The 109824-nt window shown below is 43.0% G+C and overlaps 3 protein-coding genes and 1 long non-coding RNA gene across 4 annotated transcripts; 3 read left to right on the top strand and 1 right to left on the bottom strand.

The window, feature by feature from the left end:
* Window positions 1-15267: 15267 nt before the first annotated feature.
* On the bottom strand, window positions 15268-55293 carry BMP7 (bone morphogenetic protein 7). The gene is made up of 7 exons (XM_057378603.1): window positions 54383-55293; window positions 31356-31548; window positions 21472-21620; window positions 18491-18688; window positions 17181-17257; window positions 16338-16448; window positions 15268-15867 (listed from the first exon to the last, which is right to left on the bottom strand). The coding sequence occupies exons 1-7, from the start codon at window positions 54897-54899 to the stop codon at window positions 15718-15720; spliced, it is 1395 nt and encodes a 464-aa protein (XP_057234586.1). The 5' UTR covers window positions 54900-55293; the 3' UTR covers window positions 15268-15717.
* Window positions 55294-78722: 23429 nt separating this feature from the next.
* Window positions 78723-89764, top strand: SPO11 (SPO11 initiator of meiotic double strand breaks). The gene is made up of 13 exons (XM_057378615.1): window positions 78723-78828; window positions 80651-80764; window positions 83125-83213; window positions 83878-83944; window positions 84152-84260; window positions 84893-84979; window positions 86222-86258; window positions 86482-86591; window positions 87458-87557; window positions 88049-88086; window positions 88742-88818; window positions 89015-89126; window positions 89229-89764. Exons 1-13 carry the CDS (start codon window positions 78731-78733, stop codon window positions 89346-89348), a joined length of 1158 nt encoding a protein of 385 aa, XP_057234598.1. The 5' UTR covers window positions 78723-78730; the 3' UTR covers window positions 89349-89764.
* A 1017-nt stretch (window positions 89765-90781) lies between these two features.
* Window positions 90782-97972, top strand: RAE1 (ribonucleic acid export 1). Its single transcript, XM_057378610.1, has 12 exons — window positions 90782-90867; window positions 91299-91395; window positions 91535-91639; window positions 92213-92305; window positions 92698-92784; window positions 93217-93303; window positions 93550-93621; window positions 93768-93875; window positions 94181-94287; window positions 94384-94459; window positions 94957-95151; window positions 96632-97972. The coding sequence occupies exons 2-12, from the start codon at window positions 91306-91308 to the stop codon at window positions 96716-96718; spliced, it is 1107 nt and encodes a 368-aa protein (XP_057234593.1). The 5' UTR covers window positions 90782-90867; window positions 91299-91305; the 3' UTR covers window positions 96719-97972.
* Window positions 97973-104362: 6390 nt separating this feature from the next.
* LOC130580861 (uncharacterized) lies at window positions 104363-108664 on the top strand. Its single transcript, XR_008966161.1, has 5 exons — window positions 104363-105636; window positions 106310-106522; window positions 107012-107212; window positions 107610-107788; window positions 107910-108664. It is a non-coding gene; the product is annotated as an uncharacterized LOC130580861 (long non-coding RNA).
* Window positions 108665-109824: the final 1160 nt, after the last annotated feature.

The raw sequence follows: 109824 nt of genomic DNA, 5'->3' as shown, positions 1-109824 counted from the left end.
CCAGCATCACACATCATCCCTCCCAGCCTCCATCAGCACTCACAATCTACTTCACTCTCAGTAGCACGTATTTTATTAAATTTGGCTGTGAGAATRTCACCAATTATGAAGGGGAAAGCAAGAGTGAAGGTTAGGGGGGAAAGGTGAAGGTTAAATTCAGACATTCATGCATTTACAGGGCAGTTTGTCCTCAAATCAAAGCCAGGCATTCATGTCGAGCTGCACAAACAGGAATAAACACTCATGTGAAAGTCACTTCAGAAGCAAAAATCCCTGAAAATGTTTGCTGCAAAATACGTGTTTTCATGTCCCTCCCTTGCTCTCCTCTCGGCCCCACGGAAGGAGGTTCTCAGGGTGTGTTTCCAGCCAGGACAATGTGATCCTCTAAAGATAAAGACAAAACCATCGCTGACCACAGACACATTTGGTGCTCTGACAGCTGAGCCGTGGCTGCCAGCCCAGCCTCAGAAAACAGCACAGGATTCCAGAGCCCTGGGGTTAGGAGGACAAATCCTGGCCCTCCTTGGYGTGCCCAGGGATGTTCTTCCTCAATATCACACTCTGTAAAAGGTTCAGCTCAAAATAAACATTTGGGAAGAAATAAGAAAACTGGTGAGAACAATTTTTTTTTTTTTTTTAAGCAAATTAACCTCAGATCCTCAGCTACCTTTTATTTTACCAAACAGAAGAAATTTCTCTGTGTGATGCATTTCTTAAATTATAGGTTTCCCATTTCCTGGCATCTAATAAAGTCTAGATGAATGATGAGAGAGTCTGCTGGGAGAATGAGTAAACATCTCCTACTGTCTGGAATGCAGGACGACTACTGTCTTATCCTTTGTTACAGGTTGTTAAGATAAAATTGCCCTATATATCAACAGCACTGTCAATGAAATTAGAAAGAGCATTTTACCTCCACACTGCCCSGGAGGGCTTGAGGAGGGAGGAGGGAAGGCAGTTGTTGCTTTGTTTATTTTGGGTTTTCATTCGCCATGAGAGAAAGGAAGAAAAGGGGTTTGGTTTGGGTTGAGGGGAGAAGCTTTGTTTGGTTTCTTTTTAATGCAAATGAAAAAAAAAGAGGAGAAAAGCCCAGGAGGATGTGCAAGGCAGGTTTGGATATTTCACCAGCTGTGCATGCAGGAGAGGGGAAAATTCTGGTTTGGTGAAAATCCCAGGATAGGCTGAACTGCAATGGCAGCAGAGCTGGGGTGCAAAGGGACCCCAAAGTTGTAGGGGTTGGCTCCAAGCAGGGCAGGGATGTGAGTCCCTGGGCTAAGGGCACCTCAGGGATTTTGTCCCCCATCARTTGTGTGCTTCGAGCAAGGCCTGCTCTTCATCTGCTGCTGCAAACTTGTCAGCTGCACTTTTGGGAAAAGCCCTCTTGCACATCCCTGAACCCCACTAATGTGTCTCTGGTGTGTCTGTTATCAAACCTTGATGCTATTGCAGTTTTCCTGATCTTTAGAGAGAAGATCTACTTCTCCTGGAAAGTATTTTCTGGAAGTGTGAGTCTCATGAGTTTACACTTGATTGTCAAAATACAAGAAAAGAGTCTRTAGGATCTCCCTGTTCTCAGGAGAAACCCAGTGCTGAGCTGTTTTCCTAGCAATTAGTCTCTATCACAAATCAATTACTTTTTATGGTTTAYATGGTTTATATTTGTTATATTAATTGGTTTACATTTGTTCTATTAATTGTGTCTTCAGCTGTCAYTGCCCTTGAATCCTAGAGCCATGAGAGTGGGATTCAAAACTTAAATCCTGTTGCCTCTTTTCCATCAAAAAATGATTCTCTGTTGCAGGCATCTCTCCCAGATGATCCCAAAGCTGCAGAAGGTGCTGGGCTGTGGTGGAATTCAAGGGTTTCTTGTGGAGGGACAGGGCTCTAGTGCAAATCAAAGCCTCATCTCTTCCATGTCCTCTCTTGTATCCGTGTGTCAGCTTCTGTCACAATCTCATTCCTTTGCCTTTTCATTCTGCTTTTCCCACTTTGGTTCACTTCTTTTTTTTTTTTTTTAATTTTTAAATGAAGTTGTTTATTCATTTGTGAAACTTGAACATTTCACACTTTAAATATTTTCGTTTTGAAATCAGAAGGAAACATAACTGAAAACAATACTGGAGAAAAGCTGGCTGAAAATTGCTGAACTTGGGTGAGAAATGCTCTTGGATTCACAGAGCATTCCCGAGYTCCCCCATCTCATCTTGGAGGGTGTCAGAAACTTTCCATGTCCCTCTCCTGCACTCACACGTGTGTGCAACACATACACAGGAGAATCTCCTCTGACAAGCTGTAGGGCTTTGCTACAGATTCTCCATCCCAAACCATGTCAAGAAAATATATCCTAATGCTCTATTCACAAAACATTTCTGGCCTGCTTTCATTTGAAAGTTTTGCTGGTTTGCATAGGCAATTCAGAGGGGAGTCCATAAAATCTTGTTTTGCCTGAATTTATGAATGTCTGCCCACTGAATGGTCTGAAAATGAATTGCCTTGAGAAAGGGGCTGTTTTGGGATGCACATGTTTTGCACAAATCCTTTCAATAACTCAGATATRTTTTCTAGGGAGGATGTCTTTTCCTGTGGACTGAAGGCCGCTTTTGTACCACCTACAAATTTCTCCAGCTYCAAAACATCCCTGAGTAAACAGCTGAGGGTTTTGCCATCTCAATGTTTCCAGCACTTTCATCTTCCCACTGGAGAGATCCCTCACTAAAAGACAACCTTTTGCTTTAATTCTCACTGCTTAGTTCCAGCAGAAAAYCCTTCTCCTGCCTCTGTTCTCAGCCTAAATCTGTTCCCAGCCTAAATCTGTGATAATGGGGACAGAGGCTCTCCCCACAGCCCTGTCCCGTGCCAGGAGCAGCCATCCCAAAGGGGATGTTTGTCTGTATTAATCACACACACAAGATCTGCAACCTGAACTGCCTACAGAAATGAGTGGAAAAAGTGCAACCCGACCACAAAAGTATTATTTTATAAATAAGGTCCTTTAGTGGTAGTTAATTGGATGCACATTTTGCTGGATTCACGGAACATTAAAAACTATCATATCGGAATTGACTGACTGAGTTCATGTTACATCTCCAAATTGCCAGTGACCATTCTGCCTCGCAACATCAGACCTTGGGTTCAGCAATCTCGCTCCAGGGCCTTTTTTAAGTACGTGGCGCTTTTTTTTTTTTTCTCCCCCCCTAATAGAGATTGATTTAGTGCATGTTTAATGGCCCCATAAATCACTCAACATGCCCAACTCGCATACAAATTCTGCCAAAAAAAAAAAGTTTTCAAGGAAGCAGATGCCTTGTTCTTGGAACCAATTTGCCTCTCTCCCTGCGTGTGCACGAACCCACCATTCCGAGATCCTCCTTAYAAAAACGTTCTGCTCTCCCAAGCCTGAACATCGGTCATTTTCTCTGGGGCTGCTTTCTTACCATGCCAAGTTAAACTCGGGCGATTCCCCACTCTGTCCGAGTGCCTTTCAGATCAGCAATAAATAAATTCATTGTGCGTTTCAACGAGGAGCAAAAGGCAGAGCCGGGGCCGCATTGTGCCTGCCCTTGTGAAGATCTATTGTGTGCAAAGCAGAGCGCTATCGGATGGCGTGGGTCATTTTTCATTACCCCACCGAGGATGCAGCTCAAAGCAGAGGATTATAGAAACTCATTTCCTTTGGTTAAGGGGAAGGAAAAAAAAAAAAAAAAAGAGTTAACATTCAATAAAGTCGAGGGCTATGACGCAATGTGGCCCTCAGAACCTTCCGAGCGGAGCTGTTAATAGCTTCCTTTCCCAGGACGCGGGTTTGCCCCGCTCGCTTATCGACTTTGATGCATTAGGAAAAGAAAATATCAACCCCTCATAACTCTCAGAAATGATACAATACATCACTTAAAAGTAAGCTAGGATCAACACGTTGTTAACTGTTTGATCTCTCGAGTCAAAATTAATGATAGGTGTTTTGCACACAAAAAAATGAATGTTAAAAGCCTATTTAAGCTAACTAAAGACATCCCTACAACATCAGGGTTGAATTGGAGGTGATTTCCTGCAATGCAGCTGTTATAAGTTTATCAGTCTGCGGGTGGCAGTAAYCAGTAATCATAACCAGATTGCAGAGGGGTGGGATGGAACTTATCTTTAAATAGCAGATCTATCTAACTAACCAACTACAGAAAGCTGGTTGGGAACCGAGTCCAYGGCATTATTCACTGGAACACCCAAGGGTCTGGGAGAAGCCAGCTTTCTGTATATTTTAAGAAATGAAATGAAGGTTTAACTGCTAGGCAGGGAGAAACCAAGGTTCCCAATGATTAACAGCAGACCTCCTGCGCTCTCGTACTCGCAGCATTTGCACAATGATGATAGCTAACAAGAAATGGCATGAAGAAATGACTTCAACTTTCTCCACGGAGACGTTGCCATAGGCTGTTGATGAACTTTCAGCTCGTTCTCTTGTGACACTGAAAGGAAAGGCAAGATCTGAAGTGCAGCATATACTTCAAGCAGAAAAGAGATTGAAAATACTCCAGGAAATCTCAGTGAGGAGCCGAGGAGAAGTGTTGGGCTGCGAGACAATGCCTCTGGGCAATTACAGCCTGTTRGTTTTAATGCAGCTCCAATTGCTTCCGTCTGCAGCTCATCTGCCCGCTGCAAACTTCTGCAATGCCCTCGAATTTCTCTGATTTGTGTGTGGGCRGTGTCTGTTGGTATCAATATGGCTCTTTTCCGGATTGAATTAGGGAAAACAAGATGAGCTTTCAAAGGAGCCTCGGCATTCTTTGGGAAACATGAGCTGCAGTGCAGAGTTTGTGGGGATGAGTTGGGTCTGTCCCGAGTGCCTGGGGTGCAAGAATAGACAGGAAGGATGGAGGAGCCCCATGGGCCCCCAGATGTCCCCAGCAGCACCCTACAATCTCTTTAGTCACCTTTGTTCTTAATTTTGCACGTAATTCAGGTGTTCCAGCTCCGTCCCTTAGAGCTGTGCCTGCAGCCAGCAGGGATCTCCACAATTCCCAGCTCCCTGAGCCTCCTAGATCCACTATTTTCTACGGATGAACRGATGTCTTAAACACCTCAAGAGTGAGCCAGAATCTTCTCCCATCCCCAAAGTCAGACAAATTCACATTTTGTCTATAAACTGCCCCAAGTTTGCACAAGGTGCCATGTGAGCCTTTCCCAGGTCCCTACTGATTCCTGCACTTAAACCTGGCTTATGGAAACTGCTGGCCTAGAGAAGTTCAAATTTGCTTTTTTTTATGAGGAACAGACTGAAAAATGGCAAGCATAAAATTCTATTAAAAATGAGTGTGTTCTTAAGAATTCTTCAMGCAGCTTTTCTTCAAATTCTGCTGCAAGCTTAAACCTAAAATAATTCTTCCCCATGTCTGACATCTGTACATTATTTATACAACACCTTTTTTTCATGGAGTTTTTAAAATTATTAAGTCAGAGGTGTTTTCCAGTGGAGAAAAAGGAAATTATTGATAAAACTGTAAATTTGAAATATATTTCAATTAAGAGCCTTAGTCATTTCCATTTTTTTTCTTTTACTCAACAAATCCCATAATTATTTCTCCATGGTGATGGTCTCACTCTGCTCCTCTCCCTGCGGGGCCTGTAAACCCTCAGCTGGCAGATGTGAGCACCACGCTGAGGGATGAGACACGTCACAAATATCTGGGGAGAATAAATTCACCATTGAACAAAGCTCCAGAGAKGCCCCTGCACGGCCCATGTGAGGACAGGTGGGTGGTGGCCAAACCCTCCCCAGTTTTTGACTCGCTGGGTGATTTCCCAGGTCCTGCTTTGGCAGTGACCCAGTCTGGTTACTGGGCTGGGACAGCTGGACTGGGCAGGATCTGTGGCCACTCAGTGCTTGTCCTCATTCCTGTGGTCACTCTGGGCTCCTCATCACAACCTCTGCCCCTCTGCACGCAGGGCTTTGTGTCTTCACAGCCCATCCCATCACAACAATTGGTTGGCTAGTTTGTTGGTGGGTTGGTTGGTTGGTTGGTTGGTTGGTTGGTTAGTTTGTTGGTGGGTTGGTTGGTGGTTGGTTGGTTGGTTTGTTGGTGGGTTGGTTGGTGGTTGGTTGGTTAGTTTGTTGGTGGGTTGGTTGGTTGGTTGGTTGGTTAGTTTGTTGGTTAGTTGGTTGATAAATTGGTTGGTTGGTTTTCCCCCTCATTAGTGGAAGGCCCTTGGTTGCAAACTCTTCTCTTACATTTTTTTACTAAGTTCCTAACATTTGTTCCTAACACTATTTTTCACTAAAATGTTTCTTTGTGCATTGCTTGACTCAAACGTTGCTTGATCTTACAAGAGAGGAGGATGCAGCTTGTGCAGCCCTTTGGCCTTTGTCAYGCCTTTCTTGTCACTTGGGGATGTCCCTTGGCAGGCAGGGACTGAGCAGGGACTCTGTGAGAAGCAGCCCTCAGCTTTGGGAGTGTGGGTGAGACTGGAAATGACCTTTGCCTGCAGTCAAAGGTAGTCAGGAGCGGTGGTGGACATGACTTCACCGTGCCCACTGCTCAGCATGAGTAACCAGTTCCAGGCATTTCCGTGCCAACCATTAATTTCCAGATGCAGTGACTAGCACGGTATTTTCCGTTTCCAGACCGTGTTTGTTCTGGCATGATTTAAAATACTTTGTAATTGCAGTGGTTCCTATAGTCCGACTGCTAGAGCAATGTGGGGTGCTTGGAAGTTCTTCTTTAAGCAGCAATTTTGGTAATGACAGTAATTCACATAATCTATCTTTGTGGCCTTGTGGCTTTCACAAACAGAGGGCTTTTTTTCTTCTTCAGAGATGTAGCCCTATTCCTATATATAGCTTTGTAGATATCTGGTATTCTAGATGTGTTAAAATAAACTCCTGAGGAATTCCAGCCCCATCCCACAAACTTTGTGATGTTGCTGCTGTTGTTAAAGCAATTGATTAAACGGTGGRGGAAAAGGGAGTGGGGAGGGGGATAATGCAGTTTCCTCTCCAAGATGAAGAGGCCTCAACAAATACAACTTCAGGCAGCAGTGGAGCTTCATTTTGGCTGACAACTCACAGCACAATAAGCAGCTTTGGCAGCCAAATGTGACAACATCCTACTGATGGGAAAATCCTTTCGTTTGGGGAAGATGGCTGAATCCCAAAGCTGCTCTCATTTGCTGGTTAATCTACTAMCAGCAGAGACATTTCTAAATTACTTGAGGGAGAAGCTGTTCAGACAGATCAGAGGCAGACATCTCCCTCCATGAACAATTAGATGTGCTGACTCCTTGGAGAAGGGGCCAGAGCAAATGGGAAGCAACAATTAAGACAGACACCAGCAATGAGCACCTAAAGTACAGGGCACAGGCTTTATCAGCTGTCACAGCACAAAAAAAAGGTCTTTAATTTGAGTGGGGAGTGAAGAGCTGTAGCTCAATATTTTTGTGACTTGATTAACTGTTGTTTTCCCCAGAAGATTCTCATGTGCAGAGGAGGGTGGGAGGGACRGATGTTGATTAAATGTAAACTTCTCTGCAAGTGTGTGTGTGACCTCTGGGGTGTTCATTCACACTCCCTTCAGAGGCAGGAATGGAGCTGGGAGGGTTTGCCATGCCTCTGTCCAATTAACCAAATACCCACACCTTTGTCCAATTAACCAAATACCCACACCTCTGTCCAATTAACCAAATACCCACACCTCTGTCCAATTAACCAAATAACCACACCTCTGTCCAATTAACCAAATAACCACACCTCTGTCCAATTAACCAAATAACCACACCTCTGTCTAATTAACCAAATACCCATGCCTCTGTCCAATTAACCGAATAACCACGCCTCTGTCCAATTAACCTGTGTATTTTCAGCCAAAGTTGGATAAAACTGGGGGATCCTGAGCCTAAAACAAGCCCTTGAGGTCACTACTGTCCCACTGACAATAAATCACCCTAAATCACCTGGTTTTTTAAGCTTTGAGCAGTAAATGCAGTCTCTGAAGTGCTAGGGACTGACCTCGGTGGTGACATTCCTGCTAATCTGTCCCACCTCTCCATTGGCTGAGGATATTTCAAGAGGRGACAGGTGAATCATAGAATTGATGCTTCCCTGATCTACGACCTCTGCTCATGAAATGAATGAGGACATTTGAGGAAACATCAAGGCAYGTCTGACACATGGCCTGCAAATGAAGCAAAAGCCACTCCAGTATCCTGCAGTGCCAGCAAAGATGTTTTTCTTTTCATTTTCTGAGAGGTGCTGCAGCAGAAAACCAGATCTGCTTCCTCAAAGAGTGTCACTCCCATCTGGAGAACATAATATCTGACCCRTGGGCTTAATTTGCTGTCAATCCCCCACAACTCCCAGGAAGGAGCCCCCATCTCTTTTTAACTCAAGGCTGTTACCTCTTGCTGTAAAAACCAGGTTTCCCAAGGCTTGAGAAATTAAATGAATGAATGAAATAAATGAATGTAAATACGAGCATCTTCCTTTTTAACTGAKGTAAATAAAGCCCTTTGAAGAGGGAATGCTCAGAAGTGTTAATGAACAGGATTGTCACTCTGACTGCACATTGCCACTGCACAGTGCAGGCACACGTCTCTTCCTGGCTGTGACAATTTTTTATTGAGCATCTTGTTCTCAGCTGCTACCAGAGGCAGGAAATCTCTCCAAGATGTGAAGAGCTGATCCTCTTTGTGCCTTGAACTGGTTGTGTTTTTCCATCTCCTCTTGTGCAGAAGGGTCTCCAGCAGCTCTGAGGGCTGAAGGAGCTGCAGGGTTGAGGTTTCCTCCAGCCCCAGCTCAGYCACAGCCTCCAGCCCAGATCCATCCCCAARCACACSAACCCCATGGAAAGGCTTTRCTGCCTTGTCTCACCCTCTCCTGTRGCCCCTGTGGAAGAAATTGCAGGATTTTGGGATCCCCTGTCTCTATCACGTGTGGTCTAAACACATCCCTGCCAGTGTAGGCTAYGAAGAGTTTTGTTTTTCCCTGCAAACCAAAAATACCAACTTCTTTTTAAATATCTGGAAGTAAACAGTTACATGATCCACTGAAATTCATAACAAAGGACAAATTGAATCCTTCATGCTGTGTAAGTGCCATAAATAAAGGCTTTATGGCTGAGAAGTTGTAGGCAAAGCTCCAGCAAAATCGGATTTATTCCCTCCCCACCCCCWGCACTGTAAGTCTCTGGAAATGGGGGTTCCAAGGGCTGTTCTGACACAACATTAAMTGCAGCTTCTTAAACCAGACTCCCTGCCAGTATTTACAGTTCACATTCTGTGCATGGTATGTGTGTATATAACTGCACCAGCTTTTACAGTTGATTTCTCAGTAGTCATGTGAAACCAAAACAACTGATGGGCTGAACTTGSAATCACTCGAGCATTTTTTCCTGATTTTAAAGAGGGGGAAAGAAAAAAAAAAAGTCTGCCTTGGTGTGAGGAAAAWGATCTCTTGATTCAAGTTGCTCCAAGTTGATGGTGGCCCAACCTCTGAGAGTGTTGTGTTCTTGCTCCCCAAAACCACTGTGTGGGTTTCCAGGGGAGCCCTGCAGGATGGATTTCAGATCTTGGTTGAACATTGCAGTAGCTGCATTGTCTCTTCTCAAAAAGGCCTGGGCCTATCTCTATCTGCTGTCTCCTCCAAAACTCAGCCCTGAGGTGTCATGAGTAATTAACTGTGGAGTAATTAACCAACTCCTAAAAATGCAGTCCAGCCAGGTCATTCTCTGTTAAGGAAGAATAWCTCATTTCAGTGGATTTAAGAGTGAGTTTCTCACTTCAGGAGTCAAATATAGGTCAGAAAGYGCAGTAGATGACTGTGAGAAATGTACAAACAAATCGGAAGCAAAACTCTTCACGGTTTTGGATCAGCTGAGTACATTGGTTCGTGCTCCAAAGAAAAGCTAAAATGAGGGATCAGTTCTCATTAGGAAATTGCCCAAATCTCTCTTTTTGAAGAGGTTGAGTAGTTCTTCTGCCTGAAGCAGAGAAATGCAGAACCTCTGACTGCTCTGCTCTTGTCTGCAGCTTGTTTGAAGCACGGGACAAAATGGCTCAAATCTTTTGGACCTGAGAAATTATCTCTGTAAGCTCTTACCCTCCATACCTGAATCCAGCCCCTCAATGTCCCTGCTCCCCCTATTTCACATGAAACACCCGACTCAGCAGCAGCAAACAGCACRGGAATAAATCCAGCAGCCAGGGAGCATTCTCCAGAGGTCACGTCGCTGTCACCATCGCTGTCCAGCCACTGCTGGGGCTGTTGTCCACTCTGGACCTCAGTACAGACACCCTGCAATGGAAGGGAAGGTGGAGAGCCAGGTTCAAACTGCCCCTGTGGCCCTTTTTGTGCTCCACAACCCCGGTGACATCCCAAACCTGCGGCGCTGCTTTGGAAATTCAGCACAACCCCCGGTGCTGACACGCTAAAGCACAACAGGTCCTGGAATCCCCTCCTTTCTTCTCAAGAGCTTCTTAAAATAAAGCCATTAGCCCCAAGTTATCAGGAGCAGAGAGCTCCTGGCTCAGGAGGCTCCTGGAAAGGGCGAGTGTGGTTTCAATTACGGCACGGATGGAGCGGTGGATGCGGCCACTCGCCCCCTCCCAGCTCCAGACACAAATGCTCCATTCCCCAAATTACTGCTGGCTGCCCCGGGATTGGGTTTTATTGCAGACAAGAGAGCCAATTCTTGGAGGGTGAGGTTAATTCAAGCAGACCCATGTAGAGCTTTAGCCTGCAAATGGTTAAATGCTTGACCATGCCTGCAAAAATTGGTCAAGTGCAAAGCTGCCTTTCTGAGAGGTTGTGGRGTGGGGCTGAGCCCCCTTTTTTCCTCCCAAGTTTCCCCAATATCTTTTCTCAGTTAAAAAAAGGTGTGAAGTTGATGAATCTGTCTACAGCTTGTCCCATTTTCCTTTTAAATACAAAGCCAAACTCAAGCTGCTTTAAAATTGTGCTGTCTTTATTTATGGCATTAACTCACACACGAGGATTCTATTGGAGAAAACAGCAGATTTATCCCAAAGTGGTAAACCTCACAATACCAAGAAATAACTTTGCAAATATTAAAATTAAAAAGCATGTTCCTATTGCCTGGTAATCAGACCCTTGGAAAACCAGCTAGGAAACAAAACAGYGCTTTAAACATGTTATCCAAAACCTCTGGCCTTTTTCAGCTACTGATTTAAAAATACAAATTCCACAGCATTAAGCAGAAAAAGAGAATAGATATTTTTATTTAAAACAGAGTARCTCGAAGTGGCCATAATAACCCATTTGTGTTGCTTTTGTACTGAGGTAATGARTGACTGTGGTATAAAGTGCTCCTAGTTTTTGCCTCGAGGTCTTGTCAATCATTACCTGATAAATAAAAACTTCAAACGGGCTCCTTTTAGCTTAATTGGGCAGAATTTCTCTCTGAAGGAAGGTTGAATACAGAGAATAATGTGTTTGTGGAAGTCAGCAGCAGGATATTTGGATGGAAGCACACAGAGGATTGTGAATTCTGAACTCAAAAGAGGAGTTTGGGTTTTTTTTATCCAGAAGTATCTGTTCCCATTGCAGGCAGAGGGAATCCTGCAGCCCCTGACCATRCCCTGAGCCAAGCTCTGCTCCCCCTCTCTGGTTTTAGGCTTTCCAGCTGACACTTCCATAACCATCAGGAATCCTAAAAATTGCACCAAGGCTTATTTAAATCATTATTTTTTATTATATGAACGTTGGCAGCAACGGAGGCAGTTTCCTGTGTAGGGACAAAACCATCCCATTGTCAGTGCTGGAACAGATCTGAAACAGCTCAATTAAGCAAACATAACATCCTCAAAGCTCGGCCTGGAAGGAAGTTAAAATAACTGATCTATAAAGAGTTTAAAATGTGCTTTAAAATGTCATTACCCAGATAAATCTAGCTGTTTTGAAGCTCGTTCGCCAGGGTTTTATGGCCCTGCCAGTTTATGGCAGGGAATGTATTCATGTCGAGAATTCCTCTTCCAGAACAGTAGATGAGGAGACAAAGCCACAGGAGCTCTGCAGACCAAGGGGAGGCTGCAACCAGCTTGGGAACACAATTTTGGCTGGAAAAGCTGCTCCAAAGCCCATCCAACAAGCTGTGTGTATTTGTGGCAGAGCAGGGAACCAGCAGATATTTCATGATAGGGGGCTGGAAGTGTTGAAGTCAGTGGTAAATCTGCTGYTGGCTGCAGGAGGCCKTGCAAAGYGAAAATATTTATTTTATTCTTTCTYCCCTTGCTGGCASCACCCCTGCCTTGCACCCTGAATGCAGAGAATTGGGACCATAATGAGAAATATCAGAGGATCCTCATTCTAAAATTAGCCCAGGCCTACAGAAGCTGAGTAGGGGTTGTTCCACATCAATAAAGGGCTTTCCTCCTGTGCTTTGCTGGACTTTCAGAGCACTGCACAAAGCAAATTTACTTATGAATCTGTAATTTCTCGGGAAGAAAGAAGATTAACTCTGAAATGCTGATGATTTAATCCTCTGGCCCAGCGAGAATATCTACGTAAACTGACACAACTCTGCTCATAGTTCAAAGTAAACAAGAACCCCAAAATTGCTGTTTTGCCCTGAAGATAAAATGCTCAGTTTACAGAGGTATTTAAAGCATTATTTTTTTTTCCAGCTGCCTCCATAGCAATGCAGTGTGGCATCCACAGTAGGAAACCTCATGCCAGCAGCATCTCTCCGATACGCTAAAACAATCTAAATTAGAAAATGTCAGCTTCTTGGCTGATGTTTCTCCSGAGTTTCTTTCTTCCTTTCTTGTGCCTCTATAATTTTATTGGGATGACTAAATCTCTGAACTATGTTAGCAGTAAACAGAACTAATTTACCCCCTGCTTCTTTGAAACAGCTGCTGACAGCTGCRCTATAATTCAATCACGGATCTTTGCAGAGCACAACTGCAAAACACATCCATATTTTTGCTTTTCTTCCCTCCCTGTTGTATTTGGGCCAAATAATGACATGTGACGGCTTTGCCCCTACGTAGAGATTGAGCTGCATGAAAACAGAGGCTCAAGATGAAATATTGCCCAGCCAAAAAGGTTCTCTGGGTAAAAGGAGAATAACCACACGGATACACGATGTCGTCGGGATATCTTTTGTAAAGTTGCAATGATTTATTTTACTAGTTGGTACAAAAAAAAGGCTTCTGACAACTGCTCCATGAAAAGAACCAGAAATGTGTATGCATTTTTGCCAACTGTTAATAAATATCTTCTTAAATAAGGAAACAAATGTGTTCAGGAACCGAGAATCATTTTTCCTGGATGTGATTGAAAAGGAATTCAGAGATGGAAATAAATAATTCTTCTTCCGCTTGTGACAACTATTTACATAAAAATGTACAAACAGTGAAGCTGCTGTTKAGCCTAGCAACAGAAATCCTGCTATTATGCTTAAAAACAACAACAAAAAAACCCAAACAGAAACAATCCCCACATAATATTTAATATATGARTCCTATACAGCAAGATACCGTGGTCCAAGTTAAAAATGCAATACACCAACGCCGTGACCTCCAACTCTGAAACACCCACAAGAGAAAACTACTCCTTGACTACTAAATAGTGGAAGTTTAGTGGATGATTAGCTTTAAATTGGCTGGTTCTAGGCAGCCCCTTCCCTTCYTTTAGCAGGTTTACAGAAGCACTGCTGTATATATGTATACAATGTCCAAAGATGCTTCCCATCTGCRTGGCTTCAATCCCTCACTCTGGCCCAGGGGTGCTCTGAGGGCAGTTTTGGCTGTTTTTGKGGTTGGTTTTTGGTGGCTGGTGCTGTCTGCAGGCTCCAGGAGAGGTGGGTTTTTGGCTCCAGCTGCTGTCCTGCCATGGGGCTGGCCGTGTTTGCCCCAATTCTCCCCAAATTTGGGATATTTGCTGAGMTCTGCCTGTGGACTGTGCCCGCTGCAGATGTTGGAGTGGCCTGGAGGGGATGCCAGGCACATCTGGCACATCTGGCAGCTGCTCACCAGGGCCCCCATCCAAAACATACCCATGTCGTGGGTGGAATTCCACTTTCCCATCAGCCTAATCCTGCTACTGGGAAAACTGCTGGGAAAACACCARTTGACTCAAATGAGATGAGAATCAGACCTCAGAAACAAGTTTCCAATTGATTTCATCGACATAGGGGATTTTTTTCTTGCTTTGCTTATTCTTATTAAAGTGAGGCATCTGCCTGGATTTGATCTGTGACTTACAGGGAGAAAAGCAGTGAGTAAAATCCAGAATTTCTTTGTCTAACTCWCCTCTAAGGCAAGATTTGGGGCCAAATCCCCACTTTCTACATGACCCCATCAGCTCAGAGAGACCCATCTCCAGGGGTTTGTGATGTCCTGGACCCTTCTGTTGGAGGTTTAGCTTTTTGAAKTTYRGAGATTCAGAGCTGGCTGTGCTGGGCATGATATTTTATTGGGCGTAATTTTGGTTTTTTCTCCCTGGTGAAATTCATGCCAATCACGAATTGGTGCGTGCCAAAGTGGGGAATTGGTTTGTGTTGGCTACTGCAACCCTGTATTATTTGAAACAACTTTAATTGGGCTTTAATTACTTAAGTGTGATGTTTGTGCAACCTGCAACTTTAAAAGAAGGGGGRAAAAAAGCCTTGAGGGGAYATTTTCTTGGTTCCAGCTTCTTGGTGGCCCCTGAAAAGGGATTGGTTTGGGTTTTTTGGAGGTGAAGGCAGCAGAGCAGGGGTTTTATCAGAAGCCCTGAGCCCAGGGAGGAAGGTTCCCTGCCTTGTTCCCAGTTTGTGGTGCTGGGTGTGCATCCCAGCTGACAGCACCTTCTGCCCTGGAGCCTCCACTCCATCCTGGAGTTCTGGGAAGGGCTGGAATTGTTCCCTCAGGGAGTCAATGGACGTTTTCCACGCAGCAGCAGGATCTCCAGCTGGCACACACAGCTCTGTGACTGCTTAGGACACCCCACTAAACYTTAGGTTTAATCCCTGTTGCTCAGCATTTTGCTGCTTTCCTGTTTCAAGTTCATAGCAAATTCAAATACTTTCTGGCTGCAAGAGGATATTTCCTTTCTTGTTGGTAGAAAAAAAGAACACCTCAAAAGTCTTGCTCTTGCTTGCCAATTAATCTTTTTTCTTCAGCCTAATCTGTCTTTTGAWTTTGTGTCAATCCACATCCAGCTTTTGCTGCTGTAGTTTAAAACTGGAAATTGCATGAAATTCATCTTTGGTTTTGCTTATGAAATTGAAGCAGAGGGATGAAGCAATAATTCTCTAACAAAATACCTGTTCACTCCAGGTATATTTTGTTCACTTCTTTTATTGCAAACCGTGTTACAGGAACTACACACACTTATTAGTCACAGCACAGTCTCACCTTGGAGAGATTATTACTGTTTTACTCACAATCAACGCTGGGGAGTTTGCAATCTCCAGAAAGACTCATTTGCAGAAGTATGTGTTGTAGGAGCCAATTTTGTAAGCAGATTTGGTTTTAAACGGTTCCTCTGGCTTGTTTCAGTTTACAAGCTCATTGTCTGTAATAAACTAAAACAAAATGTGTTCAAATGCCTCTTCAGATCCAAAACTGTTCCATTGTCTGAACTTTCAGAGGCCTGCTCCTAAAAGGGTTTGGGATTTTTTTTAAACCCACGGCTGGAGCAGCAAGCTGTTCCCCTCCCCCACGCAGCCATACAAACCCACTCTTCACAAATAACTTCTTTTTTCAGTCTTCTTCCTCTTTCCTACAAATCTAATGGCAGCCACAGGCTCGTACCACCATGTTCCTGTATTTTTTTAAGATAACATTGGAGCTGTCATCRAAATAGAGCACTGAGATGGCGTTGAGTTGTGTAGGGGCGCAGCAGGGTTTCGGCACAGTCTCTGGGTTTATGAAGTGAACCTGGGGAATTGAAGTAAAGCATGTTAAGATCTACTTTTCCCCTCTCCTTCCCCATTGTTCTGCCTGTCCCATACCCTCACTCAGCAGCTGAGCTTTGGGATTCACTGAACCCATCCTCAGCCTGACCCCAAATTTTGATGGCAGCATGGAGTGCATCCTTACAGAGTTTTCCCAAAAAATGCTGATTGTGGGTCTCTTGTCCTACTCCTTCCTTCCCATTCAGAAGGACTAAAACCCCATTAAAATATCAGTCACAGGGCGCTCCCAAACCAGAGAGAGCCTGTCAATGCTGCAGCAAACGCAGGGTCATTCCCAGCCAGCTGCTAATTCAGGCCACAGGGACAGACAGACAGAGCTGCAGGCACCTCAGGAGCTGCTGCAGACCTGCCTGGAGATCCTTTTGTGGGAAAATTAATTTCTGAGCAGCCCCTGTGAGATGTAGCCAGGCTCAGGAGCCAGGGARCACCTACCAGTGTCTGTACAATGGCGTGGTTGGTAGCATTCATGTAGGAGTTGAGAGGGAAAGCACATTCTCCTTCACAGTAATAGGCAGCGTAGCCCTCGGGAGCAATGATCCAGTCCTTGGTGGATTGTGGGAAAAGACAGAAATGCAGTGAGACAAAAAGCCAACCAGCACGTAAATCTATCCATGCAAAATAAAAACCTGGCCCCCTGGCCTTCCCAAAGCTCTCTGAAGTGCCCGCTCCTCCTGGAGGGAGACATCCCTCGTTGCAAATGTGCCCAAGGAGCAGCTGAACAAATGGGTTGAGCTGTTTATCTGTTCAGCAGTGTCCTCCTGGCTGCCCACAAGGGTCACCTCACCCAGCAACACAACGCAGAGACAGCTCTCAGAAAGGAAAATGTCCTTAATGGGGTCTAAAGGAATGGGTGGTTGAAAATGGAGAGCTGTGTGTGCATCCTCAGCACTGCCAGGGGACACACAGGGCCACAGCTCCTCAAAGGGACCTCAGTGAGCAGACTCACACTGGATATTTATATTCCCAACTTCAAGAAGCACTTCAGCATGCAAAAGGCAATATATAGTATTTTCCCCTCAGGCTTTAAAATAAAATATCCATTTAGTGGCTTGATTTAGTGTTGTAAGTCAGTGAAGTGCCAAGGCACCCTGACCACACCCTGACCACACCCTGACCACGCCCTGACCACACCCCCAACCACGCCCTGACCACACCCTGACCACACCCCAGCCACGCCCTGACCACGCCCTGACCACACCCCGACCACACACTGACCACGCCCTGACCACACCCTGACCACACCCTGACCACACCCCAGCCACGCCCTGCCCTTACCTGCCACCCCAGGTCCCTGAAGCTGACGTAGAGCTCGTGCTTCTTGCAGGCCTGGCGCTGGTCACTGCTGCTGTTCTCTGTCAGGGGACAATGGTGGCCGTGAGCCTGAGCTGCCCCAGCACCCTGAACCCCAGCAGGGAGTGAGGCATCACTCATCTGTTGCACTCATGGATTTTTATTTTTAAACTATTTTAGTCATAAAATAATGGCTGGGTTTAACCGATATGAAATGCCCTTCTGGTTTTTTTATGCAAAGCCAAAAAAGGCCACGTAAAGTATTTTTATATCTTTTTTTTTTCCAGGCTTCCTCTGACCTCCTAACAGCAGCACACAGATCTCTGGTTATTGCCCAGACATAAAAAGAGAATCAGAACAGTTTTGAAGTTGTGTCTGTCCCCGTCACGGAGCCTGAGCTGAAGATCCAGGGAGAAAGAATGGCTCAGGAAGAATTTCTTCACTTTTRGGGTGGTCAGGCATTGGAAGGAGCTGCAGGGAGGTGGTGGAGCCCCATCCCTGGAGGTGTCAGAGGGACTGGACGTGGCACTCAGAGCTCTGGGCTGGGTGAGAAGGTGGGGATTGGTCAAAGATTAAACTCAATGACCTTGGGAACTCTTTCCCAACCATAATAACTCTACGAAAATACATTTGGAAGCTCTGTTTTCCTTTCCTTCTGCCTCTCATGAGCTCTCCTTCCACCCAGCGAGGTGCTCCCAGAAACAGCCAGAATTTGCTGCTGTCTCAGCAGAGCCAGCCCTGAGCTGTGGCTCCTGCTGGGACYGTCACCGAGGGCTCATTACTCCGAGGTGTCACATAATTAAGCCACATTTCTCTTTCAAATGCCTGATGAAGTTTTCTTCCAAATTAGGAAGCACAGTTCCCCCCAGAACACCCGCAGTTATCCGGAGAATGAATGGGTTTTACTCTTCTGTGCAAGAATTTTGGGAATACTTCATTATTTGGGGGCAAAGCTTAAAAGCACAAAYCCTGCAAATGGATAGCATTTGGATTCAGATCCACTGATCACTTGCTCATTGCTTTAATACAATGATCTTCCATTTCAAAATGAGGATTTACTTCATGTGGGCAAAAAGGGAGATTTTCTGGTTAAATGCTTGGGGTTTTTTAAAAAAAATTGGATTAAGAAATCCCTCAATTTAACATCAATTTAACAATCCAACATCTCTTCAAAGAAACATTTTTTGGAATAACTCAGATGGCTTCAAACCAGTGGTGGACCAAAGAGACAACAAACAGATGATATGGGAGGAACTGCTCCCAGAGCAGAAACAGCCCCATTCCGTGTGCTGTACCTGCAATGTTGGACACCCTGAAAGCCTCCTGGTTCTTTGGTGTTTTGGAGCGGTTCTGGCTCCTCTGCTTTCCCCCCGTGGAGCGGATGCTGCGCAGGTGAACCTCGGTGGCTTTGAAGAAGGCGACGGTGAAGGGCTGCTTGTTCTGGGGGCCGTGGCGGCCGATCAGCCCCGCCAGCTTGGGGTTGATGCTCTGCCCTGAAAACACAGCACACCGGGGGTGAAAAGCCTGAAACAGCTTTGCCAGAGGGTAAAAAGCCTGAAACAGCTTTGCCAGAGGGTGAAAAGCTTGAAACAGCTTTGCCAGAAGGTGAAAAGCCTGAAACAACTTTGCCAAAAGGCAGGAAAGCACAAGGCAAAGCTGCCCATGTCACCCCTGGCCATGGCATCAACACACCAAAGACCTGAACTCAATGGCCCAAGCTGCTTCTGACACAAGCAGCTATATTAATTTATATATTATTCTTTATATCTGCGTGTCAAAGGCACAGAAAATAGTGCTACGTGTAATTATTCCACCCCAAATCCGCTTAGYATTAACTTTTCCTGCATTCTTTAGAGGGGTTTCTTCAAGTTCACCAACCTATAATTTGAAGTGATCCTATAAAAGGAACCATAAAAGTCAGCCCATAGGAGCACTAAATTCCCACTGGAAGGTTATTAGCTTAAAATAAAAATGCCTTTTATGAAATGCTGACAGAGTTCCAGATATGCCTTAGCTGAGAGAAACAAATGTTTATAGAGACATTTTGCTTCTTCCTGCATCTTGCCACCACCATACCCAATAACTTCGTTGCAAAACTTTGATTATCATCCATGTGTCCTTCATCTTGGGCTTTAGAATAATTTGATTTTYGGTAAAAGACTATTAGCTGGCTTTTCTGTAGAATTAAATCAATTATTTACATAAAAAAGCAAGGAGAGGGTGGCAGTGGGAATTTCATTATTTYTCCCTGTTGCTGTCAAAGGATGTCTGGGTGCTGCTCTGGAAGGCAGAGGTGATATTTAGGATTATTCTGTCCCAGGGTGCTGAGTGCTGCTGCTGTGTCCCAGTTATGTTAATGGCTTTTTGATCCTTTTGCTAAGGACAGAGCTGGGCCTTGTCAGCCACAAATCAAATGTACCAAAGGACAGATAACACTTTCCTGGAGAATTCCTGCAAGGCAGCCTGGCCAGGCAGAGCAGGCAAAGGGCTCTCAGTTCACTCATTTTGCATTATTTTGTTTTAAATAGATGGKATTTGTTTCATGATTACAGATCACGTAACAGCAGATACAAAGAAAGGTCGGGGGTTGATTTATTTTGTTTTTCTACTTCATTTMAAGCCTTGGGATTTGCCCAAGCATATAGTGTTGCATCAAAACCCTGCTGTGTTTACAGCACATGATTTTCATGTGAAGTTCAGGTGTAGAAGCAGCTGTTAGTGCACACAGTTCATCTAAATCCAAAACGAAACTTGGGGAGCAAAAAAGGATATATCCTTGTCATTCCAAAAAGAATGAAAAATCTGTGTGTATGATGGAAAAATGAGAGTGCAAARGTCTGACCCTAAATGTGTGCATGGCTGCAGCATCTCCCTGGTTGTTTCACCCTGAAAAGCCTCCACTGAAATCTGTAAYTCATTTATAAATCAGCTGCCTTTTCCTGCTTATGCTGAAAACCAGGACTGACTTTTGCTGTGAAATCACGAGGTGAGGCTGGGGGAGGACAGAGAGATAAGGCTTTATCAGTACAAGAGAGTGAGTGTGAGTGTGCAGTGTCCATGGTGCTCAGAGATACTCAGCCTAATTCCAACCATCACTTTTCTGTGGATTTTGGGCTGGGTCTTGATGGTTTTTCTATATTTCAACCACAATTGAGTGTCATGATCAAGAAACACAACTTCTGTACTCCCAGGTATCTCATTTAGGAGGCAAAGTGGAAACTAAAAACAAGGACAAGTGTTTGCAAAGGGGTTAAGCTTGTCTTGGCTGTCCTTTAAGAGTTAAGGTTAACCTGTAAATCAAGTTGAATTTGAATCTTTGTRCAAAGATGGCAAAAGGTGTCTGGTTTTGGGGTGGGGACCAGTGACTTCCACGGTGAAGCTTCTTCTTTGTRTCTGTGTTTGGGTTTCTGCTTTCACTGATCCCTCACAAAGGGCAGGTTAAAACAAACCCTGTGCACATCTCTGTGCAGGTCTGACATGAGTTAAATCACATTTTCATGTAAATTGTTCTCTGTAGACTGCCTAAATTTACAATTTAGATTGTGTTAGTTAAATGATATATTATGGTATGAGAAGTAATATTTATTGTACAGTTTTTTAATGTACAAATTAACAGCAGTATGACTTTTTAGCTGAGATCTGATAGGAAAACTCCCTGCCTGGTTCCTTTCTGGAGATGTTTCAGAGCCAGGTTTTCCCATCCCTTCTCAAACCTCCCAGGTTTGTACCCTACGGCAGATCTTGTAATCCACACCTGGAGTGACTTTACTGACCATTTTTACTGACACAGAGGAAATTCAAACAGTTCCTAGCTGTTTGGAATTGGAAAGCACTTCTGTGCCAATGGACAGCAGCCCCTGCATCACTCAGTTGTGTCCTTTTGCATATAACAAGGTTTATTCCTCTTTCCTTGCCTATACTGGATGGTATTATCTGCAAATTACCCAGAAATGTGTGCATTAATTGATGGGGACATGAACTGAGCTGATCCTGGAATGACTGCAGGCTCCTCACCAATCTGCTGCAGCATCTGAGTACATCCATAACCTCCTATATGTCTTTATTTATCTATTATTATTATTATTGTTGTTGTTGTTGTTATTATTATTATTATTATTGTTGTTATTATTATTGTCATCTTATGCAAAATTAGGAAAAAATGCTTTAAAAATCCCATTCAAAGGAAAGAGTTCTGGATGTTTAGGGCTGCCCCTGGCTGGGAATCAAACAGGGATTCCCAGAATGGAAACACATTCCTGGAATGTGTGACACTCACCATCAACTCCTTCCACCGAGAGCTGCAGCCCAAGGTTGTGCTGGGGATTCACCACCCAGTGGTTGCTGGTGGCGGTGATGTCGAACACCAGCCACCCCTCCTCTGCGGCCCAGATCGTTCTGGAGTCGAGCAGGAACAAATCTGAATCCCTGGAACAAAGGAGCAGAATTCCCAGTTACSCAGGGTTTGCACTGAGTCCCTGCAGGAGCGCACAAGGGGTTGGGATTTCAGTGACAGACAGAGCTGGGCTGGCTCATGTTCCCCTCTCAGCACCMTCAGATGAAAATTCCCTTCAAACAAGAGAGGATTGAGCAGAGTTGAGGTGTTTTGGGGTTGTTTTGCTGTGGCTGTTGATCTTGAGCTCCTGAAAACTCAAAAATGCTTGTGAGGCACAGATCTGCACAATCACTGTGTGCGTATGCAAACCTGGTAATTGGGCAGACAATGCTGCTCATTAGCCTTTCCACACATAATTTCCTGACTTTTATCCATAATTGTAGCGTTGGTGCAAGCCAGCTGGAACGCTGGGGTGCATGTATCAACATATGTAATCGTTTTTTGAATTTCCTTTCTGAGGTTACAGATAACTGAGGCAATAACCCTCTGCACACTCAGCTCTGCACTGCTGTGGGTCACAATCTTTTTTCAATTCATTGCTTTGCTGTTTCTTTTTAAAGGCTGGGTTGCTCTAGCTTAAGAAATAATATCAGAAATGAAAAAGATCCTAAATAGAGAGATTCTGTGCTTTTGGAAAAGGTGAAATTATTTTAGATTTACAAGACAATTCAGATTCCTGGCGAATTCGTGAAAAATTAAAATTTGAGGAAACAGAGGTTCTGTAAAGGAAGGAATCTTCTCTTATCAGAAAAGGAGATAAAACACAGATTTTTAAAAAATGGATCCTGGTGCAGTTCTTTTTTAAAAAATTACTTTAAAAGAACAAAGACAGATGGTGGAARTGTCTGGACAAGCCCTGTAAGAGCTGCTTTTGTACCTACAGTGAACAAACATGATAACTTGTTCAAGTGTAATTATATGCTTTTGAATGGAGAACTGTCCTTGAGAAACCCTTTAATCATGTCCTCAAAGCTTAAAGAAGGCCTTATGAATTTTGTCACTATGRATTTCAGTGTAAATATATATATTTAGTTTATCCTACACAGTGCCTCTTGTTTGCACGAAACATCAAATGATCAGAAATGAATCTGAGGAGAGCTGTTGGCATAAAAGCTTTTGACTCATAGCTTTTACTGATTCTTTTCCCTGTGAAATTTAAAAGAAATTAAAAGCTTTTGTCCTGCACAAAACAGGAATGGAGGGTTTTTTGCAGTGCTTTTACTCTCTAGTTTTCCTTCCAACCCTCCTGGGCCAGAGTGTGTAAGGGATGATGGTTTTCTTCTGTGAGCTAATGGGWGTCACCACCCACCTCTGACTCTGTGCTGGCTCACACCAAATTAAACTCCTGAAATGAGCTCCTGCAGAGCCCTGAGCACATGGCCAGGGTTGCAGGAGGGTTTTGTGCTCTTTCCCTAAATCAGGACAGATTTGGATTTGTCCCATGGCTGAACACGCAGCCGGTGCTGCTGGGGGTGCTTTTAATGCTTTCCTGCTTGGGTTCATGGGAGCAGCCCCATAGAGCTGGACTTGCTGAAACTGCAAAGGCAGAGGGGATCCTTTGGGAATATTTCAGTGGGTTTTGGGCAGCCCAAAGTGGGTGACTCAGGAAGGGGCCATGGCACAGGGATGCAAAGGCTCAGCCCAGGTGTTGGGAGCTCAGCTTTGCTGAGTGCTCCCAGGAAAATGGAATTAAACAGGATGGATAACCCCACTCACATCAGTCTCTCACAGGAACTCAAGATGCTTGAAYTCTACCCAAGGGATGAATTTCCTGGGGTTTCACCCCCACCCAGGAGCAATGGCCCCGTTCCCACTGTGCAGGACACCTCCCACCCTTCCCTGTTTACAGCACTGACCCAAACACATCCCAGAGGAGCCAGGGATGAGGGAGTAGCACRGATTGGCCCTTTCCAGAGGCTGAGGCCAAGTTTCCAGGAGTAAAGGGTTTTCATATTCACATACTACATTATTTATGCACAGCCCCTGACTGGAACTCATGATTCACACCACCTTTCGTTAACAGGGACTTGGCTTGCTTGGTTTTCCCCCTTGTAGTTTGCAGGTTGATGATAGTAGCAATAATGATAATTTTTTTTTTTTTTCTTTTAGCTACTGCCCAACTGCAGCATTATTACTCAGAAAAACCAGCCTTTAAGCCTCCCATGCTGACATGATGCAATCGGGGTAACCAGACAACATGAGGCATCAAGTACCAGGGTGAGTCAGTCTGGGAAATTGTATAATGCGTTTGTTTTCCTGTAGTTACAGCAATGTGCAAACAATAGGCCTGGAGGGGAAGCCCGAAGTGAGAGAGATCAAAGGGACCCRCTGAAGGGAAATGTCCTTCCCACACAGGCTTGGAACATTTGGACCCCCAAAAAGCCCCGTGTCAGATGCTCTTTGGAGGAGTTCAAGCACTCCTGGATGAGCGTTTTCCGCTCCAGGGATGGGATCAAAACCTCACTGGTGCTGCAAACAGAGGCTCCTGAGATTGTGGCTCCCGTTCTGATGAAAAGAAACCTCTTTTCCTTTCCAAAAGAACAACCTCCTTGAAGTGGAATGYGCTGCTCTCCAAAGACAGGGCAGACAGCATTAAATCTCCAGCTAATAGCCAGCCAGCCCTTGAGATATCCTCYTTGGACAAGACATAGTAAACACAGCAAAGAAATGTTATTCTGCTGAGACTTAAACAACATTTGCTCTGAGGGCTTCCATCTAATGKCTTGTCACAGAGGATTGTGCTGGTTAAGTCTAACTAATGGGGCTGGTTTGGTTTTAGCTGTGAGGTAAAGATCTGAGCACAAAGAGAAAAGGTTTCCAGTGCACATCTCATTCCTGTACCTCACCTWCCAACTGTGTGCTCACAGAGAATGTTCTTGGAGGGATGGGAATGATGGCTCTGCAACAAGGAGGAAAAACAGCCCTTTGGTTCCTTTGCCCTGCACTCAGTCCCTTCATTTTTGAACTTCAGGGCATGCAAGAAACTGCACCTTTTACCAGGGCAAGAGATAGAAAAGGCACATGTTCCTCCTTTTACAAAAAAAAATTAAGCTGGGACATGGCAATGTTAATATCTAGATTAGAGTTACATAAATTACAGAATCTGGATCCAGACCACAAGTATGTYTTGTTGAGACCACATCGAAACGGCTCAGCGTTCAAAGAACTGACATCAGCGGGAGTGTCAGAGCTTTGAGCAAWGATAAAATTTGGGGCTTTCAGCTCAGTTTCCTCAAGCATCAGGCTCTAAGTGGAGCCTCATTTGAGGACAGGAGGTTGGCATTTATTTGCCTGCTGATGTCTTTGGTAGGATCTGACACTGAATGCCACACAGGAGAGTCACCTCCCGTTAGAAAGCGCTCCCAAAAATTTGTCTACAGGTCCYGTAACTCTGTGTGGTCTGTGAAACTTCCTCAGGGAGCTCATTTTCTGGACTCAGGGATGAGTGAGGAGGATTTCAGCGTGAGGGTGGCTGGGCAGGATGCGTGTGAGATCCTGTCTGGGAAGCAGCTGGAGCCGTGGAGGTGGGAGGGCTGAACTGCCAAAGGGCTGATGGTGGCAAGGAAAAGGATCACAAATATTTAGGGAAAGATAAAAGGGCTGGAAGGAGGGAGGATTGTGGGGATGAGCACAGAAATGAGAGAACACAAGAACAGAAAAGGCAGGGAAGAGMGTTGTGAAAGGAAATTGCAAGGCAGAGAGTTACCATGTCACAGCATGGCAATTCTAAATAAGAGAAAGGATTAACAGCCATGAAGCTTCATGAAAATAATGTGTATGGCCTCTTTGCCTTTTGCTGGGGCACCTTCTCAGTCTCTTGGTTTGGCATGCAGCTTGGTTTGAAGCCCTAAAGATGAGACACATCCCAGAATGAGAATGGCAGCACCTGCCCTAAACACCTGCCTTGGTGAGCTCTGAGGAGAAACTTGGTGAGAACATGAGAGAGAGAAATTCTGCATTAGCAGGAGAGCAGAGAGTGAAACTCTGCATTCATGGACAACAATGCTGTAAGGTCTGCACTATTTTAGGACAGTCCTCTTGCCAAYCAGACCCTGCTTTTAGGTCTGTTTTCCTCCCTCACTGTCCCCATCCCCCTGTCAGCCCTGTTATTTCGAGTTGACAAGTGGTAGTAAACACTAATGAGGGCTTCCAAGTGGGATAAAAATAAATGGGAAAAAAAAAAAAAAAAAAAAAGAGCAGTGGTGAAGGTGAGTCTGGGCAATTTCCATTACCCTGCCAGACAAGGTGACCTCAGTGCCCTGGCTCACCTGGCCCTGTCCTGTGTCCCCTGCCCCCATCAGGTAATTCCTGAGCACATAGAGCACACCTGGCAGCTGTGCCATCCTGCAGCAATYACAAAAATCAGTGTTTTAAACAGTWACCACACAGTGACAYCTYRCACCAGCCTYTGAATGGCTTCACAAAGGTGGGTGAACCCCTCCTGCTTCTGTTTTAAAGCACGAAACACTCGAGGCATGGATGTGTTGAATTCTTATTGATTCAGTTTCTAAGSCAGGAGCACAATCCTCTCCTCCTGACTCACATTCTAACYCCAGAGGGGCTGTTTGGGTCACAGRCAGCCCAAGGACAGAGCTGGAATGGAGGGAAGGGGTCTCTTCACGTCCAGGTTTGAGCAGGTGGAGGGAGGARAAGGCAAAAAGGGCATCTGGGAGGGTGAGAGGAGATGTGGGGGCTCAAAGACATCTGTTTGGATTAAAAACCTGCCGCATCCAGATTCCAGTTTGCTTGGTGTCATTGCTTAAAGTCAGCTGCAGCTGTCCAAAGACAAGCTTAGGAAAATATTTTTCAGACTTTCCTACTTTGAGAGGGCCCCAGGATCTCCCTGGGCCTCTCCCTGGCACGTTTGCAACACCCTCTGTACACAGACCTGCTGCAGTCCTCCTCCCACACCTTCCCTGCCCTGGGATCCCCTGCTTGTCCTTCCCTCTCCCTCCCCACTGATCCAAACCCTCTCCATGCCCTGGRAAGGAATCACCAGCCAGACCCAGCCCTGCCAGGTGAAGGGATGTCCACAGCAGCAATGCATTTTGCTGGAGGTGTTTTCCARGGATTGCTCTGAAAACTGGCTGTGCTGGTGGTGAAAGAGATCTGTGTTAATTCTGTCGAATCTAGGGGAAAATCAAATTCGCTTTAAAATTTCAGCAGATTCTTAACTCTGGTTTGTGTGCTTCTAGCAGCTGTGCTGCCTTTCCTACCCAGGCTGGGGAAGGGTAAAATCCAGCTCTCAAAAGTTGATTAAAAGTGGCAGTGGGAGTTTGTTACTGAGATGCAGCATGCTCCCTAAATACTAAGGGAAAAACAGTGCTGAGAGAAATGAGGTTACACACATCCCTCTGACATTTCTGTTTCTGTTCAGCATGGAAGAGCTGCTCATTAGAGCATCACTCATCCCAGCAAGAGACCACTGGGGTGTGCAAAACACCCCCTGCAGCTCCTCAAGCACCTAGGAAGGGCTGTGCCTTGCTAAATTCAAGATTAGTCAGAGTTTTTGCAGGCTGCAGTGGCTTTTAGGAACGGGTGGAAGGAGATAACCAAATGCAGCTCTGCTCTTGGGGAGCTGCAGGATTTCTGTGCTCAAGTTCCCCTGCTGCTTGCTGAGAGATGAGTGTGGTTATCAAGTGACTTGCAGATAAGTCACAAAGTTACTGTCAGTGTTTGCAGATGCTGCCRTGGTGCTGGGGCACAGCATTAAATCAAACTGTGCTGCACCATCCCCAGAATGATCACAGAGGCTCTTTAAAAAGCTCCAAAAATCAAGGCACATCTGCTGCATGGGTTGGGTGGGCCAAGCCTTTCTTGGTTACTAGAATTACATATTTCAACCCACAGCATGGAACCAGACCCCWGTGAGCGGCAGGAAGGGGTCTGGAGAAGGGCTCAGGTTTGATCTGGTGCAGCAGTGCTGGGGTTTGAAGCTCAGCCTAAAGCGTTCCAGCTGCAAGGCAGAGCCAGGAATGCATCCTGCAAGATCTGATTTTTCTGCAGGGCTGGTAACATGAGCGTTCAAATCACTGCCTTTGAAGCCTGTGAAACCCATAATGGCCACAAAGTGAACATGTAACAACTACATTTCAATTACCAAAGGCTGCCCGAGTACCTGGCTTTATTCTCTCCAGTAACAAAACTCCCATCGACTTCAAAGGGATTGGGATTCACTCTGCAGTGAGTGCTGGGTCCAAGGAAATAGGAGATGGAACTCTGGGATGAGGCATTCCAGCTTCAAAAGGTGCAGGCAGAGGGGCAGGATGGAGCTCTGAGGTTTAGGGCAGCTCCACAGTCTGATTTTTTCTGCAGCTTCAGGTTAATAACCTGTGGGTGATGTCCTGACTGAGCACTGGGATCTGCTTGGCTTTCTCTGCTTTTCCAGGAGGAAGGAGACTTGGACAGCACCCCAAGGGCACCTTCAGTTCCCACTGAGAAGGGTCTGTCACCCCAAACATGGACTGGATGTCCTGCTGCTCTCAGCCTTCCCAAGCCAGGCTTTGTAAAACACCTTCCCAGGCTTTTGGGTGAGTGAGCTGTGAAGCCCAACCAGAAGTTGGACATGAGTCACTGGACTTTGAGCTATGAAAAAAGCTCTGAGGTATGTTGTACCAGTCAAAACATCCACTGCTTTMCGTGTTTGTGATATTTGGGACATTTTTGTTCATGAATGTACTTGTTTGCCTAAAGTGAATTAACTGATGCTCTGTGCCTAAAGAATGCTGTGCRTGCCTTTCTACGAAGGAGATGTTGGTTTGAAGAGTTTGCCTTGCAAGGAGAGATTTGGAAAAGTCAGAAAGAACAGGTGATCATTTAGCCTGATTTCCTACAAACACCTGTAATAACATCTCCAGTCCAACAGATATAATTTTTAGTAGTTAAAATCCAAATAGCACCTCATCTGCTGCAAAGGACAGGGCTGGGCTCTCACTTTTACTGCCAGGGTGGTTGGGCTGAGCAGGTGGATGGAGGAAAGGTTTTACCCTTCATCTTTGCTGCTGAGGGGTAGGATTTCAGGAATGGTCTGCTCTGGAAACACCCAGGCCCATGCTTTTCACTGCCAATAAAATGCAGATGAGATGTTGCTGGTTAGATACCTCCAACCTGTCTGAACTCGTGCAGTCATTAACTCGAGCTGCTCACGCCTCTGGTTTATGTGAAACGAGGGCACCACTCACCCCCAAACTGGAGTTTTATCTGGGGTTTAACTGAAAATCAGCACATCTTCAGAGGAAAACCTCCCCTGTAACTCTCAGCCTGGCTGTTCCAGCTCTCCCTGTGCTGTGCTGATGCTCTGGACGTGTTCCTGCTCTCTGCTGTGTGTGAGATGATGCTGAGCTGCCCCAGAGCCCTGCAGGAGCTGCTGTACCATGGGCTCTGCACCAACTCCGAGAGCCCCACACCTTCCAGCTCTCAAAAGGCAATTCCAGCAACATCCTCGTGTCAGAGAGGGAAAACCCAAAAGCAGGAGAGGTTTCCCTGCCTGCGTGGGGGGAAGGCTTGGCTTTGTTTTGCTSCTGTTGCTAACAACGTCAGATGGGGCTGGGGATGAGACAAACAGCCAAGGAAGCATCAAAGTCAACGGCTGCTTTTTGATCAGCACTCGAGAGAGTTTGTTTTCTTTCTCCAATGACACACTGGACTTGGATGGCTGGGCTGTGACAGAGCCGGGTGGAAAATGTCAGTGGAAAAATGCAGGAAAAGAGCAAATATTTTTACAAATGTTAGTGACAATGTTTTTACCTTTGGTCAATCCAAACCAACAGGAATATTTTTTTTTTCAGGATGAAGTGTTCAAAACTCACCAGGGCCTGTGCCAAAATGTATGCAAAAAAGGGAATGTGCAGGAACACTTATTAGAAATAGTGTTCCTGTGGTGAATATGATGCAGTAAAATTGCATCTAATCTTGTGGCTGGAACATCTGTATAATTAGCAAGATTCCTCACCTCTTCCAGACAGTGGCTCATGTATATGCCTGCTTTTTGCATGTATTTTTTTTTTYCTTTAGGAATAAAAATTAGTGGAAGAGACAGTTTGCAGGAGCATTTTCTGCCCCACACAGCTATCCCCAGCAGCACCTTGCCATCCTCCCTAAACAAAGGTGTAASAAACCTGTGGATGCACCACTGTAAAATTGGGATATCAGATCTCATTCTGACCCTGTCACAAGATTCCTGGCGGGCACCTCTCTCACCAGGATCTGAGGGAGAACTTCCCTGGATCTGCTGAGGAGGGTCATTCACAGGAACAGCTTTTTGGCAGTTCCCCAGTGCCCTGGCACACGGGTTAGTGCCTCTTCCCTGCCAGCACATCCACTGCTCTTCTCACAGGGAAAGYCATCCCTGCAGGATTGTACCYGAATAATCTACTCYAGAAATCCAGCAAAGGGAGGCTGCTGCCTCWGGARTGGGCTGAGAGGGAATAAACTCAAATATTATGGTAAGCAGGACATCCAATGGGTCCYGTGCAYARTTCTGGCATAGTTTGAACTTTCACTGTTTGATAAAAATGGATTAATTTTAGCACAGTCCCTAAAGAGTGCAAATAATTGCATTGTTCGAAATGCCAGGAGAGCCATGAGTTTTAGGCTATAAAATTAGAATTTCAGATGTAGAAGAAACACCATTGGTTAAATATTTTTACCGTACAGCAAAGCCAGTAGAAATTCTCACCATTAACAAAAAGTTGACAAGGTTTTCTGACATATTTCAATTTTCTCAGTGTTTTTATTAGCTCTTATAAAACTATAAAGCCAGAGTCCAGATTACACTTTTTTTCTTACCCTTTTGGACTTTTCAMTTTTTAAATCCCTGGTGTTTCTCTTTTCATAAACCTAAATTAGGACTGTAGTATTATTAGCCCATATTTAGTAGTCCTAAAGAAWAAATTCTGACTAGAATGTGACTGTAAATACTTCCCAGGTAAATAAATGCAATCTCACTTTTTGGTAGGATTTGTACGTGAAAGAAATATGTGCAAATGAAACTAAGTGCCTTTGATAAATGGTTTGGGATTGCTGATTAATTGGAACTAAAACCAGATGAGAAAATTGAACATATGTTCTCATTCAAGTTCCCYGGAGGATTTGTCAGGGAGCTTGGCATACATTAATAATTGCTTGGAATGGATTTAATAGCTCATCTTGTAGTTTTGCACATGCAAAACAATCAGTCAATATAAAAAGCATGGTGTCATCTGTCTTTGTTAATTAGGGAGCTCGAATGCCTTTGATAATAAGGGCTGGTAATTAAGGTCCAATTCCAAAGGAAGCATTTGCCACCTCAGGATCCATCAGAGGCAGGAGGAAGCAGGGAGAAGTTGCAGGAATTTTGAAATAGTCCTGGTTTGTGATAGTTTTTCTGCTCTAGCACATGGCCAGGCTCCTGAGAGRGTGGAGCAGAGTGCTGGGGATGGATGGAGGGGTCACAGGGCRCCTCTGCARTGTCACCACACACRGGASCTGTGTGCCAGCAGCAGCAGCAYRGGCTGAGATTCCCRRGAGKGAAAGTCATCCCTGCAGGCTTGAACCTGAATAATCTACTCTAGAAATCCAGCAAAGRGAGGCTGCTGCCTCTGGAGTGGGCTRAGAGGGAATAAACTCWAATATTATGGTAAGCAGGACATCCAATGRGTCSCGTGCATAATTTGAACAGCCCYGATGCCAAACCCAGCCGCTCCTGCTGATGGCACCAGGATTTCCAAAATCACTGGGTGTAACAAACCRTGCCTGTGCCTTCAGCAGGGCTCCCTGAGGCCACTCACCTCCCCGGGTGCTCCTGCAGGACCTGGTAGACGCTGATCTGGAAGGTTTCGTTGTCGAAGCGCTCGCGGATGTAATCCTTGTATATCCTGAACTCGGCCGCCGTCACCGCCTCCCCCTCCGGGATTCGCGAGAGATCAAACCTGAACTCTCGGTAGTGGCAGCGCTGATGGTGAAACTCTCTGTCATGCTCCACTGGAACAGAAAAGCAGCCCATTAGGCACCTGCTTTGTTCCCTTCCCCTGGCCATCAAACACGCTCAAGAGTTGCCACAACAGAAAAGGGCAGGAATATCTGATTGCAGCATCTCGCGAGCCGCTGGGGTCATTAAAGCACATAGGAAATCCCTGCCTCTATCAGGGCCATTATAAGCATATATGTGTTTATCAGGCTCCCTTTGGAGCAGTTTTACAGCTGGCTGGCACAGGGGGCCATTGTGTTTCAATGATTTTTGGCAGCTTTGTGCTTGACAAGTGACTCTGGACATTTGCCACCGATAACGCCCGAGCCGCTGTGGGAAGGAGCTGGGAGAAACAGATGGGGCTTTTCAGGAGCTGCTCTGGGCCTGGCTCTGCTTCTGTCACACACACACATACCCACACATCACAGACACAAATTCCAACCCTTGGGGTTTTTCGTGCCAGTGACCCACATTTGGTGCCAGCTGAACTCATCACAAGCTCACGGCTCTGCTCTGTAGGGTCCAAGCTTTCATTTTAAAGGATCTTTAGTGCTCAGCACTGGGAAGAAAATGTTCAAAGTGAGGAYCTTCTTCCACCTCCCAGCCCAGACTGTGAAATAACAAATGCCAGATCATCCCAGGCTGGTTTTGGATGTGTGCTGCCCCACGGGGTGACAGCTCTGCCTGTCCCCTGATGCACAGCTGATGGTCCCCTGTAACCCTCCCCATGGACACGGAAACAGGGGGTCAGTGCTGGGAGGAAACAAAGATTTGAAGGGGGAGGCGAGGTGTCAGTGCCCCAGCCTGACACAGGAGGCAAAGCCCCCTTCCTGGAACAAATTCCAAATTAAACAGACAAGTCAGACAAAGGAAAAGGGGGAAACGGAGGCATAAGGGGATGAACCGACTCGCCCAAGGTCACCACACGTGACATTTTAAGAGCTGAGGTTTGAACTGGGGACTTCCTATATGTCCCAGCCCTGTCGTCTGTCCACTTGACCTCTCTGCAGCTTGACTGCACAATTCAAGTAGTTAGCTCTGAGATTTCCTTGGCAAAGAATGTGTGTCTTTCTGCAGGCCTGATTTTCTCCTGGCAGCAGCAAATCCATTGTGTAAATCCATTGACTTACAGGGAGTTACTCCTGAAAAAGAGGAGTTTCGAGCCCGAATTTGGAAAGCACTGTTTGAATTTAGGGTGCTGCGTGCTACAAACACAGATGAGCATGGTCAGGGTGTCCCCAGGGCAGGGACAGAGCGTGGGGAAGCTCTGGGAGTGGGGCTGTGTCTGAACAAAGAGCAGGTTCTGCTCTGCTGGCCGAGCTTCAGCCCCTGGCCATGGACTCCTGCTCCTCTCTCACATCCCTTCTGTGAGGAGTCCAGTTTGCCACTGTGTGATTGCTGCTCAGGGAAATGCTTCAGCGCTCTTACTCATGGCTGGGATTCAGCTTGGAGGAGGTTTTTAGGTATGAAACCTCTGAACTTTCCAAWTCAGAGGTGATTAAGTTCAGCAAATGGTTTTATAGGTTGGGCAGTCTCTGTTGCACCTCTGGCTAAAACATCATGGGCACACCATTTAATGCCTCACACCCTGATGTGGAGGAGTTTTGTGAATATTCACCAGGGTTTGTAAATATTCTCTAGTGTTTGTAAAAGAGCTGGCAGGCTAAAACTGCCCTGGACCTGCTAGCAACACTACTAAATGCACCCCAATCCCTTTCCTCCTTCTAAAAAAATAAGAGTTAAAGAGTGTGACTTTGCTTTAAAGGAATTCGTCTGCACCTAAATTATACAGGGAAGGAAAAAATACTTTAATATGGAATCGGTCCTTTAACCACAACTATAGAAAAATGAATATAATGCTGTGTGGGTTTATTTGTAGCTGTTAGCAGTGGGATGCACAAATAGGATTGGTTTCCAAAGCCATGGGAAGGCTGAATTTCCAGAGCAAGGTGGGTGCAGATTTTCAGTACATGTGTGATGACAGCTCCATCAGCCAACACTGGCCTTTAGCTGCACTTTACACACAAGGTCTGACAACAAACACGTGAAGATGAAACTTTTTGGGGKGCTGCTAAAGTTCAGGGCAATTCCCACTGCTGAGCCCTAGGAAAAAAATGTGTCGTGTTAGTATGAAAAATTAACGGCCAGGGTTATAAAATAAAGAGCCCCAAAGTTTGAACTTTCCCATGCTTTGCAGATGTTGGGATATAGGGTTTTGGCCTGAGCCATCTTTAGTGTTAAAGTAAACATTCCTGTGGCTATAGTCATTAAGATCATGAAAATATGTGGATATGTAACTGAAGAAAGAATCCCAAGAAACCCTTCAACTCTGTGTTTATTGTTTTTCCCCTTTTTCTTTGCACTCTGGACCTATCTGCTGACCCAGAAGTAACAAATCCTTTCAGAACTAATTTATGAGAAACACTGACCCTGAATCAACATCTGTTAGATGACTGCAGTAAATCTTATTACATAATTAAACACCAAAATCTATGTTAAAATAACGTTAAGGGCCTGACTCGAACTCATAAAAGCAGGACTCTTCATTATGAAGGCTGAAACCCTATCCCTAAGTCATGCTGCTGTGTGCTGGTATTTGGGAACATGTGGTACACTACATCTGATCAAGCACTTTTTGTGGACCCCTGTAATACCTTGAGCTCAGCAGCACRGGGTAAGCAGGGGAGCATTCAAGGAGTCTGAGTTTCCTGGGTTTGATGGGTGTTAGACCTCTGACAATGCTGCAACTGGGTCATTTCCAGTTAATTACCTGAGCAGTTGGAAGGGGGAGAGTGGGGGCAGCTTAAAAAAAGGACAGGGGGGAATAGAGGTATTTGGAGTATTCACTGAAACAGTCTCCAGAATTGCTTCAGCTCTCTGAATGTGACTGGAGTTTCTCCATTACATTTATAAAATCCATGATCCTTATTGAGAAGAACCTTTTGGTCATTCTTGCAGGACTCAGTCTCAGCTGTTTGTCAGCTAAATTAATGCTAAATTAGTGCTAAATTAATGTAAAATGCTCCCTTRCAAAACATCAAGCATTTTGAATATTTGCTGGATAATGCTTCACAGCCCTCCTGCCCACAGAACTCCAACTCATGTTCATCCCAGGCTCAGARTCCTTACAAACCTACTGCCCAAAGGTTTTGGTGAATGGTTTTAGCTRATTTCAAACACTGGAAATTCCAGCTCACAATTCAAATGCCTTGGCAAGGCAGCTGCTTGGAGAGGAAGCCAAAGCTCTGGATGTGCAATCAAAGGTTGTAAAATAGGAAAAGGAAGAACACCCTTGAAAAATACTTCTGCTATGAAACAGACTGTGGGAAAACAGTGGATTTCCTCTCCTTAAAAAACAATCCAAAGTCACTCACAGGACGATGAGTGTGTAAACATGAGCCTCTCCTCAGCCTTAGAAGTGGTGCTGCATTTCAGAGGMAAAACCACTGCAGACAAATTCTGACCTAATTTAACACCTGGCTTAAAATCTGCGCGAGTAAAATAACTCTTGGCATGGTGAGCATGGCAATAAATTGGAGCTGTGGGGATGAGGATCATCAGACACTCCCTCTGGAACAGTCCTTTGGGAAGGGAAAGGTGGAGACGCTGGGAGTTGTGGAATGGAGCAGGACAACAGACATGAGAAAATAAAATAAAATAAGCAGGAGACCAAAAATCCCGAGGGACAATTAAGGTGATGCAGCCAAAACAAGSAATATCTCAGGCTGGTGGTTATCAGGAACTCGGCCACACCTGTCACAAATATGCAAGTCAGACCAGCACCTCTGAAAGCCTGGCCTTGCCTATCTGTGCAGGATCTCTCAGGATCTGATTCTCAGAGGGCTCCCAGCTCTCTGAAGTCCTTTGTCTCTTCAAACCTCTGTTGTGGTCTGGAGGTGATGCAAGAAAGGGCAGGACACAGGTTGTGCAATGACAGGGATGGTTAAAAGAAAACAGGATGGATACATGTGCTCAGGTGTGAAGTAGCMAGGTATCAGATCCAAAAATATGGGAAAGCTGGAGATAAAATGTCAACAAATACTGGGTGCTTGTTCTGACGTGTGCTGAAGATGCAGAACTTGAAAACAGCAGGAAACAGGGATGAAAAGCTGTAGATGTTGACTTGGAGAAACTTGGTCAAYGCCAGTCCTAAAAAAGTGATGCTGGACAGAAAACCTTGTGGTCCCCAGGTGCCCAAACTTCCAAAGCAAATGACACATCAGCATAAAGCTGTGAAACTTAAACTGATCCCATGTTCGCTCGCTTTCACAGCAAAATCTTCTGAGACTTAAAAATCAGCACCCCAACTGTTTGCAGCTCCCCTATAAATCACTGCTGGCAAGTGCAAAGCCATCCTGAGCTCATTCTGCAAACGCTGCTCAGTCCCCTCTGGGGTGTGACAGAGATCTCAGGTGGGTAGGGCCCACAGGTGACAACCAGGATTATTCTGAGGCATAGCTTGCAGTGTTGGTATTCCTCTGGACACATCCCAGCTCAGCCCTGAGCCCAGCACAGTAGCACAGTGTCAATCACCACGTGTTGAGCAAAGAACCAGTGAATCGCAGCAAGATTTATCCCAACAATGACTGTGTTCAAAAATAATTATTAGCGAAGCTAATTATTATTATCTAAACTCCAGGGAAGTCAATAGAAATTATTTCACTAATCTCAGTTGTTTTCATGGGAGGCCAATTTACCTGCTTAAGTATTTTTATGCTTTTGTTTTCTGAAGATGCAAAAAATTTATCTATAAAGTCAACATCAGATAGATTCTGTGCTCAGGTTGCCAAACTGGGAAAGCTTTGGTAATTCCATACCTCTTCCTCCCTGGCACATTTGGGTGATGCACTTAAAATACATTTTGAATACATAAACAAGYTAAAACTTAAATTTTCTCATTAATGCTTTCACCTGATAATATGTTAATTGTTTTTATGAGGCATTTTGAGAGCAGTTGTCTCATTTATTGTAGAGCTTACAACAATTAGAGCTACTTGTTTCTCATTTACAATGGAAAAAGGCAGCAGGAGGAATGTGCAGTAGGGTGTCTGTAACTCCTTCACTCYCAAAAAAGGCCAGAAGGGATTTGTAAAGGACTTTAATCTCAAATAGATTAAAGCTCCTGAATTCCTGAGACTGAAAGATAAGTCAAAGGAAAATAAGATTCTAAAAAACAACACCCCCTCAGCCTCCAGCAGCGGCCTCAGCAACCCCTCCGAGATTTGGATGCCAAAAAAGAACTGCCATKAAGGTCTGACAGGTTTTCAGGGTCTACCTGTGTGGTGAGTTTAAAGGGTAGGAAAGGYTTTATCTGCTTTTCCTCCGGCAGCTGCAGCCCTACAGAAAATGATCTCTATTTCCTGAGGTGGCTGGGGGCTGCCTGGCTTGTCCTGAGATCCAGTGGATTCATCTCAGCCCTTGTGTTTTCATGAAAGAACAAACTAAACTCTGATTTACATGCTTGCACCCAGCAGTGCAAAATATAATTCAGATTTTCCGAGTAAATTTACTTTCATTTCCCATCATCGCCACCCCCTGGGATGGAAGCCAAAGCTTCAGCAGCTCTGTGGCATCACTCGGGTGCAGAGCAGGAGATTCCCAGGAATCAGCTGCCCCAGGACCAGGGCTCCCAGCCCTTCCAGCCTGCGTGTCCTGCTGCTTCCAAAGGGAATCTCCACTCCTATCTCCTGCCTCGCCCTCCCAAATCCCTTGGGAAGCGTATTCAACTGCACAAAAATTCTCCCTTTCCCAGATGAGCTTTTGGGTGGATCCCACCTGTCCCAGCTCCCTGCAGTGCCCCAGAGCAGCGTGGCAGGAGGAGCAGGGACCTCCCAGCAGGGCAGGAGGGTGGCCAGGGCCACCCTTTGAGTTTGGGGCTCGCGGCCCTTGTGAAACCGCGCCGCAAATTTTCGGGATGCCAAATTCGGATGGGATCCTAATTAACAGGCATTAAATGTTCCCTCTATAAATTGCGCTTCTTTGTCTCTAAATTGGTGGATAAAACCATGGTGCTTATGAAATATGGGCCTTTTCTCCTTATGATGATGCTGAGGTTCAAGAAGGAGGAAACCAATTCTGGGAGGATCCAGAGGTTTGTGCAGCTGAAAGAGCCCACTGGGCTCTGCAGGAGCCTTGATTGAGCAAGAAATGCAGGGTCAGTCCTTATATTCCTTCCAAGGAGAAGGGAGACTCTTAATAAAGATTGCAATAATGTCATGCCAGGCCACAGTCTGCARAGGCACATGTTTCCCTCCTCATTGTGCTTGACAGCAAGAGTTACAGGGGCAGTGGCAGGAAATTTATAATGGCAAGAATTTGGGAATGCAGAGTCCTGTGATTGGTTTTCATTTGTTTCATTCTCTCAGCTCCGTGATTTACATGCTGACATTAGGCAGCTGAAGGAGCAGTTACAGAAATATTTGCAGAAATAGTCRAAGAATATAAATTGGGAGTTCTATAAATGGAGTAGGGCAAATGTCCTGGGGTGTGTGATGGGATTTTTTTTTTTTTAAGAGTGATAAAAACAGTATTTGGACGGCCTTTTACATGGAACAATTGCAGCTCTCCAAGTCATCTAGAAGCTAGTGCAGGTTTTTGGAGAAACCTAAGGTAAAACAAATACAGCTGAGATTTTGGTCTGTGAGATAAATAACTCATTATATTTATAACTCATTAATGCACCCCATCAGCAGGGAGTGCTGCCATCCTGCCAMTTCTGGAAGCAGAGCCTGTCCTTGAAGCACAGGCTCAGCACCCCCAGACATTTGGGGGGCTCTGGGCTCACTGCCCCAGCCCTGTCCTGGTGCCTTTGCAAAAAGGGGATGCTCAGAGCAAGGCAGAGCTCAGCAGAAGGTACCCTGCACCCAGCAGCTCATGGACCCATTTTACAGGCAGGTAGAAGGAGGAGAAGGTGATAAACTGCTTCTTGCTGGTAAATTCAGCGTGCCAGGGAAAAGTCCTGCCCCATCCATGGGTGGAGAGAGGGACTAATGGATGAATTTCAAATAAGATGAAAACCAGGCTCCATAAATCCTGATTCCTAGGCCCAGAGGTTGGAAATTCTTCAGTGCTCACTCTGCAAAGTGATCTGGGGTAAGCATTTTTGCTTTGGAAGGGGGAAAAAAAACCCTCTGGAGTTAATATTCTCCCTTTAGCCATCACTTCATTTTTTCAGCTTTCAGCATGGAGGTGGCGTTGCCAGCAAGACCACCTAGCCACAAACCCAGCAGGGAGCTTCCAAAATTCTTCTAAACACTGACTCCTTGTTATAAATTGAAAAGTGGTAATAGCAACAGTGCATATCACATCTGTGCCAGGCTCCAGGCCTGGGAAGCAGCAGCCTCCCTACTGCAGAACACAACTTGGAAAGATCYTTTCAGTCCACACATGTATCAGCATTAGCCATTTCTTTGTCAACAAATCCCTTAATACGTACCCTTTCTATCATGTACAGATGTCCAAAAAATAATGGAATACTGTACTACAAGATTAAACACTTTAATGTCAGCATATGTGTTGCATGACTCGGAACAATGGTATCATTGTGCGTGTGCAAACAGCCGGGCGAGGGAAGATGGGTTTAATTATCTCCAAAGCAGCAGCAAGTTCTTCCTAAATCAAACTCTATCCAGCAGAGACTGTTCAGGATAGAAATTGGTGTTTCTCCCTTTGTGGGGTTTTTAAATTGGTGTTTCTCCCTCGCTGGTGTGGGGTCAGTGTTGTACCCATGTCCGGCAGGGCTGTGGAGCACCTGCAGCCCTGGGAGCCACGTGCCACCACAAAATGTGCTGTGGGGASCAGAGGATGCTGTCAGTCACCACATCCTCTCACCCCATGTGTCACCCAGGAGGCTTTTGAGTCAGAATTCCTAAGAATGGCAGATGGCAAAGGAGGAAGCAGTGCACGCTGCCTTCTGAACTTGCAGACAATCCCTGCCAGGATCTCTCTGCAGACACTTCCAGGCAATGCTGGATGGTAAAACCATTCCTTCTTAAAGAACATCCATGAAATATCAGTGCAGGTTATGCACAGGTAATCCATTTTCTCTCCCRAGTGTGTCCTGATGGGTACCCGCTGTGGTTTCTGTGCTGAAAGCAGAGCCAGACGGGATGAAAGGTATTGTGAAAAATTTACACGTGGGACTGCTCTGCGAGCACCAAACCCTCCTAATAGTAAACAGACTGATGGTGGTGTGACTCCCGGGGCTGTTWGCTGTGTCTGTGTGTGCATCTGGGGAAAGCAAAGTTAAATAAGCAGGGAAGGGCTGTGTTTCTCCAGAATACCTTATTCACAGCCCTGTCACGGGAAACACGGCAGCACATGGAGCTGCAATCCATCTGCAGCTGCTGTAACACACTGAGCATTGCTGTGGGATTTGAGGGGTGTGAGGGAATGGAGAACTGGGGGGATGACAGCGGAAAGAAAAAAAAATGGGAGTTCACAAAGCTGTTCCTTTTGACAAACTCCTATTTCTACCTTCRTCTTCCAGGAATTCACTATTAGGAAATCTCCTGCAGGGCCTTCCTCACCAGGGTCTCAATCCTTGTTTCTCTTCCTCCTTTCACAGCAAAGGGGGAGCCCAGGATGGTGCAGATGTGCCCCAGCAGCTCTCTGTTCCCAGCACCTCCTGGGTGCCTTTTTTCCTGGAGGGACAAACTGGAGCTGTGGTGATGCTGCAGAACATGGCTCCTCCTGTGTCCTGCCAACCACCCAGTGCTGTGGGCACCAGAAATGCCCCAATCTCTCACCCTGGCACCTGGAGCAGAGTGAATTGAGGCTGGCATTTCCCCAACAGAGCAGGCTGCTGTGTCTCTGTGTTCCTGAAGGATGGGATGTACCCGGGCAGCAGCTCCRAGCCAGGGGCTCCTGCAGCTCCCTGCAGGRCTGYGGGTGCAGGGGACAGGCTGAGSTGGGTGCACAGCCCCCCAAAAGCAGCCTCCTCTCTACCCCCTGCTCCAGCAACACCCCTGGAGTCACACTGAGCAGCGAGCAAAAAAAGCACAGGCAGAAGCTCATCACTGCTCTGCTTTCTTTTCTCAGCACAGCAGGGAATAACCCAGCAGAGAGCAGAGCCATGCTGCTGTCTAACACATCCCCTAAGCCCTAAATCCTCTGYGTGCAGCTGTGGGAGCTGTGTGGAGATGCAGGAGCACATTTTTCTTTTCCCCCTCTGAGCAGAGATGATTTTTGCATTCTGCTCTGTGCAATTGAGGGCACAGCAYGGTTTTTTTTCCCGGGGCTGGGGGATCCCAGGGAAGCTGTGCCAGCCTCAGGTGTGAATTCAAAGTCACACATTTTGCCAGTGCATCCAAGGGTCATGGAGATAGCGGCAGTCTGGGGAGGAATCACAGYGGGGATCAGGCTGAGGTGGCAGCCAGAACACAGAAAAAGGGAGATCTGGAGGAGGGGAAAGCAGGGCCAGGGGTGTCTCAAGGGAGAAGAGGCTGCAGAGCACAAAGAGGGAGAAAATCAAGTGGCAATAGGGTTYAGTGAGAGAAAGAATCCCCCATTCCAGCCACTCGACAAATGGGGCCCCAGGTGCTTCCTGCAACCTGCTCTGAGCCYGAGCAGCTCTGAAAACCTCACTGATGCAAAAACCAGCAGGCTGCTCTGACTGTCTGTGCACACAGCACTGAGCACATGGAAACAGCCCCAGCCCCAGCAGGGAGACAAGGGGCTGAACAGATCTGCTCAGAAATGAAGTGTATTCAGCCAGGGGAGATACGGGGCAGTGAGAGCTACAGGAAAATCCTAAAATAGGGAGAAAAACCCACAAAGGGAGGATTAAACACCCCTGCAGGAAGATGGGAGAGTGCTGGGAGCACCTCGAGATGCCAGTGGCATGAGCAGAGGGAATGCAAATGAACACCAAATCGTGAAATCTTCAATGCAATGATTTGATCACGCAGACACGCAACAGGATCAAACCTTCCCCTTGCATTTAAGACAAATATGATGTTGTAAATGTATTTGATAAATTAGACACTGTTCATGGTAAACAGCCTGAGTCAGAAATCTTGGGAAGGTCACTCACTGCCTGAGCATTGCTGATGTGTTTATACAAAATAGACAGAAGTGGTTAAAGGTATCTCTGGTGCCTGGAGAGACAGTTCCAAATCTTCCTTCCAGGACCAAAAGAACTTTATGGAAGTTCTGCTCATAATCCGATGCTTTTAAGTTCATATGCTAATTATCTTCTACTGCAGGAGTTTTTCCAAGCTGCTCTGTTTCTTATTTCTATTGCTGTGTCATTATAAAGCATAAAGTTACTTAAGACAGCAAAAGATTCAGCAACACTTGCAAAACTGATAGAGAAAGAAGGACTGGATTCTGGACTGGTACAGCTGGTTTAAGGTATTTTAGAAATAAATGAAATCAAATGAGAATTTATAATCCTTCCTGAGGTCTGGATTCCATCAGACTAAACTCATTAGGCATTAAGGTGCAGGTGCAGCTAAATAAAGGATTGTTCTGCTTTTCTTAATGCCATAGATTCACATCTTGAGTTCAAAATAAAAGTCTTTTAAAAGCACATGTATATATTGTGCATCTACTGGCAACACTTGAAAGAGAAAGCTCAGCTGATGGAATCTTCAAATGCCTCATTTTTGCCAAAGGAATGTGCCCATTTCTGCACCAGCTGCGCTGAGGGACACGAGCAGRGAAGTGACTGGACATTGCCCTCCGAAGGCTCCTTCATTTCGTTTGCATTAGACCTCCTTTCATCTTCTGAACAGCTGCACAAACAAATAGCATCAATCTAATTAATCCTCCTTTAATATCCTATTGCCACAACAGTTCCAGCATCCCCCAAACACGGAGCAGTGTGAGCCTACACCTGCACGGGCTYCCCAGGAGCAGCACTGCCAGGGAATCCAGCCTTTCTTGTGGTTCACTGGCATTAAAGGAAAATAATTCAAAAACCAGTTTCCCAGGTTTGAACCCACAGCACTTCAGCTGGATTTCTCAGCTGAAATCCCAGATTCTGGTTTTGTTGAGAGAGCAGTTTGGGGGATATTATAAAATAAATAGCCAATATCAGGCATGGGGTTACCAGATAAGGATCTGAGCCTTTGATTGCGATGAGCAAAATCTCAGCTTGGAATGTATACACAGAGCTGTGCCCCAAGACCAYGGCCAGCTGGGCCCTTCCAGCTTTTCTGAGCACTAAAAAACATCTGCAGCTCCAGGCCAGGCATGAGCTGGGAGTTTAGGGGACAGCAAACTATTGAGGGGAAAGATCCTGCTGCCCCAGAGGGGAGATCCCTGCCAGAGCAGTGCTCTCCTTGCACCCAGGCTGCCACAACCATTGCCTGCTTCTCAGGTGTTCTGTGCCTGGGAGGTCCAGTGGTATTAACACACTTTATAATTATTATACAGAAATGAAGTGTCTGCAGGGATGTTTGGGAAAATAACCATTAGAAACTTCAGTTCTTGCTTACAAAGACACACTGTGGAGTGCCCTTCCTCGTGCAAGTGCGACTTTGTGACCTAGTTCACATTTTTGTTTGAGATCATCATGTTTCCTCTGTGCTGCCAAGAGAGCAGAGCTCAGGTGGGGCACTGGGATTGGGACAGGGGACCTGGAGAGGAGGTCACTGCYTGGAATGACCCTTCCTGCCAGCACCACATGTCCTCTCACTGTCTCTCAACCTGTGATGGGATTTAAACTTTATCCTTAGGAGCTTTTTGCTTTCTAGGAATATTTCCTGTGCAGCACATTTGTTTTATTGAGAAATAGGCAAGCGGCTGTTTATTTTTTTATTAACTCTATACAGCCCTGAAAGCCATGAATATTAAAGAACTGTGAGCTGCTGACATCCAYGTGTATTCCTGTTGGCAGATGTAAAATGTTGGTGCCTCAGTGTGATGGCAAGTTTAAACTGTTATTTCAGCAATGTCCTCAGGAAGATAAACAGGAATATATTCGTGCATAGAGAATGTGCATATGTCTGTCCCCTTTACACTTTAAACGTTGGTGGCCCATGCCTCAGGCATAACGGCATCTGAAGGTGAGGCAAAGATTTATTTGCACTTTAATTCCCACCCACGATCCCCATTATACAAGAGGAATTTTCTTTTGGTACAAGATAAGCCCATCAGTGACATCAGCAGCACCTAGCCCTGCATACCACAGCCCTGCTGGATTCCTGACTCTGAGCCTCTGCTAGGGCTGGGCCATCCCAGCCTCCTGAGTCAGCCCCTAACAACAGCATTTTCTGGTTTGTTTTGGTTTTTGTGCCTCTTCAAACGCAATTTTGCAATTGCAGTTGAGGGGTAAAAGATCAGCTGCTGAAATCTGTCCCTGTGAACTGATGGAACGCAGCTCTCGTCCTGCAGCATGCAAGGGGTRAAAACAGCCCAGAAAGGAGAGTGGGGGGCTGTGAAAGCTCTCTGGAGGAGCAGGGGCACTGAGAAATCTCCTCCAGCTCGGTTTTCTGCCTCCCAAACACTGCTCACCCGCTGGACCACAGCTGCCAGCCCAGRAGGAAAGATTTTCAGTGCATCAGACACTGCTTGGGTTTATCCCCCTCCTCTGCTTTCAGTGGAGCAGCTCTCATCTCCCAGCCSTGGATTAATGAGCAAAATGACAGTTTCTGTTTGCTACAGAAATCTTTGGGAATGCATTTCTGCGTGGTTCTGGATTTCCCCTTGTGTTTCTGCATTCCCTGTGTCGGGYTTTAACTCAGCAGAACCGTCAGGGATTTCCGTGGATGTGGACTCTAATATTCGGGTAATTTAATTACACTGCATGCCATGGAYTGCAGGAACTGTTGTATTCAGAGGTCAAAGTTGTGTCCACACCAATGAGGGAAGTTTTACACCACATGTCTGATTTGCTTCTCCTTTTCACCTGTCTCAGGAGACAAATGATTCATCACACAGTGCTGAAATATCTTCATCTCCTGATTTGGGCCAAGATTTAAGAGTGGTTAYCCAAAAGCTTCTTTTTGAGCGGAGGACAAGATCTGTGCTGAATGATTCTTTTTCAGCTCTTCTCTTCTGCAATTTATTACAAGTATATTTGTGTAATTAGGGGGCCCAGTAGTCATGTTGTTAAAATACAAGTGGGCACATTTATTGTTTCCTCCAAAAGGAAACAACAACTCTCTAGCAGTTCTGGTTTTTCCCTGCCTCAGCTGAACATTTACTGCTTTATGTAGCTAGCAGATTGTGAGGCTAAAGTTACTTCTTTATTTGCCCCCTTTTATTTCTTTTYGTTAAGAAGAAAATTAAAAAAATCCCCTCCATTCTCTTAACAAATGCTGGATTTTTTAAGGATATGGTCAGAAAGGGGAACTTAAAACTCAGCATGATGTTTATAGTGCCACACAAGCTTCAGGAAAAGTGATGTGCAGTACTCTTTATTAACATCTAAAAAGTCCCTGTGGGATTATAATGACTGCAGAGTAATAAACAAATAAAAGTAGTGAGATTGAATTGCTCAGAATATTTTTAGTGATGGAAGCAATGAGTTTTAACCTTGAGAACCAGGGGAAGAGCAGCTTGATGGCATCGAGCATGGGGACAGAAGAAACACCATTAGGAATGGATTCCTGTTAGTGATGATTGGTTATCACTCATGGCATTACAGATGATTTTGTTACATAAATAATTTGTTAAAATATGGATACAAAAGAACTTCTGCTCATCCGAAAGGCAGTTGTGTTCAACGGGGAAAAACTTAGACTGGGATGTTCTGAGAGATTTCCCAGTTGTGCTCARTGGGGAAACTTTACACAGAGATGTTCTGCATGATTTTCCAGTTGTGTTCAACGGGGAAAAACTTAGACTGGGATGTTCTGAGGATTTCTCAGTTGTGTTCAACAGGGAAACCTTACACAGGGATGCTCTGTATCATTTCCCAGTTGTGTTCAGTGGGGAAAACCTTACACAGGGATGCTCTGAGGGATTTCCCAGTTATGTACAGTGGGGAAAACTTAGACTGGGATGCTCTGCAAGATTTCCCAATTGTGTACAGCAGGGAAAACCTTAGACTGGGATGTTCTGAGAGATTTCCCAGTTGTGTACAGTAGATAAAACCTTCCACAGGGATGCTCTGCAGGATTATCGTCCCATCAGCACTGTGGTGCTCCCCCATCACTGAGAGCCTGAAGGGCTCTTGCTCGGTTTAATTATCGCTTAGGGGAAGCTGAGCTTTCCCTCTCCCCTCCTTTTCCTTGTTTGTTCCTTTTTTTAAAGGAAGGCAGCTTTTAAAAGCTTGCCATGAAGATCTAAGTTAAAGGATTTTCTCCACTACAAAGCCTGCATAGTTTCCCAGGCCAGGTGGACCCGATAGCACTGACTGCATGCTGAAAAACCTCATCCCCACCCTTCAGGCACTTTAATTGTAAGCCTTTCCAGATACACTGGATAAACACTGTCAAAATGAACCTGAAAGGGTTGTTGTTGTTGGTTTAGCCCTTAAATAATTATGAGTTTGTCTGTCTAATTACAACGTAATCTTGTTTAAACGTGGATGGCTATTTGCACTATCTCTTAAATGATGTGGAAGCAGAAACACTGAGAAAAAAAAAAAAAGCTCACAGTTCTTCCACTTTAAGAGAAGGAAAAATGAGTTTTWACTCCTGTAAAATTTAATTCGACTTGACAACAAAAGACTCTGACTTGGAAGCTACTGTGGTAGGATAAAGATGATAAAGAATAGCGTGGGACCTCCGAGATGCAACAGAAACTTAATCCTCCACGGATAATATTTTTCAAACAGTTTAGAAATAGTTGAAGGTAATTTACGGGAAGACTTGAGTGACAAAGCACATTACTTGGAGTGCCTTTCCTTCTCTAGGCACTTTCTAAATTCTTTCTCTTTCATTTCTTTACTCTCAGGAGACTTTTAAAGGCAGTGAACCAAAACAACACTTTGTTTGTTGGTATAGCACAGGGCTGGCACAGATGGCAGACACTGCACCTGTTCCAATAAACTGGGGAAATGGAGAGATAAACCATAGCACTCATTAAGAGGAATCCACTGAAACATGAACAATTTGTATTTTGAATATCTTCCAGGAATAAAGGGAGAAATATATAAACAGACTTTGTTATTACCATCATCAGTTTAAAATAAACTTTGTTTAAAGGGAACTTCACATTTGGTTTATGTACAAAGGCAGGCATACCACTAAAGATACTATGATTATASTTGATTTTCTTTAAGAAAAGCAAATGATTTTATCTAGCTGCTCCTATTCTTCTAAAGAAAAATTACTTGTTGGCAGTTTAACCAAAATCAGTTAATCCCCCTGTTCCTTAGTTGTGGCAGCTCTTTCTGCTTTTACATTTTCTCACGTTGAGTTATATCACAGTCTTACAAACTAGTTCAGAATGATCAGAGGAACAACATAAACTAAAGTCCATCTGCTCATCTATTAATAAATAACTAAAATTATTGGGGTGGGGGGAAAGTTGTTTGGATCATTAGTGGAAAAGTTGTTTGGATCATTAGCAACAAAGTTCCCTACAAAATAGCTTTTTTTTTCTAGGGAAATTGCTACGTAATATCTGACAGATTATTTAAAAATTCTTAAATGAGAAGAAACATTAAGTAACAGTTCCTCAAAGGCCAAATTTTTTCAAACATTTGCCTTGATCATCMTAGCTTGTGCTGTTCAACATCCCATACATCTCCCTCAATTTCTCTCTCTCACACACACACAGCATTAAATACAAAATGTCATGAAAATTCCTAAGTATCATTTAATGTTGGCAGCCCTGCTCTGTAAAGCCATTTATATAAAACTGTGGTTGGCAGCTCTCACTCTTCCATGGGAACAAATTAACATTGGCATTCCAAACACAGGAAAGTAAGGAAATTAGAAACACAGTTTATACTTGGCCAGTGCTTTGAAATACTGTACCATGCTACTGATGTCAATTAATGAAAAGCAGAATTTTGCAGAGAGGGTCTGGTTTTGAAACACATTAACACACGTTCAACATGTTTGCACAGGAACTGGATTGTAAGCATCTCGGTTCCAAAACAATAAAGCAATTACACTCAAACTTGTATTCTCAAAGTTGCCATTAATTCGATCCACTCAGGCTGGATCATGAAGGATTTTCACTGATTYTGAGATGTAGATGACACAAATGTTTAAAAAGGAGTGAGGCATAATGTGGTGGGGATTATACCCTTGATGGTTTTTATCTTATGTGTTGGAAAATCAGGTATATTTATGGATAAATAATGGAATTGTAGAACAGATACCCAAATAAAGGGGGGCTCAGCAAACTTTGTAGTCCTTATAAATTTAAAAAAAAAAAAAAAAGGATTTCCAAGAGGGCTTTTTGAATTGAAATCAGTTCAAACTTTGCTACCTGCAACCTTTYTTGTAGCAAAGATTTTTACTGACAAAATCTTCAACACCAAAAAAATCTAGATGGCAGTTTATCTCCTGGCACATTTCCACTGACTTCAGTGGAATTACTCCAGCACGGAATTTGGCCCCACAGTCTTTACAAGGCACTGTTTATTTGTACTATGATTCAGATATTTTGATACCAGGAATCTTTCAGCACCGAAGTTTCTCCGTATGAAATATGTCTTGTGTTAAGAAATATCAGTTTCACATTTTTGTCAAACATTATTTGCTAAATTCTGTTTGTTGCGAGGGTGGGAATTCAGCTGTAGTGCAACAACATGGATCGGGCTAATAATGATAAACAGTGACTAATGGGAGCTGGTTCATGTTTTGATTGTTTGCAGCAAAGGAAACTTCCCTCAGAAACAATTTCAAGATTAGGAGAGAAAACTCTGTGAAGCCCKAGCACAAACTACTGCATGCTCATTATTTCAACACAGGGGCACTTCTTTGGCCCAATTCTGCTCTCAGCGGTGCTGGTGTAAATCAAGAGGGACTTTATGGGAATTACTTTGGACGTAGAGTTGTATAAATGAGACCACAGGGCCAGCTTCAGTAGAAATTTGACAATTTACACCAAATGAAGACCTAGCCAAGAATTTTCTCTGGGGTTTCCATTTTTCCAGACTTAAGCATGTGCAGAACTTTATCCATGTGATTAGTCCTTGTGTGTAGTCTCGTTTATTTCAAACAGTTGTGAAGGAAAATCTTCATCCTGAAACTAATTTAAGCAGCTCTCTCGTTTCTTTAGAAGTTTCTTCCATTTGGAGAAGAAACACATATATATATATATAAAACAGCATATTTTATTTATATATAATAAAGGTATGTATTTTTAATATTTATGTAGTTAATTCATGTAATRCTTTGATGTAGGCCCTAGAGAGGAGGACTGGAAAGGGTTTAAAATATCACGGTCTCTTAATTCTGTATATCAACAGGTAGTCTCTTTATCTGGCATGYTATCAACATTTGCTTATTTGTGCTCTTGCTCTGATGACTTCATCCATCCTTGCAATTTCTCACTGGTTTTCATCCACTTTGGACAATTTAGAGGCATAAAAYTAAATGTGTTATCATTTTAACCACAAATTAACAGTTTCCATATAAATATTAGCATTTCCTCACTTGGTTCAAGGATAGCAGCCCTAATGGCACTAACCGTATATTTGATTTAAACTAATTAAAACCAGGGGCTCTTGCAATTTAATATATTGATTTTACCAGTGGGACTTAAATCTTTTATAATAAGTGTACACAGCTGCAGCACTCACCCACCACCACTCTCAAACCTAATCCCTGCATTCCTCCTGACAATAACATGACAGGATCCACACATCCCAGTATTAGCCTTAACCCCGGTGACACTGCCAGAATGTATTAAACTAAAACATCACAGTGTCCCATTTAAAAGGAGCCTGTCAACAGCTCTGACTGGGCTTTAATAGTTATAATCTTTTTTTTAATTAATGTTTCCAACCACTTGTGTAACCTTCTCTCACACGTCTCTCTCCCCGCCGACCCGAAAAYGCGTTTCGGGCTGATTTCCAGGGAATGCAGCGCCTGGATTGGTGCTGCCCGTCCAGAGACCATTAAAGCTCCTTTGCAGGGGAAATTTTGGGACACCCACACACTCACAGGGACACACAGACACGGGCACAGGCACGGCACAACCGGGGCACGGGCGGGAGCAGGTCCTGCACRCTCCACTGGTGCCCAACTCCTGTTACCGGCATCACAAGACCTGGCCAGCAAGGCTTGTCCCCTTCAAAGCCCTTTAAAAACCCKTGTGTTTTGGCTTCTAAAGCGCAGCTCACAGAGGGGGATTCAGCTCCCCAGCACAGCCTGTGTGGGAATTGAGGAAAGACCCCGCTCTGGGATAAATCAGCCGCGTGAAGGTGGATGGGGATAATTTCCAAATCCTTTTTCCTGCGTAAGGATGTCTCTCCTTGGCTGTTCCTTTCTCTGCTACCAGCAGAGGTAAATAGTTCCTGTCCTGCTTTGCCATTTTTCATCTGGAAATTTGAAAATCAATTAAATTCTCTCTGGGATGGGTGTGTTCAGAAAATACCTGCTGGTCACTTGCTGCACAGTCAGTGTCCTTTACACTTTTACTTTGCTGCAAGATTTCTGCCTTAGCCAATGTTACACCACCACGTGCTGCACATATCCACACTGCCCAAAACAATTATGGGATGAACCTGTTCAGGCTTGAGAGCTTTTAACAGCATTAGGTGGACGAGGAGAAAAAAAAAAAAAATAAAAAAAAAGCCAAGGGTTTGGCCTAATGTATGGACAAACCATGTGATCGGGACCAGGCACCCAGGGCTAACTTTTAATCTGCTTTGTTTCAAGTGGGAAATATGCRAAGATCAAATAAGTTCAAATCCAGGTCAAATATCCTTGAGAATCTTTGATTTATATAAGCAGGAAAATGAGGTTTAAAAGAAGCGATTATGAAAGGGTTACTAAAAACACAGCTGTACGCGTACTCTTATATCTGAGGCTCTCCAAAGAAAAACTGTGTGACATCTATATTAACCTTTGGCTGTACACCAATGAAGGCCTGTAGTGAGCTGGAATGCAAGGCAGCCCCTTCCAAATTTTAACACAAGCCAGGTTACAGCTGCAAATGCCTGCAGCCCGTGCTCACTTTATAAAGTATTCCCCGAAGGAAATTTTTTAACTGTTATAGAATCTTTTTCTAATACCCTACAGTGTTAAAGCCTGTTATTAAAGGGCAAAGAGATGGTTCTCTATGCCAAACACTTGTCAACAAAAAGGATAGCCAGATGGTATGAAATAAAAGGAAACTTGGGGGCTCTTCAGCTTCTTGATTTATATTAACAAAAGCCACTTTCAAGTGCTCCTTCCAAGAATGACTAATTCCCCCCCCACTTCGTTTTTGCCAGGATTAAACAATGTTGTTCATTTTATAATCAACCACGAGACAAATTAACAAATTGCGTAGCACTTGTGCTGACTCTTTTAAAAATATTCTAAGCAAGTCTGTTTACCGAGGCAARTTTACCGGCATAAGGACAACGTAATTATTTTTAGAAGAGAAGGTCTAAGTCATCCAGAGGATGTTTACTCCTTAGCTGCTGTTTATAAACTTGAAATTAAACTTGTGCAAAAAAATGCTTTGCGTTTTTTCAGTGCCTAAAATGGATCAGTTTATAAACTGTACTTGGACAGGATCTGAACTGAAATTCTGAATGCTGAAATTGCAGTAATAAATTTTACAAAATTAGCCAGCAATTAACTGGCTGACTTAGTCAGACCACTGTGGCTAAATTCTCTTTTAATTTACATATAACTTCATTCTTGACACAACTCCATTCCCCATTCATCTTAGCACAGGTGTAAGCTAAGGCAAAATGTAGCCTGTAAATGAACTGGTTATAAATCTAAATCTAATTAGTTGTCAGGATTTTACAGTAAGTAAAACTTTACTTGGTACAAATCTCCCTAAAACGGAGCACCTGTATTCTGGCTCCTCCCTACCAATACCCAGCATAAATYCTCTGGAATAAATATATACAGTATCTCCATAGAAATCAATGTGTGGGGGGTTTGTTGTTGGGGTTTTTACCATGTAGCCTGGTAAATCTTGYGATGTATTTTTTWAAAAAATATTATTCCCTCTACAGTTGTACACTACATGGATGGAATATGAACAAGGCAAAAAGATGCTTTTTTAGATTAACATTTGGAAGCCTGGAATTGACATTTTTTATTCACTGAAATTTTAAAACACTATTTCTTTACTCGCTTTTACTTCCTCCCTGCTAAAATGAAACTTTATTTTTGCTGTGACACTTCCTCATTGTGATGGCTCTGATATAGTAATAAAAGCCTACCTGTGAAACGCAACGCTCACAGGGTATCTCTTACAAAAGTAGGACACAGTTTACTACAGCCTGCATTTAGGAATTCAGCTCTCCTTTAAAAGGGATCTTTGTAGAAAGTCTCYGGAAAAATTCAGTTCTACAATAGATCTTCTAATTTTCCCTGAACGTCATAGAAAACTGTACGTCTCAAAGCAGGTGTTGTGYTTGATTATATACGGAGTGAGTGGCTGCTCTAATTCATTAAAACCTCCATAAACAAGCCTGTCTTTGTCCTATAAGATGAAAGAGCAATGACTATAATGGGATGAAAGGTGTGCACGGTGATGAAGAAAGCTAYTATAGATCTATGTCCTTTTTAAACTCGTCCTGGCATGCACTGTTGACAAGGGAACAAAACAGCGTGGATAAACCTCCAAAATGTGCCTGGCTGGTAGTAATTCCACCTGTCCTTAAAAACACTGGRTTTTGATTGGGCTCTTACTACCCCCTGACCATGCTGGCAGCGATTAAATAAAATKATCATTTAGGTTTTTGCATAAAGARCACTCTTGGATTTCTGAGCTGACTACAAACCCTGGCAGGTTGAAATGAATGAATATATCCACTCCAGACATCACGCCCCATCGGGATGTCGATTTTCCAGGGTTTATGTCTCATACAGGTGAAACCTTTGTATGAAAAGGTAGACACAGATATAGCCAAAATGTAATTTTTATTTCACATCTACAGATTGATTCCGCTCCTTTGTATTCAAAATAGTCATGAACATTAATTCTTTCTTATAACTCTTCCGTGGGGTGARACTCTTCCTTACATCAGAAACGTGCTGCAGTTTCACTGATGATTCAGTAAATTACTATACCTGAGGAGCAGAGCTAGACTCCCTGCCATCATGTACTTACACATTTCATAAGGTTGCTTCCTCTCTACTGAAATTGAAAGGGAAGCGTGAATTTCGCTCTTGTTATTTTAACATCTTTTGCCTTCTGCTCTCCTTGCACTCAGCTGCGCACGATGTAGGACCCAAGAACCACGGAGAACAGCGAGGTCACCCTTATCTTGAAAGTCAAATATTTGACTGCCATTGGTACTTTTGACTGCTCAAATATTTGATTTTAAATGTATCATTGCTCATCGGCTTAAGTATCCAGCAGTGACTAGACAAACACTGTAATTCCAAATGGAAAGCACCAGCCCTGATAGAGCACAGCCCCCGGGCCAGATGTAATTCCGAGCTTCCCACGGTGAAGCTCCTGGCAGTTAATAAGGAGGTGTAACTCAGGCAAACTCGAGCTCTCCCACCGMGTCCCGTGGCTCCTTATCATGCAAGAATTGTGCCGGGATGGTTACCGTGTCTAATAATTATTAACGTGTGCCACCGAGCCTTTACAGCTGCTGATYTTTTCAAGTTACTTAAAGCGCTGGGATTAGAGTGGGGGTGATTTAGGTGGTGATTTAACCTTTGTTGCCTCCCAAGTTCCAGACAGTGGAAGTGTCCAGAACAGTGACATCCTAAAGGTGTTAATGGATTTATTGGAGATGGGGGTCTGTAATTCCTGGCAGGTTATGTGCCAGAGGTGTGATCCTCTTACACTTTGCGTTTCCCTTTGTTTGGGACAAAGTCCGATCTTTTTTTGGAAATACAGTTCGGGTTCTGCCTTGAACTTGCAGGCACCCAATCTGTGTGTGTGTGGTTTAAGAGCAGCACGTGAYGAGGTCTAAAAACAGATAGAGCGAGCCAGGTCTATAATTATATATTTAAAATAGAATGCGCACCCTGACAATGTTTTACTCAAATCCGGCCAAGTCAGTCCACACGGGTGTGCAATCTACAGCGAGCAAATAGAAATCAGATTGGGCCGTGGCATCCAATTAGAGAGGCCTAGCGAGGCGCATACAAAGCGTGCCAACTCTCGTATCGTTTGCATAAACCCGTCCACATGTGCTTGCGAAAAGAGGCGAGTTAGCGGCATAAACCGGGGTCAACAGGAAAAGCTGCAGGAGTAAATAAGGATTTACTACGGAATCCCTCCCAAGCCATTAGGAAAACATGTGCCGAGGGAGCGCGGCGCTGGGATGCCGCAGGGAACTATCCCAACCATCCGTCCCGGCAGCGCTGGTGGCTCCGCATCCCCACCAACACCAGCCCGGCACCGGGACCCGTGCCCCGCTCCTGCCCGGGYTCCGTGTCCTCCTCGGCCGTGTGGGATGTGAAGCAGACCCGCTAATCGTTCCTGTTTAACTCCTACCTGCAATTCCAACTTCTSAAGTGCAGCAACTATCAAAGGGAGCAGACGACAAAGACCTCGGTGTGTCGGGGTGCGTGGAGCGTGGAGGGAGCTCCCAAACGCGGTGATGGGAAGTCAGAGCCCGCTCTGGTGCTGCTCAAATACCTCCTGGCAAAGCGGCCACCTGTCCAAGGGCCGCTACCTGCCCTTCCTCGCCCCGGTGGGCTGTCACCCGCCGGACCCGYTGGGAAACAGCTCCCAGCCGGGGCAACCTGCGCCACCAGCCCCTGCCCTCCCGTCGGTGGCCAGGATCCCGCTCCAGCCTCCCCCCGGCGCGGTTCCCTGCCCGGTTGCCCCGGTCCCTGCCCCGCCGAGACCGGCACTCACCCAAGTTGACGAAGCTCATGACCATGTCAGCCTCGGTGAGGAAGTTGCTGTCCTGCAGGCTGGCCAGGGGCGGCCCCTGGGTGCTGAAGATGGGCTTGTAGGGGTAGGAGAAGCCCTCGCCGTCCTCGGCGGCGGCCCCCGCCGCCCCCTCCTCCACGGACATGGCATTGTAGAGGTCCAGCATGAACATGGGGGCCGAGTTGTGCTTGCCGTGGAGGTGCGGCCGCGGGCGGTGCGGCAGGCCGAGGATGGACAGGATCTCCCGCTGCATCTCGCGGCGCTCGGGGCCGCGCAGCCGCCGGTGGATGAAGCTGGAGTGCACCTCGTTGTCCACCGTGAAGTCGGCCAGCACGCAGCGCAGCCAGAGGGCGGGCGCGGCGGCGCCCAGCACCAGCAGCCAGGAGGCGGGCTGCCCTCGCCCCGCCACCGGCATCGCGGAGCGGCGGCGGCTGCGGCTGCGGGGCGGCGCGGGGGGCGCGGGGCTGCCCCTCCGCGGGACGCGCCCCGCCACCGGCATGCGCGGGGCACGGACGGACGGCGGCCCCCGCTCAGCCCCCGCGGAGGCGCCGCAGCCCGCTCATGGCCCGAGGAGGCGGCGGCGGCGGCTCAGCGGCACCGGCCCATGGACGGGTCGGCGGCTCCGGGGCGCTTCCTCCGGCAGCGGGAGCCGAGCGGAGCGCTGTGCCCGCGTTCCCGCACGGAGCCGTGTGAGCGGCGCGGCTCGGCGGGGAGCGGCCCGAGGGTGTCTCTGGTGGGAGGAGCAGGCAGCAGAACCCAAGCGCTCTCTCTCGCTCGCTCGCTCGCCCGCTCCAAAGCGCTCGGGAGAGAAAATCCCTGGAACTGCCCCGAGGAGGGACGGCTGCTCAGGTTGCTTTTCAGGATGTTTGTGGAGGCTGCGGGCTGGGCGAGAGGCTGAGCCGGTCCCGAGCGCCTAAATGAGCGTGAACGTCATTAAGGAGAAGACACCCCAGGAGGGAGGGCGGTTTATGTGTAAGGAAGGGGCCCAAACTCCCACAGACTTTAGAGATGCGAGTACAGCTGTCTGCACAAGCACGCGTACACACTTTTTCCCCCTGCCTACTCTTATTCTTTTAAAGAAGTACAGATCAGAAGAGACTGTCCGTGWCAGAACCAACACCATTAAATAATTTAAAACGCGATGATTATATATTCACGTACGTGGACACGCATGTAAGTCTCTGCGCACAGAGCCTCGGGTCACTTTTTCCAGCTCGCAGCGAGGAGAGTTAATGAAGAAGCGTTAGAGATCCGAAGGGGGAGATATTCTGTAGGAATCCCAAAACCAGCAAYGTTTACTTGAAATTAAACCATCAACCTGTGCACACGGCTGGTTTATGCCATTCCATTGCCCTGCACCTTTGCCTTCCCGTTTCCTTCTGCTCCCTGGTATGTGCCTTTGTGGGATACTGGCTTGAGATTGTCAGCTTCTTAAAGCAGTGACTTTTTAACTCGGTGAGTGCAACATCTGCAGTAATGGAGCCCCAGTCTCAATTAGCCCAGGTAGAAGCCTGTTGCAGCAGTAATTAATAATAATAACAGATAACAAATGTAGATTTCCAAATCTTACTTGGAAAGAAGGGGAGGTCAGGATGGTTTATTTGGGTCACTTTATAAAGCCTGAGGTAACTTCAGAAACCATACATATGTACATTAAGTTGACATTAGGATTCATTCCTTGGGCAGAGGAGGAAGAACAGGGGTGGAGGATAAAGGAGGTCAGCAYTTTTGGGGAGAGTTTTTGATAAATAGTTCATCTAATATTTTCAGACAAGCAGTATCCAGTTGTACCCAGCACCARATCCTGCAACTCTTGGAAACTGATATTCAGCACTTCTTTTAGCTCTTTATCCTTAAAATCCTGGTGTGAACAGCAGGTTGCCAGTCAAAAAGCTGCATGGAAACACGATGAATGATTTAATGTGTTTGTAGCCAGGCATGTGCACCTCTTAATAACAGGGAAAGGGAAACTGAGGCATCACATCGAAATGACTCACGGTGCTATTGAAATAGTGGTGGAACCAGCACCACTCTCAGCTCAGACCTAACACATGTTTAGGAACAGGAGGACAGAGTGGGGAGAGAGGTTGTGGAGCCACATCCACCCTGGGTAACAGGAGAGCACTTTCTACACTCGCTGGTGCTGATGGGGCTGCTCCAAAATCCCCCCTGCTCCAAAATCTCCTTCCCAGTGCTCCCCACTGATGCAAACACCAATTCTTGAGCAGTTGTGTCTCAGCTGCCCAGTTAAGATCAAACTCTCYGGTGTTTTTTGTACTTCCTGAGGAGCAGCACTAACCTGCTCTTCACCAAGCAYGTATTTGCCTAAATTTCTTTCCTGCCCAGGGTGTGGTTTCTAGATCAATTTAAGCTGATTTAAAGCCAGGCTCCCCCTGAGAAAGATGTTTGTTTTCTCATCCCACCCCAGCCTGGACCTTCAGCTGTGCAACCCCACCCCTCTCCAGTGCCGGTACCAACATTTACACACAGGTCAGGAAGCTGATTCTGTTTTTAAAAGGGTTTTTTTTTATTAACCATTTGTGTATTTCTTTTTGCTGAATTAATTTTCTGCTGGATCAGCTCCTCACTCTGCCTGACTCCATGATGTGGTGGAAGGAGGGAGGCCACAGGAATGCACAACTSGGGGCAAGGAGAGGGTCGGGCTGCCGTAGGAAGGGCAGACAGATGGTTTGGTATCTCTGCTCTGCCTTTCAGGGGCAGAYAACTTGATTTCTATTCCTTTTTTGTTCCTTGTAGACTGTTTTTCCAGGGTTCTGAGTGTTGGCCTTTCATGGCACAGCAGAAGGACAAGGAGCCTTGCCTTTGGCATGGATATGAAATTAAAAAGTCTGCGAGGGTGGAGCTGTGGACCAAAGAGCAGGTGCCCAAATTCGTTACATTTGAATCGCTTGTAGCTCCCATTTAAAAACTGACCAAACTTCAGGTCAGTGTGGTGTCCTGGAATGGCAACATGCTCTGAGAGAAACAAAAAGAAAAGTGTGGGAAGTTCCTCTGTTCACTCATTAACACCTCAGGTAGCTGCTCATGGAGCTSTAGGTGTCATTGGAGAAAGTGCAGAGAACAAAAAGCAAACCTTGAAACCCTTAATTTGATAAATTTCTTGAAAAAGTGATGCTTGAATCTATTTTCTTCTTGTTTTATCTGTTTAAGCAGCCTGTGGGTTAGGCCACATTCAGCTATATTTGATTTAATGCAGGTTATACTCTGAAAAGAGGGGCAATGTTGCTTTTATAGGAACACTTGGGAAAGTTGTCTCTTTTACACAGTATTTTCTGTGATTCTGCTGCACTGGTACAGCCTTTAATAAATGCATGTTAGTTTGCAATGAGGGTACTTAAAAAAGCCTAACAAAACCACTCTGGCAGCATGGGATGARAAAGTAAATTCATCAAAGAATAACTTTTTGATGTGAAGTCCTCAGCTCTTGCCTTCATCTTGCTTTGGGACACAACAAAGACCAGCTTTTATTCTGCTGGCTACAATAAAGGATGATGCAGCTCAAACTGCAGTGGTTCAGCCCTCAGATCTGAGCTTGAATTTCAAATCCCTTTCAAACAGAAAGGCAATCCAGTTTGTACCTTTTCTCATGGACAATGTCTTTCTCTTCCCTCATTTCCTTTGCCTGTGTAAACCCCATCCTGCTTCCTGTAGGATCAGTTCCACACAGGTTGTTGAAATATTGGCACCTTCATGTCACCGTCTTTCCTTCTCCTACCTGGATCAATTAAGAAACCAGTTTTTCCTCTTACCCTTCTCCACTTCTTTTGTGTATCCTCCTCTTCTTGAGAAGGAAAACTGAATGCTTGTGATGGAGTAATCCCTGTTTRTTGGCACTTGCTGCTTCAGATAATTTCTATAAAAACAAACTCCTGATGTTTCTGGTGATCTGCACAAGCCACGTTACCAACTGAGTAACTTTTTGATCTCTGTGAGATTTGTGTGCATGCTCTTAACCCAGTTTAGTACCAGCTACTACCATTTTTTTTTTGTTGTTGTTTGTGTGGAAGTTGTATATTTGAAAAGGCGTATTTAGGAGATAAATAAAGGGGCTGATTAAAAAACATGAAATGGACAAAAAATGGACAGGTTTGTGCTTGGTGAATTTGTTTGCCATGATCATGTACCCATCCAAAGCATATGCCTGTTGCAAAATTTGGCCATTTGCATTCAGTTTTACCAAATGGGCAGTAAAAAGTGTGGGTTCTGTTCAGAAACTCATTTAATGRCTTTTCAAAAATCAGACACAAAGCATTTTCCCCTCTTTTCTGCTGATTCAGTTTCAAGCTCCTTGTCTCCCTACTTTGATGTCCTCTTTTTAACTTTAACCATGGTTCTTTTCCATTCTGTTTTGCATCTTCTCTCATTTGTCTTGAACAAAGTGCAAGTTCTAAATTATAGCAAACTTTTTTCTCCTTCCAAACAGTCCCACTAAAATAGCATGTGTTTGGGCAATTTTGAACAGTTTTGTCTATGCCCTTTGCATGAAAAACACTTACATAGCAAAAATAATAGCATTATTCTTTATGTAAGAATGGATAATTAGCTTGAGTAATTTTTTACGCTATATTGGATCATTCTTATCAAAAGTTTCTATTCATCTCTCCAGATGAACATATTCACTAAATAAAGTTAATCACATTATGGATAAAGCCATTGTATTAGCTCTAATCCAGGAATTTGAACAGATTTGGGCTGAGCTGTGCTGTGTTGGACAATACTGATCATGTCATAAAAATTAAGTATTGATTCTCAATTCGACTCTTCAGAGGAGATTCAGAAATTTTAAAATGGCATAATTACTTCTGGGGATGCCAGTGAAAGCTAGAATAGAATTTGAGGATTTATGCAACGGGACAGATGAATCTAACTTTCATTAACTAAACAAGGTGACAGAGYTCAGTCCTTCAAGGTTCAGCCATTCACTTCATAAACCTGGATCTCCACAGGGATCCTTTTATTGCTATTGACTTCAGAGAACATTAAAAATAAGTTCATGTCACTGAAACTTTTGCAGTGGTGCCTTTATCTTACAACAATACATAACCTGAAGGTTATGTGTGGCCTGTGCTATATTTTGATATATGTTTGTRTATTGGTATGAGCATTTGTGAGTGTGCAAAATACAGAATATACTTCAATAATGTCKTCAAACTTTCTGTAAGTAATATATTTCTGCAGCACAGATACAGTCATGGGAGCATTCTTTAATATAGACTCAAATATTGCCAAAAGAGCCCGAAGAAAACGGAATTTAATTTTGCACCATTAAATTATTGTGTGCACACTTGATTTGGTTGACGCTTTTGGCACAAGGCCAGGCATTTCCTTCACTGCTAACATTGTAATCTGAACGTTTGAGATCTCAGGCTTATATTTGTGAAAAGCTCTGCTGGGCACGAGCTCGGACGTCACTGTTCGCAGCGGATTTGAGAAGTGCTGCAGCACCTTGGAAATGTGCCTCCGAAAATCTGCTCAGTTGTTACATTTTCTTACAATAAATGGGAATCTTTGCTCCTACAGACATTCAGAATCCTTCTTATTAACACATATTTATGTCTTTTTTTAGTTTTCTGCTCTTTCCATTCACTAAAGTCAGAGATGTTTGGTATTTTTATGCTGAACAAAAAGAATATGAAACTCACTCATTTTTTTGAAAGGGAACAAAATAACCGATCCTGACCTGTAAATGCAATGGGATGAATTTGGATGGCTTTACTTTTTCTCTCCAGGCAGGTGCAGAGCAATACCTCAAAAGAACCATTATTTTGTGCCTTTATTCCAATGTGTACATAAATGCTTGCATAACCCTTGCACAGCTGCTGTACAAACTACTCATGCCACAAGTATTAGTAATCCTAACAGGGGAGGTTGCATGGAAAATTGGGGTGTGTATGCTAAACCATATGTACCATGCCCCTGAATCATAAAACTCRTGTTGCTGGAGCAGAGAGATCTTTGGAGACTGCTGGTTTTACAGGTCTGTAGGAAGCAGGATTATATACAACAGCTGCACCCCACAGCTTCTCTCCTGTCGGGGCTTATCTTCTGCATTTAAACGAGCAGGAAACAGAATTTGGTCCAACACTATCTTATATGGTCTCAGCTCCTGCTTTTATTTATATTTCATTTCCATAGGAACGATTATTTTCACAGTTTATTTTGAACACRCATTAGAGCCACCCCAATTGGAAGTTTTGAGCTGCCAATTCCGAGCTGCATGGGGCTGCAGAGACACAATGTGCATTTTTTTTTTGTCTCTGGTTCTGCCTCTAAAATAACTTTCTTTATGTCTGTGGTGATTTATAGCAGTGTTTCTGAAGCAGCAAGATGGAAGCTGGAGATTCATTCGACTCTCTGAAGCCCTGGGCACAAAAATCCCCTCCCAAATAGTGTGGGGTAGCACAACCTGTCCCCATTTCTCCAGGGTTGGGGGAAGGTTCCAGCTCCAGGTCCGGCTGAGGGACAAGATTTGCTGCATGAAACAATCTCCTGGRCCTTTAGCAGCACAAAATCATTAATCAGGAGGATTTTAGAATAATTTGAAGTGCCTGTTTCCTCTGCTGGTGTGGGCTGGTGCAGCACCGTGTGAGGAGATGGAGGTGTGTGCCTGTTTTKCACCCACCCAGGAGCCTCCCCAGGCTCGAGTAGGGAGTGCTTGGTGTCACTGCTGCCCCTTTTGTGGAGGATATTTTAGTTGTGAGAGTTTATCTTTCCGAGACTGGCACTTCTAAGTTTTCAGTCAGAAAAAAACGTGCTTCCTAAATGGTGCTCAGCGTGCACTGAGTTGGCTTTGTCAAGTGCATCTTTTCAGCATTCATCCAGAGCCCTTTCTGCAGTTGTCTGAGCCCCATAGGCGAATATATACTGTTAGACTATTAAGATAATTTTTCAGTTAAGACATCGTCAAACTGCAAGCGGGACAATAGAAACAAAACCCCTTTTGTTCTGACTAAACTGTTCCTAATGACCCCCTCTATAAACAGTGGCACCAGCGGAGGTCTCAACAAGGCTCTTCATTGAGCCCCCTTTCAAAAGGACAAGCAGAGCAGAACATGGGGCAGAAACTCTCAGAGTTACTGCACTTTACTCCGCTCTGGTGGTCTGACCGCAAGAGAGAATCTGTTGTTTTTGTTGTTCAAGGCATCCAAAAAGCATAATTTGAAAGCATGGATTTCCACAGTTAGCATCCTATAAAGAGTACTAAATATTTGGATTGTCGGGAAAAGAGCAGAAGGAAGCAGTTTGTATGTTTGTTTATTTATTTAAGTCAAGGAGYTATAATACAGACTATTTAGAGTTCCATATAAAAATTTAACTTTTTTCCTTGGGATAAGTTGCTATCTGTTAAGCTAATGAAAATAAAAATGTAAAATCCAGAGAAGGTAAGATTTTTACATTCCAAAAAGATACTTACCTTTTTTGGGGGGGTAGATAAACATAATTTTTGCGCATGAAATGTTTACCATGAGCAGAGGAAAGGTTTCAGTTGTTTAATGTCTAGAGAAATTGAAGTTGTGATGATAAACCAGCCAGGACCAAACCGCTGTTCTTCCAGCTGAGTAACTGCGGGATACGTGCAGCTTAGGCAGTGTGTGCTCACACAGATGAGGCCTATGGAGATTTTGAATCACTTCCTGATTATTCCTGTCCCTATTTCCATGTCCTGAATACATGAGAACAGCACAGGAGACCTTCCACTTCAGCAAAAACCTGTTTATGGAGCAGCTTACTGTGTGTCATTGGGAAATGATGACAAGTCAGACAGCGAAAGTCCATAATTTGGATGGTTTGGGAGTTACACTGGCTACATTTGCAAGCAGAAATGCCAGCTCCTTTTGAAAGAAGTTGAGGTTTGTGTTCTATTATCGGATTTAATGAGATTTAATACATTTAATATTTAATTTATGGGATTTAATAACTTAAAGCACGGGTTACTGGTTTTGGAAACACACAAAGAGATCAAGGAAGGAGAAGAGAGAMGAACATCCATTAAGGCAGGAAGTAGATACTGAGTAAAGGCTAAATCATGGAGAAAATTAACAATATTCAAAACATCTTAAAGATTCCATGATGTGATGGGGGTCTGAGGGCATTGCCATTTCTGGGAAGAGTTCAGCAGTTCATAGCTTTTAGGTTTTGTTTTTTTGTTTAGGGATAGTGTSGACACTCTTCCTTTGTAAAAGCGTGGGATGGAAGGTTTCAGTGCGTCTTGGAAAAAAGGAAGGATTTGGGTAAGTCCCAGGATGCAGGTCCAGCCTGCGACAGGATACTGAGAGAAAGAGAAACGTCAAAGAAATCTTAAAGAGATTTTCAGCAGAAACAAAAGAATCTTTGTGAAAGATACTGTTAGCAAGTCCAATGGAAGGAATGGGGAGGCAAAGTGAATTGAGAGGATTTGCAAGTTGTTTCTAAGCCTTGAGACAAGAACAAAAAGCTGAGCATTTGCTGTTTACTATATTTGGTATGTATGGAAGAGCACTTGGGCCATCAAGAGAGCTCATAAACTGCAGACACTAATTGTCTCTTGAGTGCTGGGGATAGAGAAAATGCTCCTGTTAAAGGAYAATTCTGAGGAAGAGCAGCTGAGACTTCTAGAAACAAGATTTTAACTGTATCTGACTAAAATTTGCTGCCTCAGAGGCTTTCTGGTTGAGATGTCGAGGTGGATAGAAAAAAAGCCGTGTTTTCTGAATCTATCAAAGTAAGTTTATGGGAATCAATTAGTCRGAAATAAAATTAATTTCCAACTGTGTTTAATGCCATGTAAAGCAGATTTTAATTAGTGGTTTGATTAGCTACTCTCATGCTTAAGGATCATGTTAGAGATGTGATAACTGTTAATCATGAAAAATAAGTGTGTCAAATGATTGTTTTCTCCAGTTTTCATATGGGTACATGAGGAAAAAGTAACAACATGAACTTTATATTAACTTTGACTGCTGTAAAATTGCTTTCTCTTGAAAGTGATGGATATAATCATTCATGTATCTCCTGAGMCAAAGTATTCTTCTTACTCTCCTCAAAAAAATGTTATGATTCACTTMGATTTTTATAATGTTAATAATTTGTTATCCCAGTGCAAATAAAAGCTTATTGCAAGCTTTCAACCTACACTAACAGCAGCAGAACACAGGTATATTTGTATAAAGCAGGGATCTTTAACATTTTCTAGTTTGCAGACTTTGGTGGCAGCCAATTYTTTATGTCATGCCAAAGCAACGTGTCTTATTTACCTTTTTGGATCCCTGCAAAAGCAGCTCATGGGCCCCAAAGGCCTGTGAAGTCATTTTAAAAATCAATGATATAGGACAATACAGAATGCATAAATCTAATTCATTTTCCCTGTGCAACAGCTAAGTGTCTCACTCTTCTAAAGGCCAGCAAGTCAGACCAAGTTATAAGTGAAGAAATGAAGAGTTAAGGGTGGTGCACTGAGAATTAGAGTTGACCAGAAACAGAAGAAACAAATCCAGCATCTAAAAAAATTAACGGTTTTGACATTTGTTTTAAATTTGTCACAGAATGATTTAAAAARCAAAACATGAATAGAAAGAATGAGACATCCCAGAATAGCCAACATCCAGTGGCTAGGGTATTTACTTGGGCCCTGTCCAAGGAGTGCTTTATGGGATTTGGAGCAGACATTTGACATAATGTTTTCAACATTATTTTTGTCAGACTGAAATCTGGGCTCTTTAGTGGGTTGAAAAAGAGCTTGCTTGGAGTCCTGTGCTKGGTAGGTGAGACTTAGTCACCAGCTGTTTCATCAGGCAATTTCTCTTCAGCCTGGGGATTTTTTATTTTTTAAACAAAATAAACTAGCTGCATGGAGAACAGACTGTTATTCTGTGGTGTTTGGTAGGATACTTGCATATATTTGGGTATTCTTCTGACTTTGGGATCTAATAAAGTACCACCCACATTTCTACTTCACTGCCATTCAGAACAGATTTTTTTCTCATGTTATTATCTGAACCCACCTAACTGTATTTCCATGGAAATCAGCATATTACTTCTAAAAAATACAAATTTTTTGAAAGTTAGCATCTTCTGATGGAGAAAAACACTTCATCCAAAAATTCTCAACCAGCTTTTCTGAGATGAGATCTTTCTCTGTATTCTCCAAATAGTAGATACTACTGAGGTRTTTACCTTCAGTATTTTTGTAGGTTGAAGAGGAGATCACAAGTGAAGTGTGGTCTTGGGTGATGAAATCTGGTGGGTAAATTTCTGGGAACTTTGTAAGGAATATCTAGAGTAAAATATAAAAAGATATTGATGACTCTCTCTCAGCTATTACTGGAATTAGGTTCAATTCAGTATATGGGGGGGAGCAAATCAGAAAATGTGTTGAAAGGCTGAAATTCCAACCCTTCTCCTTTGCTTTGCAAGCACGGATCCTTCAATCCAACCCTTTCATCCTCGTTCCCACTCTGAATCTCATCAAGCCACTGGACACACATGTTCAGCTTCTCTTTCTGGTTCAGCCTGCACTCCTGCCAACCTCCCAGGATTTTKTATTCCTTCCTCCCTGTCTGTCTGACACCCAGGGCTGATCCTGCCACAAAGACACTTCCCCAGCCCTGGGCAGCCCTGGGCATTGCTGACTCAGAACKGAGACTTGCAGGTGTCCCAGGGGATCTGAAGGTGTGTGCAGAGGTGGAGAGCATGTGTTCCAGCAGCACCCTCAATTYATTAACCAGCAGAGCTCATTTGAAAGATGTTTACCACGTCTGGGAYTGGTTTCTGGATTACTGGGTTAATGGTCCTTCTTGGAAACTGTTATCCCATTTCTGGGATGAGGTCGTGTGGTACAAGGCACGTTGTAACCAAGCYTTGTCACAGATCATGAATGCAGGCAGTGCCTTGTTTCCTAGAAGAATAAAGTGGAAATATATTTGGCATCAGACATTAAATGTTGCTTTGCCCAACTCCTCAGGCAGTTAGAAGGTGTTGAACAGTACTGGGGGAGCTGTGTTTGGGGTAGCTGTGTTTGGTGTCACACTGTCCCTCAGCTCCATYTCCTTGTATAGATTCAGGATCTGTAATGTTTCACTTTTAACTGAAGTATCTCAAAGTGAAAATTAATGCCATGCAGGGACAACAAATCTAAGTCAGCTCCAGCCCAGGATTTGATGTAGCTTYGCTAATTCASTGACTGAGAAATAAAACATGATAATTATCTACTGAGAAGCAGAATTYGTTAGGYCTGGTGCAAATGTGTTGTTGTGCTCCTRGAACCTGGKCCAGCTTGTTTYTGAGACCATRCAGGTAGTCTGGACAGGTGCTGCAYGCACTAGAAACAAGATTCTACTGCCTCCTGGTCACTGGAGATCCTATCACACCTCTTAGTCTGGCTCCCTAGGGAAATCACTTGCACAATCTAATTATTTGTCTGACCCAGTTTCCAAGATGCTGACACATTTGTCCCAGGCTATGTAGATGATTTGGAGGCACTTACCAGTTGTYCTTACCAGTTCTGCAAGAATTAGCACCTCAGGAGAAGAAGGAATCCTTAGTAATGCTCCCACTGAGGACCAAGAGAGAGTTCAGCAGTTTTTCATTGTGTTTGACAGCAGCAARACTCTCGACTGATTTGCACATTGCTCTGATATTCCTTGGTGAAAACACTGCTTCATTCAGCTGCCAAATCAAAAACAAAAGTCAAGGAATGGCTAGGAGAAAGATGCCAAGGCATGCTACGGCATTCCCCAGGAAATAAGGGAGTTCTTGCAGGGGGGAGGTGAGAGTTTGGAGGGCTGAAGGGGGTTGGTGAGATTGCAATGGGATATCGTGGAGGACAACTGGGGTTATTGCAAGAGGGAGGTACAAGAGCTGCAACATAAATCCATAAAGAATCAAGCTTCATTTGCTCGACTTTTAGGGAATAATTTGTTGGGAAAATACCGAAGACTTTGTTTTGCTGTTTTGGATACATTTCCACACTGATTTAACCCTCCTACATTTCCCGCAGCAGTTGGGGCTGGTACACCGCCTTGCTGTTACACAGCAGGCATCTGCTGTTATTTGACCTGAAAAGATCATTATAGGAGCTTTATTTGGTGTGCATTTAATAAAGCTGTAGCTGTTGTGACTATAACTCATGGCTCCCGTGTCATTCCGCRCTGGTGTAACCAGCGGCTCAGCATTCCAGACCCATCAGTTCAAAGGGAAGGSTGAGGGACGCCAATCTATGCCAGAGCATCGGGATTTTTATTGCTCCTCTCCTCTCTTAGGAAGATACATTCCCGAGGAATTGAGAAGTACAAAGCATCCTTAGACCTTGTAGTGCAAAATGTAAAAAGTGATGTTATCTGCAGAAAGTGGACTTTAGATTCTATCAGCACACATTTAGCATAAAGCATTTCCTATGGTAATGCCTCTCACTTTCCCAGACTTTTAAAGGCTCCAAGTGGCACACAGGCTGCAGACCTCTTTGTAATGTTAATGAATCATCTTAATGGACTGTTTCAGCAGAAACATTCATCACCTTTTGTCCCACAATGATTTTTTTTTGTTATACTTAAATGGTTAAGTAGGCAATAAATGCCTATCAGACCAACCACTATGCTCTGGTAATCCAMCTCACTATAAATCACCAGTGGATTATTATTGTCCTGTTTAATTAACACTCTTAAGGGATTCTATCGTTGGATAGACTTTCACCTTGCACTAAGCAGKCATTAACATTTGAAATAAGAAGTGTGTTTATGTGAAAAGCCTTAATCRGTGTGACCTGGAACTGGTAGTGGTGGTTTGGATGAAATATGTGCCTGTGTCCTTGGGTGAGGTTTCCTTACATCAGTTTTCAAAGGAAGCTAAAGTCAAACCTGTGCAATACTTACTTAAGTCATAGCAAACGATAATGGCAGAATAACTTTTAATCCAATCTAAAAGGCATTTGGTTATATTTGGTTGAAAGTAGCAGTTTTTAAAAGTTTAGTTCCAGTAGTCAGGAAGGAAAGGAAATGTTTTTGTGAGTGTAACATGGGTTTGTTTGTGGTCCAGCTCAGTTTTTCGGTTTTAGAGGACGGGATCAAGCCTTTTTCTTCTTCTGCAACAAAAGGTGAGGGGGGAATTCTGATCCTGTTGCTCCTCTGTGAACTCTTTTCAGACTTCACAGCCACAAAGAGAAGCCAAGCAGCCAGAGTTCTGGGAAGGGCAAGGTAGTCCGCTGGCTTAGGTGCCCTTTGCAGAACAATCCCAGCAGCTCTTTTGCAAACAAAACTCCCACACTGGGRCACAAGCTCCACACGGGATCACTCTCAATATAAAAACATTTTTGCACCTAGGACAGCTCTATGCTGGTTTTCTCCTCCTGTCAGAATATAAAGATGGCAGCTTGATTTTTTTTCCCCTCATGTAATGCAATTTAATGCATTTACGAGTAATTTCCTCATCTTTTGTCAGGAGAGGAAGGCATTTGAAAAAGGCTCTTGTTAAGGCAGTGTTTCCCATCCATGAAATCTTATCCTGCTCTCTTTGATTTTGTTACATTGGTAACACCAGCAGTGCATTTACAGACTGCTCCTTCTATGGATTCCAGCACTAACAACAGCCTTGTGAGATAAGCCACTGCTGAATTTCATTTTACAGCCAGAGAACTGCCATGTGCAGAGATTTTCTGAGGTCAAAACTAGTAGCATAGCTCAAGAGACCCTGGTTCTTGTCTGCACACAGACCTGGTATGCACATCCCTTTCCTCTTGGCCTTTTCATTCAATTATTTCCCAGTATGGACTCCTGCAAATTAAAGAACAAATAAAACTGCTAAGTGGAACACAAACACACTAAATCTTTTTAATTAAGAGATTGAATCTCTTAGTATAAATTCATTTCCTGAAACAAAACTCCAATTATGTAAGATTAATTCTTTCCTCTGAGATTGCAGGGATTTATTGACTAACAAAATCTTCTATTGCGTAAATGGAAATGTGCTTTTTAGTGCAGCCTGCTGCTCAGAGGCAAAACCATGGCATTAGCCTTTTCACTGGGCATTTTTGTTTCAGTTGCACGCTAATCTGCCAGGTTTCTTTCTATTTGTAAAGGGAAAAGGGTGAAATGGTTCACAGCTGACCATGTGGTAAATAACGCAAAACAYTAAAGGAGTTTAAACCAGATGAGAAATTAAACTAAGCTCCCAAAAAGCCTGTTGTGATTGCAGGAGGAACTGTAAGGACAGAAATAAGAGTATCTTGTGTGCAGGACAGCGTTGTGAGGAGGTGTGCGTGTCATTGATCATACAATAGTTTTTTTTCAAATCATTTAACAGAGATGCACAAAACCCACACAGTTTCAAGCGCAGGCACGTCGCAAAGAATCTCCTTCGTTCCCTCAAGACACACCCAGCTCATTAAATCCATCAGTGCCTCATAGTGAGCCCCAGGGTTCAATCTTTTCTAGAGCACTGTTACTATCCAACCTTTTAGCTCATAGAGTGGGCAGCCAAGATTTCATGTCCATGCATATAGTAGGACTCGTAGCCAATATTTCCTGCAGTTTCCTCCTCTCCATCCCAATCTGGATATATGTTGGTTTGGTTTTGTTGTTGGGTTTTTTTTTTTTGAGTTGTTTTTTGTTGGTTGGGGGATTTTTTTTTGGATAGGTAAAACTTCAAAGTTGCTTTCACATTACTTTCTTATATCCCATTGCAACAACCTGTATGAGGCGAACAAGTTAACAGGTAATAAAATCAGGAATCTGTGCCCCATGTAAGTAGCTGGCCATGAGAAACTGCAGCAGGGATGGATATTGAATGACTTCAATAGTCCAGCCGGGTTTTATCAGAACAGGTCATCAACCTGTAGGCTGCCCAAACCTGTTCCACTGCTTCCCCATTGATTAAATATCTGCAAGCATTTACACATATATCAAATTCTCCATAATCTATTTTATCTTAATGACACCCGAGTTCTTTGTCAAGCTAGGGYAAAAATGTTCCCTCCAGTGGTGAGAAAAGATGGTGTGTCTCCTTGGGGTACTTTAGAACACTGGATTTCCTTGMAGCCAAACTATGATCTCAAGTTCTCATGGGCTGAAATGTTAATGGGACTGCAGGGATATAAAAGAAGTAAAACCTGCCTGTGTACACCCAGATGTTAGGGAATTTGGAACTGGATTTTTTTTAYTTGATTGCAACCCAACATATAGAGGGGAAAGGAAGGAATAGAGGGAGTGTGTAGTTTCCAGCCAAGTTCCATGGCCAAAATTCCTTCTGAATCTCAATACCTTTATCAACACCAGGACAGAGGGTCTTGCCTGGAGTTGTCACCTGTTCCTATCATTTGGGGATTTCAACTCTCCTTCCTCTATGTTTAGGCCCAGCCATTTTCCTGCTCTTACTGTCTGCCCCAGACAGAGATGCAAACATCCTGAGCACTGCATTCCCTCCAGCTTGGTTCAGGCTCCTAAGTGGTTCTGTCTTTTTTCCCATTTTCACTCACTTTTCTTTCTTTCTTTTTTTTTTTTTTTTCTTTTCTTCCTTCCCCAGTCCATGACAATAGGAGCCAGAGGAAGCAGTGTGGACATATGTTAAAAACCTGAAAAAAACCACCAAAACCTCAACCTAGTGGCATGGCAAAGGTGGAAAAAGGCTGATTATTCACTCTCTTGTTCAACATCATAACTAATGAGAATATKGCAGGCCCAAGGACACACATCTCTGACAGTGAGTAGTTGATCTGTGGAACACTGGACCTGCTGTATGTCAAAAATGTGCATGTGAAGATCCATTGAAGAAAAAATTGATTMATACAAAGACACCACCAGAAGTCCTTGAACACAAAGTCCCACCACTTATTCCAGAAGTCTCTGAGTCACAGACATGCTGGGAATGCATCACTAGACATCTTTTTTGTACTATTCTCGTGACGTCCAGTATTCCTTGCTGTCAGAAGCAGAATATTAGTCTAGGTGGACTTGGGATTAACAAGTTTAATAGTCTTATGCTTTTTATTAAGAATAGAAGGCAGGATGCAATTTATCCCYTAGTTGTCAAACAGGACTACAAAGCGTTGTGGTGTTTGCTCTCCTCTTACTTTTTCATCCCTTAATCCAATCCAGGGAAGCGTGGTAGATGTTTCTTGTATTTTGTTGCCAACTGCTCTAAGAAGTTCACACAAAAGCTTCTCTCATCAAGRAAATTTATGTGAGGATTCATGAGTCCTTGCAGCAGTATGTTGGAGCACAGAGACATTGTTAAATCAGATCCAAACTGATGGATTCAGTACAACAGGGGTGAGCTCTYGGGAATGTCTTTCAAAAAAAAAGTTTCAAATACTAGTCAATGTGATAAAGCATAAATCTATATTTATGTATCTCCAGACATTATCTTTACTACTCCAAATTTTCCGTGGAGACAGCACTCAAACTGTCAGGAAACCTTAGTTTGCCCRTAGGCAAATCCATTCCTTGGGTTTTAACACTGTAGAGATAATTATGTCACCCATGTTGCAAACATTTTGTGTTTCTTGAATAGAGAGCCTATATTGAAAATATTAACCGCTGGTCTGGGGAAACTGAAAAGTTGCAAAGGAAAGGAAACCAATTTTCTCAGCGGGTACTGAACAGCTGAATGGTTGGAACTGTGTTTGGGGAGTACTAAAATTGCTATAAGCTCTCTAAAAAGCGTTAGAGGATTTAAAATCCTGAGGGAAAGGCGAAAACTTGCTGGTGTCATAAAGTGCCTTAAATAGAATATCTGTAGTTTGAGAGATCAAAATTAACCCCTTTACTCTCRCACACATGTGGGGCTCTAAATCAATGCTTAGATAAATATCACAGCTGATGYAACAAATACCTGAAAGTGTGTGTAATAAATACAAGAAAAAACCTGTCTTGATTATTCAAGTAACTGCTGCTAGTTAATTAGCATGCCCATAGTGTTTGGGCCAATGGAATTTTGCTGTTTCCTTTCAATAGAATTTTTTTCCAACTTTTCTTTTTAATCCCATTGGACACGGTGATGCAACAGTGCCCAAACAACTCAATGAATTCATTATGAAGGACTAATTTTTGATGCAGAGATGATAGTCAATATTRCATTGCAAATTAAGCCCTGTTGGGGTTTGCTTGTACAAAAAGAATTCATTCCTCAATAAAAAATGGCATTCTGTCAACTACTAATTGCATACAAAGAATTTTAAACAAAACCAGGTAAAGTATGTGTGTTATGTGCCTGCATGATTAAATGTGTTTAATACTGTAATTTATGTAATAATCAAGGTAGGAGAGATCTAARACAGTAAGAAACCAGAGGATGGCAATTTTTTATTTTCTATTAGGTTTTTCAGCTGCACTCATACTTGGGTGTTGTTTTTGTAGTTTTTGAGGGTTTTCTGGTTTTTGTTTTTCAAAGAATGCCTGAAAAATGASTAACATTTTTTCCTAATTTTCAATTGAACCTCCCACGCTGTGATTTATGGCCACTGCTCCTTGTTCTGTGTTATGGCACTACCTACCCAAAGCTTGGCTGTCATCTCATAACTGCTGTACAGGCAGARACCAGTCCCTGGCCTCTGTTTTGTCAGGATTAATAAGCCCAACACCTTCAATCTCTCCATTTATGTCCTGTGCCCTTGACTCGGAGTATCTCAGCTGAAGCTTCTGATTCTCCACACTGCTTTTGGATTGGGGGAACCAAAACAGGGCATGGCATAACCGACTCCATCTGAGTTTGTCCAATTCCACTGTGAGGTCCCTGCACTGCTCCATCACTGCCCTTTTCCTTGCCAAATSSRTGCACAGGTGTCTGGGAGCAGCTTKTGCCTGTTCAAATCAGTCTAAAAGAGGGTTTGAGAACTTCAGCCTTTTWCTCATTGTAATCTTTAGGTCACCTTCTCAGCTGCTGGCAAAGCTGTATTTTTCTGTTGTACTTGGCTTTGGAGACATTGGCTTCTGTGCAGGACACACCAGAGGCAGAAACTCCATCCCTCTATTACCACAGAGACAGAGGCATGACTAGAAAAAAAGGAGAGTATGACAGGTTTTTTCCATGGATGAATAAGTTCTGTGCCCTGGGGACTGTAAATAGCTGGTATAAATCAATGCAAATTGGCTATTACTAATCGTGCCAGTAATGAAGTGAGAACGAATGGACTACAAAGATGAACTTTACATATCGTTAGCACCAATCTGCCTCGCTGCATTTATAGGCAGGGCTCTACCTAGGAGGTCAGYTGGCAAAACTTACAGGTTTTTTTTGAAAACTATGATTTTAAAAATGCRTTTGTGCTGCATAGAAATGTCTTTCAAATATCAAGTCCATTTGGGGATTTTACAGTTATGAAAACTTGAAAACAATTGTTTCATAATTTCTCAAGCACTCAGCAGCAAGTACTTTTATTGCAGTGCTTTAGCATCACAGTATATAATTTAATCTGTTTATTACAAGTGTGTAATATAAAACACTGAAGTGTATCATTTCAGAGTAAAAGTTTRCCTTCAGTTTAGCTTTCCAACAGAAAACTGAATGATCTGCAACACAGAAAAAAATCAAGGCTGTTAATCTAACCCCATAAGAGCAGAAAATTAGCAAGTTTCTTGGAAAGCGGACACTACAGAATTCATGAAATGAGAAATTTYCCACTCGGGTTGGAAATCACTTTACATCTCTATAAATATTGGCTTTTGCATAACTTTTTTGAGTTACATTATCAGAGACTGAATGCCTCTGATAGGAGCACAGTGACCTCTTTGGTTTGTGCTGTTTGTTTTCCTCTCCACACAAGGAGGATAAGTGAAATATGAAAGGGAAACAAGTTCCTGAGATGCACACCACTGAAATGAAAAGATGGGAGCAAAGTGTCACAAAAACCTGGTCTGTCACCTTTGTCCAGTTTCTGAATTTGAAGGCTTTTGCAGAGGTACAGAACTGTTGTGTATTCCTTTCTAGCAAAGTGTATGATGTTATCAGAAGGCTGATGACTGAGATGTGAGATCCAACAATCAGATACTACAGCAAGTAATTTTGTTAATATTTTTGCACTGACTTAATTAGATATGAGGGTTTTTTTAATGATTTAGTTAAGCTGATGCAACATCCTGTAATGGACATAGCCTAGCAGATGTAGAGATGTTTTTAGTATGTGAGTAATCATAGTAAATTATAATAATATATCCTATATTAGTAAATTAAATAAAGGATCTTAATCAATTGCAGCATGATATATTCCAAATTCCCTTCCTACTTTCCTATTTTGCCATATGTTATATATCAGACAAAAACTATTTTTCTGTATAAAAATAAACCAACCTTACTACAGCTATGCATGGACACTATGCATTTCCCTGCGTAGGAAAAGTGATCACAATAGCTTTTTCTGAATAAACTATCCATAATAGCTCCCTGTGTGGATATTCTCATCTGGAAAAGTCATGGGTCAAATAAGTCATTCCATAATAGCTATCCTGCAATAGCAATTCCAGTYCACTTTCCAGGGTAGAAAAGTCCTTAGTCAACAGCTCAAAACTTCGGTTTCTGCCAGAAGTTTTTTCTCTGTAGAGGATAATATAAATTTGTTCTATTGAATTCTTTAAGGCCCAAATTCTGCACTGAAGTCCCTTTGGGAGCAATACATGAGATAAGCCAGGGAGAATTTTATAYTGCAGGAGTTTGTATTTATGTGCACAGACTCTGCAGTTTTAYAAACAGACATTTCATTAACACCTTCATGTGGCTGTGAGCTGTACACAGCTGTACACAGAGAAAAGGCTGATCTATAAATGTGCAGGAAGAGATTGAAAAATGTTTGAATGGGCTAAAAGTGTATCCTGGAAAGGCAGCACAGAGTCTTCACTGCAGGCCGACCAGCAATCTCACTGCATTCAGAACTGCTTGTGCAACAGCTCAGGATAACATGTTTTGGGCTGTATTAATGTTTATATTTGAATCATGGGTTTTCTCTTCTCCAGAAAAAAAAAAGAAAAAGAAAATAACATAAAAAAAAAATAAAATAACAGACAAGGGAAAAGAAATAAAGGAACAAAGAAAGAAAAAAAAAAAAAAAAAAAAAAAGAAAGAAAGAAAAACAAAAGAAGATAAAACATCTATGCCATTTTTTTCATTTGATACACTTTTTACTCAGTCTTAAGACCCTCTAAAGCAAAGGTTGCCATTTATCCAAAATGACATCACAGTGCCCTTGGCATTTTTGTGGKATGGACTAATTAACATTACTAGCTTAATTAAAATCACCAAATGCATTTTAAAGGATGACATAGGTTGATTTTAATCTAGACTTCCAAAAGTGAAGTAGAATGTTAATCAACTGCCCCACCCATTATTTATATGTCCCATAGCACTCAGWGTCAGAACTCCTACATCATCCTCTGACTTCATTTTCCCCAGGGATTTTTAATTAATCACAACTGTCTAAAGTTCATCCCAAGTTTTACCTGTTGGCATTAATCTGGGGTTATGACACCGCTGGTGCAGCATTCCCATAAATGCAACAGGTTTAGGTTCAAGTAGTTTCAATGTACAGCAGGTGGCATTTTTGTGTTTAAAGAGTGAAATCATACCTGTGTGTTTGTTCATGCTTTCTAGGATTTTGCCAACAAAAGGGAAACTSAAAATAAACAAGACATTTTACTTTTTGAAAGCCAGAAGAAATGGTGCAKCTGTTTCCAAAACTGCTATTTTCAAGCTGTCATATGAACACAGAATAGAAGATATTCTTGCTTTCCAGTTATATTTTAGCACAAATATCTTCCATTTGTTTGTTTCAACATATTTCCCCTTCAACACGTTTTTTTAATCAGATTTYTTTTCCTAATAGACTGGAGGAATGTCCTATCTTGGTGTGAGACCAGTTCAAAGACAGGGAGGAATACTAAGATAGTACTGGGCAGACTTAAACTTCTCAGYATGTAAAAATTGTGTGTTCAAATGTTCAGCCCTGCAGTGCTGCCTGTTTGTAGCTTAATTACTATCAATGAGTGTGGATGGCATTTATGCTAAATTAGGAAAAACTATTCTTTCATTTAATTTGCTTTGTGTTTCTTTGTCTCAGATTGTTATTTTGCCCTGCCACCAAAAATACTTTACTACCCTTAAAGCGTTAGAAAACACGGATCTAAAAATCGACAGAGGTTTGATGAAAGGTACTTTTCCTTTTAAGAATGGCCTGTAGAGTTTATTTCTGGCTGAAAGATAAAACACCAAAAGAAGGGGTGGTAACAAAATGCCACATCCTCTTACAGTGATTTCACTCTCCACAGAATAAATATTTTGCAGGTGTTTCTCACTCTGGAGCCAGGTAGACWGCACACACACCATTAGTTTTGAGTTGTTCTTTTTAACCACCCACATTATTTGGAAGGAGATATCCCATTTGAAGTTGTGAGCTGTTAGCAGCGAATGACTTTTCATCTCCTATTTCTCTGGGCTTTGCTCGTTAGAAAAATAGATCAGTAACTTTTCATGTAATTGGCAGGTGATGGATCTGGCTCCTGTTTCATCACAGTGTTAAATTTAACAGTTTCTGAGCAGTAACACTTTCTGTGGTATCTGTGGTGCCATCTACTGCACAGCTTGGTAGAGGCAGGACGAGACAACTGCATCCCTCCACTGCTGCTTTCATTTCCTTCTTCCCATCCTCACATTTAATAATGTTCTTTATTTGCTCTCCTAATGATTTTCCTTCTTATACATASTTATAAGTGTATATAAATACATATTAGAGTGTATATTTATAAGCATTTATCTGTAAATGTATATATACATAATATAATGATGTTTTAAATATGCAGTAGGTATCTGGAATTTAATTTTGGCAGGCTTTTTTGGCAAGCAGATCTAAAAAGGAAAAAAAATAAAGAGGAATCGAATCTGGGAGAACAACCTGTTAGTTCATTTATTGGTTGYAGTTCATTTACTTATCATGTACTGGACACAAATTTATCTGGTTAGAARTATTTATATTTAAATACAGATATGTGTGCAGTATAAAGTTTGAAGCATGGARATTTTGTTATTATTACTTGTTTTTGTTAACTCAGATATAAGCACTGTGTATTTTAGTTGTGTTTTTTATGATTKCTTTTTGATGCTATGAAGAAGTAAGCCATTAAACTGGCTTCTCATAACTGGATGTGCTTAGTTTTGTTTCCAAYCTGTTGCTGGGGGCATGGTATAATTTTGGCAGTTCCATATCAAACAAAAATCTGTTGATTTTGATGTTGAGTTGTTGGAAAGAGCTACAGAGATTTTACATAAATATTTCYGGAGTGATCTCAAGATACCTAAAGGCCAAAGACATAAGATGAAAGATCTGAAAGCTTCAATTTATTAATTTYCCTTTCTTTGGCTTTCCTCTGTTAATTGAAGCACCTTGTGCTCCTATCATCATAGCCTGAGGTTTTCCTCAAATAAATCAATGAATGAACTTTTTAATTACCTACCCAGGCTGGATTTGGATGGCTCACTCACACGAGTACCAAAGAAGAGAAGTTCAGTGGYGGTGGCTGATGGAGCAACATTTTAAAAACTGCATCACCTAACTTGTTAACAAGTCTAAGCATCACAATGTTTGAAATGCTGTTATCTGTGAGCTGGATCAAGCTTAGCTTCCAAAATTGCTGAATGCTCTGCATAAAAGATGATGTTATCAACAGTGGGCCTTGGAATTTTTTCTCTAGAAAGGACAAGCCTTAAGATATTTATGTCCTAAGTAACTTGTAACACTCTCAGAGCGACCTTTATGAAGAGTTAATTATGATGGCATAGTTAGAGGTTGAAAATATCCCTTGGCATATCATAACTGAAAAGGTGAGAGAGTTCAGCTTTGTAAAATTTGGGATATTTTGCCAAGGAGCTGATGGTGCAGGAGGTCTGATCTTTGCACATAAAAACACAGCAGAAATACAGCGGAGTTGTAGTAGGAGTACCAGGGGGCTGCTCCTCTGATCCCAYCAGCATTTCCAGGATTGCTGCATTTTCTCTCTGCAATCACAATGAATTCAAACCTTCTGAAGTGAAAGACTGTATTTTTTGTAGGAAAAGCTGAACACCTTAAGATGAAATGCACCAAAATACTCATCGTGGGTGGGTTTTCTTCCCAAATTCTCTGTCTCTGGCTGTGTCACCCACTTAGAAGTGCTGTCCTCTGGCCGGGGATGCCATGTGAACAACAACAACCCCAGTTCAGACATAAGCCTTAAAAAATCCAGCCTTTTTTTTCTTAAATTTCAGCTTCTCTGGAAGCTAGTGCTTCATGACTCTTAGAATTGAGGTTTATTGTTTGTTCAGAACACAAGACTTTAACAGCGTATTGAGAAAGATTTGACAACGTATTGCAAGACTATCGTAAACCTTTGGAATGCTGAAGGCAAATGATGAAACATAGAGTTAAATCTTTAATCTTGTTAGAAGTTGAATTCCACTTTGATGAAGGAGGTGAATTTTTCAACAGCTGGAATTGTACTGGAGCTCTGTGTCTCTCAGCTTCCCGCCAGTTGGGAACGTTTGAGATTGAGGGAAGAGGAAAATGGCTGGATGAGGAAAGAACTGATGAGTTGTTCAGCCACTTCTTAGCCAACCTGGCTGGATTTATTGCAAAAATCTCAATGCCATGGTTGGCCATCATCTCCATGGACGGCCTGAGGGTCAGTGTCCAGTGCGGCCTGTCAGGGTGGGCGGGGCCATCACCTGTCAATCARCAAGGGCGGACACAGCCATTGGTCAGTCAGGAAAAGGCGGGAAAAGCCCTCAGCACATCCAGAGCAGAAAGAGCGGCCACAGAACAGTCCGGACAGGTGGGAAATGCCCTTGGGAGATCAGGAACAGTGGGAAATGCCCTTGGGTGGTCAGGAATGGTGCGAAATGCCCTTGGTCAGTTCAGAATAGTGGGAAAAGCTCTCAGTTGGTCATCAGGACAGGAAAAGCCCTCAGCTGGTGAAGGGCGGGAAAATCCTCAGCTGGTCAGGAAGGGCGGGAAAAGCCCGCAGATGGTCAGAAAGGCCGAAAAAGGCCCTTGATCGTTCTGGAAGGGCAGAAAAAGTTCTTTGGCAATTGAGAAGAGTGGGAGAATTCCTTGGTTGGTCAGGAAGAGCAGGAAAAGCCCTTGGTCAGTCAGGAAGGGTGGGAAGAGCCCTCAGTYGGTCACTCAGGAGGGGCGGGAAAACCTTGACTTTGGTTTCTGGAGAAAATTTCTGCCTTTTCTCTCTGACCTTTTGACTCAAGTTCAGGTCATGAGTTTTCCATCTGGCATGCAGAAGAGCCATTTCCAATTTCTGTGGTAACCTCTTCTGTCTTTTTTTAACAGGGCTTCTTCCTCATCCAGAGAAGTTGGACTGACCTGTGCCACCCATCATGGAGGAGCATGGTCTGTGTTCCACTGAAGTGCCAGCTGGGAACAACACCAGCTCCAGAGAAACAAATCTGTCTGCTCAGGAGAGCCACATCACCAGGTAAAACATGTGAAAAATAGCACCTGTACTTTCTTTCATTTCCAATGCTTAAGTAGGTAGAGCACCATTGAACTTAACAGGCTCATGCTAAAGCAAAAACATAATCCAATAAAAAAACAAATGGGCTCTCAGATTGCAAACGGCATCTTCATCCCCTCAGATCTCTCCAACAAGTCTGTGGCTACWGACAGAAATACAGAAAACTGTGACAAAACATGCATACTGAATTACACCAACAAAATACCCTCGTCAATTTTTAAAGAGTCTTTCTGCACATGGTATATCTGTCTCAGTGGCAAGAACAGTCTGGGAGCATCATGAAGGTGTTTTAAAAGGAAAAAGATATTATTAGCTTTATTGTTTGGAGAGTTCTTGGTCTCTGGCTCATGACTTTAKGGATGCACAGTTCGAAGTTCTGGCATGTGTTGGTTTATTACATTCCCGATTTTTATTTGCAACTGTTTCTTTTGTGTACCTTGTAAGCTTGCTAAGGGTGCTATAATATTAATGTTTTTTTGCTATTTATGTTGAAGATCAGTTCTCGTTCTGTATAGAAACAAATATCCACTCACATTGCAACCTGTTAAAAACGATCAGGCAAACAGTGTGAGCTGTGCAGCACCTTCTCTTTCTGTGCTCAGATGTCACTGTTAACTAAACCACAGTGAATTTTAAGTAGGCATACTTGGCCGGTGTCATATGTTTGCTTATTAAAATTCAGATAATCTCTGCAAAAAGAGGCAGAATATCAGCAGGGGGTACACGTAGACTTCCTGTCCTCTTCCTCCTATTTTGTATTTTATGTATTGCATTTCCAGTTTCTGTTGGCTATCAAATGGGGAAATTAGGATTGGAACAGAAACCTGGACTTGCAAATTCTGCAGCAAACTTTGAAGTACATCTGGAATATGAAGAGAGTTACAGTGGACAGAATCAAATAAATAAGTAAAATGTTTATGACCATCAAAGCAATGATGTGGTTTAGAATTCCTACCTAGCTATCTATTCTTTCATCCATCTGCCCACACAGATTTTTATGGTTTTCAACACTAATTTTTGTTATGCTTGAGCTTTAAATTGCTCTAAAAAAATCATGATCTAGTTTTAGCAAAGTGGGAAGAGTGAGGAAGCTGATAGACTTAGGATAGTGTAGAGTACACTTGTAATTTTAAGGACAGCTGAAATGCTGGAGTCAGATTGCTTATGAAAATAAAAAGCATCTGTCATAACACTCAAACCAGCCTGGAGTTTTGCTGTGAGGGATCTGCTGTAAGGCTACTTTGTCYTTTTAGCTGAAAGATACAGATTTTATTATTTCCACCATGCATCTGTCGAGACTGAGCCTTCATGTAATTAAAATCCTTAACAGTTTGTTCAGGGCAACAGATCAAAAGGTTAATGTCCGATGGTACAACAGGAAGTATTTGTACYCTTGAACACTTTTTAAATTTATAGCATTTAAAAACAACTTTGCCAAAATCATGGCCAAAGCAAATATTACCTCATTTATAATAAAACATTAATCATTAGTCACAAACCAGCCAGTTGATCTAAAAGTACAGCTGGTGAAAAATTTGATGGTTACAGGATTGAATAGAAATATTAAATTGTGTCCTGCAGTCATGCATCTGGAATGGAAAGGCAAAGGTTTTAGGGAAACTGAGCAAATAAAAACTAAAAAACAAAAGTATTCCTCCACAGTTCTGAAGCTAATATATGCTCTAAGCAGTTTTGTCTTCCATGTTTTTCTAAGAGTGGGGATAGCTGATCAAAACTTAAAACAGAACTAGATTTTATCGTATGATCTGTGTCTTTGTTTCAGTTCTGAAGTTCTTGAAGCAATAGAAAATGTTATTCAAGGTGTAGTTCAAAGCCTGGCCCAAAAAAAAGCACCTGTGCTCACGCTGGCTAACAGAACTGATTGGAGGAACATAGAGTAAGTAGTAAAYATTTCAAAATCCTGCTTTCTATTAATATAAATGGCATGAATATGAATTGAATTATTTAACTTCCAGAAAAGTTATTCATACATAGTCATTCTGTAACCATTAGAATCAGTGAATGATTTTAAAAAGTAATGGGCAAATAATGCTTTGTAACCACTCAGAACAGGCATCATGCATTAAGTAATAGCAGGCCATGGCATAAAMCTACTCTAATAAGGGCTGGAAAAGAAAGGGAGGTCCTATAAACAATCCTTTTCTGGAAGCAGTAGAAATCAGAAATAATAGATAGTCTTAGAGTGAAACAACCTGTTTTAGGCTGAAAGGAATTACTGGCAATTCTGTCCTCCAAACCCTTTGAGTGCTTCCTCCATTCTTTTTTTTCCTGCTTATCCTCATGGTATCTTATTTCTTGAAATGATAGTGATAAATCTATTCTTTTATTCTTCAGAGAAGACTCATCTCACCTCTCCCTGGTGTATTTCTTACATTGTGTTGTGTTCTTAGTTCATTGCCAGCAAAACAAAGCAAACTAAGTTTCCACTATGTTATGTAAATCTCAGATCTTTTGCCGGCTTATCTAGAGAGGATCAGAGAAAAAGAAATCTGTCCTCATTTATAGCACACTCTTTGATTTGTAGAAGTTGCTTGTGCAACAGCATTTTTCGAAGGAACTCATTTAAACTGAAAAATCCCCAAAACAGAGAGATTAGCTGCTTTCTACAATGCATAATCAAAAGAATAAAGGAAGATACAAATGTATCTCTGGCCTTGTAGCAGCTTTGGACATCAGTGGGTTAAAAGATATTCAGATTGATAGATTACAGAGGTGCTTGTAAGTGGACACATTACAAACATTTAGGGTTGAGGAAGCACAGCAAACTTTCCAGGCGTAACATTTTGGTGGAATACTAATTTAATGAGAACAATAAACTTCTGTCAATCAAAAAACTTGAGGGGCCTGAAGGTAATCAGTTAACTGRAAGGCTTGTATGTTCCAGGGAATTTAATGGTTTGTGTCTTGATAGTTTGACAAAAATGTTTCACTCAGATGTCTATAAAATTAAAATACTATAACWAAGTTTTGCAATTTTTGGCAGTCTTTGGGGAACTGGCATTCCATGCTAGAAAAACAAATGTGAGCTGTTAGTTACCATCCGAACACATATGGGGGAAAATGTTCAAATTAAAACGAGTTAAGATCACAGTATGTGAAAAATAAGAGTCATCAATCACATTGAAAAGAGCAGAACCATTATTTCTGGTGGAGATGAGTAATCTCAAATATGTGTTACAGAAAACTGCTGGAGTGAGCGCAGTCCTGGGAAGAATTGGACTGATCCGGGTTTAACTGAGATCAATTCAGGGGAGTCTTGATTACAGTTYTCCTCCTTTTTGGTTACAATGTTGAGAGCAGGCCAGGGAAAAGCASAAATAACTTTAAAATGTTTCAACACGAAGGCAAGAAAGTTACTTTAAAGCTGGCAGGCAGATGCTCCATTGGGCTGTCCCTGCAGATTTGTGCAGTGTGTGTGCTCTGCCACCCAAAGGACGCTCGGAGCAAAACCTTGGACAAATGAATTCAGAAACTTGATGTGKTTTGAGATAAAATTATAGCCATTCCATCACCCCTACTTTTTAAAAGTATACATGAAACTCTAAAATAAAAATACTGCTTTTAAGGCATGAGTGCCATACCATAAGGCAGCAATATAATTTTAAGTTAAATAATGAAGTAACAGTTTCTTTTGGTAAAATGTGGMCCTTCATATGTGAAATGGTAAAGCATGAAATAGTAGAGCTCATTTAGGTTAAACAACTGTTTAGAAACAGGACACACCACCTTTTTGTTTTCAAAATTTAATAACAGAATTTGATTGAGTTAATCTGATAATAATTTGAGGGCATAAATTAGATAATATTATTGTATTCTGAAATAGTAACTCTTTTTCATAGAGTCTACATCAGGAAACCACTTGTGTCAGACTTCATTTTTATTTTAATAATGGTTCACATTTTTTCTTTTCATTTATTCTTTTGTTTTCATACCAGGTAATAATTGATTCTGATACATTAACAGTTMTAAACATGTATAAAATACTTCTCTTGTCTCTACTTTTGTCTGGAAACTTATCTACTTTATGTTTTAATTCAGTCTGGAAGCATCTTGAGAAACATTTTCCTGCCTTCTTCCCAGTTCCACTCAAGCTGGCGGTTTCTGTGCTGAGTCTGGAAACAGCACCAGTGTATCTGATTATAGGAAAGAGATTTCTGAGTCTTAGTTACCTTGCAAAAACAATTTACATATACTCAGTGAGTTTGCCATTGATTGTATTTGTTTGCAATGTGTTAGATTTAAAGATTCTGTAGGTCTGCAGATGATACCACGAAGTACTATAAAACAAATAAGAAGTGACTGCCCTCAATCAGCAAAAAGATTTGGTAAGTTAAATAGAAGTCCTAAGAAGAGTTCTTGGGCTTTTTTGGGTTTTTTTGGTTGTGGTTTTTTTTTGGTTTTTTGGGGTTTTTTTGGTTTGTTTGGTTTTTTATTTTTCAGTTCACAACTTCATAAAATCCATGAAAATATTGAAACATTATGCCCTGCAATTTAGAGGTGTGTGTTTGATATGACCTGATACTAYGACCAGCCCCTCAGCTGTTCTCTTCTCTATTAAATTATAGTGAGTGATAGTGAGATCAATAAAACATTCTTGGACTTTCTCTCCTCCCTGAATGGATATCAACTAAAGGCATATTCAAAAGGTCTTAATATAAAAACATCACCCTTATTCAAAAAGCTGGCTAGGAAAGGAATCTTGGAATACAGACAATAAGCTCATTTCCACTTCTAACTCAGTCATTCCATTTCTTGGCCTGGACATCAGAGCACACATTCCCTCACTTCACTCTCTCATATTTTTTCTCATTATGCTAGAAATTAATTYGTCTGTTGATTAGCACTGTCTCTCTGTATTTTCACAGCACATTAAAATACATTTCAAAGTTTTATGTATGGGASAAAACTACGGTTTAATATGAAGACAAATGATTGTATATGCATTTCTGAAAATTGATAGAACATTTTGTAAAATGTATTTCTTTTCAGCATTGGTGCTCAAAATATTATCTATGATCTATAAGATGGTGCAGAGCAACACTTATGCAACTAAAAGGTAACAAAGTCAATTTCTATAATTTCAAAAAAAGCTGTGTTTTAAGTATGTTTTTGTGAAAAAACAACCTATAGGATGCAAACCTGTAGGATTCCTGTATGTGGAATGCTTTAGATTTGTCTCATTAACCACACTGTTTATAAAATTCTCATGAGCCTGCAGGTGTTTCAGTATTATAATTAAAAATACAATATTTTGTCTTSATAGAGATATATATTACTCAGATACTCTACTATTTGGCAGCCAAAGTATAGTGGACCAAATAATCAATGACATTTCTTGCATGCTTAAGATACCTCGGAGAAGTCTACATATAGTAAGTGCCTTCTTATCAATGTTATTGTAATTATTTCCAAATCTTATTAAACTGAATTAAATTGACTRAACTGAAAGGGGAAATATCACAAAAAGTTATCCGCAGGAATTAAATAGTTAAAATTTGAAGTCTCATTGGTGCCATTGAYACCTAATTATGGTTCATTGTGGCACTCAAAAGGTTTATTTCTTCACAGATCATAGAGTTTGCTTTTTTCCAAAGAGTTTGAGACAAAACTGCCAGTTAAAATCACAGTGGCTGTTACCATCTAGTGAAGGCAGTGCTTAAACTTCAGAGTGCAAGACACCTGTTCAGCAGTTTGTACTCAAATTAATTTGCTAACTGGGGGTTAAATGAAAACTTAAAGTACGTCAGAAATGCAACAGCCTGTCAAATTTACTTGTATCTCATGCCTTACAAGGGTTCCTTTGTATCTAAAATTAGTTATTATAAGTAAGCCTTTATGTCCATGAGGACAACATTTCTTAGCATTTGAAAGTCTGATGGCAGTGAATCGCTGTTTAGTACCAGACAGAATTCTTTTCAGAGATTTTTTGTTTTGTCTGTGCAATACAGTAACATGTCCACCTGTAACTTCCCACTTACTTTATAAAACTTACTGTTTTTTCCAGCTGTCCACAACTAAAGGTTTTGTTGCTGGTAATTTAAGTTACACTGAGGAGGATGGTACAAAAGTGAATTGTACCTGCAGTACAACAGTATGTATTATAAACCACAAATAGCAATCCCTAGCATCTGTACAAGATATCCTGCACTTCTTGTAGCTCAGGTTGCTGTAGCAAACCTCTGCATGTAGCAAATTGAGGCATTACAACTTGGATGAATAAAATAGATGACTGTATTGTAACTCTGAAGTTCAGTTATAGACTCACCAGGAATAAATCTCTGGATATGGTTTTTAGCCATGGGAGCCTTGCAGAGGAAGGTGTATATGTGATGTATCTTAGGCTTTATATGATAGTGTTCTGTCAAATGAGTGTTGTTGAACCAAAGATTCCTGGGCCCTCTGAACATACAGCACAACAGATTGAATTCTGGCAGAGTGAGAAAACAAGTCAAGAGTGGTTTAAGGAGATGGGATTCGACTGGCCTAGTCCTGAGAGATTTTCTACAGCAGTGCAGAGTATGAAAGCAGAATTGACTACAAATTAATTCAATTGACTGTCCCAAACTTCTGAAAAATGTGTTCATTGTAAGACTTAGTTGGTCATTTCAAAATTGAAAGACGTTAGCTGCCCATTATACTTTGTAAGCAGAGCATAAAGACCCCTGTTATTGATCTCCATACTTTTAGCTGCTGAGTTGTTCCACCCTGGCACTGGAGAAAATTTACAGTCAGAAGTTAAAACAGACCACACACTTCCATATACACATTCTCTTTGACCAAGTTCTTCCCCCAGTTCCTGTTTTCTTATCCATATGCTTGCCAGATTGAGCCAGTCCTAATAGGAGATGTAAAGTAAACATTACCATGTCTTCAAGTTGTTGCTCCAAAATACTTATGAAATCAGGTTATAGGTCAGTAAAAGAAAGGATTTAATGGTCTTTTGAAAAGAATGCTTTAATGTTTTAAGTGTGTATTAAATTTGAAATCTTCACACCAAGCAGACATTTTTTCCTGGCTAAGACAGATAAAACATTAATCAGGATATTATTATTATCTCCATTATGCCCATATGATGAACATTTTTCTGCAACAATGGCACAAACACTTTTGAAAAGAATCTTGTTATGACAGGAGGACTCCTAGACCACTACAAAATAGTGCATATGAATGGTTGAATATGCTCATAGAGGTGAAAATGTCAGAACTGATCTTGTATATAGAGGAGGAATGGTTGTTTCAGGATGAAATCGTGTCCTTCATAACCTAATGTTGTTATTTTAAAATATATCATTTTCTCTATTTCAAATTATTAATCTCATTTCTGTTGTTTTAGGCAGTTGCTGTGCCATCTAATGTTCAAGGAATTAAAAGTATCCTTTGAGCAAGAACTCTAATCGTAGACAGAAAAAAATAAAGTAAAAACAAGGAATATTCCAAGTTAAACAACGTTCTGGTAATTTTTGCTTTGCTTGTTGGCTCTGAAATTGAGTCATGATCACTGCTTTTGGCTCCAGAACAGGTATTTTAGAGCAGCTAGTTTTAATTGATTGGTGTGATGGGTCATTTTACATGCAGCTAGCCTTAACACAAGAGATTTAAATTCACATGCCAAATTCATGTTAATTGTAGAAAAAGACGCAACCTTTCAGAGACTCCTGGATGATGACTTCTTCAGTAAAGTGTCCCCATGTATCATGATCACGGTATGCATCTTGCATTTCATATCCTCCAGCTACACTTAATTTAAGCAATACTTTATCTTCTTCAACTTGAGCAAAAGACCATAATRAAATTAATATGAAACATATTTAACAATAATTGTTTAAAATTTGATTATCCTCATAGAAATATGAAATGCATATTCTAAAGACTTATTTCCTCCAAACGTCTACTTAGAGCTTGGTAGCTTATCAGCTTCCTGTKCTGCTGAAAAGTTGCTGCTCAGTCTCAAAAAGGCTCAACTGTTCAGTGACCTTTTGTCCTTAAGGATCTGGGTTTTGCAGATCCAAATGAAACAAAATTGGTTGATTTTGGATTGTACTGAAACAGATATGGAGCCAGGAGAATTAACAAGAATGTGTAAATGAAATATGCATACAATGAGGGAAAAAAATTTCCCCATTCTAAGAGAGATAAGCACTTCTACCATGCTATGAGCAGTCCAGTTCTGGTCAGGCATAGCAAGAACTTGTTTTATATTGTTCCATTAATGCCATAAATATATATTTGAGATAAAAAGTGGTCTTCTTACACCAGCTCATACAGACACCAGGGTACATCTATACATCAACTGCCAGACCTCATAAATTAACCCCTTAAACAGTGCAATGTCTGATACTTGTGCAGTGCCTGTAATCCAGAACACCTGCCCAGCAGCCCCAAGCCTGGCCTTCCCTCTGCACAGAGCCAAAATAGGAGCATAGAACTTTCCTGCAAAACAGCTGCAGGAGAAACGTTTCTGCCAGCATTTGTTTGTTTGCTTACTTTTAAATGGCAAATGTAAACACAYATGTAGCCAGATGTTGTTTCAGTTAATTTGAAACTGTCTGCTTTTCTTTTATTTCTCTAGGGAAGAGGCATACCAGATCTTAATACACGACTTTTGGTCAGGAAGCTGTGGGATTCTTTTAAAATTCCTATTTTCACCCTTATGGATGCAGATCCACATGGTAAATCTGTAGAGGTTGAATAGCATAAAAGGAAAGAAAAATTTGTTTAGAATGTCCTTTCTTGCTCTTAYGGAAAGATTCTGGGAGCCCAGAAATCCTACACAATCAGAAGGCTCTGTATCTACTTTGATACTTTGAACTTAGGAAGATTACTGCAAAATGAGAAGCAGCTGCTCAAAGCARTTATATTAAGAGATATGAATTACACATATAAAGGGTAAAGACAGACATTTTTAATAATAGATGTTGGACAACATGTAAAAGCTGATTATCCTTGGTTTTGAATTGACTACACACAATGTGAAACATTTAACTATATGAAGGTGATATATTATCTCAGATTATTGTTTTGACATAATCTAAAGATATATGTAAACCATAAAGATCATAAAGCCATAACTGTTATGCCATAAAACTGAAYTTTTAAAGTCTCCTTAAACATGCCCATTGTGCAGACAAACACACTTGACTTTTGGTATTCTGCAACCCAGGTGTAGAAATAATGTGCGTCTACAAATATGGATCTGTGGTGAGTACATTTCTTCCACTTCAAAAACTTTGTTTCATAGCACTGCCTGAAAGCTGGAATGCATGAAATGCTACAACCTTTGTCAGAATRGGTACTGCCATTTACCATTTTGTTTTAACACAAAAATATGGTTTTTAGGCCTTATGTGTCTGCAGAAACAGCTTSTTCCTGCAACAAAAAGAAACTGGATAGTAATGACAGGTGTTCCATTTAACTRTATTTCACAATTTTTCTCTGCTGCACAGGCAGTTTTCAGACAGTCCAAATARAAAAGGGTTCATCATTTGACTTTGTTTCTGCCTTAGAAGAGGAGTGAAAGCTGAAGGGATGTTGGGAGGAGGAGGACCTAACTTGTGAGATGGGTGATTCCCCACAAAATCRTGTTATGTTGGTAAAGATTTTATTCTGGAGTGAGAATTTGCTTAGTATACTTGTGTTAGTGTCGAACATAATAGAAGAAGAAGCAGAAGGAGTAAGAAAATATTATCATGCTACATGACTACAGACAAGGTATGGAAACACAATATGGAAGGCAGGCAGATACAGGTGAARGCAGAGGGCAGATGGGTGAACTGTTCAGTAGAGAAATGGAAGGAGAACATCCCAACTTAAACTAAAGATCACTGAATGTTATAGYTGACCTTTCTTATTTCAGTCCATGTCTTTTGAGGCCCACCACCTCACTGTTCCCTCTATCAAGTGGCTTGGTCTCCTCCCATCTGATCTCAAGAGGTGAGTTATTTCCCCAAAAGACACAGAAGKATCCCTCTGCTTCACAGACAGGAAATGCAGTCTGACTTACTGYAAAGAGATCCATTTAAATCCATTATTCTTTTCATTAATGATTTTGGCTTCATATCAAGCAACAAGTTAGAAAAAGATATTTTTAAGTGTATGAAGAAATTTAAGAGTCTTATTTTCTTTGCAGATTAAACATATGCAAAGATGCCCTGATTCCATTTACAAAGCAAGATGAAAATAAGTTAGCAAGTATTCAAAAGAGACCTTACATTGCTTGTCAGCCACTGTGGAAAAAGGAGGTATGGATTTAATTTTCTTACTTAAATGCCTACTTGACCCTGGATCACACAATTACAGCATCCCACATTAATATTTTTATCTTTTTTTTTTCCCTCTTTTAGCTGGAAATTCTGGCAGCAACTAAACTGAAAGCTGAAATTCAAGTTCTAACTTCTCTCTCATCAGATTACCTGTCCAGAGTCTACTTACCAAACAAACTGCAGTTTGGTGGATGGCTATGAATGCTGCTCTGCAAATTAAATGTTTTTTCTATATATTTATTTATTTATTTWGACTGCTCTTGAGAGAAAAAAAGGTGCAGAGACAGAGAAGTATCTGTCAGTTTGTTGTTCTGTTTCTTTATCACTGCATCTAGACTRTAATTTTCTCTTTTTCTTCGTTCAAACCATAAGTGAAATTATGATTTTTGCAGAATATTGCTATTTCCATTCTGTGGTTTCTGCCGTGAAACGGTGCCAAATGCAATGGTACACACAGAAAAGATAATGAAATATGTTCTTTCTGGCCAGAAAAAYGTGAAGTTCAAAAATGTATCCAGAAATTGTTTTGCTTCTGTGTTAAAGCACAGGATGATGCTGTACCAAGCTTTTTATTTTTGAAGGGAGTGAAATTTATTGCACATGCCTCCTTTTGGATTTTTTTTTTTTTTTTACGTGTAACATTGGGGGGGTTTTTGTTCACTATAAATTCAGATTAAAAGCCAGAAATAATTCTTTATTGCTGCATATCTCAAGCATCTATAAACCTTCCAGCAATCAAATTACTATTTGTTTTCAACGAACAAATAAGAAAGCAGATGTTACTGATTAAGAATTCAATAAATAATTCTGTTAACCATGCACATCRTAACAGAATCCCTTGTTCATTTTATTTATTTATTTGGCTCTAAGACAGTAAAAAGAAGCAGAAAACTGTGGTGATTAAAATGTGAAATAATTTTTATATGAGGGAGTCAGACTGTATAGAAAGTAGTTCCAAAATTGATCTCCAGAGTCATGAGCATGGACCTAACTGACGATATTTGCAGTAGATACATCTAGTTGGGGGTTTTCGTAGCTGTTACATCAGTATTAAAATTTAACGAAATATCCTCTTTATTAATTGCACAGTTAAAAGCAGTGTTACAACTGATGATGGTCGGCGTGCAGATGCCCAAGCACTGCAAACCCAGGGAACACAAGGCAGCTGYACCACAGCAGGGCCAGATCACCTGGGGCTCGGGGACATCCCTAAAAATCATCCAACTTGCGACACGCACCGCAGCTCCGGGACAGCAAACGGAGAGGGCGGGGTGCTGAGGAGAGGGCGGGGCGGTGAAGAGGGGCGGGGCCCGSCCGGGAGCTCCGCCCAGCCCGGGCCGTGTCCCAGTGCGCAGCCGCGGCCCCGCCCCGCCCCGCACCGCTATTTAGGGCGCAGCCGCAGTCAATCCCGCCCCGCTCCCTCACAGCGCAGCCGCGCCTCCGCCCCGTCCCGCCCCGTCCTCCCAGAGCGCAGCCGTGGCTCCGTTCGCTCTGCCCCTTTCCTCCGGCCCCGCCTCTCCTGCCCCAGCCGCAGCCGCGGCTCCGCCTCTCTCCGCCCCGCTCCGCCGCTCTCCGCCCCCACGCTGCCCCGTCCCGCCCGCCCGCCCAGGCCGCAGCCGCGGCTCCGCCCCGCGGCGCTTGCGCAGGAGGCACGGCCCGGCCCGTCCCGCGCTCGCCGCTGCCGTGTCGCTGCTACCGGGCCGGAGAGGGCCCCGCATCGGTGCGTGAGGGCGGCCCCGGCCCCGGCAGCGCCCGAGGACCGCTCCGGGTGCTGCTGGATGGGGACAGGGAGCCCCGGGGAGCGGCGGGTCCGGGGGTGGGCAGAGAGCCCGGCTGGGGTGTGCGCCACACGGGCAGAGCCCGGTCCGSGCTCGGGCTGCCGCAGCCCCGGGTGCCAGTGAGGGGCATGGCAGTGCTGGCTCTGCCGGGGCACGGCCCCTGAGGGATCCGCGGTACGGTGGGCAGCCGGGAGTTGTGGGGGATCCAGCAGCAACGAGAAGCGTCTTTTCGGTTTTTTATTTTTTCAAATTTTGTTTGGTATATTTGTATATCCTTGGGTGCCTCCCAGAGGTGTGCTGGTGTGGCTGCGATGAGACACCCTGGGCACGCTTGAGGGCCTTGCAGAGCTCAATATTTTTTGCTCGTTTGCAGGGCAAGGATGAGTCTGTTCGGATCGACGTCGGGGTTTGGTACGGGAGGTACCAGCATGTTTGGCAGCACCACAGCAGATAACCACAACCCGATGAAGGTACGTGTGTCAGCCCCCCGTGCTGCTGTGTATGTTCGTGTATCACAGCAGGATATACTGACCCATTCTATAAAACTAGTAAGCTCAGTTCACAGCTTTCAAATGTGCCAAATTCTGCTCTGTCTCCTGTCTTTTACAGGATATTGAAGTAACRTCTCCACCTGATGACAGCATATCTTGTTTAGCATTTAGTCCACCAACGCTGCCKGGTAATTTCCTTATTGCAGGATCATGGGCAAATGATGTAAGTACTTGCAATAATATGTGCAGATAAATAAAACACTTAAACTGCAAAATGGGATCCTAAAAGCTTGTGCCAGGGCATCTGAAAACCTAACTTGTTGAAGAGCTGCAAAATTTATGTCWGGTACCAAGGCACTAAGTTTGACGTAGTTGATAAATCATCCACTTTGACAGTGCAGTCCCGAAAAGATTAAGTTATTGTTTAAGTTATCAGACAAAGTTATTGCAGTTTTTTTGGGTTTGAAGGATGAGATCCCAGCAGGCCTAGGCCTGCTGTGTTCTGACTGCTGTGTTGTACCCAGCTGAGGGCTAAAGGTTTTTCAGGACAGTGTGGTGAGGAGTTACAAGTTTATAAGCTACTTTTTGAGGTGGAGTTGAAGTTGGGTTGAGTTTTGGCTCTACAGGTGAAACGAACATAAGCAGAAAAATAAGGCTTCAGTAGTTCTGAAAAAACCCCAGACTCTTGTATTTATAACCATGCTTTTTGTTGGATARACTAAGGTTGGAGTCTTCAAGACAAGTTTTTGAAGTTCCTGTAAATATATCACATCTGCATTTGCTTTTCCTCTTCCAGGTCCGCTGCTGGGAAGTTCAGGATAACGGACAGACAATTCCAAAGGCTCAGCAGATGCACACAGGGCCTGTACTAGATGCCTGCTGGAGTGATGTATGTTCTTATTTAAGAGCAAATACACAATTTTTAMCAAAGCCTTAAATAAATTGGTGTGTGCTTTTCAGGCACACGAGTGCCACATGTAGCTGCAGCCCAAAGTTACTGTAAAGACTCAGATTGCTGTAAATGTGTCCTAATGGGATAGACTAGCATGGGTGTAAGAAAGAAAGCTAAAAGTGAGTTTAGAAGTGTATTAAGAGCTAGATAAAAGCCAGCAGTTTGCTCTTTTATAATATAGTCATAAATAAATTTGATTTTGTGTTTCTTCTTTGTCTTGCAATCCTTGTACATGTTACGTTGATGGTACACTGTTACTAGAAGAGAATGASACTTTACAGTTTTCTGATGGAGCCAGTTAATCTCTTGGTTTTATTCTTGTTTTTTAGGATGGGAGTAAAGTATTTACTGCTTCTTGTGATAAAACTGCCAAAATGTGGGATCTCAACAGTAATCAGGCAATTCAGATTGCACARGTAAGTAAGGCCTAAACTACTGGATGGGTTTTTTTCTTTTTCTGTTTTTATTAAAAGCAACCTTTCTAATTTTTTTTTTATTTTTGATAGTGAAATGCCCTTCCAACAGGTGATCAAAATGATTTTGAATAACCTATGCACCTGTTTTCTCTGTTGTACTTAAGAGAGCTCTTTCCACTGCTGCAGTGATCTCACCAAGTCACCTTGCTGCATTAAAGGGAAAGATACTTTTTAGTYATTCAATTCAGTTCAGAAATACCAGCATTCTGCTGTGACAGTAACAGGGATTACAATTTACATTCTYAAATTAGAAATTAATGTCTGTTTGTAGAATATGTAATTATGTGAGTGAAATTAGTTACTATGTACAATTTAGGAAGGCAGGCTCTAATGATTGTTTCTTGTATGTGTGTTTGTCCTTTTTTGCTTCAGCATGATGCWCCTGTGAAGACAATCCATTGGATTAAAGCACCAAATTACAGCTGTGTGATGACAGGAAGCTGGGATAAAACTTTGAAGGTATGATTTTTATTGAACAAGTGGACACGAAGAGTGCTGGTAATTCGTGTATAAACATATTTCTGTGAAGTAAAAATATTTGATTAGTCTCTAATAGTGGAATAACCTTACTTCACAGAGAGTTACACTATTCTGCTTATAACAAGAAGGAAACATCTTGGTGCCAGTTTTATTCTTTCTCCTGTAGTTAATTTTAAGTGTCCTGAGTTCCAAGTGTGAGTTTGTTTATTTTTCTGTTCCCCTCAGTTCTGGGATACCCGTTCACCAACACCTATGATGACCCTGCAGCTCCCTGAGAGATGTTACTGTGCAGATGTGGTAAGTCAGGGTGTGTGGTGAACTGGTGCCAGCTGGGTAACTGGGAATGGGAGTAAGTTTTGGGGGCTTCTGTGGGATAGCACTGAGTGCTATTAACACAATTAATTAACACACATCTCTCTTCCAAATTATTTTRCCTTATCCAGGTTCATCCTATGGCAGCTGTGGCCACTGCAGAAAGGGGTTTGATAGTTTATCAGTTAGAGAACCAACCTTCTGAATTTAGAAGGATAGAATCTCCTCTTAAACACCAGGTAAATAATAGTATTTGAGTGTATTTATAGATTGTTGACACTCTGGGTTTGACATCTTTTGTAAAATCATGCAGTGTTTTAAAATCAACTTATCTTACCATGGCAGTGACTTGATTTGGCATTGATGTTGCTGATCTAGCAAGGATTTAGGAATTTAAATACTGTAGCCCAAATTTTCAGCAGAATTTGACCTCTTGACCTTTTTATTGGTTTTGTTTTACCTTGCCTTGATGTCTTKGATGTTTTGTATCTCTGTGCAAAAGATGTCTCTGTGTAAAACTCCTTTGTGTTTTTTTCACATTCAGCATCGCTGTGTTGCTATTTTCAAAGACAAAGTGAACAAACCAACTGGATTTGCCCTTGGAAGTATTGAAGGAAGAGTAGCTATTCATTATATCAACCCCCCAAATCCGTAAGTGTTGTTTAATGAAGCATCTTCTCTTTATTGTTTAGCTCACAGTGATGAAAAAAGCAAGCCTTTTACTTTTTTTTTATTTTCTATTTCCAGTGCAAAAGATAATTTCACTTTTAAATGTCATCGCTCCAATGGAACAAACACATCAGCACCTCAGGACATCTATGCTGTGAGTATCCAATGAGTATCCAACATGTACCACATATACACTATACACTCCTAATGTAAAATTTGCTTTGAATTGTTTGTTCTTCTTGACCTTTTATCTTGCCTAAAGTTGTCTTAGACATGTTTAAAGACCTGTCATAGTCACTCTAAGAAGAAAGGCAAATTCTCATACTTCCCATAAAGCAAGCACTAGATCAGCCTTTCATTGAATCTTCTTGTCAACAAGTGGAGCTGACACTTGTAATGGCATTATGCACTGAATTTTTAGGTGCTACAAAAAAAAAGATGATGTTTTTCTTGTTGCTTTGGTGGTTTTTCTTTGGTTGTTTTTTGAGTTTTTTCCCCAAAGATATACTGAAAAGATTTTAAAAAAATTAAGAGTTGTATTTAGTTAAAATTTTCTGTATTTACTCTCGTAGGCTTCAGCATATCTGCTGTGACTGTTGCCATCACCTGTTAATATGTGAGGTTTACACGCTGTTTTGTGTGGTTCTGCAGGTCAATGGGATAGCATTCCACCCTGTCCATGGTACTCTGGCCACAGTAGGATCTGATGGGAGATTCAGCTTTTGGGATAAAGATGCACGGACAAAGCTAAAAACCTCAGAGCAGCTGGACCAGCCAATATCTGCTTGTTGTTTCAACCACAATGGCAATATATTTGCTTATGCTTCCAGCTATGATTGGTCAAAGGTAAGAAAGGTTTAGACTCATGTTCACACTTGCAGTTGACAGCTAAGACTTTTTCCTGTGAGGCTTTTGCTGTTCTCTATAAATAGTAGCTGTGTCTCTCTAATTTCTAAGAAAACTTAAAAAATGGCCATTTTGGCTACCTGATGAAGTTTGACACTGAAGTTGTGGATTTGGTGTTTTAGCTTCAGCTGGACAAGATTGCTAAATGATGCTGGTTTGCAAATGTGGATGAGCAAAATGTAAATTGTCTGATTCAGAGGTTGCTGTGGTTGCTCACACACACTGTACCGTGGGCGGTGTCATGGGGCAGTGTGGCACCCTAACAGCTTCCCACAGATCTTGTGAAATGCACATCTCTGCTGCTTGTGCAGGAAAAAAAGCTGGGACTGACTATAAAAACTTATCCCAGCGTTTGAAAGCCCTGCATTAAATTTTCACTACCACTCAGTGAGGTAGTGGTGGTGCTTTTTTATGTATTCCTCTTGCACACTGAACGGTACAGGTGCAGCAGAACCACAGCAAACCAGATTCTGTGGAAAATSAATACTTCTTAATAGTTTAAGAAGAGGGGTAGCAAGCTTGAAATGTAACTTAATTTTCATGGTGCTTGGAGGATAATGTTCCTCATGGTTTTGAGTGAAATKAATGCAAAAATCACATAGATTAACTTGATTGCTTGTCACGAAGAACTAAATTCTAATTTGCTGCAGTGTATCCAGTCCTCTGCCCACAGTAAGATATTTGTTGGTGTCAGGGCAATGAATTCTTCAGTTCCAATGTTTGGGTAGACTGCAGTGGTATCATTCAGATCTGTAAACCAATATTAAGTAGTAAAATCAGAAGGTGCTGAGTACTAACCTTCCTTCCCTGAACTATTTCTTGTCCATAGCTGGTGATTTCCAGCTTACATGTTGGACTTTAATAGCTTTAATAGTGTTTACTCTCCCTGATTTGGATACTTGGGTATTTATTTGGTAATGTGGATGCAAATGATTCAAATATGCAAAATAGGATATTTGCATCTGCAGCTGGGGAGCAAAAATCTCTGCAGTTGCCTGTAGAACTTGGGCTTTGCTTTGAAAAAAATGTAGCCTTATGTCATTTAAAAGATAGAAAATGTAAAGTGAAGCTGGATGGCCATWAAAGGTTTAGTTTATTCTCTGCCTAGAATGACATTTAAATCATATTGAGTGCTTAGTGATCTGTAAAGTAGAACTTAGAGACAAATGGTTATTTTTTTAATAAAAATACTTTATACTTTAAAAGTGCATAAAAGTCCCTTAAATTTTATAGGTATAGTTCTTGTAATTGCTTGTCAAAGCTGTTCCTAATCCACCAGAGTGGTCCTATATCTGGTCTTAAAGGATATAAGATTAAATCTTAATAAACCAAACTAAGGGAATATTCATATTCTTACATTTTAAGTAGTGCTGATATTTCCTCTTTGAAGAGAGTAAATGCASATTATTTTTCTCTTTAGGGTCATGAATTTTATAATCCACAAAAGAAAAACTACATTTTTCTGCGAAATGCAGCAGAAGAGCTGAAGCCCAGGAATAAGAAGTAGTGAGTCTGACTTGAGCTACTTGTTCTACCTTTCCTGCCTCTGCTCTTCTGCCATTTGTGCCCMGTGGCACCATGATTCAGTCAACTTTGGATCACAAACATTTAGCAGGAACTGTAAAAATTACATGAAATRTATTCTGACTTGCTGGAGAACGTTTTCCAAATTAGATCCTCTGATGTGTATAAGAAAGAGAGGCTCCTGTTGCCATGACTTAACCACTCTGTTCCACAGCAATAATGAAATTTGCAGCAAAATCAACATCTGGGGTACATATTCCTGCTTTGAAGTGCAACCATTTGTATCTRTGGATTTATTTTGTTAGTACTACGTTAAAATATGTTAATTATAATAGTTCTGGAGAAGTTGTATAAATACTGTATTTTTTGTAAGTATTTGGAGAATCACCAATTCTTCTCAAAGGAGGCTTGTTTTTTCTTATTAATAATTCAGGGGTTCTTTCATTGCTTTCTGGTTTTTGAAATGGAAGCATTGTCTGCTGTATGCCAGGAAGAAATGCCTTGCAAATCGTTTTCCCTCCTTTTGTAGATGGGTAGGAAGGTGTGTAAGGGGCCAACAGCAGTGACAGAAACTCAAGACAGAAGATGGGCCCAGTACAACTTCASATTTTTCTGGCACTCCTGCAGTGGACATGACTTTAGAGCAAACTGCTTTTTCTAATTCAAAGGAGAAGTTGCCAGTGGTGCCAAGTGGGGAAATAGCTCAGTGACAMAGAGTTCAGGAACATGAGCAAACCTTTCAAGGTTTTATTCATGACCAAACCAASGTGTGCAAAATCCCTTTGACCTAAGCTGCTTTGAAGCTGACACCTTCTACAGTTAAAAATTCAGTTTTTTACATCTCCCTTAACATGGTTTTGTGCTGTAACTSAGTGTTCAGGACTGAAAAAAGACTCGCTTTTTTTTGTATTAACTAGGAAGTAGTGCTGGGGAGCTTCATCCTGATCAAAAATGCTGTGAAACAAAACGAGTGGGTCTCTTTCTGACTTGAATCTACCACTGTTTACTTTTAACTAGCCAGTTGTATACATGCCAAAGTTTTCTTTCTAGAAGTGAATGCTTATTATTCCTGTCTAATTATTGTTTGTTTGATAATGACTGAATAAAAAGGGGATGGGGGGAGCATGTATAGAAATACATGTCATATTGTACAAATTCTCTGTAAAACTGTTATGGTTTAATGCTGATGGTTACGGATTCATGCTGCATTTCAAATAAAATTTTTACTAAATGCTTTTTTATATTTGAAAGTTCTGTTATAATAATGTGAGCAAGATAATGTGCTTCACTTTTAAAAGCAGTTTCTTTTTGCTGGAAGTCKGGTCTTTTTCTTCCAGCTGTTTGAGCTGGGAATCCAGTGCATTTTCCAACTGCTATTACKCTATGAGTGATTCCTGTGGGTTTGCCTCAAAGAATTGGAAGAACTGGTGTGAAAGGCCTTTTGTTTTGTGAGAATGAATCAAGTCCATKGCTATTTCAACAGCCAAACACCTGACAGTGTGAGTACAAATGAATCATAAACTCTTCAAACTCTCCCCAGCCCACTGTCCTTCCACTTCGGACTATTCCCTGTGTTCTCAAGTTTTTGCTGGGTGGGYACTTCTTGTTTGATGTAGAGGAAAGTTCTTGAAATACATCCAGCTCTGCTTTGTTGAGGGATATCTTTTTCTGTTTTATTTCTCAAAATAGTTCTGGGTTTTTTCCTGCTACCTCTATGTTTTACTCAGTTTTAGATTTCACATTCATGCACTATTTGTTTTCTTTAAGGTAGGAAAGAGTTCCCAGCACTTATATCAGTAGCTGGTTATTTGCTCAAACATTTCTTTGGTTTCTGTTGATTTTTTTTTTTCCCCAAGGTTGTGATGGTTATGCAGCAATCTTTGGTTATTAGCACATTTTTCCAGACTTCCCAGTCAACTGAAGGCCCCAAGCAACTGCAGGCTCAAGATTAAGTGTACGTGATCATTGATGTGTGCAGAACTCCCACTGGTGTCAACAGGGAAGAATGGAATGTATCATTGTTTCTTGTTTAACTCCTTAACAACGTGAGAGRAAATAGATGAGTGCAGCAGGTACATTTTCTGGGATCCAATGGAGTTGCACCCCCTTCAGTGGACACTGAGGCCAGCACTGGTGAGTCTTGTTTCATAACACATGATGTGTTAATATGTTGAGTACTTACTCTGCTGGACTCAATTTCTTTGTCAGAGAGGCTTCAGGATTATTTAGTCATCACTTGCTACTTGTTGAGACTAATTTTAGAAGGACATAGTTTCCATTATGTTGCTGTGCATATTCARTGTGTTCAGTTGCGAGTCAGACTTTGAACTGAATTGTTTTCCATTACCCAAATTGAAAGGACACATCGGCAATTTTCTCTTCCCTGGAACTATTGTGAGGTTCTGTTGTAAAGTAGACACAGCTRTATCCCTTCAAGCATCAAAAATAAGTTTATTCACACCCTTTTAAGTGTTAGTGCATTTCTGGGAGTGCATGAACTTGCTATTCTATGGTAGTCACCTGTCCAAAAAAAGTGAGTGAAGAATGTAAGTTTCTAACATGTACCCAAAGCTAACCAGAGGAATGCTTGATTGATAAAAACTTTTTTAGTTTTTTTGTGAAATTTGCTGTCAATGAATTTTATTGCAGGAAAATAATCTTTGGCATAAAAAGGAGTTCAGTTAAACCCCTCAAAATGGGAACATTTTACAACATTTTCAAATCAGTTTCCTTCTGCTGCCCTCACGTGTCAATGGTTTTGCACATTGGTTTAATGAAATGTATTTCAGAAAACGAAATAATTGGCAAAGTTTGTCTGCTAAAGCCTTTCAGAGATGAAAAGAAACATGTTTGCACAATGGCAGGCAGGCAGAGCGTATTGATTTACCATCTGTCAGAGGAAATGCAATCCTSAATTGGTGAGTACTCCAGCTTAGCTCCTCGGCCAGGAAAACAGGTCATTTGGAGTTGTTCTCCAGAGAGGTGTGGATTTGAGAGCGGGGTGGGATTAGATGTATGTGGGATRTTTCAATAAAAGTATTGCTTAGGCCTGGTTCAGTTTAATGGTGAAGTCTTTTTGCAGATGAGGTGTCTGGGCAACTGCCCACAATGAGGAATTATATCAAACCACTATCAAAAGGTTTACAGTGCTTGGCTTTTGAAATGATAGAAACCATTTATTGTCTTGTTCTGCTGTTTTTTGTAGACATGAGCGAGGGCAAAATGAAATGCTGTTAGTTTTTATATCTTCAGATTRGCTAAGGAAGTGTCATTTGCAGTCGTTGGGGGAAGACTGATTTATTTAAAGTCTTTCCTGCACATTAACTGTGTAAAACATTTCCCCTGGCTTGTTCAGCTTTTCCAGCCAGGTGAAGATCATCATCTACTGCTGCAGCACACAATAACGACAGGAATAAATTCAGAACAGGAATTTTGAATTCCCCAATAACCTTCTCCACCCCAGCAGCTGCAGGATGCCCAGAATGCTGCAGTCGCTGTAACTCTGCTGTGGTGCCAGGCGATGGCAGTGCTGATGGCTCCTGAGCAAAGCTTTCCCTGCAGCCTGGAGTTCTGCACGGAGCTGGAATACCAGGTACAGCTATTTGTAACTGCAAGTTATCCCAAAATACTCCGAGAACAGAGGAAAGTAGAAATAATTCCTAATTTTGAGTTTTTCAGGAGTGTATCTGGTATCCATAAACATGAGATGTTCTTTTAGCTGCTCAGAGATATCTCACCAGGCAGGTCAGGTATTTGTTTCCTTTCTCTCACTATCAGTCCCTGAAGGTCCCTGAACCAAGTCAACCAAACATGTTTAACATGTTTCTTCTTCCTCTCACTGCTGGCATCAAGATTGCCAGGCTTCAGGCTGATTCCTCCCCTCTTGCTGGCCTTGAAGGTCCCAGGCACCCAGCCAGCCCAGGGCTGCTGCTGAGCCCMTCACAGACAGGGAAGTGCAACAGCACCCAGGGCTCTGTCCATAAAATCAGGGAGTTGGGAATCCAAAATGGGGAGCTGGGACCCAAAGTGCTGCTGGACAGTGAGAGCCCTGACCCCCATGGCCACGGGTACCTCCACCACCCTCTGCTGCTTCAGGGCTGAGTCACTCACATGCTGTGACATGGTTTGATGTTATGATTGTTATATTGATACTCTAAACCATGTATTAAGATCCTCAGAGCTGCAGAGGGTCCAGGCTATAAGAAATTATAACATAAATTCTGTATTTTGTTACTTATAGCTTGTACCATAGTGATGCTACTTGTAGAAATCCTGTGCCATACTAATCAGTAATTTGGTGCTGTGCTAATCAGACTGAGGCAGCATCACAAAGGGGACAGTGTGCCTTGGGAACACCTGTGCAGGGACAGAGCAATTCCAAATGTTTGTGTTGCATCAGTTCTGCAAATGCTTTTTGTTGCGGTGCATAAAAGATACAATACCTGCCAACATTAGCTTTGTAAAGAGAGACCGTTTTCTTCTGTTGACTAATTATCCAGTGAATGTATTCAGTTTGGAGGGACACCTCAATAATTTAGCAGGCATGTGCCAGGTAATATAGGAGCTTTTGTCTTAGTGGTGGCACAGCTCCTGAATGCTGTGTAACCCAAGCCCTGGCTTTATGCATTCAAGGAAGTGTTTGGTATAGCTCCTGTATCAGGTGCCACTGAAAAGCAGGCCTAGATAAGAGATTAGGSTAATGCTCTTCCCTGGGCAGAGGGAAAGTTTACCCTTTGCTGCCCAGGGTGTYTTCTGCAGGGAGCAGCTGCTTTATATGTGTGAGGTGTGGATATGCTGAGATCCAACAAGGAGTTTGTTGTAGGAATGGAAAAATGCTGCAAACTGCTGTTAGTGGATCAGCTAAGCCTCTCCTTCTTGAGGGTGTATTTGTTGATAAACGTAGTTTATAGGGAATGCTTTCTGTCATTATTTTTTGCTAAATGCAGATGTTGGTTTGCTGGACCAGATARGGGAAGTGATAATGCTCAGTTCCTCTGAATGCTACGAAGCTAAAACTGAGCGATTTTCCTCAGCTCCTCCCAAGATACTCACAGTTGAGCCATCTCCCAGAAAGCTGTGAGCTCAGATGTCCTTTTCTGACCCACTGCCAACTGCTTCCATCCCCTTCCTTTCCTTGCCTACAAAATGCAGCTCACCACTGATCTACAGCAAAGGGAGATGCATTTTGTTCAGAATATACCATGATTATTGCACTCAGTACAGGCAGAGATAATGCAGTAGCTCAAACTATTCTCAAGTGACTCAAACTGGAGTTCAAATACAATCTTTGCARTCTTTTTTTTCTTTGGAAGGACAGCWGTCTGCCATGCTCCTGCTGTAACAGTGGGATTTATTTGGAGTCAGGTATCACTGACTGGCAGGTAATTGCTCTCTGCAGATACCTGATTCTTTTCCTTGGAGGTCTCCCTTTCCTAAGTAATGTTCATTCTTGGTCTGCAGCAGCAGGGTGGCAGACAGCAGTTGGTTGTTCAGGCATTAATGTTTMATTTATGGAACAGAATCTATATAATTGTAAAGAAGGACATTTACATTTGTGGAATACTGTCAGGCTTCAAACATGAGTATGTAGCATTTCAGAAACACTTTCACCAGGCTGAAATGGCTTTTCACAAAACCACAGAAAGAYGGCAAATGTCTATTTAAAGAGAACAGCTTAGCAAAACCTTTTCCATTGAACCCTTCTAGCTTTTGTTCAGCCATTGGCTGCGTGATGCAGCTGGAGTCCCTCTGCAGTGCTGACCTGTGCCTTTCACAATGGCTGAGGTCATCCAGTTCATCATCYGAGCACCTTTCTTTGGTGGTGCTGCAAACAGCAGCAGGGAGATGAGAGAGGGGATGAATAAACTCTCCAAACCATTCTGAACATGGCTTGGCCCAGGGGAGTATTTCCCACCAGTGACCTACTTGCTCGAGTCTCACTCTTAACAGRTCTCCTCATCTTCATGAACAGTGCTGTCACAGCTGCCCTTCTGCTGAGGAAACAGAAGAGTGGGATTTTCTCCTTGTAGGCTRAAAAATGTCCTTTGAGGTAGGACTGGCCCTGGCAYCCCCAGGCTGGCAAAAGGAAAACCATGCTCCAAGCAGCAGAATGGGTTTCCTGATTTTGTACTGATCCATCCTTTGTTCASGAGCTCAAAACACCGATCAGCTGACTGAGAATGCGTGTCAAACGTGCCCTCTTTGTTGCCTTGCACCTTTTTCTGTGTGTTTACCCCCTGGCCAARGGCATGATGGGCACTGGCTGGGCCGTGTGATCGAGCAGGAAGTGGCCTGCCTTTGTTCCACTTGTCAYGTTCAGCTGATGGCATTGTCCTGTTGCAATGTTGGGGACATGGTGTTGCTGGCAGCTGCYTGTTGAGCTGTTGATGGCTTTCCCTGAGCAGCAGTCACTGCTCAGCTGATTGGATGTGGATGTTGGACTGTCAGGAACCAGATGGCATCGCCCAAGTGAGCTTTGACCCTTGCAGCCACTGATTGTGCTGTACCACCATTGTAACTGTTTGGTTTTTTATTTTTGTAAAAGGCCCATTTTTGATTTTTTGAGATCACATAGTAGCTGGAATCACCCTGCCCACATTTCAGTGCAGGTAACTGTGTTTTTCTTTTTAAATACCTTTCCAGGTTCCATGGACAAAGCTTCTGTATCCAAAGCTGATACATTGGTTTGTTGTCTTGACATTCCAATTGTGTTTATATCCTGTTCAGAGCCACTGCAACGAATCTTTTCTGCCTGGTGTTTAAACAGAGTGGACATGGTAACTAGAAGGCTCTCAGAGTTTCTAACAAAACCTTTAAGGAAGGTTAATTACCTTGCCAAATTTTTTTGGGGCGTGCATGTGTGTGTATGTATATTCTTCTGCACTTGGCCAGGTTCATTGTGGGCATTAAATACCTTCTAAAAGCACCACAATTGGGAAAGTGATATCAGAGCAGAGTCTGTATCAGGAAGGACTAAAATACAGCAGCCTGGAGGAAAGGACCATGAGGTTAGGGGGTGATCCATGGGTGAGACCTGGGTGTGCTCACTGTGGGAAGTGGGACAGAAACCAGGCCTGYCCARTGCTATGGAYGTGTYRCAGCTCTGGAGTCACTTTTCTTTCGCTGTTAAGARCATCTGTTGTGTYCACACAACTGTGCTGCACATCCCAGAGCTGAGACATCTCATTTCATGCTCTTCTGTGTCCTGTCTGTTCCCTGYTTGGGGTGGGTGGGCAGATCCTGCTCRGTTTGTGCTACCAGTGTCACGTGCACTCCCATGGAAAGGTCATGAGATGTGGMCCTGGCAGCTTTGGCAGAGATTGTTAGAAGCCTTCTGGCGTTTTCTTTTTTTAAATCAGAAAATACCACTTAGTTTTAGCATAACAACTCCACAAATATTTGGGAAAAAATTATTAATGCTGTTTCAAAAGGCCTTACATTTTCCGCTTCCTTTAAAGAATACTAAATGATTCATTGCTCATTTTAAAATGTGGTTTTGTGGTTTTCAAACTTTGAAAGTATGAAGTGAAGTTACAATTAATATTTTCCCAAAGTACAACATAAAATCAAAATAGCAAAAATATTTGTTTAACTATTTTGAGATGTACAGTTTGCAGTTTGACTCAAATGGAATGTTTTTTTCTTAAAAAACTTCGAGAGAGAAAAACCCTTTTGATAATTAAATCCCAGCCTGAGAAAGATATTTCCATTAAAGAGACAGATTTTCTGTGCGAGAATTCAGGAAAGGAGCAGTATCTTTATTGGAAGTTGTGTTTAGCAGGTGATGACAAGTGGTTTTATCTCCTTCWCTTGCTCTCCCTTCTCCCTGGGCCCTGCCTTTCAGATTTGGGGATATCTGAGCYGGTTCCTGAAAAGACTCTTCCTCCATAACATCACTAAAGGCAAACCTGATGTAATTGTCAGTATTTTGGCCTACAAAGTTCTGCTGACACCACCTGATGCTGTCATAACAGAAAAATGTTTTTTTCTGGATCTCTCTTTATCTCACAGCTTCTGTTTCTCAGCGCTCAATGTTAATGGAGAAGTTGTGGTAGAAAATCTGGATGGAAACTTCTGTCCCAGAAACCACTATGAGTTGTTTGCTTTGTCCTGTTCCTTTTCTGTTTGTAACCCTTCATCGTCCCTTTCCTGCCTTCTACAATGTAAAGAAGAAGCTAAGATCAGCTGGTGAAGGGTTTCCTGTATTTATTACATCATTTAGAGGCAATATGAACATCTGCACTTTCCATTAGTCACTCACTAAAAGGCCAAAGAGAAATCATCCCCAAGGTCACAGGAAAGGCAAGGGTTACCATTGCTCTAGGCCAAGACATTACAATACTGATGATGACAAAACTATTTGGCAGAGATGCCAACAATGCCAGAAAACAAGCCACCATCCTAATCAAGGGCAGTATTTTGATTGCTCAGAAAGCCAGCCCAGCTCCCTGCTGTCAGACTGTGACAATCCCCAGCTGGCAGCCCCGGGCTGATGGGCTGTGTCCCCAGCCCAGTGCCATTCCAGCTCCCCAAAGTGCTTTGCCAAGGCTGGGAGAGTCTGTACACACACAGCTCCCAGGGGCTGTACCTGGATAAACAGCAACGTGGACATTGTGCAGGAGAAATTCCCCAAGAGCACAGGAGCCAGCACAAGAAATGCAGTTTGGATCACTCAGGGTGGCTGCAGCACATCTCCACCACCTTTCCTTGCTGACGTGGTCCTTGCTTGTTCCAAACAGGTGCTTCATTCTTCCCCTGGCACACACGACTGGCTCCAGGGCACGTGGAAGGAAAGGTGGCAAGCTGAAAACCAAGAGAAACTCCTGGGAAATAAGCATGGTGGCAAAGAGCAAAGCACAACCTTCCTGAACACAGACATTCTCCCTGCTGGCAGCTGCAGAGGTATGAGCAATGTGATGGCACAGCCTCTTTGTTTCCTTGGCCATATCATGCCTTTATTTTCATCTAGACTTGTACCCAAGGCTTGCAGTTCACTTCCTGTGCAAGATCCTCCAAGCAGTGATGAGCTCTGCTCATCCCCTGAGCCCCTCCTTTTTCAGGAATCTTGTTTGCAGTTACTTGATTTTGTTTGCCCTTTGTCGTGGCACAGACRTGCAATTTTCATTTTGTGAAGGGACATCAAGTGGGTGGGCAGGAAGKTTTGGGGAAGTAGAACTGGATTTTCAGTGACATTTCCTTTAGCCACGCTCTATAACGTGGTCCAGAAGAGTCAAGTCAGGTGCTCCATTTGTTGTTCTCTGTCCCAGTGTCACCAATRTCCATACCCATGTGGCACCAGCATCATGATGTTGTTTTAAATGCCGGTTTCTTGCACATTAAACCAGATCATTTTGTGCCCACTAGAGCTGATGGTCTGCTTGCATTGAACCAACAAAAGCAAACAGAGTTCACTCAGTTCTGGAATATTCAGAAAAGGAAATAGTCCTATTGGAAGATTCCTACAGAAGCATAAGCCTATTCAAAAGCAGTCCAGATTGGGAACATCCTCTGCTCAACTCTTTTGTTACAAGTGGCCCAAAGAAGAATTATTTTAATTTTTTACTTCCTGTTGCAGGAGCAGCTCTGTGTTAAGCAATGCTTACGGTGTGCCCAGGGCATCAAACCAGAAAATCTGAGACAGAGGGCCCAGATGCAGAATTTCCTGCTCTAACCTGAACCAARTGCCCCTGAATGCAGCTCCCCTCGAGATGTCCCTGTTCACAGCCTCGCTGGTGGCCAGCATCCAGACTGAGCATTAGTAAAACTAACAAACCAAACAGTTCCCACAGTAAGTCCCTTGCTCTCCAGTTAACTTGTTTAACTGTGGAGCTTCGAAGGGGGKTGTTTCATCTGCTCTTGTTGCAATAAGCGGGTATCCATGGCAAAACCCAAGGGCACTGCCCTACAGCCATGAAGTCTCAGCCAAGCAGCAGCAGGAGCTGAAAAAGGCCAGAGCTCCACAGTAGCCCTGCTCCATTTTGAAATTAAAGCCCATCAGTTTGCTAAGGAATGAGGCAGGGGCTCCAATGGCTTGCAGATCAAATCTGGGATGTCTCAATTCTCCCAGAGACAAAGGGGAAGTGCCCAGACAAGTGTTCAAGGGGAGCACCACAAAGCTTCACTGCCAAGGGAGGGACAAGAACAGAAGGGACTTTGGGGCTTTGCAGAGACCAAGGAATAGGGAACATCTCCCCTGCTGCTGTTTCCCCACCTCTGTCCTGTTCTTGTGCTCCCAAAGGTATAACTTCCTGCCATAATTTGGTTTTCATCCTTTCAGCAGGGACCACCATTTCTCCATGGTTCTGTACCTGSATAGCCTTGCAGTGCCACCTTCTCTAGGATTTTCAGTGGAATCCGGGACACTTGGTTTGGTGATCCACAGCTGCTCCATTCCACCTCTTGGATAATGCTGCTGAAGTCCACCAGAAGGAGCCTTTGTGTGTCAGTTTTGCATAAGCCCTAAAGAGAATATTAACATGTAAGTAAAAATATGTTTTTTTACCCAATGAGTCCTCTTAACTGTGTTGAATTACCACACAATTAATCCTCCCAATCTGAAGTAGGATGCTCTGGAATTGCAGTCCAAATCCTATATATTAAGGAAATGGATGGTTGTACACCCACTGCAAAAGATGACTTTGCTCCCAGCCTCCTCTTTGACCTCTGTAGTTTTATTCCTTAATAACGTCAGAGAACTAAATGCACCCTACAGAAGCACCTGTCACATAAGTGCTCCCCTTCTTGCTTGCAGTCTGCACTCAGATCTGTGCTAAGCAATKTCCTGCCTTCCCCAAGGCAGCTCCATCCTTTGAGATGTGTCTTTGCAGGGGCTGCCTTTGACCAGAGAAAGCTGAAACATACTCTTCTCTTCTCAGGTTCTCCTGTTATTGCAGGARAAGCACAGGGTGGTGTCAGCAAAGTGGCTCTGCCAAGCTCCTGCAGTTTTGATCTGATGGCTGGATTTTATCTGTCGGTGCTTCGTGGAGGAGGATGATTGCTTATCACAAGGACGGGGAGGAAAAAAATAGAAGAAAATTAATTAACTTCCATAAAGGTATTCTCACTCACTTTCTCTTCCCTTTCCTGCTGTGTTTGTGGTAACAGCTCATTAGAGGCTGTGTTTGCAATAGCTGCACCATGAGACAGGAGATTTCATTTCCCGTCCTGCTTTCCAGGATGTGGCAGAACGGAGGCGGCCTCCCCCAGCCACGGCAGCAGCACCAGGGGGTTTGTGGTGTTCATTTAGCTTTAACTCCTTTCTTCTGCTCTGCCTGTAAGAGAACTCCTGTTYCTGCCTCGAGGGAAGAAGAGGAGCTGGGGTTTCACCTTTGAGAAATGTGGGGCTCATATTTGAAGAAGAAAAAGCTTGTGCTGTTTCTGCCCCCCTGACCAGTGCAAGCATCGAGAACAGAGATTCTGCTGGTCTCCATGGAGAACTTTGCCAGCCCTGCCTGCCCTGCAGAGGAGCCCGAGTCTGGTTGGATGATTTGAATCCTTGCCATCMTTTGGAGCAGAATGAAGCTCTGTAAAGGGACGGTGACTGAATGCCAACTGGGCTGTCATTAGCTCGGGCGGCCCAGGAAGCAGCTGATGTGCAGTTTGTGGTGGAAGTCATGCAGACACAAGGGGTGACTCAGTGGTGGAGAGGACCCAGCCCCAGGGTCCGACCCCAAAGGTGTGTTGGGGGCTGGCTGTTGGGATGGACCAGGGACAGCTGGTGGCTGCACAGAACACAAAGCTCCATGGACCATCCATTTRCAGAAAGCTGTCAATTCTGCAGCGATGTTGGGTGCTGCTGGCCCAGCTCCATCTTTCTTCCACAGTAATCAAAGGAAATGTGCCCTAGTCTTGAAGTCTGGTGCTTCAGGACTGAAAAGCTTAATGGCTTTCCTTGGCTTTTTTTTTTTTTTTTTTTTTTTTTTTTTTTTTTTTTTTTTTTTTTCTCTCTCTCTTTTATGAAGCATAGGGTGTTTAGAACTATGGAAGCGGTGCAAGAAAAATATTAATGAATAACTATGGAGTGCAGACATTAATGCATTCCTTTCTCTTGAAATAACTGGCTTTTCTCTGTGGGGTCTGTAAGAGAAAAAAATGTCTGCAGAGTCTGAACCTGCTGTATAGAAGCCAAAGTAGATGGTGATTTAGAACTTCACTGGATTTTTTTTTTTACTAAAATGTTATCTCTGCATTTATCATGTTGCAAAAAATCTCTTTCTCTGAGAAATTATAATCCTAAGGCACAGGGGCAGTTCTTGAGATTCTGGGTGATGGAAAATATGAGCAAACAATGATTTCTGGGATCCCCTCCCACACCCCAAKCTCCAGCTGATGTTGGAGAGGAGGAATGAAAGCATTGCAAGCACCCCACCATCAGAGTTCTCCAGTGGTGGGTTCAGAARTACCAAGTAGCTTCTCAGCTTATGTTGTCCTCCAGTTATGGACCAAGGGGGTACATGGAGCAAATATGGGGCTGTGCTGCAGACACAATGCTCACAGGTCAGAGCTGAAACCTGCAGCTCAGGTCCAGAGGCAGTGGCACTCCACAGCCAGAGCTGCCCATCCTTTGATGGAACAAAACGCAAAAGGAGGAGAGCAGATGAGAACCCTATTGCTGAGTGCGAGTGGGAATGGGAACGGTGCATCCGTGTGCCCAGAGAAAGGCTGCACAGGTGGAGAAGCAGGATGTTTAAGAACCTGCTTTTSAAAGACACTTCTGAACCTCTGTTCCCTCCCTGAACACCCCTGGCTGTTCCACCTTGGCGATTCGGTTCAACACCACCCCTTCCTCCTGGACACCCTGTGTGCCACCAGGGCTGCCAGCCGCTGGGCTTTGTCCCGTGCCCGAGCCCGCCGGGAACGGGGACCGAGCCCTCGTGGTTGTGCAACAGCAGCGGCCCGGGGTGCGGACTGCCCGCTGCCCAGGCGGGATCTTTGGCGGGCTCCCGCCGGAGCGCCCCGCTGCCCGCCCGGCCCCGCTGCCCGGGAGCCGCCGGGACTTGTAGTGTTCGCGGGGAGCGGCCCGAGGGGCGGCCGGGAACCCCCCGAGAGCCCGGGGCCGTGAGGGGCCGTGAGGGGCCGGCGGGGGCTCCG

This window comes from Malurus melanocephalus, unplaced genomic scaffold (genome assembly GCF_030028575.1).
Source record: "Malurus melanocephalus ecotype Western Australia unplaced genomic scaffold, MMel_1.1 scaffold_367, whole genome shotgun sequence".
In the NCBI taxonomy this organism is placed as follows: domain Eukaryota; kingdom Metazoa; phylum Chordata; class Aves; order Passeriformes; family Maluridae; genus Malurus; species Malurus melanocephalus.
Note: the sequence above shows the minus strand (reverse complement) of the source record. Positions and strands in the feature narration are given on the sequence as shown.

Bases quoted from the DNA above. Each gene is read 5' to 3' on its own strand.
- SPO11 (XM_057378615.1), top strand. From the start codon at position 78,731: ATGGAGGAGCATGGTCTGTGTTCCACTGAAGTGCCAGCTGGGAACAAC. The intron at 84,261-84,892 runs GTAAGTGCCTTC...TGTTTTTTCCAG, and splicing joins CTCGGAGAAGTCTACATATA to CTGTCCACAACTAAAGGTTT. The intron at 89,127-89,228 runs GTATGGATTTAA...TCCCTCTTTTAG, and splicing joins AGCCACTGTGGAAAAAGGAG to CTGGAAATTCTGGCAGCAAC.